This window comes from Paramisgurnus dabryanus, chromosome 23 (genome assembly GCF_030506205.2).
Source record: "Paramisgurnus dabryanus chromosome 23, PD_genome_1.1, whole genome shotgun sequence".
NCBI classification, from domain to species: domain Eukaryota; kingdom Metazoa; phylum Chordata; class Actinopteri; order Cypriniformes; family Cobitidae; genus Paramisgurnus; species Paramisgurnus dabryanus.
Window position 1 is genome coordinate 21476325 of NC_133359.1, and position 144179 is coordinate 21620503.

General features: G+C 38.8%; 4 protein-coding genes across 7 annotated transcripts in view; 3 read left to right on the top strand and 1 right to left on the bottom strand.

The window, feature by feature from the left end:
* The first annotated feature begins 7367 nt into the window (after positions 1–7367).
* Positions 7368–82301, top strand: cspg4 (chondroitin sulfate proteoglycan 4). The gene is made up of 10 exons (XM_065291458.2): positions 7368–7505; positions 54062–54225; positions 57463–61014; positions 62169–62627; positions 68155–68331; positions 72403–72601; positions 75302–75433; positions 76101–76261; positions 76541–76724; positions 77860–82301. Exons 1-10 carry the CDS (start codon positions 7427–7429, stop codon positions 79641–79643), a joined length of 6891 nt encoding a protein of 2296 aa, XP_065147530.1. The 5' UTR covers positions 7368–7426; the 3' UTR covers positions 79644–82301.
* Positions 82302–96736: 14435 nt separating this feature from the next.
* Positions 96737–116237, bottom strand: snx33 (sorting nexin 33). Of its 2 annotated transcripts, XM_065297743.2 has the most exons (3): positions 115936–116237; positions 114050–115479; positions 96737–100538 (listed from the first exon to the last, which is right to left on the bottom strand). In XM_065297743.2, the coding sequence occupies exons 2-3, from the start codon at positions 115458–115460 to the stop codon at positions 100285–100287; spliced, it is 1665 nt and encodes a 554-aa protein (XP_065153815.1). In that variant the 5' UTR covers positions 115461–115479; positions 115936–116237; the 3' UTR covers positions 96737–100284. The 2 variants fall into 2 exon arrangements, with proteins under 2 accessions (XP_065153815.1, XP_065153816.1); XM_065297744.2 differs by having other exon boundaries at positions 114050–116237.
* Positions 116238–117544: 1307 nt separating this feature from the next.
* snupn (snurportin 1) lies at positions 117545–123882 on the top strand. Of its 3 annotated transcripts, none has more exons than XM_065291453.1 (9): positions 117545–117621; positions 117889–118063; positions 118346–118526; positions 121212–121316; positions 121422–121518; positions 121602–121699; positions 122006–122083; positions 123037–123117; positions 123198–123882. In XM_065291453.1, exons 2-9 carry the CDS (start codon positions 117906–117908, stop codon positions 123498–123500), a joined length of 1101 nt encoding a protein of 366 aa, XP_065147525.1. In that variant the 5' UTR covers positions 117545–117621; positions 117889–117905; the 3' UTR covers positions 123501–123882. The 3 variants fall into 3 exon arrangements, with proteins under 3 accessions (XP_065147525.1, XP_065147527.1, XP_065147526.1); XM_065291455.2 differs by having other exon boundaries at positions 117590–117706; XM_065291454.1 differs by lacking the exon at positions 117545–117621 and adding an exon at positions 117622–117759.
* A 2641-nt stretch (positions 123883–126523) lies between these two features.
* The window catches only part of ptpn9a (protein tyrosine phosphatase non-receptor type 9a), a 27019-nt gene continuing 9363 nt past the window's right edge, over positions 126524–144179 (top strand). The window contains exons 1-5 of the mRNA XM_065297748.2: positions 126524–127054; positions 138840–138983; positions 140501–140590; positions 142864–142988; positions 143642–143747. Coding sequence (XP_065153820.2) covers positions 127022–127054; positions 138840–138983; positions 140501–140590; positions 142864–142988; positions 143642–143747 — 498 coding nt within the window. The 5' untranslated portion in view covers positions 126524–127021. The remainder of the gene's footprint in view (positions 127055–138839; positions 138984–140500; positions 140591–142863; positions 142989–143641; positions 143748–144179) is intronic.

Sequence of the window (144179 nt, forward strand, 5' to 3'; positions counted from 1 at the left end):
CACGTTGGCGCATCACGACCAGATTTAAACGAGAAGTTGTGCTTTAAAAGTGGATATTTGTTATTTTTATTGTCAAAAATGACAATCGTTTTTGCTAGATAAGACCCTTATGACTCGTTTGGGATCGTTTATAGTCTTTTGAAACTCATATATTATATTATAACTCATATATATTATATATCATATAACACCAGATATTCTATATTAATCAACACATTTGTATACAATAGCGGCCCGATTTCAGATTAGCAGAACTATAAATTTAAGTTAGCCACTTAACTTGAGTCTGAGTTAGTCGGTTAGCTTGAGTGATCACAACACATACAAAACTACAAAACATTCTGGTCCAAATAAACTGGGCACTAACTTATGCTTCAAGGTTAAGCTGGTTTACAGATTAGAGAAGCAGTCATCATAAGTAGCCTTTGTGGTATCGCAGATGAATTTTTACTACTGATTGTTCCAAGCCTCCTTCTTTGGAGGTGAAAATTAACCGAATTCACTTTAACAGAGCAAAGAGAGGGAGCAAGCACAGCGTCGACGTGACGTAATATATATGGCGTGTATTCGTGGTAGGGATCTAGAACGCATTGCCAGGAGTGACGTAGCAAATTTACGGAAAAGGGATTTGAACTCTAGACGACTCATTCCAGCGACTCCGAGTCTACCCTTTCTTTTGAAAGCCAATAATTTGAGTTACTGTTCACTTTCAGCTTTGTAGCTTTTGCAGACTGTTTACATTCACTGACAACCACAAGACACACTGCATGAAAGATCATTTTCGTGATAGCATAAAACATGCTCTTTATCAACATTTTATGGGTTTTTTGGGTGGACTCCAGTCCCCATACACCCTTCATACCTGTATAGATGCATAAAGCAAGCTCTGATCTAAAAGAGATCCCTGTTGTGCCCACCTTTTAATTCAAGTTTTTTTTTTATCAGAATGCTTTACAGTGTTCTGAAGGGCATCAGTAAACTACAAGTTAATATTTCTGTTTAGAAAAACAGCATTAGCAATATACTGATGATTCTTCATTACTTTTTTACTGATCACCATGGCAAAAAGCCACACGCACAACTGGCCTCAAGAAAAGCTTGTCATTCCTGGTGGATGTGAACAACATCTCAAGTGTAGAAGAGTCAGTGTTTGTGTTTGTGGTAACAAGATAAATCAACTATGTTGTAAAGATGTTATGAAGTCAAGATTATAGACTTGCAGAATAAACAACATACTACAAACTGCCTCTGTACAGATTTCTCCACTAGAGGGCGATATTATCAAAACTACCCCTGCTGCCCACATTTCCTACACTATCCCATTCTGTTTACGCTACAGGGACAATGATACCTCAGATACCTCAAATTATGTGGTTTAAGGAGAACTGTGCTATTGCTTTTTGAGACAAAAATAACCTAGATAAGGAAAGAAACCCATACCACATTAAGCAATATCACTGAAGCCAGTAAGAAAACACCTAGCAACCACCAAGAAACCCCAAGCAACTTTATAAAATTATGTTAATCTAGTTTGTTGTACTTTTATGTTACATATGCATTTATGCATTTTATCCAAACCAATTTACAGCAGATTACAAGGTATATTATTTGATCAGTATGTGCATTTCCTGGGATTCGAACCCATGACCTTTTGTGTTGCTAACTACTTGAATTTTTGGAATATGGTCAAACAACACAGTGTTACCTATGAATATAAATAAATATTCATATTTCAGAATATATTTGTATATTTCTTCCCACATACCTGTCACACTGACTGATCACAGCTAGCCACTGACGTTTCTTTCACTGACTGACTCAAATCTTACTATGTACGAGGGCCTGATATACAGTAGTGTAATGTTTTTATGGTTTATATGTCCCAGTGATAAATGATAATGGCTGTGCTGTAACTGAAAAGTGTCTTGGCATAGTATGATTTACATTAAATAAAACATACATTCCTGGAGCAACATCTTTGTTAGGCCCAGAACAACATTCCAGTCAATCCCATGTTGGAAAACTTACTGTAAATTATAAGTCGCAAGTAGCTTGGCAAAATAAAGTAGTAAGCTACAGTCAACCTTCTGCACTCTTTGGGAAAGGTTTGTATAGGGAAAATACCATAATACAATATAAAAAAGTTTAAAAGGATTTTTAAACATGCAATCCATACCTTTTGCCTCTCTACCACTATCTCTATTTGAAACACAAAACTGCAAGTTACTTGCAAAACTGTACCCTAATTCTCAAACGAAAAATTATTAATACTTTTGTGAACCTTTAATATATTTGCTTATTTAACCGCAACAAGTTATGAATTGCGGCTTTACGTTATAAACATCACAACTCTGAGTTAGGGGGAGGTCACACTGCTTTTTCGTTCCATTAACTTACATTTGGACGCATGCGAATACATCAGACCGGAAATGCAGGCAGATTCGCATTTCGTTGCATTTAAAGTTCAGGTTTGGTGAAATCTGACATGCAAATTTGTATCACATGAATGCGTGTGACCAACAGATGATCGATACATCAAAGATACATTTTTTTAGGTGGAGGAAAACTGAAAATGACAATATCCCACAATCCTATTTTGTACAATATTAAAAAAGCAACCATATTGGTGTAAACACAAGTTCAGAATCCATAATGTGTGAATTAAAGCTCACGTAACACACGCTGTTTCTGCATTTCTGATATTAATCTGGAGTACCTATGGAGTAGTATGACATCCTTTATATCTCTGAAGAGTCTTTAGTTTAATCAGATTTATAAAAGAAAGATTAGCTTTACCGAATCTTTCCGATAACGTACGAAAAAATGAAGAAGGAGGAGTTATAACACGGGAGGAGCGAGTACGAGTCATGCAACACTATACAACACTGTTTTAACTTATGATTCACTACATGTTCGTGTCATTTATATAATATACACGCGCCTATTTCCAACATAATACAGAAGTCTTACTTACCGCGTGTAACTCGTCATGAAAATCCACCGCATCAAACACATACACGCAAAACTCCGCTGCTAATCCGGATAATAAACTATATCCATTGTTTCCATAAGGCTGGATGTCTTCTCCTTACATCCAAAAACACACTTCTTGTTGTGCCATTGTTGACTTTTGAAATTAAACAAAGCTGAGTGGCGTGATAAGCTGTTAGCAAGCTCTAGCGTCTCCCGCTGACTGACGGCTGGGCGGGGTTTTCCGGGGGAAGTTTTCCGGCGGAAGCCCATATAAAGAAGTGATACGTATCGAAAACCCCTGAAACGTCAGTTAGAACCGTAATCGAAAAAAATTAGCCGAAACTTGTACGAACCCTGGCGAAGTGCATTCGGCACAGAAATACTCTGAAACACGCCCAACTGCATTTTTGACACTTTGCCTACATTTAGCATGAGGAAACAACTCTATAACTGTGTTAATAAGTCAGAATGCTTGAAATACCATTAAACCCCCCCTTTAAAACAAAAACCTTTCATGTGTTATCAGTGTTGATCCTGATTTACCACTTTGTAAAACTTATTCCAGACAACACTTTTCTGACCTTCTATTTCCTTTATGTTTAATTCTCATTTTTTGAGTTTGTCACGTACCTCATTCCCCGGCGTTGCCATCTCTGATAATAACAAGCAGTCAATCTGCATAGACCAAGCGTGCCGCACAAGCCCTGAAAAGTGAAGCCAAAACGTCTCAATCGCCCCCCAGTGACTGGTCCCAGTATAGGTCATAAACCCCGCCTCCCCATGTTATTCAATGGGACTTGAGACCAACTAAAAAATTAATTACACTTCAATTATCTTTTTTCCGAACCTGGTTTCTGTCATTTATTGTAGTTTTTATCACACTGATGTAAATTCAAGTGTTTGTTTTTAAAATAAGTTTGTGTTTAGTTAGTTATTTAATTATATAAAAACGGTGGTGTCACGTCATGATTGACAGCTGTGATATCGTGTGATATGCGCATTCTGCGAGGGCGGGGTTTTGATTTCGCGGGTTCACTTCCTGCTCACTACTGCGCATGACTGGTCCCGAAATAGCTAGACCCAAGATGTCAGCGCCATATCGGGACTCTGGCGGCTTCACTTTTCACCAATGGAAGGAAGCGAACAGGCGTCGTCCATCTTTTTTTACAGTCTATGCTATGGCATAGACCGACTAGCCATATTACTGCCTGATAAAAATTTGGCTGTTTCAAAGTGTGCTTAATTTTTTTGGATGTAGGTATAGTCAGATAACAATATTTAACAATGTATACATATATTTTTTATTTGATTGGTTCAACCGCCCGCCACCCGGCCAAATTTAATTCAAATATTATTTTTCGTCACGTCATCCGCCTGATCCGCGGTTTATCCACGGAGTCCGCGGCTATAACCGTCAACCACGCATCTCTAATTGACTCCCTTTTGGAGCCAGCCTCTAGTGGTCTGTCGATGAATTGCAGTTTAAATCACTTCCGTATTGGCTTCATCAGAGAGATCAGAACGTTGACCCTCGATTACAACACATACATTTTTAATCACTATGTGTTCGAACCCATGACCTTTTGCGCTGCTAACACAATGCTCTACCACTGAGCTATACAGGAGTTAAAGGGATCGTTCACCCAAAATTGAAAATTCTGTCATCATTTACATACTCTTACTGTATGTGATTACAAACCTGTATATTCTTTTTGTTCTGATGCCCCTTTGACTTCCACAGTATTATTTTTCCTACTATGGAAGTCAATAGGGCCTCTGATCTGTTTGGTTACAAACATTTCTCAGAACAAAGAAATTCATGATTGAGTAAATGATGACAGAATTTAAATTTTTGGGTAAACTATCCCTTTAAGCGAGGCCTGTTCGAATTATTATTATTCAACCAATCCTTTCCCTCCAGTCGTAAAGCTTGGTTAGGGTAAGAGTTACAGCCAACAGTGATTGTTTGATAGGAATGTTGATTCAAGAACATAGCCTAAATAAATCACAACGTGTCAACGTGTCCACAGCATCTGCTTGGCTGTCACATACAGGTCATGCTAAAATATTTTTTTTGCTGTCAAGAGCAATAGCAGAGACAAGGGTGATATCTCACATCTGTTTCACAACTTACCTAAAAAAAAAATCTCGAAAAGTCCACTTGATCTAATTCAGTTATTAGACCATATCTCTAACTATAACATAACGTTATTGTTATCGTCCGTTAGTGTGAACACTATTGTTAATTTAATACTCTGCAATGTTAAGTCTGAAGTATAGTACTGTGTGTGTGACACAAATTTCAAATTTCTGATTTTTGTAACCGTGTGTATTTTCAATAGAAAACGAAAAAGGTTTTTTGTGATTGTTGCTGGCAAAAATCCTTGATTTTGCGGCACGTTTTCTTAAAAAATACGATGGAATATGCTGGATATTTATGCAATTTTATGCAATGAAATTGCGGGAACTTGCAAAAACTGTGCAACTTGTCACTCCACTTAATAACATTCCCATGGCAACAGTGGACATGGCTGCACTTGTGTGAAGTAAATGCAAAAAATTTTTACTTTCTGCTAAGATAAATATGATTTTTGCTACAAAAATGCAGGGATTATGAAATCATGCAAGCCCCGCATATTTTGCGCACAGAAATCTGCAATTTATGCTACAAGTGCGGCGTATTTGAAAAAATGCGGCCCTCGCCTAAATATGCGGACTTTGGCTGCGTTGAATCATGCGATCGCATAATCGTGTTTTTGTGAAGAGACTGTATTTTGTACGCATAGGTCGCACATGCGCGTACAGGAGTATGTAGTATGTAGGCTAGAAGAGGTATTGCACTTTGTCGCAATGCGCATGCGTCGACATCTGTGTACACTTACGAATCAAATGAACTGTGCTTCGAATTTCGACCGTGCGTGTCCCCTACTTGTATGCTCGCTTTACAATCACAAAAATTTATTTAGATGGTTTTACATTTTCAACGTCAAGCATCGTTCTCCCAAAATCTAACTGCAGAAGCTGGATGCTAAAAATGTGTTCGTCGCTGGCATCCAAAGCATATATCTTGTCAGCTTACTCACTGTACTTATATATAGTAAGTAAGAGGTGTAACGATAAATTGTGTGATATGTTTGCTATGCTTCTCAATGAATTATGGGCCGCTACATCCAAAAGCCAAACTTATCATCCATAGTGTGAACAGCCCTTAAGTGTGATTCAAGTGTCCAAATACTTTCTAAGGCTGTTAGATCTGATAGAGATATTTAATAATATGTTTGCTTTGAATACAATAGATAACAAAGCTCATCACCAAGTAACAATCCAGCAACCCAGAGATGACTAATATAAACATAAGAGTGTACAATCCCACATGACATCATCACGAAACCATCAAACGGTCCATAGCGGTGAACAATCTCACAGACACACACACATTACAACCGCTGTGTATATTTAACACTAAAATTGGTAAGAATGGCTCTTTGTGAGAATCTGGAAACTGTTAGGAGTGTTTTCTTTGGGCGCTGTCAAAGGGTAAGAAATAACCCCAACACACACACACAGACACACACACAGTTTGTGTGTAATCAGAGAAGCACAGCAGCAGACATGAAGTGGGGGTCACGTCTGGTTTTGGTTAGCGAGTCTGTGTGAGACCATTTTTAGCTCCAGGTCCAAACTAAGTATATAGACTGATCTGATCTGACAGTTCATTATACTACTCATTTGAAAAGTAATACTTAACCACAAATGTGTGTGTATGTATAATAAACTGTATACATGGATGTGTATTTGCTATATACCTACACAGTTTTCAGGTTTTCCAACCCAATTCAATAAAGTCCACCCCCATATCCCCAGGATATTCTGGTCACGGCTCGAGTCCCTCCTTTGTGAGTCTATGGGATTTTTGTCTTTTTTTATTACCAACCATTTAAAAATTCCACCGAACATCTCAACCAGCCACATGATTTAAGTATCATCCATGCACGTACCACAAACGCTGTGGGCCAAGTTTTTCTGGAGTTTCATATTTAGGGTTAGAGGTTTGTTTAAATGCTCGCCCTACCAAACTCCACAAAAAGTTCTTTGTAAAAGGTTACAATTTAGAATAAGGTACAGCTACAGCTTTCAAATATTTGGAGAAACTATTTAATAATATTTATCTCCACCAATCTGAATAAAAGCTACATCATCTTTACAGAGCAAAGATGAAGACAGGAGGGGTGGAAAAAATTGAGCAGTTTTCCAAAGGGGCATTGTAGGGTTGGGCAGGGGTGTGTACGAGTCTCTGTGTGTAAGGGGTTGGATCTCTTTCTCTGCATTTGGGGGGGCTCAGGGTGTCATTTTCATCCATGGCTGTCCCGCCCCTTTCATCAGTACAACCAGCACACAACTCCAGGTCCCAAAGTGGCCACATAGACTCTGAAACTCGGACTAAAGTGGCAAGATGAGAGGCGTGTGCCCGCTCCTGTCTGTCCTGTTGCCTGTGCTGTCACTGCTGTACCTGCTCCAGAATGCCCATGGAGGTAAGACTCGAGATTAAATTTAATCTGAATAAGCCTGATGTTCAGTGTGAAATTACAGAATAAGTAGTGCTAAAAGTTTCTTTAAGTGAATTTTGTGGACGAGCTTCCTCTGTGTAATTGTATGCATGTGCGTGTGTGTTTAAGGTGCTCCTCTGCGTCTCACAGTTAAACTCATTCATACTAGTGAAGCTTGAATCTGTTCAGCCGGTATACAATAAGCTCACAGTTCGGCCACCCCTCCCTCTCTCTCTCTCTCTCTCTTTCCCTCTCATTCCGCATTTCCGTTCAGAAGGTCTGTGCATGCACTCGGGTGTTTGGCACCCGCTGGGTGAACTGGAAAGGCGCTCAGGCCGATCAGAGGTCCCTTAATAAAGAGTCACTTTCAGAGGTGCAATCAGCTGAATTTCGCACAGATGTTGCTGCTTTTCCGCTCCTCTCTCGCTCTGTGAGATCTTTAGAGTCTGCTTTGAGTTCTGCAGATTAATTAGCATGCGAGTTAAAGTGCTACTGAAGTGTCCGTTGTTCATTGCTTCGGATCAAAGCGTTTCATCGTTGCCAGCTGCTGCGAGCTTATCCCGTAGTAGGGAAACCAGTGATGCTTGTTCGGTTTGTACAGCAACACACCGGTCAAGTAGAACTTTATAGAATATACTTAAGATGCTAATAAACCAGCAGGAATGTTATGCTGTTTTTGTTTACATCGATTTTCTGCATCATTAGACACCGTGAGTACCAAGTGCTGAGGCAATAAAACAGTACAAATCATTCATTACATGAGACCTCTGATTCGAGTGGTAGTATAAAAGTGTGTTGGAAGGGCGTGGCACACAGCTTTCTTAGATAGGAGTTTTTTTTAGGATTTGACTTCTGGGTTTGTTTCATGGTGCCCCATGTGGACTAGGGGGAGACAGATTATCAGCCTGGACGATTATCAGCCTGGACGATTATCGGCACCGATATTAAACATTTTTATGTTTATCGTATTAGTCATTTTCAAATCTGGTTTGTTGATAAATTTGATCCTAAAATGTCCATTTTGGATAGGGCTGGGGTAAACGACTATTTTTTAAACGATTAATCGGCGACTGTTTTCCCGATTAGTCGACTAATCTAACGACTAATTAGTTTTCTGTTGCTTGATTAATAAAAACCATAATGTATCTCATATAAATCGGGGCCGATATTTAGCATTTTTATGTTTATTGTATCAGTCATTTTCAAATCTGATTTGTTGATAAACTAATTTAATTTTGAAATGTTTTTTTTATTTGACCTCTGGATTTGATCCTAAAATGTCTATTTTGGACTAAGAGGACGACCGATTATCAGCCTGGCGGATTATCGGTGCCGATATTAAGCATTTGTATGTTTATTGTATCAGTCAGACATTTTCGAATCTGGTTTGTTGATAAAATAATTCATTTTGAAGTTAGTTTTTAGAATTTGACTTCTGGATTTGATCCTAAAATGTCAATTTTGGACTAGGGGGTCGACCGATTATCAGCCTGGCGGATAATTGGTGCTGATATTAAGCATTTTTATGTTTTTTGTATCAGTCATTTTCAAATCTAATTTGTTGATAAAGTAATTTAATTTTGAAATGTTTTTTTTAGAATTGGACCTCTGGATTTTATCCTAAATTGTCCATTTTGGACTAGGGAGTCGACCGATTATCAGGCAGGTTATCAGCAAGATTATTAAAATTTGTATGGTTATCGCATTTTTCATTTTAAAAATTGATTTGCTGATAAAACTATTTAATTTTGAAATGTGTTATTTCGGAGTCACGGTTCCTGTACTTTTCGATTTATTTTTACTATTTTTATTTATTATTATTATTATTATTATTAGAATTAGAATTTTAAAGAGTTTTTGTCAGAGCCCTTGTTATACTTTGGCATTCATTTATTTTTTTCACCTGACATATACATCGGTTCAAAATATCGGTTATTCGTCTACTTAATCTGTAATAATCAGCAAGGTTGGTTAATGCAACCAAATTGGTGATTTGATTTGATTCTTTTGTATATGTTTTTGGTTCGATTTGATTTTGATTCAGTCCAATACCGATTAGTTATCAATATTGCATTTAAAAAATTTGTTTTGCAGGAGTGGAATTATTTTGGTGTGCTGTCACTTTAAGACCTACATGTAATGCACAGATCCAATATACTGTTACACATGCGTTTACTTTCTGAATTATTTACATTAAGAATATGTTTATGAGAATAATCACTGCATTTTTAAATAATTTTGTGTAAATACGTCCGTAAATAAGTAAAAGAAACATAAACCCAGTATATGCATTGAAATGTGTTTTGCGTCTTCTTTGCTTCATTTTTAAAATGAGAAAGGTCTAAAACACTTTCAAATGATAAACTTTTGTGGCGATGTACAGTAGCACTGGCCTGAGCGTCATTCACACTTGCCCTGGGCCATCGGGCACTCCTCATGAGCCCTGCCTAAAGTAAAGTACACACAATAAGAATCGATTCAGGGAATTTGGTATTGTTTTGTTAAATATAAGATGGATAAAAATCTGAGTATCATTATTTTGTACTCAGCCCTAATAATCGGCATCTTCCCTTAAAAACATACATCAGTCGACCCTTATTTTGGACAAGTTTATAACCATGGAAATAATTGTGACTCATCCCTGAGTATTAAAAGAAAAAGCAGAAATTGTGGTTACAGTACGGCACTAACAATGTTAAGAAATGGAAACAGCCTTTTAGCTGTAATGTGTTAACATGTACTGGTAAAATACTTCCTCCTTTCCTAGCTTTCTATACAGAGACAACCATAAGTAAGCAATGGGTTGGTTAATTCCCCTGAAGAGTGTAAACACTGTGGCTCAATCAAAACATTCATTTGTTTGGTTAAACATCCTAACAAGCCCCATTAGCTCAACCAATGGTGTTTGGGGTCAAACTATCTGCTTGCCAGCCAATGGACAGTTAGCAGGACTGATGCTTGTGCCACAGCAATTGTTTTAACAATAAAACTTCAGTGACAAATGAAATGATTCGTGGTAAACAGGGGAAACGGGAAAAGTGTCATGCCTGGACTGAATCATGGTAAATTGGGCTCATTGGATAAGACTTAGTATCCAGTACATCGATAGCATTGGATGTTGAATCCGTCTCCGGGCTGCTGTCTGTAACTATGGCAACGTGCTACACAAACAGGCTCGTGAGCTGTTGGGATTTTAAGGCTATACAAGGAGTTTGTGACTGTGTGTGAATGCGTGTTGTGATGGCAGAAGTCCATATGTTTGGATCTGGACAGTTGGCGGTGTAATATATGTTTGCACAGCCCTGCACATTAAATTAATAAACACAATATTTGCATTTGTAAATGAGATTAGTTAGGCGGTCGCAGAGAGAGAAGCCACTTCCAGCGTGACTTGGGCTGTCTCAAAGACAGAAGGCAAACATTTATCTTTTGCTGATCTCTCAGCGTGTGCTGTTTGTGATTAAATAATGAAACGAATGTCAAGATTTTCTGAAGAGCTGTAAACCTGTCGATCCTTCCAATGCTACCATGCTCTTAACCTCATACACATACAGCATGACATACCTATCTTAATTCAATGCGTGCACTTTATCTTTGTACAGTGTGTTGTGAATGTGTTAGCATTTAGCCTAGCCCCATTCATTCCTTAGAATCCAAACTGGGATTAAAATAAGATAGGTATGTTATTAATTTATCTAAGTTGAGGTAAGAACATAGTAAAATATTGAAAACTGTGGTCCTTTAAAATATTAATAATTTCCCCACACACACTTATTGTTTTACCTTAAAAGACATTTATTAAAGGAATACACCACTTTCGTATAAAATAAACCCTGATAATTTACTCACCCCCATGTCATCCAAGATGTTTATGTCTTTCTTTGTTCAGTCGCAGAGACATTATTTTTTTGAGAAAAATCTCAAATTTCTCAATTTAATGGACTTTATTGGACTTTATTGAACACTTCACAGTTTCAATGCAGTTTAAAATTGCAGTCTCAATGCAGCTTTAAAGGACTTTAAAGGATCCCAACCAATAAGGGTCTTATCTCTTGAAAAGATTGTCATTTCCCCCCCCCCAAACAAATAAAAAAATATGTACTTTTAAACCACAACTTCTTGTCTTGCACTAGCCAGCGCAACCTAACATATTACGTGATCACATTAAAAAAAACACCAAAGTGTTTTTTACCTTAAAATAACGTTTCCAAAAAAGTTTTAGTCGTTCATCCACTCGAAACAGGGTGAACGCACTTTCACATTAGCTTTGCGGTCCTCTATCAGCCAAAACCGCACTAAAGACGTTTCCAACCGTCGGTTCGCTGTCCTGTAGTTCGAGTGAAAACTACAAAAACTTGCTTTACGGCAGACCTACAATCCAATCAGAGCCAGCTTTGCTGCAGTAGGCTAAATTATTTGCGACAGTGGTAATGGACAATTTCGCTTCCAACCTGTAGGGGGAGCAAAGAGCAAAAACTCTTTAGTGTTGCTTTAAAATGTCATGTGTTACGTGTAAAACACACTTTTGCGCACCATTTTAAACAACAAACTGACACAAAGAAATGTATTATGCTGCATTAACACCAACCGCGGTAGAGGCGTGAAGCGCAAGTGATTTTAATGTTAAGTCAATTTGAAGACACTTTGACGCGCTTCTAGAGGTCCCGCGGCACGGATGAGGCGTTTGGTGCGGCGCGGAAAGACGCCTTTCCGCCTCATTTGCGCGTCTAGTTCACGTGAAAGGCGGTACGCGCAAATGGTGCTTTTTGTGCATTTTGTGGTTCACGCAAATTTGCGGCTGACGCCCGAGTTGAAAAATTTGAACTTTGGCGGAATTTCATGCCGCGTTAACTAGGGATGCACCGATAGGATTTTTTTGGGCCGATACCGATTTAAACAGACAACTTCTGGCCGATACCGATGCCGATACAGATATTAAACACTTGTATACAATACTATACAGTTGGTCTATTAGCTAGTTTACAACCCCAAAACAGAAAAAGTTGGGACACAGTAGAAATTGTGAGTTAAAAAAGAATGGAATAATTTACAAATCTCATAAACTTATATTTTATTCATAGTAGAATATAGATAACATATCAAATGTTGAAAGTAAGATATTTTGAAATGTCATGCCAAATATTGGCTCATTTTGGATTTCATGAGAGCTACACATTCCAAAAAAAGTTGGGACAGGTAGCAATAAGAGGCCAGAAAATTTAAATGTACATATAAAGGAACAGCTGGAGGAGGACCAATGTTTAGGAATAGGAATGTTGTCCTATTCTTGTCTAATACAGACTTCTAGTTGCTCAACTGTCTTAGGTCTTCTTTGTCGCATCTTCCTCTTTATGATGCACCAAATCTTTTCTATGGGTGAAAGATCTGGACTAGCAGGCTGGCCATTTCAGTACTCAGATCCTTCTTCTATGCAGTCTTGATGTTGTAATTGATGCACTATGTGGTCTGGCATTGTCATGTTGGAAAATGCAAGGTCTTCCCTGAAAGAGACGACGTCTGAATGGGATCATATGTATCTAGAACTTGGATAAACCTTTCAGCATTGATGGTGCCTTTCCAGATGTGTAAGCTGCCCATGCCACACGTACTCATGCAACCCCAAACCATCAGAGATGCAGGCTTCTGAAAAGAGCGCTAATAACAACTTGGGTTGTCATTGTCCTCTTTAGTCCGGATGAAATGGCATCCCAGTTTTTCAAAAAGAACTTCAAATTTTGATTCGTTGGACCACAGAACAGTTTTCCACTTTGCCAAAGTCCATTTTAAATGAGCCTTGCCCAGGGAAAACGCCTGTGCTTCTGGATCATGTTTAGATATGGCTTCTTTTTTGACCTACAGAGTTTTAGCTGGCAACAGCGAATGACACGGTGGATTGTGTTCACTGACAATGTGTTCTGGAAGTATTCCAGAGCCCATGTTATGATTTCCATTACAGTAGCATTCCTGTATGTGATGCAGTGCCGTCTAAGAGCCCGAAGATCACGGGCATCAAGTATGGTTTTCCGGTCCTGACCCTTACGCACAGAGATTGTTCCCGATTCTCTGAATCTTTGAATGGTATTATGCACTGTAGATGATGATAACTTCAAACTCATTGCAATTTTTCTCTTAGAAACTCAGAAAACTATTTTTCGCTGCAGCATTGGGGGAATTGGTGATTCTCTGCCCATCTTGACCTCTTAGAGCAGGGATTCCCAAAGTGTGGTACGCGCACCCCCAGGGGTACGCGAGCTGCCACCAGGGGGTGCGCGAGAGGAAAAATGTAATGGCGGTCTGTTTCTTTAAGTGGGATTTTTCCATACAATAAATAAATAAAAAAATGAACAGTAAACATTTCCTTTGTAATCGCTTTTATTTTAAATAAAAAACTATAATTTATTAGTTTTTGATAGAAACGTAGAAGACAGCTGCTGGTTTTTTCTACGCACTGCTCTTCTCTTATGCACTGCAGCCGCTATATGCGTGCCAACTCATTTCATTCATTCCATATATATTATAAATATGCTTAACTGACTGAAATCGGGGAAACTGTCATGTGGGACGTCTTATGATAAAGTTGTTAGTCACGAAGGAGGAGAGGGACCAAGAGAGAGAGACTTTTTTTATGGCAAAAATAGAAATAATGAAATGTGACGAGACATGGGCACAGGATACGTGAGCAATGTGTTTTCATGCATGGTAAAGAGACCGCCAATGAATTATATAATAAAATACATAAATACTTACTGTAGAGAACTTATTAAAAGCTTTCATTTAATTTTGTTTGAAACTTGAGCTATTATAATGAATCTGCAAACTATTATACACCTTTTGTGCGAACAGTAAAGGCTTTTGTTAATGTGTTTGATGGGTCTGCACGTGACGCACTGGTAAACATGAGGAAACCTCTCATATGTCATCTATTAGCTGACGGCAGTTAGTGTACGTTTTTACCATAGTAAACTCGAATGGCGTCTAAATATCACAGTGGTTAAACGCATACACGGGGGCGCGCATCATCTACGCTGAGCGTAGTTTCAGATGGTGCAATAGGCGTAAATATTTTTCACAATGTTGGACGTAGCTAAGCCTGACGTAGGACTATTACACCCAACTTCTTAACGTCCGGCTAGTGCAACCGGCCCTTGGTTATTTGCGCATGATTAAACATGAGTATTTATGGTGAGAAAATAAAGCTTTTTTGGATTTTTTTAAAATGGGGATTGGGGGTGCGCCAACCCGGTTGGGACATAGAAGGGGTGCGCAGGAAAAAAAGTTTGGGAACCCCTGTCTTAGAGACACTGCCACTCTGAGAGGCTCTTTTTATACCCAATCATGTTGCCAATTGACCTAATAAGTTGCAAATTGGTCTTTCAACTGTTCCTTATATGTACATTTAAATTTTCTGGCCTCTTATTGCTACCTGTCCCAACTTTTTTTGGAATGTGTAGCTCTCATGAAATCCAAAATGAGCCAATATTTGGCATGAGATTTCAAAATATCTTACTTTCAACATTTGATATGTTATCTATATTCTACTGTGAATAAAATATAAGTTTATGAGATTTGTAAATTATTCCATTCTTTTTTTACTTACAATTTCTACAGTGTCCCAACTTTTTCTGTTTTGGGGTTGTATTTCTGCATCAAATTATTATGGATTGGATCTAATTAACATTCAACTGACCAACATAATAAGAGAGGCACAAATTAAGCTAAAACAAATATAATAAGACAGCATGACAACTTTCAAAGGTGGTTTTTGCTATTCAGCATTTATTTTATAAACAACATTAACTCGTTTTTTTACATATAATGGATTTCTTTATGCAGTTAATTAATAAACAATTGGTATCGGCCTTTCTTGTGCCATTGCCGATATGCCGATGGTTTAAAATTCATAAAAAACCGTCCGATAAATATCGGCGGCCGATACATCGGTGCATCACTAGCGTTAACCAATCAGGAGCCTGCTTGTTGCTGTGGTGGCAGCCCTGCCCGGAGTCATGACACAAGTTCTTATTTCTATAGAGGAGACAGGAATAAAAAGGACCTCGCTTGGAAGAGTGTCAGTGAGGACATTGGGCAACCTGGTAAGTTGTAATACACATTTCACTTTTGAGTCACGTGACATTTATCGACCCGCGCCTTTTATTTTTCCCCTATAGTAAGGTTACCAAATTAGTATCATTCCACATACAACAACGTCAGAACGGTCCTCCTTCTTCACACTTGTAAACACTAGAGCGCTAGTTTTGTATACGTCATGTGTGACCTTTCGATGTGATTACGTAATACGTAAGGTCAAGCTGGCACATCACATGCAAGACGTGAAGTTGTGGTTTAAAAATATTTTTATTTTAATGGGCGAAATTCGCTAGATAAGACTCTTATGCCTTGGTTGGGATCGTTTAGAGCCGTTTAATGCTGAATTTAAACTGCAATTTTAAACTATAAACTGTTGAGGTCCAATAAAGTCTAATATAGTGAGAAAAATCCTGGAATGTTTTTCTTAACAAAAAAAGTTTTTCTTCTTGACTGAAGAAAGAAAGACATAAACATGACATGGGGGTGAGTAAATTATCAGATTTTTTTACAATGAATGGATGTGTTTTTGGAGCATCAACATTTCAGGATTTGGGGTTTATTTGGATATTTTTTTATTCAGCTTAAGAAAGGAAGGAAGTCATATACATATTTTGGTAAACTGTCCCTTTAACCTGTCAATCAGACAGACCCTTTTTTAAGTGGACGATTCTTCGGTAAAATAAGATGCAATGAAATTTAATTTTAGAATTAATCCAAACATCACAATAAAAATAAACAGTAACTTGTCATTTTACTTTTACGTCATGTCTAAGTGGTCAGTTCGTGGTCATAACAACCTGTCAAGTGGACCAGACATTATTTTGACTGTCAAAAGCTATGTGAACCTACTGCTACCCAGCAGTCAGGTCAGATCAGAAGCGTACTGTACATACAGTTACCGGTCCCCATTGAAACCTGTCATCCACACAGGAAACTATGCAGAAAGTTTAAAACCGTGATGCTGGAGACTTCTCAATGTCCTCTTTAATAATTGATCTGCTGGGTAATACACCACACACACGCTCTAACCCCTATAACACCAGACCGTAGGGAATAGATAAAGACAGACTTCATATTCCTGTCATTTTATATTCATTCAATCCCATCTCATGAGGCACTGCAGAGAGGGATTGTGGGTTTATATACAGTATATATGGCATGGTCCGTGCAGTCGTCCCAACGGTGGCTTCTAGCCCAAGTCACTGTCAATATAGATCAGTTAAATTTACCTTCGAGATCACCACTCAACTATTGGCCCACACACAGGGTACAGGAATGTCACAGTGCAGTATGAGGTCCGCTTGTGTCCTAAAAATGGAGAATAAACCCTGAATAAACCCTTATGGGCATTTCTCAGTCACTTTGGCTATGACAAACATCGCTATTATTGCTTATACTTGGTGGTCAGGGATCTAATAAGCTGGTGACATAAGCCAAAGTCTCTATTTAATCGTTTTGCTCTCTAGGAGAAACAATTATATCTTCTTACATGTCTCTTAATGTATGGAGACATTAAGGTTTTGACAACAATCTAAGATTTGATATTAAAAATGATTGAGTAAACATGACCCTTTAATGGGGCTATTTCATAAAAAAACATCTGGAAAACTTTACAGTCCACTAAGGAATGCGAGTTTTATGGGTTATGGTAACATTTTCAACAGCGATTAGAAAATATTGTGGGAGAATAGAGATCAAGCTGGTCTGGTCTTTCCTCGGGGTGCGTTTGTCATGACTCATCTTTATGAAGTAGCAGCGGGGAAAGCCACAAAATCCCAGAGTTTCCTCTGAGAGGCACACTTTCCAGTCAGCTGATCGGAAAACCACGCCAGAAGCCACCATCTTGGCTCAACAAGATCATTTGAAAGCATAGTATCGCTTGCACAAAGAGCGGCACAGCTGCACCAACCGTTGAGATTGAAGGCCATCCTGTGACAGACAGATACAATGCAAAAAATGATTTTCAAGAAAAACGTTTTCACTAAAAAAAAATTTAAATCAAGATGCTTTTTCTTGATGAGCAAAACGACCCAAGAAAATAAGTCGCACGATCTATCGACACGGCAAAATATTGCACATGTGTATATTGCAATATCTTAATTATTTTAATACTTTGAAAGGTTATGTACTGTCAAAGTTTTGCACAGTGACATGAATGTTAGTGCTTGTGTGTGCTCTGACGTGTGGAAGATGATCAACGATCATGAATACGATGTGAATTGTGTGTTTGTTAAATAACTTTACATTTTTACTAAATTTTAATAAAGCTTAAATCTGATTTTACAAACATTATCACATCACAGATTGTATATATTGCAGTGGTTCTCAAAGTTCTTCAGTGTGCAGCCCCCCTTCTGTACGGTGGCCCCCACAGTACCCTTCGTGGCCCCCCTAAAGAAAATGTATGACATAAACACAACATATTAACATATACAATGTAGTGCTGTTGGTTAATAGCCCTATTTTTCTGAGGTTTAAATACACAGAATTTATGATAATTTCATGTATTTTATAAACCGGCACAGTTTGAGAACCACTGGTATATTGATATTTTTTAGGAAGTATCACATACTGCATTGCATTTTCTTTTGATATTGTGCAGCGATAGTTCTTGCTTTAAAGAACCTAAGACAGCTTCATTTTTTTTTGTTAATGACTAATACATAGATAAACTGTATTTATATACATTTTGTTTTTGTTACAGTAAAATGGCAAAACCATGTTCTTTAAAGTACCACCAAGTATTCACCAATCTCCTATGTTAAACACAATATCTGATACCATTACTGTATCTGTATCATTCTAAAGCCACAGTATTTTCTTGCAAAGAGCCATTGTGCAACCTTTATTTTCGTCAGCGTCTGCTGTCATTTTAACTGCGGGTGACCTTCCAGTCTTTAGAGGCTACAATTCTCTCTGGTCTGCCTAAAAATTGTGGCCAATTCGAAAATTTTCCTCTGGGATCCTCACTTAGCCGTTAGCATGTCTACGTATCAGCTCTGACTTCTGTCCTGCGTTAAACCTCCATCCAGCCAGAGGCGTTCTGGGTAATTTGCAAGCGTCTCTTTAGAAAGGCGCTCTCTGGAGACAGAGTGGAGCGCTGGCACAGGCCTTTCTGCAGCAAAATGGATAAATATAACTGCCCTCAGACGGGCCATGTGCTGCCTCGGAGGCTGCTGTTAGCGGACAGGGTGGGGTAACAGACCGTTACTGTGAGTCACAGGGATACTGTTATTCCGTCATCGCTCAATTCTGAGCTTAAAATAAACGGGAGAATAAACGTTTTGAGAGCACAGTGGGAAAACTGTCAGTCACATTGGGTTGTGCAATTAAGCTCTAACACAAGTCAGTCTATGGCACAACTTTACATCACAACACAGCACATAGCTCAGCTTTACACCACAACATATTCTACAGCACAAGCTTACACTGCAACACAATCTATAGCACACCTATACACCACAATTTACAGTCCAACTTTAACATAGTCTACAGCACAAATTTATACCTCAGCGCAGTCTGTTGACTAACTTTACACCGCAGCTTTGTCTATAGCCCAACTTTACACCACAACACAGTTTACAGCACAACTTTACACAACCACACAGTGTATAGCACAACTTTACACCCCAACACAGCACATAACTCAGCTTTACAACACATTATACAGCAGTGGTTTTCAAACTTTTTTAGGAGCGACCCTAATTTAAAAAAATAAAAATTATGCGACCCACACTCTACCCCCCCCCCAGTAGCATGAAGCAGGGCGGGTCCGAAAGCCGTCATAGTGGAGTGAGCCCGGTGAAACGTGCACGCGCGCATCTGTATGTATTACCTAATGAGCAGACCCGACGCCAGACACAAATTCACGGATGGGCATTTCATTTTTTCAGGGGGCACAAATGAGATCAACCTCACTGCAATTCATAATATCATTAATTATGAAGATGGGCAAAAAACGAGGAAGAACTGACATACGCAACACAACGGAGGAGTCTTAAAGATTGGACCTAGCTTATACTGAAGCAGTCTAAAAACACGTCGCAGGGCTCGACATCAATGCTTGTCCGCTTATCAGGGACAAGTAACGTTAGATTAAAACGCCAATAACAATCACCAAAACACGCTAATGATTCTGCATCCTTTAGTCTCAAACCGAAAGTGCATAATGTAATAACGCTAAGTTAAACAAATAAGTGCAGCAAACACAAAGTGAGTTAACACTGACAAAGTGGGTTAAACATACTGCGGTAAAAATGTGAAGTTTTTAATAACATGATACAGTTAAGCAGCATCACATCACGGTTGAAAATGTGACAGATTTCATGACAGTTCACTAAACAAGTAATTAATATTAAGCCACTTACATTTTAGACGCAATGTTGACTGTTTTTGTGGTTTCAGCAGCGAAAATAGTTCAAAGATAACAGCAGAACCATAACGTGTCAGTCTTACTGCAAAACTCAACCGTGTCGTAACGGTGGCGCTTTGCTTAGCAAACAACTAAACATTTCCGCGCTTACTTTCGACAAACCAATCAAATACATTAAAAATATATATTTTGTTAAATCAGACCAAGCACATTTTTATTTTTATTTAGGAGTGTTTATTTCCCCTTGCATCATTAAAAAAATGGCTGTGACCCCGTGCGCAATTTAATCTGCTGTCTATGAATTTAATACAGTAAGCTGCGCACGCACATGGGTCATGTGACACAGTGGTGGAGTATTTTTTTATTTTAGTGTATTTAAAAGATATTTTACTGTGCTTTTATTCAAGTGTGTTGTAATTATTATAGTTTTTATAATAAAATTGAATTAATTATTTTAGTAACATTTTTTTGAAATCTTTCTGGCGAGTGGCGACCCAGTTTTTAATTTCCGCGACCCACCAGAGGGTCGCGACCCAGGGTTTGAAAACCACTGGTCTACAGCACAACTTTATACCTCAGCACAGTCTATTGACTAACTTTGCACCGCAGCACAGTCTGTTGACTAACTTTACACCACAGCTTTGTCTATAGCACAACTTTACATTTCAGCACAGTCTATGGCACAATTTTATACCTCAACACAATCTACAGCACAACTTTATACCTCAGCACAGTCTACGGCACAACTTTACACCTCAACACATTATACAGCACAACTTTACACCTTAACACAGTATACAGCACAACTTTACACCTCAACACAGTCTACAGCACAACTTTACTCCTCAACACAGTCTACAGCACTACTTTACTCCTCAACACAGTCTCAGCACAACTTTACACCTCAACACGGTGTATAGCAAAACTTTACACCTCAACACAGTCTACAGCACTACTTTATACCACAGCACAGTCTACAGCACTACTTTACACTTTATCTAGTTCTGTAGCCTATCTTTGCACCACAACACAGTCTACAGCACAATTTACACCACAACACAGTGTATAGCACAACTTTACATCTTAACACAGAACACAACTTTATACAGCAACACAATCTACAGCAAAACTTCAGCCTCAGCACAGTGTATAGAACAACTTTACCCCTCAATACAGAGCAAAACGTTATACTGTAACAGTCTACGCCAAACGCTACATTACAACACAATCTACAGCAAAACCTCAGCCTTAGCACAGTGTATAGCACAACTTTAACCCTCAACACAGTGTACAGCACAAATTTACACCTCAATACAGTCCATACCACAACTTCACACTGCAACACAATCTACTGTATCTGACACACCAGTCTACAACAGAACCCTATTACGATAGTCAATTAAACAGTTATCCCACAAAGCACAGTCTATAACACAACTCAAAGCAATACAATGACCCTCTGAACAATAAAAAATACCACTGCCACTCCGTGTTTGTTGATTTTGTGTTATGTATAGGTAGAGCATGTGTACTACATTGTTTGTGGAGCATGTCTGTGTATGTGTTCGGCCGTGTGTATTGTGTGTGAAGTACATACGGGGATGGGGTAATAGCTTGCTCTAATTCTTCACTAGCCTCTGGGGGAAACATTAGGAGGGCAATTAGCCATTAGCAACTCTGTGGACACAAATGAACCTCCTGTTTGGGGGTCCCAGCCTCTAACTACAAGAATTTTTAATTACTGCAAATGGAAAATTCCAGAGCATTAAATGCAAGATGTTCAGTTTCTAAATTCCAATGAATTTTGACCTCTGTCCTCAACAAAAAACAAAAATGCCTCAGAATCCTTTACAGTCATAGACGTCCAACAGGATAAGCTTTGTATTATACATGAGTCTATCCTGCCAACTTTTAAAAGCAGAATGTCATCTGTTATTTCTTGTTTAAATAGGACCCTTAGAGCTGAATTTAAACTGCATTGCTGATCCAATTAGGATCGACCGAGTCGTGTTGTGGGCCAGTCCAAGGACTGTTGAAGCGAGACAGACCACCGAAGTGGAATCAAACAGTTGCTCTTGTTTGCATAACAGGCAGTAAACAGCCATGAGTTGAAATCGATAAACTCCGGTAATAAAGTCAGAAGAACGCTAAATGCTTGTCAGGTCTGGGCAGTTCTAGGGAAGGTCAGGGAATCAAACAATAAAACTGCCTGAAAAATTAAAACCGTTTATCTGTAAGCCAAACCGCATCCTTTCAAAAATGATGCAAAGATCTAATTATCATTCCATATTTCAATCTAAGCCAATAAACAAGCCCATAAACTGACTTTGGTGGAATTGCATTTTGATAAATACACAAACAGCTGTGGCGTAGGAATGTTGGAAAGGAGTGAATTTGACTCGTTCTGAACTACCTGATCTGGAGTGCTCGTAGCACAATCCTCACTTTCTTGTAAGCCGTTTTGGTACGAAAGCGTGACAATCGTAAAGCGTTTTCCACATGTCCTGTCAGTGCTACCAGTAATGTAGGAGGAATTCAACTTAAAGACATTTCACAGGACAAACAGAGCCGTCAGTGGCAGTTCGACTTAGCGAAACACTTGGCAGTCCGTTTGGCAAGCCGAAGTGCTTTCAAAAGTCGTGGAAAACGTCTGATGAACACAAAAGCCTGAAACATGTTCAAGGACAATGCTGAACTTTACTCCGTTTAATAGATGTGAAATTTAACACTGGAATGTCTGGCTAAAACAGTTGCCAAACAGCTCAAAATAGTTCATGTAATATTGTATAAAATACAAGCATATACTCATCGAACGCTAAACAGACCACCTGAAGGTACACGTGTGTGGGAAAATGTTACATGGCTAGAGGTGGCATGAATAACATGTTGGGAAGATGGTTTTAACTTAACCACTGAGCTACAATAATCATGTTGTCTGCGCTTTGGCACTTTAGGACTCTTCTTGTCCACACTATTCTTAGCATTTATTTTATACAGTAAGTTTTATAAATGCGTGATGCATCAAGGTGGAAGCAAAGGAGGCCGTCTGTAAAAATAAACTGAATTTTGTTGATTTCTACTGTTGTCATTGGCACAGCGAGGCAAGTGAGAAAACGCCCTCAACCAACAGCCAGACCATTTGGCACTGAGTAGGCAGCTTCTGGAAAGCGCCGTTATTCAAACACATCCCCTTCAGGTTCTCCTTTTTTAGTCTTTTTAATTCACAACCTGTATTTCTTCCATGATGCATAGGTACACCAGGTCCATGAGTCGTTTATCAGCACAAAGACCCTTTCTTAATACAGAAAAATGACTTTTGTTGAGACTATTTACTTTATTTGCACAGTTTTCTTTTCCACACATCCAATCCCCTATGGTCGGCCCCTCCCGTCTGAGATGGATTCGCCCAGCGTCTCGTAAAAGTTAAATAAAGTAACTCTCCCTCCTATGAGCGCAAAGCCACTTCAAGGACGGCCAAAGTAGAACTCAAGGCTCGGGCGGAGGCGATTATTCACGGTGTATTTCATAACTTAACCATAATGATTCAATTGAGTTAACCAAAGGAAATGAGCAGCGTTGACAAGGTGTTACGGCCCTACTGTGTGATGTACAGGCACGCATATGTATGGAGTGATGGATGCTGGGAAATTACTGGAAAATGCATGTTTTTTGTAAGATTAGGACTTTTCATGCACTAAACACGCATTGGACCTATGCGTAAAACATTGATTCAAACAAACAAACAAACAAACACATGCATCCATTCATTCAGTTAAGTGAGTTCATATAAGTGTGTATGATTGCATTTCCATAATAATTAAGTTTTTTATATTTTCATTAAAATGCGGTATTCATTTATTTTTATTATGCTTTGTGTTAACACTCATTAAATTACAAAATGTTCGGTAACAATGGGATATCAATTTCCACAATAGTGTGTGACTCTCTGAAGTCTTGTGATTTATGAGCATCAAAGCTTGATTTCAATCTTTGACATGACCTTACTCAGTCAAAATTCAAAATATTAAGGTTATGTGTGACCCGTGCTGGCAAAATGAGTCAGAATGCGGTATAATTTTGAGCTACAGACAAAAATATATATTAATGACGATTTTGGTCGAAATTTAGATTTTCATAATAAAAGTATATTATAAGTATATAGTAAGTAATTAATGCTGCGTTTACACCAGCAGCGGTAGAGGCTGCAAGCGCGTGTGATTTACATGTTAAGTCAATGCAAAGATGTGATAACACACGGATTGTTATCCTGCAGCGTGGTAAGTGTTGCAGGGAAGGCGCGTTCCGCGTGAATTAAGCATTGCTACGCGCGAATACCGCGTTTTTGCCACCTCTACTGCGGCTGGTGTAAATGCAACATAAGCCCTCATCTAGCGATCCCAATGCTCTAAATAGTCATTAACTCTTTCCCCTGCCAGAGAAACATTTTCCTGCCAATGATGAGAATTTCCGGCTGTCCGCAATACCGCAACTTATACAACCCGGATGTAACGCCTCACGTGAAAGAGAAAGAACACCTATGTTAATAAATAGCTAGTATGTTTTAAAGATCGCTCTGCATCTGATCTCTATCAAAAGTCCTTCACAAAAATCTCAGCTTTTAGCTCAAAATTTTGTGTTTTTGTAGAAACCTGCCCATATTTGAGAGGTGATAAAAAGAGAACTAATGAAGGTAGGATGAAACTTTTTTGTTCCTACAAGCTTTAAGACCCTGGGGAATCCCTGGGAGGAGTGTACGTAAGAGGGAACTTGCGCGTGAATTAAATATCTTGAAAATAAACAATAGATAACTAAATCAAGATAACAAAATTGTGCAAAGATGCAATATATGTTATTTACAGCAATAATCTGACATTAAATCGATTTGCACAAATTAATTATTACTTCACCTCCCACGTGACATCTTCAACTATATGTTGTTAAACCAATATGGTTCAAACGACGAATGTGCGACAAGTTACTATGCTTTCGGGAAACAGTCGTGACAAGGTAGTTTGTTTCTCCAATGATGCATCGGATTATGGTCGTTCAGCAACGACTATGTCGTTGTTTGGGAAACGCACCCCTGGTTAGCAACTTTTTTTTAAAACGCTGGCAGGGAAAGAGTTAAACATCTCAAATGATCTTTATTTGTACGTTTTCTGAGAGGTGTACCTGTACAGGACTTGCTTACTTTTAAAATAGTTATTAAGAGAGAAAAGGCGAAAACTTTTTGTGAATTAAGAGATTTTTATTAGAAATTTGGCATTTCCATCAAAATGCGCAAAAATAATGGTGATGGAAACATGGCTAATGTCAATAAAAGAAAGAAAAAAGTTTAAAATATATTTTCTATAGATGTTGTTTTTGATGTGTGCTCAATCTATTCATTTTACCATTTTTTTAAGATATGGATGCAGCGATTTTGCTTTTGAACCCTCAAAAATCTTTAACTCAAATTTTCTAAAAATAAAATTTGCTGACTCTGTCAACTTCAAACACATGCAGCTGTGGACTTTTTTTTTAGATTTCAGAAGTTTTTTTTATAAAAAATGTCAAGATATAAATAACTAATTTTTTAAAATGTGCTTATTTCTACTTATTTTGCCAGCACGGGTCACATATTATATTATGTAGGATAATTTTTGAAAACAGTAAATCGACAAATAATGACTTTAGTTTTGTATTACACAAACTAACACACAATGGATGCATTCAGTATGCATGATTTTGATATTAAGAGGGCATTGTGATATTCGCTGGTGTTTCGTGGCGGTCTTGTGTGAAGAACGCTTAGGTTACTCACGTAACCCCGGTTCCCTGAAATAACGGGAACGAAGCATTGCGTCAGTTTGCTGACGCTATGGGGGAAACTCCTGTTTACTCCGTGATTGAAGCCTATTGGTTAACGTCTGTAGAAAATACAGACCAATGACGTTTGAGCCCGCGCGGGGGCGTGGCACACGTCCCTATATAAGCCGGTGAAATACGTCAAGAGCTCATTATTATTCGACTGAAGCGCGCAGCCGAATAACACTCGCTGCGTAGACGTTTGTAGCACGGCCAGCGACGCAATGCTTCGTTCCCGTTATTTCAGGGAACCGGGGTTACGTGAGTAACCTAAGCGTTCCCTTTCAATACGGTTCACTTCGCATTGCGTCAGTTTGCTGACGCTATGGGGGAACGTAATCCCATCCCGCCGTGCATACACAACGGACTGAGGTGCCCTTACCGGAGAGACACTGCATGTGGCCCTAACCCAGCATATACATAGCTCTAGCGAGCGCAAGTGTAAGCACCATATATGAGACAGTAATACGCATACAGTGAAGTTTCTAAACGCACCATGATGCATATACAATAGAGCACGAGACGGCGGGTTCCCTGAGCGCGCCGCGAGCTGTGCGTGAATTATTAATAGGTAGCCATGACGGTGAGCTAGCAACGCACCGTGAAGGCATACAGAAACGCAGTCGCGTGAATCATTAAGCCGATAAGACCTGTGCTTGTAAGGCAGGGACATCCAGGCTATAAAATCTGACAAACGTAGACGGCGAGGACCAGCCGGCCGCGTTACAAATGTCAACGATAGAAATCCCCGTAGACCAAGCCCAAGATGAAGCCATACTCCTCGTGGAGTGAGCTTTAAACCAACTGGACAATGTTCATTCAGGGAGGCGTAAGCCAAAGCAATGGCTTCGACGATCCATTTAGATAGCCTCTGTTTAGTGAGCGGCATACCTAAGGAATGTTGCGCGAAGCTTACGAACAGCTGATCTGACTTGCGGTATGAGGCAGAACGGTCCGTGTATATTCTTAACGCTCTGACGGGGCAGAGCGTGTTCGGGGTTTGTTCGCCGTCCGCCGTCGGAAGGGCGAGAAGTGAAACCACCTGAACTCTAAATGGCGTGGTCAAAACTTTAGGAATGTATCCCGCTCTCGGTCTAAGGATCACTTTGCTATCGTTAGGACCGAATTCCAGACACGACGGGTCAATTGAAAACGCGTGTAAATCGCCCACTCGTTTAACCGATGCCAACGCCAGGAGGAGAGCGGTTTTAAACGAGAGAGCGCGCAGGTCAGCCTGCTCGAGGGGCTCGAAAGGGGGACCGCGCAGCGCTTTCAGGACCGTGGACAGATCCCAAGACGGGACCGTGTTAGGTCGCGGTGGGTGTAGTCTGCGAGCGCCTCTGAGGAATTTAATGATTAGATCATGTTTTCCCACGGTGCGACCGGCGATAAGGGCGTGATTCGCCGTTATCGCCGCCACATACACTTTAAGCGTCGAGGGCGCGCGACCGCTGTCCAGCATTTCCTGCAGAAAGGAGAGAATATGCTCCACTTCACAGGTGTTTGGGTTTAAGTCTTTCGTCGTGCACCAATCAGAAAAAATAGACCACTTTTGAGCGTAAAGGCGCCTGGTAGATGGGGCCCTAGCTTCAGTTAGAGTATTTAACACTCGTCCTGAAAGGCGTGAAGGTTGCCGTTCAGAGACCAAACGTGTAGATTCCATAGCTCCGGCTGTGGATGCCATATCGTCCCTCTCGCCTGAGATAGGAGGTCTTTCCTCAGCGGTACTGGCCATGGTGCTGATGTTTTCAGCTGCCATAGGTCGGGGAGCCACGGTTGATTGTGCCAAAACGGAGCGACCAGAATTATCGCGCATTTCGTCTCTCTTATCCTCTGAAGGACCTGTGGTAACAGGGCCACCGGAGGAAAAGCATACAGAAGACACGCCGGCCATGCTTGCGACAGGGCATCGTGATGTCTCGAGAAGAAGATCGGGCAATGCGCGTTCTCGTCTGATGCAAACAGATCGATCTCCGCCCGGCCGAAGACGGTCCATATTCTCTCGACCGTCTGAGGATGCAGTCTCCATTCTCCCGGCGGCGGACCGTTGCGCGAGAGAATGTCTGCACCCGTATTGGCTACACCCGGTACGTGAGTCGCTTTTAACGAACGTACGTTCGCGTGAGCCCATAATAAAAGCCGTTTCGCCAGCCTGGATAGGGAGCGAGATCTCAGCCCTCCTTGGTGGTTTATGAACGAAACCACCGTCATACTGTCCGACCGCACTAGAACGTGTTGATGTTGGAGTTTCGGTCGAAAGTGCCGTAGCGCTAAGATAACCGCCCACATCTCGAGGTGGTTGATATGTAGCTGAGACAACTGGTTGTTCCACGCACCGAAGGCAAGCTCGCCGTCGCAGTGAGCGCCCCAACCCGTCGCAGACGCATCCGTAGTCACCACTTTCCTCCTGCTCACGGAGCCGAGCTCCGTGCCCGAGAGGAAAAGGTGAGGGGATGTCCATATCGAAAGCGCTTTCACGCAGCTGTACGTGATTTTGATTAATAAGCGGCCCGACAACCAAGCACGGGGCGGAACTTTCGCTTTCAACCAAAACTGAAGCGGCCTCATGAACAGCATTCCCAACGGTATTAGTGGGGATGCTGCTGCCATCAGACCCAACATTTTTTGGAATCGTTTGAGAGGGAGATGTGAACCCGCTTTGAACGATGCCGCCTCGCGTCTGACCGTGAGCGCGCGTTCCTGTGTAAGCCATGCCCGCATCTTTAATGAGTCGAGCGTCGTGCCTAAGAACGCGATTCGCTGCGTGGGGGTGAGCAAACTCTTCTGGAGGTTGATTTTGAACCCCAAATTCTCCAAATGCTGGAGTACAACGGTCTTGTGCGCAGTAATTTCCCTCTCTGACTGTGCTAGAATAAGCCAATCGTCGAGGTAATTCAATATGCGGATGCCGCTCTGTCTGAGAGGGGCGAGAGCCGCATCCGCACATTTGGTAAATGTGCGTGGTGCCAGAGATAATCCGAAGGGCAGAACTTTGTACTGGTATGCTGTCCCGTCGAGCGCGAATCTTAGGAACGGCCTGTGACGTGGCGCTATCGGAATGTGAAAGTAAGCGTCTTTCAGATCCACTGATATGAACCAATCGCCCGGTCGAATTAACGCCATGATTCGTCTGGCTGTAAGCATTTTGAACGGCCGTTTGGCAAGAGCGCGATTCAAAACGCGTAGATCCAATATCGGTCTGAGGCCGCCGTCTTTCTTTGGAACGAGAAAATAACGACTGTAAAAGCCTGATTCGCTTTGATCCGCCGGGACCGTCTCTATCGCGTCTTTTAGTAATAAAGAACGCACCTCTTCCCTGAGGATCTGCATACGATCGTCTGGGACAGTGGTGTAGAGAACGCCGCGAAACCGGGGTGGTCTCCGGGCGAATTGGAGTGAATAACCGTGTTGGATTACGTTTAGAATCCAGCCCGGCATACCGGGGGTGGATTGCCAAACGTGAAATTTGACGGCGAGCGTCGATATGCTTATGGACGTTAAGCCGTGTGAGTGTGTTTGTGTGTACAGAGGAGGAAATTTGCTCTTTTTGTGAAAAGGTAAAAATTTGTGTTTCGCTGTTACAGCGAGGGTGTGTCCAGCGCCCGAGGGGACTGAAACACGCAGAACTTTCGAGGGCGGGCCGGCCGAAGCGGGACCAGAGCCTCTTTTCCTCCTCAGACTCTCTTCAGGGAGGCGGCGCCGGCGTCGGGTCCAGCGTAATCCGAGGACGGGGACCGCGGCGTCGAGGCGGGCCAGTCGGTCGTGCAGGACGCTGGCGCTTGACCTCCGGTTCAGCTCTCTGCTGGGGCTGAGCTGGTGCTGGCTTAGGGCGTTGAGCTGGCGGCGGTTTTGGGCGGCCGGTCTCAGACGCTGAGGCAGATCGTTTGGGTAGAAAATGCCGCATAGCCTGCGACGATTTCTGTGCCTCAGTGAAGCGCTGGGTGAACCCCTCCACAGCGGAGCCGAAGAGCCCCGACGGTGACACGGGCGAGTCAAGAAGGGCAACCCGATCCGTGTCCTTTATCTCCGTCAAGTTCAGCCACAGATGTCTCTCCAGAACAACCAGGCTGGCCATGGCTCTTCCTACAGCCTGAGTGGCGACTTTAGTGGCGCGAAGGGCCAGATCAGTCGCGCTGCGCAGGTTCTGAAAGGTCGACGGGTCCGGACCTGTCTCGTCCATGTCACGGAGGAGCTTTGCCTGGTATACCTGCAGCACCGCCATCGTATGGAGAGCGGATGCAGCGTGGCCGTCAGCGGCGTAAGATTTTGACGCCAGGGTCGATGTCAGGCGACAGGGCTTTGATGGATGGTTCAACTTCGCCCTCCATCCACCGGCTGAAGACGGGCAGAGATGGGCGGCGACAGTTTCCTCGAGCGGCGGCATCTTGGAGTAGCCGTGTTCGTCAGCGCCGTCCACTACGGAGAGGACGTGGGAGACGGCGCTCTGAGCTCGGGTGGAGTGGGGAGCACGCCAAGATTTGGTGAGCTCCTGGTGGACCTCAGGGAAAAACGGCGCCGGCCGTTGGCGGGACGATTGACGGCGCCCGGGCTGCAGAAACCACTCGTCCAACCGGCTGAGTTGAGGCTCTGACGGCGGCGACCACTTGATGTTGAGCTCCGCCGTAGCTTGCGTCAAGATGCGGATGAGCTCAGAGTCGTGAGGACGCGACTCGGTAGGTTCATCAGCGGCTGCGTGGGCGTCGTCATCCGAAGCCGCCCAATCCTCTAACTCCTCAGAGGATGACATCACTTCCAAGTTGTCACCGGACCCAAAGGAAACCATGCCGCTAGCACTCGGCAGGGGGCGCAGGTCTTCATGGGCGAAGGTGACAGGGTGACGGCGGGGAGACAGAGCACGCGGGGGATGAGCCGGCGTGGACTCGGTCTCAGGGCGTCTTCCAGCTTCACGGCTCCGCTGCTGTTTAGGCGGGAGAGCACGGGAAGCCTTCCGTTTAAAGATCTCGAGGCGGGAGCGCAGCACCGCGATAGGAAGGAGCTCGCAGTGGGCGCAGCCCGCCTCGGCGAGTACGGCCTCGGCGTGGGCAGGACCCAGACAGATGACGCACTCCTTGTGGAAATCCTCCACAGGCAAAGGGGCTCGGCAGGAGCCGCAATGCCGAAGCGACATTATCTCAACGCGCTTCTGCTCTTTTAGATACTCTTTTTTAGGCTCACCGGAAAGCGGCAGGGGAACACGCTGGTGTGTTGTAGTCCGCTGCAGTGCTTGGATCGACGGCGAGTAAGGGCTTCTTCTTCGGAGCAGCGAGAAGGTTCGCGCTGAAGGAGAAAAGTAATGAGCTCTTGACGTATTTCACCGGCTTATATAGGGACGTGTGCCACGCCCCCGCGCGGGCTCAAACGTCATTGGTCTGTATTTTCTACAGACGTTAACCAATAGGCTTCAATCACGGAGTAAACAGGAGTTTCCCCCATAGCGTCAGCAAACTGACGCAATGCGAAGTGAACCGTATTGAAAGGGAACAGCGAGATGAGTGTGTGTGGCTTTTTTGGGCTAATGTAGCAGTAGCTCAAGAGAAGGGTGGAGTCAGACATCCATGTCCTGTGGTCTCATACACACACACACACACACACACACACACACTTCCCATCTCTGTCAGTCATTAACTTTGATAGATGGCTGTGGGATGGTAAGAGGAAATGTCGCCCATGAACAGCGATTCGTTACAGAGCTCGGTTAAATCCAAACTATGTGAAACTTGATACAATTTTTATAGGACCACATGCTTATCTAAACAATGCTCTACTGATTGCATAACACGCCTCTCTGAAATACTTCAATCTGATTGGTCAGTTCTGACATTCTGCAGTAATGAATGAATAAATGACTGATTACTTATTAAGAAGACCAATTTCTACCAGGTATATTAGATATCATACACAATTTTACAGCTTTTAAGTGTATATTTGACAATATTAAGGTCTTTCTCCAGTGTACATCAGCCCAACACAAAACATGCACATAGAACCACAAGTATACATCACGTGCTAAGGATTCAGCAACTTGATCAACAAATAATAATACTAACCAGTGTGTTAAATTAGTCAAACATTAGTCTCAGCCTCAGATATCACACATAGATGCCTTTGGCTGAATGTGTGATGCATATAACACACAAAATTAGAAATACTTCATGACTTTTGGTCATTTGATTGGTTGAATTCTACAGGATGTCCGAGATACAGGCTTATCACCTTAAAAAAGCTTAACTGTGATAGATTGGTTGCTTAAAAACCAGAAGGCACATTGAGTCCTTGGCCAATGAAAATTGCTACAGAGTCCGGACGTTCTGCAGTCAGTCTGAGGGTCTGGCAACGCGCGACTAGCCAATCAAAACAGGGCTAAATTACATACTAAGCTTTCCAAGTTACCAAAACTAAATTACATCTGATGTTGGTGCAAGATGCTTTGACTACCCTTAAGGGTGGACGTCAAGGAAAAATAAGTAGCTAAAAAATAGTGCATATTGTTCATAAGGGTCTTTTGTCTCAGATCCAGGTTTAATTTAATGGACAAAAGCAAAATATTATGTCTTTTTAGCATTATGTTTTTGTCAAATAAAAGTCAAACAATTACAAATCTTATTTAAATATGACAGTTTTTGTTCAGTCTCTTATCTCGTCTTTTACCCCCATCTCTTATCTCTGTTCATTAAAAAATTCCTAATCAAACGTGGAGATTCTTCAGCTTGACAAGGCTCAGATTTTAGGTATTGCTTAATGGCAATGTTTATCTGGTCACAAGCAAGCAAGGAACAACAAAAAAACGATGAAAAAGGAGTCTGTTCAACAAAGAGACTACAGTTATATGAGACTATACAGCTTTATCACACTGCCCCAACAAACGCCTTTCATACACACTAAAATAGTCTGTGTGATTTAGAAACAGAGATGTCATTTCACACACACCCAACAAACACCAAGAGGGTTCAAATACTGATCCAATAAAAACCAACAGCCGTGAACTATGTATACTGCCTTCACAAATGGCAAACAAACAACAAGTTCCATTCGATTTCACCCAAAAATATGTTAATTGTCCGCTATTTTGTATTACAGCTGCTTGCAGTTGATTGGTTCATGATGATACTACTCATTTTAAGAATGAGACACTTTAGTGTAAAAGCCCTTTAACCGCTGTGACGTGTCATTAATCACTACTTGTGTAGACGTTGTGTTTATGTTGGAAATGTGTTTGTAGATATTTGTTGAGGCAGTGTGGACTAACCCGAGGAACCCAGATACTCACTAAATAAACAGCCCATGTCTGAAATATAATGTGTCTCACACAAAATGACAAAGGTTCATGCAATATTGGTTGAAAAAGTAGGTAGAGTAAAATGCACTTTTATGTATATTACAGTATGTACAATTTCTATGAGTAATCATTGGCTTTTCCTTTAACTTTGATACCAATATTTAGTGTTATGCATGCTGGTATTGCCTTGTCCTTGAAGACGTAAAATTTGGCAAAAATTATCTGCTGCTGGCTATTGTTTGGAAACGCCCTACTATCAGGAATGAGCCTATGATGATGATGATGCCTAAAAATAGTGCCTAGGTAGGCAGTTTACATGGCTTTTCACACATACACAGACAGACAGTAGGTAGCAAAAGAAAGAAATGAGATGAGCAACAGATAGAAAGAGAGACAGACAGACAGACAGACAGACAGACAGACAGCAAGAAGGAAAGTAAAGAACCAAAGACATGTATAAAAAATAAAAGAGGTGAAAGAAAGAAATTAAAGAAAGACCCAGGTAAAATATAATAGGAACAAAAGCATAAAAGCAGTAAATGAAAGAATTACAGAAAAGAAATAAGCCAAAGAATGAAGTGAAAAAAGGAATAAAAGCATAAAAGCAGCAAAATAATAAATTACAAGAGTGACGCAAACAAAAGCAATAGAAATGAGAAAAAGAAAGAAAGGAGTGAAAGAAAGAAAGAAGCCAAAAAATGGAGGGAAAGAAAGAAAGAAACCGAAGTATGGAGTGAAAGAAAGAAGCTGAAGTATGGAGTGAAAGAAAGAAAGAAAGAAAGAAAGAAAGAAAGAAAGAAAGAAAGAAAGAAGACAAATATGGAGTGAAAGGAAGAAAGAAAGAAGCCAAAAATGGAGTCAAAGAAAGAAAGAAGCCAAAAAAATGGAGTGAAAGAAAGAAAGAAGCCAAAGAATGGAGTGACAGAAAGAAAGAAGCCAAAGTATGGAGTGAAAGAAAGAAAGAAAGAAGCCAAAAATGGAGTGAAAGAAAGAAAGAAGCCAAAGAATGGAGTGAAAGAAAGAAATAAGCCAAAGAATGGAGTGAAAGAAAGAAGCCAAAGAATGGAGTGAAAGAAAGAAATAAGGCAAAGAATGGAGTGAAAGAAAGAAAGAAGCCAAAGAATGGAGTGAAAGAAAGAATCCAAAGAATTGAGTGAAAGAAAGAAGCCAAAAAATGGAGTGAAAGAAAGAAAGAAGCCAAAGAATGGAGTGACAGAAAGAAAGAAGCCAAAGTATGGAGTGAAAGAAAGAAAGAAAGAAAGAAGCCAAAAATGGAGTGAAAGAAATAAAGAACCAAAAAAAGAGTGAAATAAAGAAAGAAGCCAAAAAATGGAGTGAAAGAAAGAAAGAAGCCAAAGAATGGAGTGACAGAAAGAAAGAAGCCAAAGTATGGAGTGAAAGAAAGAAAGAAAGAAAGAAGCCAAAAATGGAGTGAAAGAAAGAAAGAAGCCAAAGAATGGAGTGAAAGAAAGAAAGAAATAAAGAAGCCAAAAATGGAGTGAAAGAAAGAAAGAAGCCAAAGAATGGAGTGAAAGAAAGAAAGAAATAAGCCGAAGTATGGAGTGAAAAAAAGAAAGAAAGAAGCCAAAGAATGGAGCGACAGAAAGAAAGAAGCCAAAGAATTGAGTGAAAGAAGCCAGAAAATGGAGTGAGAGAAAGAAGCCGAAGTACGGAGTGAAAGAAAGAAAGAAAGAAGCCAAAGAATGGAGTGACAGAAAGAAAGAAGCCAAAAAATGGAGTGACAGAAAGAAAGAAGCCAAAGAATTGAGTGAAAGAAGCCAGAAAATGGAGTGAGAGAAAGAAGCCGAAGTATGGAGTGAAAGAAAGAAAGAAAGAAAGAAAGAATGAAAGAAAGAAGCCAAAAATGGAGTGAAAGAAAGAAAGAAAGAAGCCAAAGAATGGAGTGAAAGAAAGAAAGAAATAAGCCGAAGTATGGAGTGAAAGAAAGAAAGAAAGAAAGAATGAAAGAAAGAAGCCAAAAATGGAGTGAAAGAAAGAAAGAAGCCAAAGAATGGAGTGACAGAAAGAAAGAAGCCAAAGAATTGAGTGAAAGAAGCCAGAACATGGAGTGAGAGAAAGAAGCCGAAGTATGGAGTGAAAGAAAGAAAGAAAGAAAGAAAGAAGCCAAAAATGGAGTGAAAGAAAGAAAGAAGCCAAAGAATGGAGTGAAAGAAAGAAAGAAATAAGCCGAAGTATGGAGTGAAAGAAAGAAAGAAAGAAAGAAAGAAGCCAAAGAATGGAGTGACAGAAAGAAAGAAGCCAAAGAATTGAGTGAAAGAAGCCAGAAAATGGAGTGAGAGAAAGAAGCCGAAGTACGGAGTGAAAGAAAGAAAGAAAGAAGCCAAAGAATGGAGTGACAGAAAGAAAGAAGCCAAAAAATGGAGTGACAGAAAGAAAGAAGCCAAAGAATTGAGTGAAAGAAGCCAGAAAATGGAGTGAGAGAAAGAAGCCGAAGTATGGAGTGAAAGAAAGAAAGAAAGAAGCCAAAGAATGGAGTGACAGAAAGAAAGAAGCCAAAAAATGGAGTGAAAGAAGGAAAGAAAGAAAGAAAGAAAGAAAGAAAGAAAGAAAGGAGCCAAAAAATGGAGTGAAAGAAAGAAAGAAATAAAGAAGCCAAAGAATGGAGTGAAAGAAAGAAAGAAGCCAAAGAATTGAGTGAAAGAAAGAAGCCCAAATGTGTAGTGAAATAAAGAAAGAAAGAAAGAAAGAAAGAAAGAAAGAAAGAAAGAAAGAAAGAAAGAAAGAAAGAAAGAAAGAAAGAAAGGAGCCAAAAAATGGAGTGAAAGAAAGAAAGAAATAAAGAAGCCAAAGAATTGAGTGAAAGAAGCCAGAAAATGGAGTGAGAGAAAGAAGCCGAAGTATGGAGTGAAAGAAAGAAAGAAAGAAAGAAGCCAAAGAAAGATAAAATGAAACTTTTGACACATGTTGACAAACGACTTATGATTTGTTTTAATAGTAAGCAAATATTTGCCGTATGCGTACAAATGTGAAGAATGTAGAGCTGAAAGATGTTTGTGTGACAGTAATGACAGCACGCTCCTGATCATTATCATTTATCTTTATAATCTCAAACATATGTTTGTGTCAGCAGTGCTGGCTGCAGTTATATCGTCACATGTGACCTCCATAGGTCAGTAAGCGGCAGGAGTCACCCTTGTGTACGTATATGAGACACAACCACAGACTGGAGTAAAGTAACAGGACCTGAGGGCTTTACAATGTCTCCTTAAAATTAAAATGATTTACTGTTTCTCCCCTGAGCAGGAAACATCATTACACTACACAAGAAACTGCAGGAAAGTAAAAGTCTTTTAATTCAAAACACAGACTCAAATGAAGCTGCCTTCTTAAAAAGCATCTTTATTGAGACAAGTAAAAAATGAATCAATTACACAACTAACACTTATGCTTCACACTTTATTTTGGCACCTAGAATCTGTCTACATCGAGAGAGAAAGAAATATAAAATTACCAACACCTCCATGCCGCTCCAACTGAAATCACTTGAAACCGCATCACGTCGTAATTTCAATTTCCAAACTCGTGAGCAGCAGCGTCCCGGAAGGACTCGAGGCCGCATTATTTGCATCGTCTTATTGTTTTTCTCTTTGCCATTTCATTTTTGTCTCTCTCCTCATGCTCGTAATCTCCCCGAAGACATTTATCCTCAGGCAGTCAGACTAAAAATCTTGTATGTGCTCAAAAAGAACACGTTCGTAAAAAACATTTTTATGATGTGATATAGATGTGTGCGTCTGTTTCGTGCGATATGAACGCTGCATGTGCATCTGTCTTACAGATCGTTCACAGATCACACGCAGATGAACAGAGCAGATCTCAGAGGCCTATCGATGTTGCATGACTTGTCGCATGGGATGAAAGGATGCATTTTTGGGGGTGAATAAAGAACTGGGTGAAGCTGACATTGAACGGGCTTGATTTAAACACACATGCCTTCTCAGCAGAGGCCTAAAGCGGAGACACATGTTTAAACCATTACTCTGCGAGTGATACTCAGCACGCCCAAAACCAGCAGAGCCATCTCTCCTCGAAGCTTACTCTCAGACACCTTAGGGATTTAAACAGTCCCCAATTACAATTAAAACCCTGTGGTTTAACAAACATGGGATGAGTGCAAGTATGCAAGTTAGCATCGCTAATTCTATTGCTAACTCTTAATGTTAACGTAACACACGATTAAACGCTCAACAATTTCATAAACTTATGCCATTAAGGGACCAATGCCATATCTAGGGACTATATATTATAGAAATAAGGGACCTGGCCAGTAAGAAACCATCCTTAAAAGGGACACTCCACTTTACGCTTTTGAAATCCATTTAGCCGATCTCCGGGTCTGGCGCTAGCACTTTTAGCATAGCTTAGCACAATCCATTGAATCTGATTAGACAATTAGCATTGCGCGAAAAATAACCAAAGAGTTTGATATTTTTACTATTTAAAACTTGACTCTTCTGTAGTTACATCGTGTACTAAGATTGACTGAAAATTAAAAGTTATGGGGTTTTTTAGGCCGATGCTAGGAACAATACTCTCATTCTGGCGTAATAATCAAGGACTTTGGTGCCCTAATATGGCTGCAAGAGGCACAATAGTACTACGCAGCACCTGAAAGTAGTCCCCTTAGTAACTTTCAATGGCAGGGGACTAATTTCGGGCAGTGCGTAAAATCACTACGCCTGCTGCAGTGATTGGAAAAATATCAAAACTGGTTATTTTTTTGCGCAATGCTAATGGTCTAATCAGATTCGATGGCTATGCTAAAAGTGATACCGCCAGACCCAGAGATCAGCTGAATGGATTCCAAAAACAGTAAAAATCAAATGTTTAACTCTAGGAGAGCTGGAAAAAAAAGTGGAGTGTCCCTTTAAAGGTATAGTATGGGTTTTAGGAGCAGCTAGTGGTGAGATTGTGAATTACAACCAACCTCAATTTTGAAACGCAATGAAAGCTACGGTAGCTACCACTGGACAAACAAAACGCACTTCAAAGAACAATTTGTCCATTTAGTGCTACTGTACAAACATGATGGCGACTTCCATGCAAGGACACCTCTGGTGTATGTAGATCAAAACGTCTCATTCTAAGGTAATAAAAACAATACAGTTCATTATGTGAGGTCTTTATACACCACTGATAATATGGTTATGTATATAATATTTCATTTCCATCAAGAGATTCTTCTAAAAGTTACACATTGTACCTTTAAACCCATAGCAAATACATGTGCAAAGTGGTGCTAAGAATGCCTTAGCAACGACAACTTGCAAAGGCAAGCAATGGGAAAAAAACAATTATTTATATAAAATGTAAAGAAAAACTTGTGCGATCCTGGATGACACATCTGCTTTTCTGATCAAACGTAACAACAGTTATTCTGCTTGCGACCCGGAGGAATTCACGCACACATGTGGACACAAAGGTTCAGCTGTCAAGAGTTTAAATGGCTCTACATCAGCTCAATGAAGTGCTTCACTCACGCAAAAAAACGAGAAGCTGTCAGGAATCAGAAGCTGATGTTGAGCTAACAGCGCCTACGTTGTTTGCCATCTGCACCCTGCGACGAGTCGTGTCAATATTTACGCAATCATTATGTAATACATTCGTGTTCGAAGGCATAACGGAATCAAAATTTACATTCCTTAAGCCACCATGAAATCAAAATTGACTGTTCAAATGTTAATGATATATTGTAGTGCTTATATATATATATAAATTATTTATATGAGCACGTCGTTATTTTTATTTAATTTATGTGCCCTCATAATCTTTAATAAAAAAACTTTACCCTCCCAACAAGCAATGCCCAACGTCAGTGTCGCTTGTGACTGCTCTTCAGAGGGGCGCAATTTCAAAATATGTGTTCATGTGTGTTGCTTGTGTTTTCAAAATATGTGTTTGTTGCATCATGTAAAGCATGTGCATCACGTGTTTTGTCAAAATAAGTGCCTGCTGTCGAGTCCGAGTCAACACTCCATCTCTGGTCTTGACTCGGACTCGACTACAACACTGGCAACTTTCGTTTCAAGCCAACTATAAAGATTTTGGTGTCACGATGCCCAATTTTTTAGTGCAGGTCATTGTAAAAACAAGAATTTAAAACAAATCCAACCATGGCTTCGTGAGTAGAGAGGAAATAAAATCGCAATAAAAATACTTACGTTTCATATAAATAAGTGTTTGCCTGTAAAAACACTGCCGCCATGCAGCGGTGGTCTGGTTCTCAAATCGAATGGGTTCACCTCTAAGTCTCTATAATATCCTGTGCTCCAGATTTAAGGTCCTGCTGGACTGTGTATGCACAATATGGCAGGTCAGGGGTCAGAGGTGACTTTTCAGGGTTAGAAACCCTGAAGTACTCTGAACCCAAGGGAATCTAGGCAACAACACAAAAAAAGGTTCATGTATGTTTAACAGCTTCAGCCAATTTAGTAAACTTCGAATGAGTGAACAATGCCTCCCTTTACCATGCAGGTAAGTGACATCATGCCGACGGGGCGTTCACGAACGACGTTTTTCCCACTACAGTGGTGAACGTAACGTCAGCTTTCTGTGAGGAAGGGCGTAAAGCGTTGCGCACACACCGCTCTAGTAAAAATAATTCTCCTCGTTCTCTGGACGTGAGCTACTGCAAAGCAAACACAGGCCACAGCTCCTGTGGGGAGCATTTACAGACGTTTATGACGTCAACACATTAAAAAAACATTTATTGGTTTTATTCACTGAGTTTGACCAAAGAAAAGAGACAGAGGAAAGAGTTTGCTGTGCTAAATGTACTTCAGAGTATTTTAGGAACAATTAGGCTTCTTTACAATCGCACACTCATTATTTCTGACTCACTTGTACACATAGTTTGTATTTTATTTTATTTTTACGCATGGGATGGTTTAATTAATATCAGTGTCAGTCGCATGCTGTGGAAACAATTCCCTCTGAACACTGTGTATGCATGCATGTGTGAAAAAGAGAGACAGAGACAAATCTGAAAGAAATATAGTCAGGGAATAGAAGTGAATCTCTCTGGGTCAACAGTAAATCTGAGTTAAGTTAAACTCGCTCTGGTTCTTATAAAACACAAATCTTCTTTGCCTTTCCTCATGAGAAACCACAGCTCAGCAAATGGAATACAGCCAGATATCTTCCTGGATATATTCCTAAACCCGCTCCATTCCTTTATAGGCAATATGATTCCCAGAATGCCGAAAACAGGGTTCTTGTTCTTTTGGAATGAGATTTTGATGTATCAGGCAGACATCCTCTGATTTGTCCAAAAATATAACAATTCCTCCCCAGTCCTCCAAGAGCATTTATTAAAACCAAACTGCAAAATGCGCCAATACGGATAGAGGTTGAATTGAGTCCGTACTACAGGTACTGAACTCCTGTTAAAGGGAAAGTTCACCCAAAAATTTAAACTCTGTAATTTTTGACTCTCCCTCCCTCAAACTTGTATGAATCTGTTTGTTTCGCCAAACACAAAGATGTTTAAAAAAAAAAATTGCAGATCCAAGCAGATCTGGCGCACCATTGACTTCCATACTATTATTTTTTTCTACTATGGAGGTCAATGGTGCCCCAGATCTCACTTTTGGGTGAACTATCCCTTTAATGTTAAATTTGCATTTTTGCTTGTAGCGTATAAGGTACTGTGCTTGAATTCTGTACCTCCAGTCAAACATCTGTGGCAGAAAAATCCAATCTGACAATATCATGACTCAAACTGAGCTTTGTTACATAGTCACAGTGGTATACAGCAGCAACTAGTACTCATTTCTTGCAGTGATGATAAAATGATGATGAAATATACAATGGTTTACAGTGTGAATAAATGGAAAACCATCATGTTTATGATTAGGGCTGAGGGAAAATACGATATGCGATAACTTGCTAACTAATGCGTTATACGTTATGCAATACGGTAATAGTTTAAAGTTGTAATATCTGTTTAAATCATATTAAAATATATTTTTGAACTGCAAATTATATAACAAACATACATTTTTACATAATATCTTAACTTCTTAACTAGTGAGGAGTTGCAACAAATTATAAAAAGTTTTGAAAAAGTTGAATTAGCTTAAAGTCGCCATGAAAATAAAATGAAAAACTGTAATTTGTTTTGGAATATTGTGGTATTTTTACAAATGACTACGGAAGCTGAGAGAGGACATCCATATTTAAATTTTTGCTTGCTTGTTTTTTCATGATTACGATTTAATTTCTTGTTATCTCGAGATAACAAAAGTTGTTTTATCGTGATCATGACTTAAATACTCGCTATCCTGACATGATAATCCAAATGTCATAATGTAATTTCCTATCCATAATATTTTGTTTATTTTGAAGTGGACTGCTGATGCATATGAGTTGGGGTCCTCGCCGTTACCACACGTTTAGCTAATATGCTCTATGCCCAGCTGCACTACTTACTGAACTTCAGCCAACTCTTCGTTTCCTGTCTGCCATTATTGGACAAACTGATTAATCCAGGTGTGTCTGATTATTGTTGTTGTGACTACTGAGGTCAGGCACACCTGGATTAATCAGTTTGTCCAATAATGGAAGACAGGAAACAAGGAGCTGGCTGAAGTTCAGGAAGTAGTGCAGCTGGTCATAAAGCCGATAAATAATTGGCGATTGCCGATTAGTAAAGTTGGACGTTTGTGAATTTAGGGACCATCTCTAAAGTAATAATGTACTTGTTTATATCTTTAATATTTAACAGTTTATTTGAAAATGTAAAAAAGTGTGCATTATAGCTGACAACCACATGAACACTTTACAGTTGGTTTTATGACTGTTTGTTGACTTAAATTTCATTTGTTCATCCACGCTAATTTATCAAAATATGCTTTTGCTGTCTATAAAACAAATCCACACATTCTATTGAGTACACCTAAGCTTTAATCACATCACAAGAATAAAACTTTTGTTATGTCGAGATCACGAGAAAAAAAGCAAGCAAAAATAAATATAGCCTAAACGACCTTTCTCAGTTTCCGTAAATTGGATATACATCACCACGGGGAAAATGAGGCAATCGCTACTTCCGTTTTATGGCGACTTTAAGTTATTTAAACTTTATTCAAGAAAACTGAAATTGATTGTAAATTCAAGTTGATTCAACTTAAAAATTCAAGTGCAACCAGGAATTTTTACAGTGAAAATCATCACCTTCTCTGTATCGGCAGTCTCTCTGCTAAGTACCTGCATCGACCTAAAACTTTTGTGATATATACATTTGCTGTGTTTGCGATATTTCGATACATCTTGCTGCCCTACTAGTTACAATGTAACAACCCTGAGCAAATATACTGCCAACATTTACATATCAAAATCTATTCGGTTTTCAGGAGCTTTGTCCTCCCTAAAAAAGAAAGTGCGTATACTATGTAGTTTTCCTGCAAAACCTGAAAAAGACCATTCTGTTACCTTTTACTTACGCTCATCTTGCTTCAATCAAACCCATTTGTTTTTCCACCATGAAATGCAATACAGTTGTTCTGCAAAACGTGTTGCTGTCAATGTACATGTAATTGAAGCAGATGGAGACCAGAGCTCCAAAAAAGCCATAAAAGAGAAGTATCAGAAATGTAGCAAACTGTGCTATAAATTATTAGTTTATAATAGTTTTGTGGAATAAACAGAGCAACAATTTCTTAAATTGTGTTCATTTTTATTTAACCTTCACTTAACTCATAAGTGGACATTTACTGAAACATTAAACACTAAGGGTTAAAAAAATAATTCACAGTTACTGGAAAAGCATACTTGTTTACTGTCGATGTCTCATCATCCTTATTTTTGGGTAAAATTATATTTTCTTGAAATATCTTAAAAGACTTTGATCAACGCAGAGGCTGTTTTTGATCTGCCATGGTAACAGCAATGCCCACAAATAGCACGTAGTCTATGTAAAGAGACTCCAGTAAAACACAGCTCTAAGATTGATGTAATTGCAACCATCCCTCGCATAGCCACTACATACCCAAAGGAACACATCAACAGCATAACCACTATTTACTATCTTTAATCTAAAGGCGACCCGGTGGTTTGTTTTAGCAAATGTAGCGGTCAGTCGCTGTTACCATGGAGACCACGCGTGCAAAGATATTTACCATGACTCGTCTTGAAAATTGTATATTTAAGATCAATTATTTGTATTTGAGCAGATTATCATGGATACATACTGTATCATGGTTTAGTGATGGAGACGATACTATAACGTATATTTAGAAACCACCTTACAACCACCCAGCAACATCATAGTTGCTTAAAAGGCACCGCTTTCATTTTCTTAAGCAAATATGATTTTGGGATGTAAATGCACCTCATTTATGGATGCTGTACACAGGTGAAAGTTCATCCTTCAGATGAAGTCAGATTATCAGAGCAGGTGCGTGGTACAGCTCACATACACACACACAGAGGCTGGATTGTGTCCAGGACTGTTTCACAAGCACAGAGCTCATCTGCGGAAAGATCCGCTTATTTCTCATGACTGCAGTCGAGGACGACAAATCATCCGGGAGCCAAACAGGACTAAGCACCGAGCTAGCAATCGCTATAAGGTCACCTTCAGAGATTCAGTCTAGACAGAGCATAGCGGCCATATAAACATGCTTCCAGACGTTTTAAAGGAACAGCTCAGCCAAAGATTTAAAATATTATTCACATCATATGTCTTTCTTTTATTAAACAGAAAAAGTTCAATTGAGGATTGTACTGGATGTCCAACATGCAAAATGTGGCCCAAGTCTTGTCAAGTCTAAAAAATTTGAGTTACTGACTGCGAATCTCGCCCTTGGTCCAGATGATTGTGTCACTGTCTTTAAAGAGGCCATGGCATGAAAATCTGACTTTTCCATGTTTAAGTGCTATGATTGGGTCCCCAGTGCTTCTATCAACCTAGAAAATGTGTAAAAGATCAACCCACTAACTTAGTTTTGGTAAACCATTCACTGCAAGCACATGACAAAATAGGTAGTTGAAATTTGGCTCTCCTTATGATGTCATAAGGAGCTCTTATTATAATAATACCACCCCTTAATCCAACCACGGCACTGTCATGTAGTGCAGAGAAAAAGAGAGAAAGAGAAAATAATTCACAGCACAATTGAGTTTCAATTTAAACAAACCACCATCATTGTGATCAGTGTTTGCACTTCATCAGTTCATTTGCATTTTAAAGGACATGCCCAAAACGCCACATTTTTGCACACACCTACAAAGTGGAAATTTTATCATGCTATAATAAATTATTTATATGGTATTTTGAGCTAAAACGTCACATACAGTATGTGCTCTGGGAACACCAAAGATTTATTTGATACCTTAAAAAATTCTTGTGACATGGCCCCTTTAAGTAAACTGTCCTGGGCCGGGTTTCCCAAAAGCTTTGTAACTTAAGTAGCACTTGAAAATCACCGTAGATCTACGAGTGCTCTGGAGTTATCGTTCATTCATAAGTGCATCGTAAGACAACAAAGTTACAAGGTCACCTGCAGGACAACCAGCAAATTGCACTCCTGCAATGACAATAATTTAATGTTTTAAATGTATATTTATTTATTGGGTTCTTCTTTGTTTATTTTATATTAAATATATAATATAATATATTTAAAATTCAAATGAGAAATCAAATTTAAATGACTAAAAACATTTAAAAAGTAATTGAACAATTATGAATAATAATATAAAAAATATTAGTGCACATCGGCTGAAAATAATTAGCCTTAACAAGCTTCTTCTACAAATTCGAGTCATTCTATAGGTGACATTTCAGCACTTGACAAACGGATAGCGACTCGTAAGTAGCACTTAAAACCCAGCTGCGAACGATCGTTTAACGTGCATCTTTGGGAAACGCACGTAAATGAACAACGAATGTTCGTAAAGTAGCTCGTAGAAAGTGCTCTTAAGTGCTAAGTTCAATCGTCATCGGTTATCTTGTCAATTAAGAGAAAACTGTTCCATAAAAAAAAGGTGTTCCTGATGAATTTTTATGTTAATCTGCAATACCGCGATTATCCACTAGATGTACTTATCAAATTAATAAAAAAACGAAACCAAAACGTTATTAACTCATTTTAAACTCTGTGTATGTTTTGATGATCATTCTGAATCTGATTTCTAACAAAATTCCTTCACAAAAATGCAATTATTTCAGCTTTTTTGTAATTAATAATTAATTATAATTATAAATTATGCAATTAGTTCAACAAATTGTATTTTTAAAGAAAAATACCCATATATGAGTTTATAAGCAGAGAAAAATATAGATGAAGTGTTTTTTCCCCCATTTTGTATGTTTATATTGTAAAATATTTCTCTAGAAATTACAGTATTTCTGGGTATTACTGGCAACTCGCTGCCAGTAACTTACTGTAGATTTTACATTGATGTTATAACAGTTTGTTCAAAGTTAAATGAACATGAAACATTTTCAGTCTTTATCTTCTACAGTAAGTTACTGGCAACCAGCTGCATAATTACAGCAATTTTTTTACAGTTATATTTTTTGAAGAAAATTTTCCTGAAAGGCATTTTGTGAAAATCACATAAAATGCTTGCGATTTTTCAAAAAATGTCTGGAATCAGATTTAATAATAAGATTTTGAACTTTTGCAGATTATAAATTATATGGTAAGACTATACTAGATAAAAAATGAGAATTTTCATTTTTATGTAAACTTTTACTTTGATTCAAGTTATAAAACCCAGAAAACATCCTCTCTCTTGCAACTACATTTCTCTTAACCGGCAAATTAAATGCAACTTCAAGCAGAGGAAACAACCTGGCCTCTTCTTCCGAGTGAATGTTCCGGATGTCTGCCGGAGAACGGGAGGGTATTGGGGAACTGGTTTGGGGAACTGATTCATTCACAGTATGAGGAGACAGAGAAACACTCAGTTCCCTGTGAGCACTAAAAATATAGACTGGAGCAGATAGCGCCATCTGCCATGGCATAAACCCAAACACACACACTGCTTCCCAGGGTGAGAGCAATGCAATAGCACCATCATGAGATTAAACTAATGTGAGTAAAAAAAAACACATCAAAGAAATGGGTTCCATCCCAATTTTACTGTTCATCTCACGCTCAGGGGCACCAATTTTGTTTCCAAAATTACAGCGCAGCAGGATTTTTGAGTCTGGGTAAATTGTTCCTTATATTTCATTATCAGGTCTGTTACATTTCTTCATGATTTTAAGTATTTTTTCTTTACACAATGCATAAAGAAAGATTTCGATCATAATTTAAACAAATTAGCGTCGCACACCTGAAGTAGATAGGTGCGTGGGATAAGAAGACACAAAGTCTCGTAACATACACAAAAGGCAATTCCCGCACACTATCTGCTTGCTGAAAAAGTTTTTAATAATCGTTGCGTTGCAACGTTTCGATCTTACGATCTTCCTCAGGCAACTGCAATAGTTACAAACAACATCCAATTTCAAATAAACAAATGACCAATCACAGTTGGGAAACATCAAGTCACATGATAAATAGATCATTCAGAGTCGTCACATGATACGAGCTCAATCAGATAAACACATTAGGCTATATCATTTTGCATCTGTAATACAGTAATCATACAAGAATAATCGCACTTTCAAAGCATCACATTAAAAAGTGCTTCATCATTTAGTCCTAAGGGGGATAATGTTTGAAGAGTATAAATCCAATAAAGTTCACGTCTCTGTAATAGTAGATCAATATCTCCGCCTCTAGGTGGCATTTTTACCTTTTCAATTCCACAAAAGCGTAAAGAGGAAACGTCATGATTGAATGCATTAAAATGAATAGCCACAGGGTAATTCATATCCTTTCTTCTAATTGAACTCTTGTGTTCACTTATTCTTTGCTTAAGTTGACGTGTCGTTTTTCCCACATATCCCAAACCACAAGGACAGCGGATCAAATAAATCACATGAGTAGAGACACAGGTGATAACTGACTTAATATCAAACTTTTTTCCGGTTCTGGGATGACAGAAATAAAAAGTTTTAGAGGTGTTGTTACATTGTGCACAATTTCCACAACGATAATTTCCATTATGTAAAGGACTAATTATTCTTTGTGTGGGACTCGGTGTAGTACTCTGAAAACGCGCGTGTACAAGACTATCTTTTAGGTTCTTCGCCCTTCTAAATACAATCAATGGAGGATCTTGAAAAGTGACACTTAATTCTGAATCGGATGACAACAGGTGCCAATGTTTTTTGAAGATGGATCTCATTAGGTGAGACTGAGAAGAATGAGTGGTAATGAAAGTAAAAGAATGTTTTTTAGCTACTCTAGTCTTCTTTTTTAACAATTCTGCACGTGTCTTATGGAGAGTTACATTAAAGGCTTCATCAATCCATTTGGCGGGATATCCCCGATCTACAAATTTCTTTTTCATAATTGAAGCCTTCTCAATGAAATCCGTGTCAGAATGGCATATTCTTCTTAATCGGAAGAATTGACTTTTGGGAAGACCCTTTTTCAAAGAAATAGGATGAAAACTGTTAGCTAATAGTAATGTATTACGATCAGTTTCTTTAGTGAATAAGGTCGTAATCAATTTCCCATCATTTTTCAAGATCCACATATCAAGAAAGTGCACTTTAGTGTCATTGATCTCACAAGTGAATTCCAAATCCTCAATAAAGTTGTTCAAGAGGGACACAAATTTTTTTTAACATGTGGGCACTTTTTGCCCACATGTTAATAATCATACGATTCACACATTTTGTCGGGTTGTTGAACAAGATGTAATGAAATCCTGCTCATCTACTAAAAAACTGGCTCATAATCTTTCTCTCCCTGAGAAAAAAGCCTTGTCTGATTTGATCAGTGACCCTACGATTATTATTAAACCAGCAGACAAGGGAGGGGCTATTGTAGTCCAAGATGTGATGAAGTATCAACACGAGTGTCTCTCACAATTACAAAACTTAAAATTTTACAAAAAACTACCGAATGACCCTACACATGGGTTCCAAATTGAAGTTCTAAAGCTTTTGGAAAATGCTAAAGCATTAGGTTGGATATCTCAATCTGAGTTTCAATTTTTGTACTGTTTACATCCTGTGAGACCTGTGTTTTATACCCTGCCTAAAATACATAAGAGGTTAATAGACCCCCCAGGTCGTCCTATTGTAGCACAGACCAATTCCCTGTTATCTCCTTTATCTCAATATGTGGACTATTTCATTAAACCTTATGTACAGGCCTTACCTGCCTACATTAGGGACTCTACTGACTTTATTAACAAGATTTCTGACTTACATGATTTACCTGAGAATGCTCTGTTACTTACTTTGGACATTACTAGTCTATATACCAACATCTCACATGAGAGGGGATTAGATGCCCTTAAGTATTATCTGTCCACACGGAGTGATGTTACACCTCCGACTGATTTTCTGATTGACATGGCGAAATATGTTCTAAAATATAACTATTTCAGCTTTGATAAAGACTATTATCTTCAGATTAGTGGGACAGCTATGGGTTCGATTTTTGCCCCTAATTATGCTAATTTGTTTGTTGGACATTTTGAACATTGTTTTGTGTCTAATCCTGAAAAAAATCCTTATTGTTCACAGATCTTGAAATGGTACAGATACATTGATGATGTGTTTTGTATTTTCTTGGGCGATCACAATGATGTTCTAAAATTTGTGTCCCTCTTGAACAACTTTATTGAGGATTTGGAATTCACTTGTGAGATCAATGACACTAAAGTGCACTTTCTTGATATGTGGATCTTGAAAAATGATGGGAAATTGATTACGACCTTATTCACTAAAGAAACTGATCGTAATACATTACTATTAGCTAACAGTTTTCATCCTATTTCTTTGAAAAAGGGTCTTCCCAAAAGTCAATTCTTCCGATTAAGAAGAATATGCCATTCTGACACGGATTTCATTGAGAAGGCTTCAATTATGAAAAAGAAATTTGTAGATCGGGGATATCCCGCCAAATGGATTGATGAAGCCTTTAATGTAACTCTCCATAAGACACGTGCAGAATTGTTAAAAAAGAAGACTAGAGTAGCTAAAAAACATTCTTTTACTTTCATTACCACTCATTCTTCTCAGTCTCACCTAATGAGATCCATCTTCAAAAAACATTGGCACCTGTTGTCATCCGATTCAGAATTAAGTGTCACTTTTCAAGATCCTCCATTGATTGTATTTAGAAGGGCGAAGAACCTAAAAGATAGTCTTGTACACGCGCGTTTTCAGAGTACTACACCGAGTCCCACACAAAGAATAATTAGTCCTTTACATAATGGAAATTATCGTTGTGGAAATTGTGCACAATGTAACAACACCTCTAAAACTTTTTATTTCTGTCATCCCAGAACCGGAAAAAAGTTTGATATTAAGTCAGTTATCACCTGTGTCTCTACTCATGTGATTTATTTGATCCGCTGTCCTTGTGGTTTGGGATATGTGGGAAAAACGACACGTCAACTTAAGCAAAGAATAAGTGAACACAAGAGTTCAATTAGAAGAAAGGATATGAATTACCCTGTGGCTATTCATTTTAATGCATTCAATCATGACGTTTCCTCTTTACGCTTTTGTGGAATTGAAAAGGTAAAAATGCCACCTAGAGGCGGAGATATTGATCTACTATTACAGAGACGTGAACTTTATTGGATTTATACTCTTCAAACATTATCCCCCTTAGGACTAAATGATGAAGCACTTTTTAATGTGATGCTTTGAAAGTGCGATTATTCTTGTATGATTACTGTATTACAGATGCAAAATGATATAGCCTAATGTGTTTATCTGATTGAGCTCGTATCATGTGACGACTCTGAATGATCTATTTATCATGTGACTTGATGTTTCCCAACTGTGATTGGTCATTTGTTTATTTGAAATTGGATGTTGTTTGTAACTATTGCAGTTGCCTGAGGAAGATCGTAAGATCATAATTTAAAGAAAAAAATGTGTTTGCTACAGTTGAACATAACACTTCCTGAGATTCTAATCAATTAACGATTCAAAACAATGACAGAAGAATCGTTTCAACCAATGGCCCTGTCTCAAATGTTATTTAAATGATAAACCATAGCATACAGAACTTACCTGGAAGGTTGAATAGTCTAAATTAACCGAACAAGCCAACTAGCATGAAGTTCGCAGACTCTTCATTCCGCATCACTGAATCCATTAAATTACATAAATACAGGAGCAGCATATAGCGAACTCTTGCGGCTGTAGACAGTTATGTTGTCTCTTGCCTCATAAATGTCAAAATTAATTCATACTGACTTACAAGGCGCACCTGACTGTAAGACGCAGCACCAGCCAAGTTATGAAAAAAACGTGGCTTATAGTCCGAAAAATATATAGACGTTTCATCGGACGCAGTTGCGCGTCTGGACAGAACTTAACTTCCGGTCTTTGTTTGTGTAATTGTCTGGCTAGTGGCTAAACTGAACTCTGGAACAAATACCTTGTCGAAAATAACAAATGTTTTGGTTTCCTAAAGACGAGGGGAGTTAAGGGAGGTTTGGCAGCCAATCTGTAGTTAACATTGTATACATTACAGTATATAGTACACATTTTACCCAATAACGTTAGCTCAGCGTATATTTTTAAAGCGCTTTAGCCATGATTTGAACTAAGGTAATCTACTACTTGTATATTTTGCTTGGTATCAGAAATAAACTAACCTAAAAGTACTTTATTGTTATTAATTCTTTTTTGGATGTTTACCGGATGTTACGTTTGTTTCACGAAAGCCATTTATTTATGTTGTTACTGGTAATACCGACTATAGAAGAAAACACGCAAAGCATACAAATATATAACTATTATATAAATATAATGTATATTTCATCTCTTTTTTTTTTTGTATTTTTACTCTTCAAGAGTGTTCCGGATTGCTATTCTCACAGTACAAACTGTTAAATCTATCTAATTTGACAATTATGTACAGTTGTACATTGAAATGATTAGTAGTATACAATGCTTTTATACTATTTACACAATATACAGTATTCAGCTGCAGCTAATATATCCATATCTCCTGCAAAGCAAATTAGACATTCAAAACAGATGTGCTGTTTGTTTTAATAGGTTTGAGTTTCATAATCGACTATTCAACAGAACAATGATGCTCATTCACAAACAACGTAAAAACCGCCTGCATTTTTATCACGCAGTGAAACGTGACAGGCCTGTAAAGAGGACAGCCAAGTTAAGGCCTTGTTAAATGTATGGTGCATGTTGAATGCTGGAAATAGTTGGGGGTCCCCAACATATGTGTCTCATTTAAAATCCCCTCAAAGATCTTTAATGGGTTCCAGATTTATATAAGCGTGCTCGGCTCACTGTGGCTCTTGTGTCTTTTCTAGTCCGAGCATGCTCGGTGCAGCCAGACGGCGGTTCTCTGGGATTGAACCTCGAAGTCCTTGGGCTCCAGTTGAGCCGTTTCGTCTCCCGTGCGTGCCGTGAGCATTCCAACAAAAACAGATCTGAGGATCGTAAAGCTGAGGGAAATATTCCCAGATAATTCCATGTATTCTCTCTTTGGCCTCTATATCCGCAGTGTTTTGAAGTTCTTTGAGCGCTGATATGAACTAAGTCACATCAAGTGTCTTCAAAAAGATTCATTAAAATTCATAGCGCCTTTCTCTGCTTTACATGCAATCTGTGTTTCTCAGATCCGTGTCTTTTCCAAACTCAGATCTAAATGTTATAACCTTTTCAACATTATAGATTATTAGACGAGAGATTACATGAGCCTTAGCATTTGGCTCTTTCTGGGAGATTTATGCGTTGAGTGTATCAACCAAGTGTTTTTGAAGGTATCTGTGAGAACCTTTCACTGAACTGCGAATATCTATAAAGCTTTCTTATGTATCACAGTGTGAATGAGCGCTTCAGTTACTTGCGTCTTTGTTCATGAAAACGCCTTGGCGTGTGAATTTGGTTTATTCCCAGTGGTTTTCTGAGACTTTCCTACGCTTTCAATTCTCTTTTATGCAATTTATGTTCGGTATTGAAGTTCGGCTCTCTAATGGAAAAAAAATTGTGTGAACCAGGAGGAGCACACAGAACAAACAGAGCCACAACTGGGCCGGTTGCCATTGAGGAGTTTTTAGGAATAAGCTCTTGGCGATTAGCTAAACATTTGTAAGTTTTGCTAAGTGATTTCAGCTGCCATTCTGCTATGAATATTTATCAAGTTTAATGAACGGTTCACCCGAAAATGAAAGTTCTGTCATTTATTTACTCGTGTGGAACACAAAAGAGGATTTTGAAGACTTGTAATTGAGGAAAGCAATTAGGCTTTGGAGCGTGTAAATAATGACACAACTTTAAAGGGCACCTATTGTACATAAATAGATATTTTTTTGTATGTTGGCAGTGTTTAAGCACAACCACCCCATTAACCAAAGCAGTCTCATTAGACATGCTCTTTTGGTTCTCTTGTTAATGTGACATCACACTGATAAAGCTCCGCCCACAGCCACTGACTAATGGTCTTGTATTAGTATGGCTGTCCGCCATCTTTCAATAGTGAGATACTATTGTTTCAGACTGTGTTCCCAGGAATCAGATCTGTTCTGAATCATTCTCCCAGGAGTCATTGTCTCATTTGGCAGGGAAGTGAGGAGCTCTTTTCCATTTAAAGGTACAGACAAGAAAACTGCACATTTTTGATCCCACCCAAATATGGCATTTTGGCCATGCTATACAAAATGATCTGTGGGGCACATTTTGGGCACACCTGAGACATGAGATCTTGTAAAAATGGGGATAATAGGTGTCCTTTAATTTTTCAAGCCTTTGAAGGGATAGTTCAGCCATAAATGAAAATTCTGTCATCATTACCTCATGTTTTTTCAAAGTTGTTTGAATTTTATTTACACAAATGTCAATAATATGATAAATGATGGTAACCATACAATTGATGGTACACATTGACTTCCATAGTATGAGAAACAGATACTATGGTAGTCAATGGGTAACCACCATCTGTGTGCTTACCATCATTTATTCAAATTTTTTTTTTTTCGTGTTTTTAACAAAATACAGAAACTCATACAGGTTTAAAACAACACGAGGGTACGTAAATGATGGCAGAATTGAAATTTTGGGTGAACTGTCCTTTAAATTTAAGTCAGTGTATTGTTTTTGAAGTCATTTGAATGACCCTACAGAAATTTACCATGGTAAATTTTTACCCTTTGATAGTTACAGTGTACTACATATTCACTTTAGGTATAATAATGCTTTTTACAATACTTTTCCGATAGTATTTGCTCTAACAACAGTATTTTGGTGGAAACCATATTTACCATGGTAAATTTGAAGATGAAAAAGTATAATGCATAGGGGAATTAGGGTAGGGAGTCATAAAATACAGGATGCAAGCAGACACACACTGACCTTATGTGACCCCTGACCCTCGACCACTGTTCCTGTGAGAATGTTTCATAACTGGATCCTGTCCAGAATTCCATGGAGGGGTTTCCCAGTGAGTCTGAGCGTATAATGTAACCATGGCTTAGATGCTGATATATTGGCCCTTGGAAATGTTGGGAACCTCCTTGACATACAGCCCATGAGCGATGCGTGTGTATGATTTAATAAAGGAGCTTAAACGAGAGACAAATCACAAGACAGGTGTCTCTGTTCGCATAGAGTCGATCTAATACTACGCCAAGTTCTGGAAATCCTGCAACAAAGCACTTCTATAAACGTTCCCATGGGGCCAACACTGTTACTATCCACAACATTTTCCTGCATCATTTTTTTTTAAACAACAGCTGACAAGACAGCTGGGAACGTTTTAAGTGCTAACTTCAATCTGCTGTACGTCATCCCACTTCCAGACTGGCACGTTAATTCCACACGTCATCATTAAAGTATTACTAATATAATATTTCTTTCTTACTGTATGTTTGCAGCTTCCTATTTTGGGGACAGTCACTGTCGGATAGATGCCGTTCAAGACCTCTCGAGTTTTCAAGTGTCGCTCCAGTTTAAGACAAGCAGACGAAGCGGTTTGCTCCTGCTGGCTGCGGGACACACGGAATACCTCTCACTGGAGCTTTACAATGGGAGACTACAGGTGAGACACAAGGCTTTGTTATGCTTTAAATGCATAGGAGCAACTTCATGCAAATGTTAACCTAAAGTTTTTACCAAATGTTTTTAACCATACTGACTATTATTTGTTATTTAAAGAGTCATCCCTTCTTCATTTGTTGGTTGGTTCTGGTTTGTGCATTGTATGTTGTCCCCCGAAAACCTGTGTCCTTATTGTGACATCCATAACCAGCTCAAACTGATTTTGCCAAGTGGTTTATGTTTACAGGGCAACATATTGTGTTGACCCAAGGACAACATTTTTGTAAATAAAACCTAAATCCACCCCAAACCCCAACCCTAACCATAACCAAACCCTAAAATCAGAGGGACATGATAAGTGCAAAAACAATGGTCTATAAACAGCTAATCCTGGTTGTGAGCTTAAACTTAAAACAAACTTTAAACTTATTAAAATGTTCTCCCAGGGTCAACATAATGTTGCCCTGAGGACATCAACCACTTGACAAAATCAGGAGAGCCTCCATGCCGTATGTATATCAGGTACACTATATTGGCAGAAGTTTTGGGACACCCCTCCAAATCATTGAATTCAGCTGTTCCAATTACTTCCAGTGAAAGGAACTCTTAATGCTTCATCATACCATTTTGGACAATTTCATGCTCCCAACTTTGTGGGAACAGTTTGGGGATGGCCCCTTCCTGTTCCAACATGACTGTGCACCACTGCACAAAGCAAGGTCCATAAAAACATGGATGAGCAAGTTTGGTGTGGAGGAACTTGAGTGGCCTGCACCGAGTCCTGACCTCAACCCAACAGAACATCTTTGGGATGAATCAGAGCGGAGACTACAAGTGAGGCCTACTTGTTCAACATCAGTGTCTGACTTTACAAATGTACTTGTAGAAAGTTTTCCAAGAAAAGTTGAAGCTGTTAGAGCTGCAAAGGGTGGGCCAACTCCATATTAAACCCTATGGATTAAGAATGGGATGTCATTAAGGTTCATGTGCATATAAAGGAAGGTTCCCAAAACTTTTGGCAATATAATTATTTCTGCTGTAAAGTTGGGCATTTTAACATGGGGGGGGGTCTATGGGATTGACTCCCTTTTGGATCCACCCAAATTGCAGTTTAGGCCACTTCAGTGTTGGCGTCACAAGAGAGACCAAAAGGTTGCCCGTTGATTGTGAGACTTTTCTCTCACAAACAGGCCGAAGAGAGAAGTGCAGATTTTCTCATGATTCGACCTTTTAAGTGACTGCTAAATTACTGTTTACTTAGCAAAGAAAGACATTTCATTTGGCCTATCAGACGCCAAGTAAAACCTCACCCGACGCTGCCAGCAATACTTCAAAAAATACTTGAAAATCTCTTCTGTAAATTAAATCAGCAGTTTGCACAAATAAATACAATCTCTAGTATTTTCTCATGGCCAACCGAGACCAGCATGAGCCACACACTGAGCAACTCTCTTGTGAGTTTTTGAGATGGTTTGCTATCTGGTTTGTGGTGAGAGGGATGACTCACGTGTGCTTCCAGTTGCACTGCGGCTGTATCATCACGTTCTTTCAGCTCAACACATGGAAAATGACACCACAACTAGAATGAGTTACTGGTTTGCACTGAGATAGATCTTCACTAGAAAATGGCTCCCGCTCTGCACATATAAACACGCATTTAAACTGCAGCCATTATGTTGCCATATGACACAGTACCGTGACTGTTTCATCCGTGGCAGGATTTGTCATTAAAAACGTATTTCCACTGCCACATTCAATTCGTTCAGATTTACTTTATCCATCATCATCTTTGGAAGCTTCAGATGTGAAATGAGTTCTGTGATATTTTCATTTTAAGATGCGCAGTGTTTGAAAGAGCAGACAAATCAAACAAACCAGATATCGGGATTCTTAATACGCAAGGTTCGTGACTGCATTTATAATAGATTAGAAAGCCTTGTTTTCCAGTAGAAACATCTGAACAAGGTTGATTTAGTTAAGAAGCATATTTGCATACAATATTAAGAATGGTTTGAAAGTTCATGTGGATATAAGTATATTTTTATGTACAAGTACATTTTTGCATGAGCTTAAATATATACAAAAAGTCACTGTTTCCCAGGTTTAGAATAATCCAGGACAAGTTCTTTGTTATTTTAGGACACTTAAAAATTAAACATTACTGGTGTAAGGTATGTATCTTGAGACAAAACAATGGCTCTGATATATTTTAAGATATTTAAGTGCAAGCTGTTTCAGTAAAGACAGCTCAACCATGCATTTAAGTCTGGGACAAGGCTTAAGCACTTTCCAGTTAATTAAAAGGCACCAGAATACAAGAAAATGCCATCTACTACCAGTAAATGCTTTGGACCCACCCACATTTATTTATTTTTTGCTACCGACGCCCATGGATTTGTAACTACTTGGTGATGCGAGTCTTGTCAGTAAAGACGGTTCTTTGATTAGTAGTAAATTGCCGCAGCTGCTTTCAGATGGTGCGGCATTTACTACACAAAGCCGTAGTTCACTTACAAACTGGGCCATATCGTAGGCAATACATCTGCGATAATTAATGCGAAATTGCCTTGATTGTCAGTGAACTACGGCTTTGTGTAGTAAATGCCACTCCATCTGAAAGCAGCTGATGGCGATTTACTACTAATCAAGGAACGGACTTTACTGACGAGATGCGTGTGACAATCACATGTGATTTATTGTGCAGCCCTTATATGTTACACGCCTCGGTTTCCATAGTTTTGTGATACACCAGCAGGTAATAAGTCAACAGGACGTAGCAACAGTTTAGAAAGGAGAAAGCAATCTTAAAATATTGGTCACTTTCTAAATCGTAAAAGAATAGCGCATTTACTAATAATTTTTAAATCTGTTTACTGATGCAAAATATGTTAGAAATGATGCATCGCAATGCAGATGCTTTTAATGTTTTTAAACAGATGCATCGCATCCTCTACTTTTTATGTTGATGCACCGAGCAAGTTGGGGAATCATTCCATCCCTACTATGGAGAGGTTGTCTCCATATGGCTTCACTTTCTTTAACCTTTTTCCTAAACCTTAAACTTTCTTTATGTAATTTGCTGCCACTTGGTTGTTCCTTTGGGTATTAAAATGGGTAAAAAGTGTATCACCTGTAAGTGTATTTTAAATTTAAAAAATCTAGTTTAAAATCTTTTTTTTTTTTCGTTTCTAACTTCCATTGTTGGATGTATAATAATTGTGTGTTTGTGTCTCTACAGGCGAGGATAAACATGGGATCTGGAGAGAAGGTTCTGACCTCTACAATGGGTCTGACCCTCAGTAATGTACTGGATCATCACGTAACTCTCGCTCTGAGAGACTCCAAACTCACCATGGCAGTGGACAGCCTATACACAAACTTTATTCCAATGGACGATGCAGATGAGGACCTGAACATCGACCAGGGTGTGTTCCTTGGAGGCGTGAAAGACTTGGATGTGGAGTACCTGAGCACAGCTGTCCCTTCTTTCCGGGGCTGCATGAGCAATGTTATGTTTGAGTCTCACGACTTTGATATTCTGGAATTAGCAGCCACAGTCTGCTATGACACCAAGGAGACCTGTAGTGGTGAGTTTGAGGCAGGAGATGGAGAAACCACCAGCTTCATCAGCCCTGAATCATTTATTTCTTTCCCTACATGGACCAGAACCAGCGCTGACTCCCGCATTCTGGAGATGCTCATGAAGACGACCATTGAGGATGCCCTGTTGGTCTTTCACCCGGGACACCAAGCAGATTTCATTGCAGTAGGAATGATGGGAGGGTTATTGAAAGGTGTGATCGATTTGGGGAGTGGAATACATGTGCTGGAGAACGTGGAAGTCAAAGTAGATGACGACCAGTGGCACAGAGTCCAAATTCAGGTGAATCGCAATGAGTTCCAAATAAATGTAGACAGTCAACTTGTTTCGCTCCCTCTAAATGCGTCGGAAAAGCTGGATCTGGTGGGAAACCTGTACTTGGGAGGCATTCAAAAGAAGATGAAGGATGTGTTTCAGGATGATTACTTGTTTCGTATGGAAGAGGAGATCACAACCGAATCTTTTATTGGGTGTTTAGGAGAAATCAAGGTGAATGAGAAAGATAGAACCCTGCAGGATGCTCTGATAACTAAAGATATTCACGTGAAATGTGAAGGGGACGATTACTACTCCGCTTATGATTATATGGAGACGACGACTACCCCTCCAGTAAGAATCACATATGTTGACATTAATCTTGACGAAAGGCATTGTTTACCTACAAATGACTTGCCAAAGATCTTTCACAATGTTTCCAAGCTCTTGGAAATCACTCCGCTGCTGGTTCCCGAGGGAGGAGAGGCCCTTGTTGACATTGTAAACCTAAATCCAACATTCAATCTAAACAATGAAGGTGTTCGTCAGTCTCAGATAATCTTTACTCTGGTAAGCAATCCCTGGTATGGGGAGGTTGAAATGGACATTAACACAAGACGCACAAAGAAGTTTACACTTCTTGATGTGCTTAACAAGAAAATTAAATATCTTCATGATGGAAATGAAAAGTATAATGATCAAATCGAGCTGGAAGTGATCGTACATGGCACTAATCTCCCAGAGTGCCTGAGTGCTGCACACAAATATGTACTACCAGTGGAGATCATCCCCGTGAATGACATTCCTCAGCTCAGTGTGGGGGACATCTCAGTCACGGCTAATGGACGCACACGCCTGAGCCCAAACCTTATCCGAATCTCAGACTCAGATAATCGGTGCGATGACCTCAAAGTCACGGTCACATCAGAACCGAATCCTGCTGCATATCTGGAAAATGCTAATCATCCAGGAACCAGTCTAAGAGAGTTCACCTGTCGACAACTAAAAGAGGGAAACATCTACTACATCCACAGAGGTGGGACAGTGACAGAATTTACCCTCCAGGTCTCGGATGGAGATTTGATTACCCACTCATCCACAATTAAGTTAGTGCTTACCCAGCCAAAGATGAATCTTGTTACCAATACTGGACTTCTGCTTACTCAAGATAGAACTTCTTCTATAGGAATACAGCATTTGGCCATTTCTGCAACTCCAAAAACCGGCGATGTTACATATTATGTCACTCAGCCACTTAAATATGGGCAACTGCAGTTGATTTCAAACAATGAGGTACCAGAGACAGTAACATTTTTTCATCAGTCTGATCTGGAGCAAAACAGACTGAGATACATTCCCAACACCACAGTCGACCTTGAGAACACAGAAACAGAGTTTATTCATTTCAATGCACAGCTCGGGCAGGTCATCCTTCAAAACAACACGTTTATCATTAAGATCATGCCTACGCTTGTAAGAATGGTTAAAATGGGTCCTCTCCACGTTGAAGGTGGAAAGCAAAATGTAATTGGGCCAAATGAATTAGAAGCTGCTGTAAGGGAAGCTAACAGGATTGATCCAGGATCAATAAGGTACATGATTAAGAAGCGCCCAACCCAGGGAGTCTTGATGTTGGTTAGTAAAGAGCTATCTGAGGGTGAGAGCTTCACTCAACAAGACATACTTAATGGTCACATTATTTATAGTCCCCGTATTCACAGAGCCGTTGATTTCGAAGATCACTTTCACTTTAGTGTACTGGTAGACAATCAAGCCTCCAGGTTATACACATTTCCTATCAAAATCCAGGCTGATTCAAATGCCCCTGTCTTAACTAATGAGAGGTTGGTGGTGTTGGAGGGCAATGAGAACATTTTAAACAAGGAATATCTCTGGGTTCAAACCTCCAACTCAACAGACTTTGTGTATAGAATTGCCCAAGATCCCAAACACGGTCGTCTTATCAGAGAATCTCCACCGGATGTGCAAAGGTTTGAGGGTGCAATTAGGGTGTTTAGTAGTGAAGATCTGCTCTTGAACAGGCTGGTTTATAAACACGACGGATCAGAGACCAGCCATGACCAGTTCACTTTCTTGGCCTTTGCTGCCACAGAGGACAATGGTTGGCAGGATGAGGGTCATGAGGTACTGAAGGGGGTGTTTCACATTACGATACAAACCAAGAATGACCATGTGCCTCAAAGGGTAGTTGACAAACCTTTTCACGTAGTTAGAAACGGCCAGCGTTTATTGACAACTGATGACATCCTCTTCAGTGATGATGATTCTGACTTTAATGACACCCAACTCGTTTATGTCCGAGCGGGAATTCTTTCTGGAAACATAGTCTCATCGGCAGACCCTACACAGCAACTCTTCCGCTTCACCCAGGCCGACCTGAGAGATGGGAAAGTTTCGTTCGTTCACCATGGGGCTGACCGTGAGCGATTCCAAATTCAAGTATCTGATGGTTTGCATAAGACAACAGCTGTGCTTCAGGTTCAAGCAGGTGACCCTTATCTACGTATAACCAACAATACCATGGTGGTCATTGATCATGGTAGCACCAAGACTTTGAACACCAGTTTGCTGAGTGCAGAGTCCAACATGGACATAAGAAGTGCAACTGAGATCATTTATGAGGTGACTTCTGCTCCCAGTAATGGTAGGATTATAGTCAGTGGGATTGAATCTTCAACGTTCACGCAAGAAGACCTTAAAAAATGTGTGGTCTCTTATGAACACAATGACCAGAGTCTTAGCTCTAAAGATTTCTTCACGTTCACCGTACTTGCCAAGGATTTGTCCACAGAGGGAACTTTCAAAATTAAGATTTTCAAGAAAGGTTACCTAACAGAGCCAGATGTTTTGGCAAATCAGGTGATCATCGCGTTCGAAGGAGAACATTCGGTTATTGACCAAGACCACCTGAAGGTAAAACCTCTTTTTATACGCAACACTGACTACAGTAGTTGTGTAGTTTTGAGTAGTTTCAACACAACTGTGTATAAACTAAACAAATTGTTTCTGTCTACACGAAGTTAAATCTGTTTAAGTAGTGTTTAATGTTGGTTTTATTTTGTCTTTCATGTCTTGTGTTTTCTGTATAATCAACTACACATTTAAAATGTTCAGTTTGAAGATAATGCGTCAAACACATGCAGAAGATTTAAATTGTTAGGAAAGCCATTCTTACGTAAATTGTCAAATTGAACTGGAATACAGTTTACACAGTCTGTTTACACAGAATTTTTTCCGCTCGTGTTTCATGAATGAGGCTGTGAGAGTCTATTTCGTGTCTTTTCTCTCAAAGTCATAAATTATTGTTATCTCAGGACAGAAAGCCAATTCTGTTTCGTAGTTTGGCAAGTCTTACTAATACAGTAGAAAAGACAAATACACATATCATCTGTAAATGCTACGACCAGCGTCTCGTATAGCAGACATATTTAGATTAGTTTACAAAGACCTTTGGCATTTCCCATCAGTACTTAACTATAATTTGTGTTCAACAGCTGTGTGTTACAGTCATGGAAGGTTCCAGAAATGCAATATCACTGCTCACAAAGTCCCTTAACAATGGACTCGTAAATCCATCAAGGAGCTGTTTTGCATTTTGGAGCAACATTTTAAAAGGAGGGAAAATGGTTCAGATGTAATTTAGCTTCTGCAGTGGGTCTAGATGTGCTGCAAGGTTTATGCCTCATTAATTGTACTTTTAGTAATTACCCAAATGTTGCCGAAGAGAAAACTCTGCCTTCATTGGTCATTGACACTAGTTTATATGCGCTGCTTTTCCACAAGTATTTCAGGGATTTGGCACACATAAAATAGAGGGTTTGGCATAAATCGCATTTATGATATCAGCTCCAGGTTTTTCCAATCCAACCATTAAATATATCAAAACGTTTTATGCTTTTAAAAAATGCTACATGGTAATCTCAAGGAATAGTTCCAATAAAAATCAAATAGTCTTTCTCAAGGTTAGCATGCCATATTAAAGGTCAACATCATGAAAAATTTGTGCATTCCATTAAAAAGTAACATGTTATTGCACCTATTGAAGGGTTTGTTTTGATTTCCGTCAGGTGGAACAAACAGACATCCTACCCAAAGAGATGGTGTACTCCATCACAAGGTTTTCCCGCCTAGGTCACGTGGTCAAACTTATCAACGACTCAGCATCACCCATCCTGGACTACGTTCAATCTTTCACACAGGAAGATATAAATATGGGCAGAATTTTCTACGTCTCCACCTCTCTTCAAGGCAGGGATCACTTCACCGTTGATGTCAGCAATGGCTTCAACATGGTGGAAAATGTGGAGGTGCAGGTGGACATTGCTCCACGGCTCATACCCGTCCAAGTGGTCAACCTCACCGTGAGGGAAGGTGGATCCGTGGCATTGACCCCGGAGATTTTGAACATCACACACCCCTTCTACCGGTCCTTAAACATTGAGTTTATTATTGAGGAGCCACCTCAGCATGGAAACATCAGATATGTGGACCAAGAAGATGAGATTGGAAGCTTCACATGGATTGAAGTAAGTGAAAACGCACCTGTGCACTTCTGTTTTACTAGGTGTAATAGAAAGTCTCCGGTAGGCCTAGAATGTGTCTGTGAAGTTTTAGCTCAAAATACCCTACATAAATGCCGTGTGTGTACCTTTAAATGCAAATGAGCTACCGCTTTTGGTTAAAAATAGATATGATTTCTGTGAATACAGTCTTGGAGAATAGTATTTTAGCCGCATTAGTGCTAGTAGGTGCTAACAAACACATTAAGAAAAGATTTTGGGTGAAGTCAGTCAGTCAGTCAGTGGTTGTGGGCGGGGTTTATCAGTGTGACATCACATTAACAAAAGAATGAAAACAGCATGTTTAATGAGACTGCATTGGTTTAATGGGGATAAGAAATGGAGGGTGATTATGTTCACACACTGCCAACACACATTTACGTCCACACATCTTGTAAAAGTGGATTTAGCATAATATGGGCCCTTTAAAGAAATGACACAAAGGGGAAAGTTTTATTATTTGGGAATTATTTCTTTAAATCCTCATTTGTATTGGAAACAGTGGGAACAGTTAATGATTGTCTAATTACAGGGTGTTTGTTTTGCGTTTGTTTGTACATTGTGTTTCGGAAATGAGAGTTCATTCTTCTCCCGACAACAACAGAGCTGCCACATGAGCTTTCGGTAGCTTTAATTAAAAGGACGAACAGCAGCGCGTAATGGTTTCTGAGAGATTACCAGCGCCCCTGCATGATGCTTCCCGTATCTGTAAAGTACAGTCAGGCGTAAAATAGCATTTTCTGCATCTTAATTACAAGCCGGTCAGAGAAAAACAGCCATTGAGACGGACATTGATCACGCCACCTTTAGGTGTCTGCGATCCGAGATGCTTGCTGTGTTTTAGAGGCACAAAAAACTATTTCTCACTGTCTTTTTTCCGGATATTTCTAAGCTCTGTTTGTATCCACTGGGCTCCAGAAACTACTCTGCGTTATGATACTGAGCGGAGGGGCCCAGAGGTCTTCTAGTGGAAAAAATGAGCAGGGAAAATCTGGCTGTAGGATGTATTCGCTGTTGTTCTCGAGAGCGGTTAGTCGTCGCTCTTATGACTGCTGTTCTCTTCTGTTTCAACATGATGGAAATTCTGACTGCGCTGCTTCGGGCCAGAATAAACTGGCCCATATATCCCTGTAATGAAGCATTCGCAATACCCCGCCAGGCTCACACCATCGAGACATGAGATCAGATTAACTCAGGGGCCATAAAGTCAGAACATATGAACTCTGTCTTCAGATCAGTATTAGGAGTTATTTTCAATTTTAAACTGAAGTGTGAAACTGAACATCCCCAAAGTGTTTTTGTGGCTCATTGGGTTAGCACCACAAAGGTCATGGGTTCGATGCCAGGAACACATACTGATAAAAGAATTGTATGTATTGAATGCACTGTAAGTCGCTTTGGATAAAAGTGTGTGCAAAATGCAGATATTGTCCCGCCCCAAACTCACGCAACTGGTTGAGACAGTCGGAAGTCACCAGAGGGGCTCTATAGAGAGTCACTTGAGGCACTTGACAACTTGTGTTTATGTGCGGAAGCTGAAATGACTTTGAAAAAATGTGTTTTAGTGCAGTTTGAGTTTATGAATCAAAAGATATGGCACAGTTGTTGTCAGGTTTAATTGTTGGTCAGAAATATGTTGTTTATTTGCGATTTATGACCCTGGACCACAAAACCAGTTGTAAGTCACACGGGAATATTTGTAGAAAAATCCAAAAATACATTGCATTGCTCAATATTACGAAACTGGCCAGAAACTTGTCTACAAACTTGCACTTGTTCCTACCCGCTCTTTGGGGATTTCCCATTCAAGTGTGTTTTTTATGTAAAAGCAAACAATTTCCCAATTCAGTCCACAACATCATTACAGCGGTAAGCCAGTAGAGATTTGGACTTTGAAGTTTGAACATTAAATGCAATTTTCTCAATATTTGCACCCTCAGATTCCAGATTTTCAAATAGTTGTATCAGCCAAATATTGTCATATCCTAAAAAAAAACAGACATCAATGGAAAGCTTTTCATTTAGTGATTTTAAAAAATTGACCCTTATGACTGGTTTTGTGGTCCAGGGTCACATTTCAACACGTCAATTTAGAGATATCCGCCTTTCCCGAGGGGCAACTTTCCGATCTCTCTGATGAAGCCAATACGGAAATTATTCAAAACTTCAATTCATTGATTGGCCGCTAGAGGCTGACTCCAAAAGAGAGTCAATTCCCATAGACCTCGATGTTAAAATGCCCATAAAATGCCCATAGAGCAGAAAAAGCCTGGTACAAAAATTGTCTTTGGAAAGCTAATTTCAACTGTGAGGGGGGTGAATTTTTTTGTAACTCATCTGTTTAGTTTATATCAAGCCTTAAAGTTCTGCATAATTAAGGGCGTGGTCACTTGAGTGACGGTTGAACAGCCACTGCTGTCATTAGAGTCGAGCTAAGCGGGTGTGGTTTCAGCAACCAGCCACCTCAGCTTCACCTACGTCCCGTCTCTTTACCCATTTTTGGATATCTGCGAGTGATGCGCGGCCAAGATGCCGACGGCAGGCACTGCCTACTTTTGGCTTCAAAAACGATCTTCAGAAACCTATGGGTGATGTCACGGACACTACGTCCATATTTTTTACAGTCTATGGTCTTTTCCCATTCAAGAAGTCGAAAGGACTTTAGTTTTGCATGACAAAAATAACAAACATGACCACTGCGCCTAGAAGCACGACTTCCCTAAAGGGACTCTTGTATTGTTCATTGTTAGTTGATGTCCGTTAATGCATAATGTTAACAAATACAACCTTATTGTTTTCCATGTTGAAAGCCTATATTGACTAGGACCTGCTGAAATTTCACAAAATGCAAAATTACAATTTTTATGCAAAATTGTGATCTAATTGTTGTCGAGTTTGACAGTCCTAGTCACTGTTTTATGCACATTTTACTTGCATACGACACACACGACTCCTTCATATGGTTAAGACTCTTGTAAGATTGGCAGGTATCTAATAAGATGAAAGCCGTTCACAGAAGGAGCGAGTTGAAACGCCGGATGAATGTGATTGATCGCAGATGGGGAAGTTCAGAATCAATGTCCTCGGGTGGTTTATGTCCAGCTGTCAGAATAACTTCATTATATGCTTTATAAGATCTGTTGGACTCGGCACTGTAATACATGAAGTCTTAACACCACAGGCTTATGCTGTCCTCTGCTCTACATCTCCTACTCCTTTGTTGAAGGGTTATGCAATGATTTGTGAAATAAATCTCCAACCCGAGGATTAATACGTTCCATATGTGCTTGAGCTCAGCTACAGCAGAATTGTTCCTAAATGAAAGATGTGTGCGTCATTCCCATTACTGGACAGAATGTGGAGTTTCTTTCTTCTGTGTTGTGGAGTCAGTGGTTGGTTTGTATATTGGCAGTCAAAGCTTCCTAAGGGGATAGGCTGTAATCACAGTCTATGGCGGAGTATAGTAGCAGACATTCACGACGCATTCAGATCAAAACATTTCAAAACAGCTCCGGGAGAAAGGATCGAACCATTAGCATCTTACGTGAAACAATCCGGAAAAACGTTTCACCTCTATTACAAAAATGACAGCTTCCGTAAACGCTCGCCAACAGTTATCGATTTCCTGACAAACATGCCAATGTTCCGGTTAAACGGCAGCGGAAGAAATGAGGCATTGCTTTTTTCTGGTGATGATTCGGTGGGAGCTGTGGCATATGATTTTAAATTAGATTATTATTATTATTAATTACCTTAATATATTTTCAGATGTGCATATGTGATCAGACAGATTTCCCATGATATTTCAAATAATGTCAGGATATTCTGTGATGCCCAAAGTCGGTAGAGCCCACCCGACACCTGACTCCCATCTGTAGTGGGATTTGTGTTTTTTTTTCACCCATATGTGACCCTGTCTGTAAAATCCAGGCTAAACCCAGCTAACAAATGTTCTCACAACCTAAAAGGAACCAAAAACTAACGTTAGGAGAACATTTTGTATTTGCTGAAAAGTCTCATAATCTAACGATGCTTCAAAGTTTGATTTCTCAGTCAGTATTAAAGATATCAAGGTAAAAACTGAAAAGAAAAGTCTCTTAAAATGGAAAGTCTCTTAGAAAAGTTAAAGCATACCTCACCGCACAACCTCTCCAAACGTTTAAATCTGTGCATTATAATACAGACGTCCGGCCTCCTGTCCCAGACCCTCTAAGATACCCGAATCTCACATGAGACGCTCATAGTTATACGGCTTCTTGTAAAAGTGCATCGTGTTAGCTGGATTAAATCTGTGCTTTTTGTTTAAAAAGAGCGCCTGACCACCCACAGATTTTAGTGTGACGGATGTATATTAAATATGTTGTACTGATGGAACGGACCGGAAAATGGCTTGTTTACAGTGTCTGTTGAGGAGAACAGATGTGCTATTAACAATCATGTCAGTGTTATTGATGAACGTGCAGTTAGTGATTGGAGCACGTGCTCGGACACATTGGTGCACATGCTGTAAATTCACAAATAATCTTGTTTTTTATGTAGTTGATTAACGTAATTGCGTTATGGGTTCGATCTCCAGGAAAGACACATGATGATAAAAATGTATGCACTGTTAGTCACTTTGGATAAAAGCATCTGCTTAAATGGACACTACACTTTTTTTGAAAATAGGCGCATTTTCCAGCTCCCCTAGAGTTAAACATTTAATTTTTTATGTTTTGGAATCCATTCAGCTGATCTCCGGGTCTGGCGGTACAACTTTTAGCATAGCTTAGCATAATCTATTGAATCTGATTAGACCATTAGCATCGCGCTCATAAATGACCAAAGAGTTCCAATATTTTATTAATGATATTACGCAGGGCCCGAAAAAAGTCCCCTGCTATTTAAGTTACCAAAGGGACTATTTTCGGGCACTGTGTAGTATCACTACGCCTGCTGCAGCCAAGTTACATTAGCAAAGTCCTTGATTATTACGCCAGAATGAGAGTATAGTTCATAGCCATATCGGCCTAGAAAATCGCAACTTTTAATTTTCCGTCGATCTTAGTACACGATGTAACTACAGAAGAGTCAAGTTTTAAATAGAAAAAATATCAAAACTCTTTGGTTGTTTTTAAACACACAATGCTAATGGTCTTAAGCTAAGCTATGCTTAAAGTGGTACCGCCAGACCCAGAGATCAGCTCAATGGATTCCAAAACGCTAAAAATCTAATATTTAATTCTGGGGAGGCTGGAAAATGAGCCTATTTTCAAAAAAAGTGGAATGTCTCTTTAAATCATAAATGTAAATAATGAGAAAATAGATGATGGGGTGTGTACGTAATCATCTTCTGGCTCCAAATTTGTTTACGCTTACACTTAAATTTATGCATTTGGCAGATGCTTTTATCCAAAATGACTCAGTATGTGCTTAGATTGAACCCATGACCTCTGGTGCTGCTAACCAATTGAGCTACTGACTCATCTATTGTGTACTGTACGTGCGTCCTCAGGTACAGCAAGGAAAGGTGTACTACTTCCACGACAGCAGCGAGACCACAGAAGACAATTTGACCCTGACGGCTACGGTTTTTAACATCACTCGCCGGAGTCCATCACTGACCATCGGCATCACCGTCATTCCCGTGAACGACGAAGCTCCCAGCATTCAACTCAACACTGGACTGGAGGTAAGCAGAACCGAGCCGTCCCGTCTCTCCTCTCTCTTTTTAAACATTGATGAAGGTCGGAGAACAGAGACGTATTCGGAAAATTCAGATGGAACACAGAGTGTCATTCAATGCGCGCTTGATGTTGTCTGTGGTTTCTGGTCGCCGTGGAAACTCATATTTTTGGAAAACCATGACGATGGAGAGAATTCAGCTTCTGGGATGAAGAGAAACCAACCAATCAGAGGCGCCAAGTGACTCCCGCAAAATGCGAAATAATGATATGTGTGTTTTTTCACATCCGGATTGGTTTTGATGTGTCCCTTTCTTTTTGTATCGGGAACGCTTAAATGCAGTACGCCGCAATTTTCCATGATTACGGATGATAACAGAGACAAACTCAATTTCAAAACAAATGCAAACACATACACGGCGAATCTCACAGGGAAATATCTGTCATATCTCTTAAACCCCAAGACTCAAAAAGAATGAGTTACATTTTGCATGAATGAAATTAAAGGAAAAATGTCAATACTATTATCATTTACTCACCCTCAAGTTGTCCAAAACCTGTAGAAATTTCTTTGTCTGTTGAACACACATTAAGATATTTTAAGGAATATTTGTAACCAAGCAGGGCTGGGGCACTTTTGACTTCCATAGTATGAAAAAATAATACTATGGAAGACAATGGTGCCCCAGATCTGTTTGCTTATTAATTTTTTTTCAAAATATCTTAATTTGTGTTAAGCATAACAAAGAAATTTAAACAGGTTTGGAACAACGCAGGCCCAGCTCCACTGGGGGGGGGGCAGAGTGGGCCTGGCCCACCCAATCAGAGCCCCACACCACATAACAGCCAATCTTTTGGCCAAAAATCTGTAATGTTATACAATATTAACAGACATGAGAATAATTCTTAAGAAAAACAGCATTTCAGATCAAATTTATATTTTTAGTTTGAACAAGTTTGTTTTAGTTGATGTATTTATTTTAAAAGAACTGCCCCTTTTTATCAAATCTAAAGTTACGGGTATGCTGTTAAGGGGTCAAAAAATATAAAAAATGCAAAAAGAGTGTATGATGTAAAAATATAAAATAAATGTAAAAATAAACATGTTAACCATATATATATATATATATATATATATATATATATAAAGTTACTAAATAGTTCCAAAATATGTACAAAAAAATATTAAAAATGAAGAAAACATAACAACAAACAACCCTAACAATTGTCTTAAATATATGATATTAAAACTATAGACAAGTGAGATTAAAGCATAACCCCCCCCCCCCCATCCGACCGGCCCACCTGGAATATCACTTAGCCCACCTTTCATCTCATATCTGGAGCCGGGCCTGGAACAACGTGAGGATAACTATCACAGGATTTACTTTTTTTTAAGAAACAGCAATACTTGCTCAATTCATGGGATACTTGTCCTATGAACTGTTTGACAATAATCTGGTGCTGCCACCTCGTGGCTGATGATGAATATAATACACAAAATGTTATGTAACGGATTGCATAGAGGTCTTAGGGACACAGACACCTTTACTGGAACAAGTGAGCCATTTAAATTGACACGCCTGCTAAAATGACTCGACTGTGTAAATGTTTCTCCTTTACATTACTGTTTATGTAATATATGTGACCCTGTCTATGAAATCCCGGCTAAAGTCTTATAATCTAATAGGAACAAAAGTTTGATTAAATATTTTTTTCAATCTTTGATCTACCTCAGTCAATATTAAAGATATCAATGTTATTTTCCACAGAATTATTTAGGATATGACTTTAACTGGCTTATCACAGGCATGGTCACATTTATTCATAACATATATTCACATAAGAAATATGTGAGATGGTTTATAATCAATAAAAGAAGACACATCCTGATTTTGTGTCTGATATTTGCTTTTTGGATTTTATGAGAAATATTTCATGTATGGCTACATAGAGTCCAACAACAAACAGTTTAGAGCAGGGGTCTCCAACATGGTGCCCACGGGCAGTAGGTAGCCCGCACAGAGTCTGTGAGGTGCCCGCCAAAGCATATTCTATTAATAGTCTCAATTGTAATATTTATTTATTACATCTTTTTTATATTAGCTTAGCTTGGTTTACGTGTGTTAAAGGAGTAGTCCACTTTAAAGATGGGGCCCATTGACTTACCATAGTATTTTTTTTCCTACTACGAAAAGTCAATGGACCCCATCTTTAACTCTTTCACCGCCAGCATTTTTTTAAAAAGTTGCCCGCCAGCGTTTTTCATGATTTTCACCAAAGTTTAATGCCTTCCAGAAAATGTTCTTCTTTAAATATATAAACATACAATATACCAAATGAAAGAACAGACCCTCTGCTTTCAAAAAAAAAAAAAAAACGTTTCATCCTACCTTCAGTGGTTCTTTTGTAATCAGCTTTTGAATATGGGTAGGTTTCTGCAAAAACAACACATTTTGAGCAAAAAGCAGAGATCATTCCATTTTTGTGACAGACTTTTCATAGAGTTCCCATTCAGAGGGATCTTTAAAACAGACACGGACATGCAGCAGCTTGCCATAGGGCAATACTTCCGGGTTTAAAAAGTTGCGGAAAGACGGAAAATCTCGTCATTGGCGTGGAAGCGTTTTCTCTTAATTGACGAGATATCTCATCAATGGCGGGGAAAGAGTTAAAGTGGACTACTCCTTTAACATTTCAAAAAATACTAAAATATATCAACAAGTAAAATAAAATGAAATTGACAAGTAAAACAAAAAAAGTATATCAAAAAGTATTTCTCCAGGTTGTTTTATCCATTGTGGTAGCCCTTGCTTACAAAAAGGTTGGAGACCCCTGGTTTAGTTAGTTCAGTTTAGTACTTCATTGGTTAGTTTTGTACCGAGCCCCTAAAGTGACATTGGAGTAAAAAAATCTAAAGTTTAGTTTCGCGTGCTCACGTGAAACTATCGCGTGCTCACCTGAAATTATCGTGCGCGCACGTGAAAGCCAAAATTTCACATGCGCGCACGATAGTTTCACGCGAGCACGCGTAGTTTCACGCGAGCACGCGATAGTTTCACGCAAGCACGCAAAACTAAACTTTAAAAAGAATATGCACATGAAAGTTTCACGTGAGCACATGAAACTTAACTTTATTTAATTTTTGCTCCATGTCCCCTTAGGGGCTCCGTAGTTTTGTGTATTTGTTGTTGTACATTTTTGCGACAGATGTTTCTCTAGTAGATTTTTTAAAGCCACAATGAAATTTAAAACATAATTTTTTTGGAATATTGTGGTTTTTGTTTCACAAATAACTTATCTGTGAAGATATTTTTTTATTTGCGCTCATAATCTTTCATCAAAAACGTTAATCTCCTCCCCTCCTCGAAACGATCTTTCTTTACTTCCGTTCATGATAATGACGAAAAGGACGGGGCTCGGGAAAAGATTGCAGCAATTAGCAAATAGCAAAATGATTCAATTTCCAACAATCCAATCCATTCCCAATAGACGAATTCAAGTCCCGCCCTACCTTTTTTGTCATTTCAGAAGCCGTTCACACAGATATACGTCATGACGGGAAAAATAAGACAATCGCTATACTCCGTTTCATTGTGACTTTAAATCGTTGTGTTACTTTCTTCACAAACATACGTTTCAGTTTCTTATGACGTTACCAGCCAACTTTCTAGTGACTTGTGTTTATTTGAGTCAAAATATTTGGTTTGTAAATGTGTTTCACCATTTAAATTTTATTTTTGACTTGTTTAGTGGGTGCCCAGGGCATTTCCTGTTCCACCGCATTACGTCACCGACTCAATTTCATTTTCTCTCATGAGAGCGTTAGATGGAGCGAGTGAAAGCGAGCAGGAGCAGATAAATGGATGTGTGGCTCTCAGCAGCCCTTTGCGCTCCCGGCTGAATATGATAGTTTAAGAACGACAACGATTCGACCATTACATATCCATTAGCCCAACATTTTCCCATCCCAATAACATTAGACAGTTAGTCACCTCCGCAGTTAAAAGCGCAACAACTTGTTCCATCTTGTTTATGGTTTTGTTTATCTCGCTTTTTCTGTGTTCCTCTCACTTTAGCTTCTCGCTGGTGAGGAGTCTGAAATCACAGCTAATATGCTTAACAGTATCGATGAAGATACACCTTCAGAGGACCTGGTTTACTCCATCGAGACGCCCTCCAATGGGATCGTAACGCTTAAGGTGTCACCCGATGACAGTGTGGACAGCTTCACGCAGGCTCAGATCAATAACGGAGAAGTTTTATTCATTCATCACGGTGGGTTGATGTTCGTTGCTCCGAATCACATCCACAAAATGAATATCAGGGACTAAAGAAACATCAATCTTTATATAGTGGAGGTCAAAACAGAAAGTGGTGCTTTGTTCAAACCCATAACCATAAGCATTAAAACTGGATGAGGTGCAACTCATCCCATAATGTTTGTACATCAGGCGTGTATGAAGGTTAAGCAGCTCGGCATAACAACGCACTCAGGGTTAGCAACAACAATAAAAGTGTAAAGTACAATATCGACAGATTCCCATGGAGCTCAACTGGTAGAGCTTTATGTTATCAGCGCAAAAGCCCATGGGTTCGAATCACACACACATACTGATCAAATGAACAGCTTTGATAGACTGGAAGTTGCTTTGGATTAAAGCGACTGCCAGAGGCATAAAATAATGTAGGTTATGGCGCTTACAATGCCAAGGTCATGGGTTTGATCTCCAGGACTGATCAGATGTAAAGAAACTTTAACTCATTCCCCGCCAGCCATTTTTTGAAAAGTTGCCCGCAAACATTTTTTGTAATTTTCACAAAAGTTTCACAAAATGCTTTCCAGGAAAAATATATTAACATACAAATATATCTATATTTTTTCTGCTTATAAACTCTCTCTATATATATATATATGTAAGGAATAATTGACGACAGGCCATTGAATTATAAGAAAATAATGCACACCCGCGTCGTGCCGTTACACCGTGGGTGTGCATTATTTTCAAATAATTAATTTTTTGCAAAAAGCTGAATAATTGCATTATTGTGAAGGAATTTTGTTAGAGATCAGATTCAGAACGATTATCAAAACATACACAGAGTTTAAAATTAGTAAATAAAGTTTTGGCTTCAGTTTTTTCATACATCTAGTGGATAATCGGATTGCCGATTAACATTAAAAAAAATTATCAGGAACACGTTTTTATGCAAATGTTTTCTCTTAATTGATGAGATAACTCATCAATGGCATGGAAAGAGTTAATGAACCATAAGTTGTTTTTGGTAAAAAATGCCTCCATGCATACATGTACAGTACATAAGTCATGTTACACAACCTTTATAAGTTCAACTAATAACTAGGGCTGTCAAAGGATTAATCATGATTAATCGCATACAAAATAAAAGTTTGTGTTTGCATAATATATTTGTGTGTAATATTCTGCATTACGATTAATCACAACTAATCGTTTGCAGAATAAATGTTTTTTTTGTTTACATCATATATGTTTGTGTGTTTTGTATAATTATTATGTATATATAAATACACACATGCATGTATATATTTAAGAAAGTATATACATTTCTATATTTATACATAATCTATATTATATATAAATATGAATACTTCAATATCCAAATATATTCGGTAACCTCTCTTGCAGGTAAAAAACTATTGGAGTTCAAAAATTTAAATCTGACATACACTTGCAGTCGTTCATCAAATTCTTCTTCCATGCATTTTATGCTGAAAATCATATCATGAAATTCTGACTTTTTCCATGTTTAAGTGCTATAATTGGGTCCCCAGTGCTTTTATCAACCCGGAAAATGTGATACAAAACAACCCAGTAACTTAGTTTTGGTAAACCATTCTCTGCAAAAATGTGAAAAAATAGGTAGCCTAATTGAAATTTTTGGCTCCCCCTGTGATGTCAGAAGGGGATAATAGCACCCCTTGCGGTATATAATTATGTATATACATATACATACATAATTACACACAGTGCACACACATATATTATGCAAAAACAAACTTTTATTTTGTATGCGATTAATCGCGATTAATCTTTTGACAGCCCTACAAATAACTAATAAGTTATGAGCCCCGATGCAAAAGCCCCTGAACGCCACCTTTGTCAAAAATGCTCTCGGCATGTCTTATACATTCATCAAATAATTTCACTTCAAATCCCCTTAAGCCCGGCTTAGGGTCATTCAAAAATACAGTACGGCAGAATCTGTTAAAAGCAATGACGATTTTTCAGCATGAAATACTTGGAAGGAGAATTAGACTGCACGTGTATGTCAGATTTCAACTGTTAAGCTTCAAGAGAGGTTTACCGAATATATTTGTATATTGACTGAAGTATTCATATTTATATATAATATAGATTATGTATAAATATAGAAATGTATATACACATGTAAATCTTTCTTAAATATATACATGCATGTGTGTATTTATATATATACACATAATTATTATACACAACACACACACACACATACGATGAACAAAAACTTTTATTCTGCAAACGATTAGTTGCGATTAATCGTAATGCAGCCCTTGTACTTAGAAAGCGTTTTGACGCTAAAACAGTCAAATTTGTTAAATTACAGTAAAATGACTAAAGTGTGAAAGTAAAGAATTTCAATTACTGACTAATAACCTTTTCATTTATTAAAGTGAAAGTCTGCACACTGTTCTTCTCCCTTTTTTTATAAAAATTAAAATTGGCAACGTTTCGATCAAAAGATCTTCATCAGGCACACATACATAATAACATTTTCATTGCTTTTAAAGTGAAATTACTCAACCTGAACATAAAATTAAAAAATCCTCATTTGCAAGAAAACATGTCAGGCGCACTTAGAGGATTTTGCATCTGAACTTTTCAAATGTAACATCAAGAACCTTCTCGATCTCAGAAACATGTTCTAGTTTGAATGTGATTGTTGTGTTTGTGTCTGCAGGCTCGGCGTCTGGAGGTTTCAGTTTCACCGTGACTGATGGAGAGCACACCTCACCTCTTCACCATTTCGTTGTCACAGCGAGACAGCTCACCATCTCCATGGAAACGCATGGAGAACTCATGGTCTTCCCAGGTGGGCTTCGCACATCCAGAGCTTAGATCCAAATCTCTCTCTCTAACAATGCCATCGGCAAGATCTCTCCCATCAGAAAGATCTCTTTGGATATTTACTCTGTCTATGGAGAATCAAACTGGACATAAAGTTTACAAAATAATGCTGTTCACGAAGAAAAAAATAAGATGGAAGTATAATACCAAGTAGTTTATGGTTAAAAAAAATTAAATAGCCACTTAAGAAAGCAAATAGATAAAACATCAGTTCTGTATGTGCTGTGTTGCATAATATTACAAATAAATAAAAAATTAAAGTGACAGAAAATGTGAAAACAAGACAGCAGAATGTGATTAAATGTATTATTAGTAGTGGTATTTATTTAATTATTTATTAAATTAGAAATATAAAAAATAATATAATAAATAAATATTAAAATAATTAATTAAATTACATTTCTTTAAAATGTGTTACTGTTATCCTTCCAGAATCCTAAAAGTTTCTGTTTATTTTCAGGTTTAAATTAGATTTAAATCCTAAAATTTAAGTCGTTTGGACCCTCTGTATTTTTATTTCATTTTTATATCACATATTTTCAGTACTAGTGTAAGATAACTTTATGTGTAAAACCGGGAAATATAAACTTACAGACTATCAAATGCATTGATTGTTTCATGATGTTCCTCAGGTACCAGGCAGGTGATCGGTAGAGATATTTTGCGAGCTATAACAAGTGAAGATGGTGATGAAGTCTCATACTCTCTGGTGAAGCCTCCTCGTCTGGGACGAATCATCAGACCTAACCGGATTGGACAGTTCGAAGAGATCACCAAATTCACACAGACTGAAGTAAATAATGACCATACTGTCAATCAAACCTCTGTGCTTGTGTGGCGCCACCGTGTTATTTTCATTAATGGACTGTAGGGGGCACCACTGTCCTTACAGCTTGTGTTTTGTTTCAAAGCCTAAATAAATGATATAGTTGATAAATGTTTAATATTAAACTCTTTCTCTTACATTGATTCTTTTAATAGCTGTCAGTGGGATTCTGGTATATGTCATGTCTGAGCTGTTAATGTACAGCATTGATTTTGTTTAAAGCACAGTTTTATTCTGTGGATACAGGTGGATGCAGGTGCCGTGTATTATGAACACCAGATGCCCTCTGAACCTTTCTGGGTGTTGAGAGATTCGGTCGAGCTGTCTCTCTCCTCTCCTCCGGCAGCAGAGTTACTGTACAGCCTCCCGGTTACGGTGTCATACTACGCGGCCAATCGAAACGTGTCGTCACAGCTCTGGAAGAACAAAGGTAGCTGTCTGTTAAATGCAGTGTTAGAATTGGGGAGGGGCTGGGGGTCCCAGACCCCCTATAAGCATTGACCCCATAATGCACAAAAATATCAACTAGGGGGGTCCCCAGTTTTTATTACAATGAACATACTACATGAATTAAAAAAATTTCATGCTGCGCTGCCACAAAGCGAGACTGTCCAAAAATGGTAAGGGTTTAAGTTTAGGGTAAAAATATATTTTTTTAAGTTGATCGAGGACCAACAAAAAATGTTGATCCAGGATCACATCTTACTTTGTGATTTCATTGCGACCCTATTATGATGGGAGGGGGTTGGGCTAGGGGGACCCCTATAATCTTTGACATATTTTGAACAGTGGTTAAATGTAACTTTTTACAATAAAACATTTTTTTTTACATTGGTACAATATTTAATTAACTACTAGAGAAAGGCAAAAACTAATGCTGGTTACAGACTTTTTATCATAAAGAATTAGTTAACTGAAAATGGAAATTCTGGAAGGATTTACTCACCCTTATGCCGTTTTGAAGTAAGATGATACATTTGTACGAGAAAAATATTATTGTTTTGAAAAACAAGTGCTAAAATCAAGTATGGCAACACATTGATAACTCCAGATCTCAGTGGCCCTGTCCCAAATGGCAACCTAAACACTCACGGTCTTCCTGCAAGTCCGCACATTTTTGACGTTGGGAGGAAGTTAAGCTCGGCGGGTCCAGGAATGAACTCACGCAAGTGCAGGCTCAGGAAAAGTGAGCGCCCATGTGCTTCTAGGGAGGGGGGGGCGCTTATGAGGACCCATTTGAAACCAAAATTGACTAATGGGACACGGAAACAGGCACGTGACAGCCATTGTAAGTCCACAAGACCGCAGGTCTACATGAAGTGCGCCATTTGGGACGTAGCCACTAGCTTTTACGAGACTCGTGAACAACATATTTTGTGAGAACCCAAATAAACTACTGTTCAGTAGTTTTAAAACAGTTTTAAAAAAGTTTTTTCAATTTGAAGTTGTTTGAAATTACTCTGGTAATCTTCCACCTTCCACTCTCATTCATTATTAAATCTGCAGTACCAAAACTCGAGATACATAATCATAATTCCTTCTGGTGGTTTATTAATGTTTTGCAGGTGCATCAGTGGTGCAGGGTCAGTCTAAAGTGATTGACCTCTCTGTTTTGGACGCCTCTAATCTACTGGCCAGTTTGCCTGAACAGAAACGGTCGGGACAGGACATTGTGTACGAGGTGCGTCAGTTCCCCGCTCATGGACGAATCATGCTCAGAGGATCCGAACTGTCCCGCAACGCTCCTCACTTCCTGCAGGACGACGTGGCAGGTGGTGATCTGGAGTACTACCATGATGACTCTGGTGCATCTTCTGATAGTTTCTCTTTCCGCATCCGCTTGAACCCCAGCGGCCACCCTCCGCAGGTCCAGCCAGGCTCTGTGGTTCTGGAGGAGATCTTTCGAATCGCCATCAGGCGGCGAGACTCGAACCCTCCGGAGGTCATGAACTTGGACCGGCTCCTGGAGGTCTTGCAGGGTTCCACGACCATCATCTCCAAAGACTACCTCAACACCGTGGACCAGGACAACACACCTGACGAGATCCGATTCACCATTTCCAAGAGCCCCGCAAACGGATATCTGATCTACACGGACACAGGAGAGAGGATCAGCTGGTTCACTCAGGAAGACGTCAACGTGGGCCGGGTTGCATTTGTTAGCAACGGAAGCCTGTCTGTCGGCTTCATGGAGTTCACGGTGTCTGATGGAAAACACCAAACGGACCCATACACACTGCATATTGGCATTATGGCCAGGACTCTTGTCCTTAACAAAGTTCCTGAGATCCATGTGATGCAGGGCGATGATGAGACGCTGATCACTCAAGACATGCTGAGCGCCTCCACTGGAGGGGTCATAAATGAAGACGTGATCTACAAGATCACCATCGTCCCAAAATATGCAGCGGTGATGGTAGACAGACAGCCCACCTCAGCGTTCACACAAAAGCAGATCAAAGAAGGAAGAGTGAGTGTACGTTTCGTCAAGTCCACCTCGCCAAATGACACCGTGGCCTTCGCAGCCCGGAGCCGAGCGGCGAACGTTTCCTCCGTCCTCAACATTACAGTAAAACCGCTGGCTAAGGTGGCCCAGAATCCCCTCCTGCCCAGAGGCACAACCGTACTGGTTGATAGGAAGCTGTTAGATGCTACACCTCTAGCCAACAAGACCAGATCTCCTCCAACGTTCATCATGAAACAACAACCACAAGGAGCTCGGTTCGTCAAGAGGGGTGGCCCGGAAGACGGCCACCCAGTAAGTTCCTTCACTCAGAAAGACCTAGATGACGGAAAGGTTGCACTGGAGATCCTAAACACAACTCAAGATGGTCATGGTCAAGATGAAGCTCGGTTCCTCCTGATGGCTCACGGTGTTCCTCCGGCAGAATGCGTCCTGCCGTTCCACACGACGGCTTATGATCCTTCAAGCACGTACGCCGCAACTCTTCTCAAAGTTCCACCACCCGTGCCTGAAGGTCAGCCTGAACCCAGGTGGAGAGGCGACGGTGACGTGCCTTCTGATGCCACCTCTGCGACTCCTGTGGTGGCCAGAAGGAACACCCTCTGGGCGATTCTCATACCCATCCTCGTCATTCTTCTTTTAATGATCCTCGCTGGTATTCTGGTCTACTACCTGATCCGACGCAACAAAACCGGGAAGCACAATGTCCAGACGGTGGCCGCCAAGCCGAAGAACGGAGAGATGAGTCAGGAGACGTTCAGGAAAACCGATCCGGCGAACAACATCCCTATGTCTAACATGGACTCCAAAGGGGCAGATCCCGAGTTGATACAGCACTGTCGGACAACAAACCCACCTTTGAAAAAAAACCAATACTGGGTTTGAGACCCGACGGTGTTTCCTTGAATCATTCCAGTCAGTGTTCTACAGATTTCTTGCCATAATGATGCTAATGTTGAATTGAAGTTCAGCACATATTTGATAATGTAGAGTCGCAACCTGAACTGTATATGCTGATGGTGATTTCTCCTAAGAAAGAATTAGACAAATGAGAACTTTTTATGGTACTTTTGGACAAGAACATATGTTTGATATGTTTGAGAAGTCATTTGTATGTATGTTTCAACGTTAAATGATCTTAAAATCTCAGTTTTTCAGTGTCAGGTACATTTCTGTGTTTTGTGTGCCTTAAAAACAAGTCAATATTTATGTGCATTTTCAGCAGCCCGTATTTATGACACATTATGTGTTTTAAAATTAATCATTTTCCTTCATCATCCAAAACTTTTTAATGTTTTAAGGAATGTTCTGGGTTAAGCTGTGCATGTGAAGTGTCTGTGAAATCAAAGTTTAAATCTCATAATCAAATTATGATCTCATAGTTAAATTTCATTCATTGATCTTTTGACATGATCTAAGTTAATATTAAAGGTGCCACAGAATGTAAAACTGTATTTATGTAGGTATAGAATAATAAGAGATCTGTACATGGTAATAACATATGGTGAGCCTCAAACACGATTGTTTCCTCCTTCTGATTTAAACCTCGTGCATGCAAAGGAGCGCTGGAAAACAGACCAATCTCAACAGACGTTACAGTCGAGATGTACGCCCCAACATTAAATTACACATTAAATTAAGTACCATGTTGTTACAATGCTAAAACAAAGTTGTGACTGTTGAGTTAGAGCTATATGCTAGTTAATGCTATATGCTAGGGTTTAGGTTGAAGTTCAACTATTGACATTTCAGTTATGTTTTGCAGATCTGTACTGAAATAACACAACTTCATTGAAACATACTCTGAATATTTGATTATTCCTTAAATGCCGTATCTTCCTCTGATACAGGCTCAAACATAAGGTCTGTTTACACACACACACACAGAGCTACTGAAGGAGCTGCTCTGAGAAACAGCCAATCAGAGCAGAGCTCAACATTATCATTCATGACCCTTTCAAATAAGGTAATGATAGACCATGTAATTTTTAAAGGCAAATCCTAGGGTTGTAAATGAACACGTAAAACTGTTTCTGGGTCATTTTTGCACCTAATTAAGCCACATACCTTCTATGTAGATATCAAAAAACAATTTAACGCATTATTTTAATGCATTATTTGGCACCTTTAAATATATTAAGGTTATATTCACAGAATGTTCTTTTCATAATGTTGGATGATTTTAAGCAGAAATTGTTAATCACAAAACAATGACTTTTCACAGACTGGGTCACATATGTGAAATGCTTCAGATAATACATGCATAATACCAAAAAGATTGTTTTCATGAAGCAAATCTGCCCCCAGGAATCAGTGTGTTCGACACACAATCTTAAATTCTTTAGAAAAGATAGATTTAGAAATTTTTTTAAGATTTACAAAAGAAATAAGAAATAATCATACAAGAATACCAACTGCTGCATTTTGCACCATACCAAAAAAGCATTTTTTTTTTTTAAGATTAAATGCCTTTCTTACACTGTAAAAAAATGAAAGCTGATCTGTTTTAAAAAAAAAACTTACTTCAATTGGCAACACTTAAAATATTTAAACATTTTCAACACAATTTTTACAAAAAGTGAGTAAATTTCTAATTTTTAAGGCGTTACCAATTGATGTCATTTTTAACGTTGAACCGACTTTTACTTTTTACAGTGTAGTAAGTGCATAACTTCATAACATTATTTTTGTTTGTTTTTACAAAGTAAGTAACTAGTTCCAGAGGTATAAAGTATAGTATTTTTATTCGCTACACAAGTATCTGTACTTTACCAGTGTTTCTTCTTTGACAAACGTTTACTTAAAACAACACCAAAAAGTTTTTTTACCTTAAAATAAAAAAAAAGTTTAAGTCGTTCATCCACTCGAAACAGGGTGAACGGCACTTTCACATTCGCTTTGCAGCCCTCTATCGGCCAAAACCGCACTAAAGAAGTTTCCAACCGTCAGGTCGTGGTCTTGTAGTTCGAGTGAAAACTACAAAAACTTGCTTTACGGCAGACCTACAATCCAATCAGAGCCAGCTATGCTGCAGTATTTACGACAGTGATAATGGACAAATGCAGTTTCCAACCTGTAGGGGGAGCAAAAAGCAAAAACTCTTTAGTGCTGCTTTAACTACATTCCGATGCATAATATTTACTTTTCACTCCTCCGCATTTCATAAATATAAGTTATTGTTTTTTTTTTACCTTAAATACTTACATTTAAAATGTAGTACATTAACTGAAGTTGTACTTGCGTATAAATAATAAAGAAATTTTGTACTAGATTTTTTATGTAATTAATTATTAAATGAAATGTAATATAAAAATGTAGAGCAGTACAGTAAATGAAAAAACTCTGATAAAGAACAGATACTTGATTAAAGAAGATAAAAAAAACTTGAGTACTTATATCAAATAATTTTGTGTCACTCCACACCATGCCACAGATGTTGTTGTTTATAGATGTGTATATTAAGCTTAACTTTCATTAAAGGGATAGTTCACCTAAAAATGAAAATTCAGTCATCATTTACTCACCCTCATGTTGTTAGAAACCTGTATTAATTTCTTTGTTTTGACGAACACAAATGAAGATATTTTGGGGAATGTTTGAAACCAAACCAGTCAGAGGCCCCATTGACTTCCATAGTAGCAAAAAAATATGGAAGTGAATGGGGCCTCTGATTTGTTCAGTTTCAAACATTCCCCAAAATATCTTCATTTGTGTTCGTCAGAACAAAGAAATTAATACAGGTTTCTAACAACATGAGGGTGAGTAAATGATGATTGAATTTTTGGGTGGGTGAACTATCCCTTTAAACCCACAGCATTCCTTTAAATCTTAAAGTCTTTGTTTCGTCAAATTGCAGTGCCCTTTTAAAACCATTTTGTGCCTGAAGTGTTATTTCAAAGCTATGTCATGGTGTTGTACAAAGTTTATACATTCGAACGCAAAGAGTTTGTAACTACAGATTCATGTTCACTAACCAAGACAGCGGTGTAGTGTCACGCTTTAATGCTTTTATTTTCTGTTTGTTTGTTCAATTTTATTTAGTCTGTTAATGCTCATCCGCTGCACTGATAACAGGCACTGAAAAACTTTACAATATTCTCCTCCAGAATCACAGCTCAGACAGGAAGTGAGTCAACAGTTTATATTCCTGATTGGCTGCAGGGAAGGTATGAGGTCATTATTATTCGAACTGAAGCATTTTTATTCACATTTACAGTTGGTTACCAAAAATTATGAGGTGGTTGTGTGGTTTCATGTCATTTAAGACATGAAAGCATCTGCGTTATTCTCTGGCTGTTCTGGAAGGAAAAACATTCGCAGTGTCAAGATTGCATTTTAGGAAATTTGGGAACTGCGATTCAAGCCCTAAATTTTGGCAGAAAACACAGAAAATGTACGTCACTGGTATGGCTAACTTAGGCTACATTACGTCATTGGGAATTTTCACTGCCTGAATTGTACACTGATGTTGGTTTTTCCAACTAGGTCACATTTTTTCCCAAATAGGTCTTTTTTCTTGGAATACTTTCCAATCAACCATGCAGATTTTAAAATTCGGGACAGCAATGTTGTTCCAACACGTTAATCCAGATAAAATATCCGGCTTGCATAAATGATGTGCTTCTTTAACAACACTGAGGTTTCCGATGATCATACACAAATTCCTAATGATCATTCCAGGGTTTAAAAAACATGTCTCTGTTCCCAATGTACTGCATATGGAATCAATATCACTGTTGAATTAGAATACTTTCCCTTTAATTTCTTTATTAAACAAGTGTAAACTGCATATCCTGGGGTTATGATAGCCCATCTGAGACCTCTCAGGACATTTTGTGTGTTTCTGCACAGCAGATTGAGATTACGTGAAAACTCAGGATATCCGTAATGTTTGTTCTCTGGGTATTTACTGTATGGGGATGCTTTACCCTTAACCCTAAACCATGTAAATCCACCCACAACCCTCTTATTTGTGTTCTAGATTCAGTTTGCTTGTAAATATCGTTTCAGATCATATAACCTGTCATAAGAATCAAAATGCACTTTCCTCCAGCTTTTTGAAGATTTCATTTGTGGGTGAGACTTTCCTTTTTTAAGTGTTATAATTTATTTTTAACCGCTCTATTAAGTTTAGCTTTTCAAGTGTGTGAACATGCATTTTATTATGCCCCTGTAAAACAAAAGATATGTCCCCAACAACAAAAATAAAAGTACAAAAATTGTTTGTTGGATTGTTTTTTATCAGTTCAATTTTAATAAATAAATTCAAATGTTAGCTCATTAAATAAGTATATTTTTATTAACATAAAAAATGCTTATATTAAGTTTTGAAGTTGTATCACGCGGTACCTGTATTTAACCAAGAGAGGGCGCAAGGGTGTCCTATAGTTTGTAATGGGTCTACCAGCGCTCTTTACACATTCCTGACTCTTTCTTTGGAATTAAAACTTAATGTCAAAAACAAATCTGGAGCTCAACATCTGTGAAAGCTTTTCACCGTGTTTTTTTTTATATTTTATTTACAAATGTAATTTTAGAAATAAAGTTTGCATTTTAATCTATCCTTGATGTTCTGTAGAAGATGCCGAACTGCGCTTTTATTTTGACACCATACAGCTCAGAGACAGACAGCTCATTCCATCATACCCAACCAATCAAATGTCACTGTACAAAAGTCACGCCCACTTTATACATCTGAGGATGAATGAAATCTCGCGAGATATTGGGTTTAGCGGGGTAGGTTTGGGAGTAGGAAGGAAACAGCGGTTCTGGCTAGTGGGATACATTTACGACCTAAATCCCATAACATTTTGAGTTTAGGGTTAGGTTTAGGGGTAGGGTTTAGGAAGAAAACAGCGCTTATCCGGAGAGATTTCACGAGATTTTGGCCGTAGCCGTATCCCTTTTAGCCACCACCCCGAGGATGTGGAAGCATGAAGTCACCATGACAACAGTGGGATAGATTTAACTCTGGATGCTTTTGGTTTCTTAGTTCAGTATTTGCTAACAGTGACAAAACTTTGGTCTGCTGACTTTAGTTCTCGTCAGACTGATTTTAAAATAATGCTGCTACAAAAGGGTATTTACAGTGATGCCATAAAATAAACATTTTCAGTTCCCCAAAGTTTATTTTTTACTATTTCATAATCTGAAGTACATTCCAAGTTTTGAATAAATAAAATACACATAATAATAAAAAAATATGTCTTTACTACCTAATGTACAAATTCCTAATTTGTGAGACTGGATGTTGACACAGGTTTGCACTTGGTCGGGTTTAAGAATTTAGAAACTGCAAGTATTTGCATAGAAATGCAGAAGTGCTTCTTGCTTTGCAGGATCTTTCAGCGAAAATAGAAAGGCATTTAAGGTCAAAAGAAAAAGAACAGGATCTTTTTCGTTGTAAAATATATATATATATATATAAATATATATATATATATATATATATATATATATATATATATATATAATAATTTTAATATATTCAAAATACAAAAAAATTGCCAAAAAATATATAAGCTAAAAGATACTTTGAAATATGTTTACAAAATATATTTTCACACTATATGTAGTTTGCAATATTTCAAAAATAAATATATTTTAAAGGATTTAAAATATATATTTAGCTCTCCATATATTTTAATATGTTTACAAAATATATTTTTTCACAATATATTTTTGGCCATTTTTGTATATTTTGAAATATATTTTAGAAATAAATATATTTTAAAGCATTTTAAATATATTTTTAACTTCAAAATGATACTTTATATGTATATATGCTTGTGTTTAGCACATATTTAAAATATGTTTTGGCCCAAAATACATTTCTTGCCATATGGAGTGTATATTTCATTAGGCTTTACTTTCTACAAAATGTATTTATATTTAATATTTTTGGTCATTTATTTTTCATTGTATGGGATCATCTGTTTATTCTGTTTAATCAGTTTATTAAGAATTTATTTTGGGGTAAAATGAACACCCCCAATTGTAAGTTGCTTTGGATGAAGAGTCTGATAAATGAATAAATAGAAATGTAAAGTGTGTACATCCTTAAATAAAATAAAATAAAATCCTTCTTCTGGTTTCGTTCATCACGTCTGGGTAAAATCTTCCTCACGGTTCTGTTTTTTACATCCTGCATATGTGTTAACACTGCCAACCCTTAAATTGGCCTTTCCTGCTTTCAGACTATGATTACAACACCCATGTTTCCATGTGCGCTCACTTCTGTATCCATGAAATCATCTCACAATCTTGCTCTTAATTGCTTTAAACATGACATTTAATGTGGTTACGATGACCTATTACAAAACACGGTTTAAAGGGTTTGAGTTGTTAAAGTGAAATAGCTGAGATCTGCAGATCTTAGGGTGAACCCTGGAAACAGTGCTCTAGTTAAAGTGTCTGTCTGGGTCTGTGATCGGAGACCTGTCGTCATTGTCTCGGGGCTGAGGAGGCTTTGGTTTTCATAACGCTGTCTGCAGGATGGGTCTGATGCCCAGGACAGGAAATAATCCACAGTAGCAGACTACACTGTAACTTTAAGAAATGAGTTCTGGTAAATCACTTCAGATGTCTCTGCAGCAGAGAGTATGCACACAAGGAATAATCATTGAAAACTTACTTATTTCAATAATCAGCTAAAAGTTCAAGGAACAAGACATTTTGTGAGCAGTTGCTATAAATTATACAAAATAAGTTGAATTAACTTAAAGGGGACATATCAAGAAAATCTGACTTTTTCCATGTTTAAGTAATATACTTGAGTGCTTCCCTTAACCTACAAAATTTGAAAAAGTTGGACAACCCAGTAACTTCTTTGGCAAACCATTCTCTGCAAGCGTACAAAGTAGGTAAATTTGGCTCCCCTTGTGATGTCAGAATTCCATTCGAGCTATTCGCGCGTTTCTCGTTTTTTTCTGATTGCCTTGTAGGATGCATTACGACTTCATGAGGCGAGGCGCTGCAAGAAACGACATGTGAATGACATCAGAGTAACGCGAGAGCGATTTGAAATCAGCCTCCTCCGCAAGATTTCTCGCAGTACTCTTCTGCTTGTCAGTACTTGCAGCGCTGCAAAGTTGAGCACACTTAAAACACTCGAAGCAGATCTGCCTTGCGTATGCCTGTGCCTCGTCCATTAATTGTATATAGCAGGACAATTAATTTACTTCTCAGCGTGAGAAATACAAGGTGTGGCATGTGAATTGACTGAAATGCGTGTGTCTCACGGTGAATGCGTGACACTTGAGAGCCCTGCAGTAGTCCGTGGACATTGGCATATGGCAGTGTTCTTCACTCCCAACCCTGGAGAGCCATGTGCCCTGCAGAGATTAGCTCCAACCTTAATCAAACACACCTGCAAGCTAATCAATGTCTTCATGATCAATAGGGCTGCATCCGAAACCGCATACTGTACAGTAGGTACTGAATGAGATGAAGTACCTACTTACTTACCGTTAAAACAGTAGGTACTGTATAGTATGAATCCTGGTAGTATGAATTAGATTCGGACGTATACATCAACCATGTTGCTACATCACGTGATATAAGTCGTCATCACGTCATGTCATTCCAGCGTGAAAACTGCCGCATGCCTCTTCTTCTTTGTTGGATAACTCCTCTGCCAGGGCATCATGGGATAGTGAAGTGTCCATCGTATGCACACTGCAAAATCTAACCGGAAGTAGTAGGTCATCCAGGTACTTTTCGCATACTGTTTTACGAATACTATGTATTCGGACATACTACTCGCCTCGCCTACTGCTTTTCGCGTACTATATAGTATGGAAGTAGGCGGTTTCGGACGCAGCATAGAAAATCACAGGTAGGTGTTTTTTATTAAGGTTGGAGCTAAACTCTGCAGGGCACCTCTCCAGGATTGGGAGTGAAGAACACTGGCATATGGCCAGACATTGCTTTTTTAACATATATGTTTGTCTTTCCTAACACTATTAAACCATCCCACCTTTGTAAAACACAAGGCTCATCATAATGGATGTTTTTAATGAAGGCTCACTGACAAAACTTTGCAACTACACAATGAAAGAGAATTCATTGGTGTATTTTTATAGGATTTTTATCCCAAAATTTTACATACCTGACATATGGCTACTGCTACTGATTTACTACTCCTTTGGGAGGTTTTTTGAAGTCTGGAAAAAGACCGCTCCAAATTTTTGTTGAATCTAGCAAAGTCGATCACACAACTACTTTTCCCATTTTAGACGCGTTTTTCACGCTATGCTAATGCTGTCGCTTACGCCGCATTCAGACAGCCAGTGATGTTATCGCTGCTCATCGCCTGCCGCTGGTGGTTGATGTCGCTTGTGGGTGTTCCCACTTCTGGTTGCGTAGTAGTGTGACGTTACCCCATGTTGTAAACAACAAATCAGTGCTCCACTTACTTCACTCCCATTGGTAGTCGCTCGTGAAACTCGCTGCTAATTTGCATAAAGTTAAACTTTTCTCAACTTTTGTCGCGCGACTCCGTCGCTAACCCCTCGTTCAGACAGCCAGCGACGTTATCGCTGTGTGTCGCTTGTCTCTTCCAATGAGGCGTTTCTAAATCTGCTTGTTATAAACAAATGAGTACCATCCACGCCAGTAACTGACGAGAGAAGGGTGACGTGAACTCCACTGCTTTGTTCTCATTGGTAGTCGCTCCCGAAAGTCGCTCGACATTTGCATAAAGTTAAACTTTTCTTAACTTTCTCACGTCGCTGGACACGCCCATACGGTCGCCAACGGTCACGTTCGCTCGTGTCGCCCGGAAGTCGCCCAGTTTCCATTGAAATGAATGAGATCGTGTCGCTCTGCTACTGCTTGTCGTTGGCTGTCTGAATGGGGTGTCAGACTTTTTCCACTGAGTGGGCATAACCGCAGTCCTTTCGCTGAAGGTGACGTCACAGAGCGTAGTTATGCTAATTTGAAAACCACGCCCACCGGGGAAACGTCTCCATTGACTTTGTATTGCGAGAGGCCGCCTCCTTGTCATGGCTTATAACAAAAACAGAATAATGCCTAAAAGCTACTGTGAGACAAGATGTACAGCTAACAAGCCAAAAAAACTTTTTTTATAAGCTGTCGAGCCGTAAAACCCAGCCTAAGTGGATCGCCGACTACGTTTCCCCCTAGTGGACGCAGTTCTAATAATATGAAAAGTTTCCAGTTTCCACTTTTGTTTCTTTAAACGCTCGTTTTTTGGGATCGACAGCTTATAAAAACTTATTTCTGTTTTTTTTGGCTTGCTAACTGTACATCCTGTTACACAGCAGCTTTTAGGCATTATTCTGTTTTTTGTTATAAGCCAGAAATGACAAGGAGGCAGCCTCTCCCAATACAAAGTCAATGGAGACGGATGGATTGTTTTTCCCCGGTGGGCGTGGTTTTCAGGTTATGACGCGCTGCGCTCTGTCTCTATTGGATAAATTAGCAGTGAGCAACAGGATGACACAGACCAAAACAAAAACATATTCTGACCCAGAAGGCGCATTTTTAAAAGAGAATAACTGGCTACATCAATGTTTTCCAGAGGAACAGATACATGAACTTAGCATGTTTCCTAAATATCTACAAATATATTTTTTTATGTAGTAGGCTACAGCATTTTGATTTTTTTAAATTATATCGTAAAAACAACATTAACCTCCTAAGACCTGGATGTCCATGTGGACATAATTTTTTTTTATGTTTGCATCATAATACTTCCAAATCCCAGGTCTTAGGAGGATAAATATGTTTGCACACCCCCTTTAAAAGCAGGACTGGGATATTTACTGTATGTTTTGCTGAAATACGCCCCATGTTTTATCAGTCAATATCAGGGCAGTGGTGCATTGGCAGGGATTTTATTGACTCAGGCTGGAGACTTAGAGTTTAAATAACACAACAGCCGCTCTTCTTTTCATGACCGTACTGATCTCAATGCTCTAGATTAATACATAGACTTTAGAACCGACCTGCACCACACCCTTAAAAAAGTGCTTTCACAGTGATGCCATAGAAGAACCATTTTTGGTTCCTCAAAGAACCATTTGGTATCATTTGTTGTATTTTTTTATAATCTAAATAAGCTTTTGTGAAACAGAATGTTAAAGGTTCTTTATGAGCCCATTTAGCCTAAAACGGTTATTATATGGCATTGTAAAGCACATTTATGAGTGCATGATGGCCTTCTGTTCTTTAACATTACAGTCTAAAGAAATTCATAGAGGTTTGTAACAACATGAGGGTGAGTAAATTTCATTTTTGGGTGAACTATCCCTTTAAGCATTCTCTCCATGTGCATGTTCGACTTTAATGTTTTTGTTGCTGTTTTTTCTGAGAAACTATCTGGCTGGTGCTTCTCAGTTCCAGTCCTGCACATTTTGTGTCTTTGTTATGCAACCTGATTTAAAAAAAAGGTTTTGAAGTAGAGATGAACTGCCTGTATGCATAAGTATGCAGAAAATACATCAGGACTGGCATTGAGAACCACAGGTGTAATGATTCTCAACAGGGGCTCCTGTAAACTTTCGAGGTGGGTCGTATAGTTAAATAATAAAAAAAGTGTGACATGTGCATCGTATTTCTTACTCTGGAGAAACATCAAGTACCAGTGTTTTATTGCAGTCGAACTATTGACTAGACGTCCACTGGAATTGTTTTGCGTTTGGCCTCGAGTGAATCTGATTAGCAGATGTTTGTGCCCTAAAATGAGACCTAAAACAGGAGGGGCTGAATTAACGGGTTCTTGTTTAAAGAGATCAGAAAGCATTTGAAGAATGTAGCCTGAATGTTCTGAGGAAGTAACTGTTGTCTTCTGGGAACTTTGCTTGGCTTGAAGACAAGGGGCGGAGTCAGAGGAAGGGTCTCATGATTAGGGGGAGTGGTCCAAACATTTCCGCATCTTCTTTCTCTTGTTTTCTTTGATCTGGCCTGCATCCAGTGTCTGCTGTGTTTAGTAATCCTCTTTCTTTCTCTTTACAAAACAGCAGAGTCATTATGAATTACAAGGTGATGCATGGTTTGCAAGCGATTACAGAATTTTCTCTTTAACCTCCTAAGACCTGAGCTTTGGTTTGCTTTTTTCAAAGTTCTTCCAGCTATTTTGGGGTTAGGAAGAACCAATAAATGTAATAACCAAATATTTTTCTTTGAACATGAAGCAGTGTAATTGTCCACGTTTGTGTAGGTTTCAGTTACACCGAATTAACCCTTATGGGGCCATTTTTGACCTTTTTTTGTCCTAATTTGGCCAGAACTTTCTCTGTGTTTCAGCAAATGGAATGATTTTTGGTGACAAATCTTATATTGACACATATTTTGAGAAAATGCTTAGAAATTTTTCAAAAACTCAAAAATATACTGTTGGCAAGTTGTTCATGTACAAAAAAGGCACTACATTAAACGCCTTTTTGCGATTAAAAATGTATCAAATAAATTTTTTGCATAAATCACCCTCAGTACTGATCAACACTACCAAATGTTTACAAAATTTCCTTGATTTTAACTCTTTAATTGCCAAGTTCATAAGTGATGTCACTGATTTGGGGAAAAACACACAAAAAGACTGATTTTCAATATAAAAAGATGATTGTGGACTTGTCTTGGGCTTGTCAAAGATTAGTAAAAACATTGGCTTTGATGCATTTTTAGTTTTTGTGCAACATCAGATTTCCCCCCCTAATTAGTTGTTTGTGGCTTTTTTTGCCCCATTGACTTCCATTATAACAACATTGTTTGAATGCAAAGCCATGACACCTTATTATCATGCATTCTTGATTGTTCTTGATTTTTTATTTTGCTAAGAGGTAAAGTTTGTTAACCATTAACCCTTTAGTAGGCCTGTGCAAAAACAGAGCTTAATTTCTGGCTTGTACATTGAGTACATTGAGAAAAAAAAATTATGCTGCACAAAACCAACAATGCATCATAGCCAATGTTTTTATTAATCTTTGAAATGCCCAAGACTGTGAAAATGGTAAAAAATCAATCCACAATCACTTTATATATTGAAAATCGGTCATTTTGTGTATTTTTCCCAAAAGTCAGTGACTATCACTTATGAACTTGCCAATTAAAGAGTTAAAATCATGAAAATTTTGTAAAAATTTGGTAGTTTTGATCAGTACTGGCAGTAATAGATTTATGCAAAAAAAAAAAAAAAAGGTTTTAAAAAAATCATCTGAGAAATTTTTACATACTTTTTTTGTACCCAAAAACCCGAAAGGGTTTTGAATTTGAACAACCCACAAGGATGGTGCAAACAACACAAATGTGGACATCCAGGTCTTAGGAGGTTAAACTGATCATGTAAATCAAAACTGTTTTATTTCCATTCACTCAGCCGTTGGGTTAAATAAAAATTACACCAGAAAATGATTATATTTGACCCAACAATGGGTTAAAACAACCTAGTATAGGTTAAATTACAAGCCAATGGGTTTGGTTTGTCCCATTTTGACCCAAAGCTTTGTTGAAAATAACCCAGCATTTTTTAGCACTAAAATAGTTTTAATAATCTCCAGTGACTGCATCCCTGTTGGCTGTTTATTAAATAAACACCATGAATGACAAATATGTTTACTCAGACTTAACAAATGTAAACTTGTATTACAAATCCTAAACATGCACCATGCCTAAATGGCATTAATGTTGGAAATAGTGATGTCAAAATTAAAACCGGGAACTGTGGGAAGGACAAAGACAATTCTTAACACTTTCACCATCTGGACTCCCAAGATTGTACTTTTATGTTTTCATTGTCAGACACACACACACATACACACACACACACACACACACATACGCATGCACACACATGTGCGCACACAAACACACACACATACAGTTTTGTGTAATCATGACATTACAGTAACAGCTGTTTTGTGTTTTGACTGTGACTGGAATGAATTTTCCTTAGAAATTTTCTCTAAGAAGTCAAAAGACCTTTGGCCTGATTTAGGTCATTCCTGGTGAACGAGTCTTTGAAGGTGATATTTATGGATCTGCTTACTGGACCCTCGCAGTCGGAGACACACTGCAGATGCTCATGTGCTTTACGTTTGATCAAAGAAGAAATCTGCCATTTATAATTCCTTCAAAGTTCATGAAGCTTTAAATGAAACTTCAAAACTAAGGATCTCTTTAAAAAATAATGCTGAAAGACTTTAGAAAGACAGCTGAACTGTTGTTTTTATTTTTAGAGATTTTCTGCTATAAGATTGCTCTCCTGGGTAAACCCAAAGTATGTTTCTTCTTTATAACTAATCATAAAAAGTTATGAACTATTAAGGAAACTGTTTGTGGAAAACCATTTTGGTCATAATTTCTGTTAAATCTGTGCGAAACTGTAAAGCTACAGCCACATTTTATACCACACACCACTGTCTGTCACACTTTTAATTCAAAGTACACATTTTAAACATACATATTTTATGTGCCCACATGTTTCCTATTAAGTAAAATGTTTATGTGGTCTTTTTGGAATTTTTTTTAACTCCAATCTCAAAAAAGTTCCCTACAAGCACTTAAAATAAACACTGGAGTAATTTGGCGAGTATACATTTTTCAGAAACAACAACATAAACAAACGGACTTCGTGGTCCAAACATAATCTTCGGTAGAATCAATAACAACAGAGTCCTTTTAGAGTCATTTATTTCTGATAAAAAGGGAAATAAATGACAAGTAAAATACCTTAGTTCAAATCATAGCTAAAGCGTATCAAGTACGACACTAAACTAATGTTACTGTGTAAAATGTGTACTATAAATCTTAATTACAGATCGGCTGCCAAACCTCCCTTCACATAGTGGTGATCCATTATCACCGTCTCCCCTCATCTTAAGGAAACCAAAACATTTGTTATTTTTGGAAAGGTTTTTGTTCCAGAGTTCAGTTTAGCCACTAGTCAGACCATTAAAGAAACAGAGACCGAAAGTTAGGTTCAGTCCAGACACGTAACAGTACAACGCAAGTTCATCCAATGAAACTGTCTATATGAAACGGCCAAGGTATCGCAAGAACGAGTCGAGAATATCTCTAATGAATCACTCTCTTGGTACTTCAACGTCATTATCTGATCGTTATATTACAAATATTACAAACTCACAACAGTACTCTGGCGAAGGATTACAAGGAGAGTGCCTTGAATGTGATAGTGCACACAGGTGAAATATAATATATGTGAAAAAAGCAATTGATTTGTTAATGTTGAATCAAATACAATTGTTCATTGTCTGCTCAAGTTAGTTTATGGGCATCAACTAATATTTGAAGTTAAAGTGGAGGTCTAATGCAATTTTCTAAATTGTAAAAGGGACACTCCACTTTTTTTGAAAATATTCAAATTTTCCAACTCCTCTAGAGTTAAACATTTGTTTTTACAGTTTTGAAACCCATTCAGCTGATCTCCGGGTCTGGTGGTAGCACTTTTAGCATAGCTTAGCATAATCCATTGAATCTGATTAGATCATTAGCATCGCGCTAAAAATAACCAAAGAGTTTTAATATTTTTCCTATTTAAAACTTGACTCTTCTGTAATTACATTGTGTACTAAGACTTACATAAAATTAAAAGTTGCAATTTTCTAGGCAGATATGGCTATGAACTATACTCTCATTCTGGCGTAATAATCAAGGACTGTGCTGTCGTAACATGGCTGCAGGAGGCACAATGATATTACACAGTGCCCAAAAATAGTCCCTGTGCTATTGCTAGTTACCAAGGCAAAAAGTGCCAATCATAGTGAGAGCAAGAGCACACCTATCAATGTTGGAACCGCAGGCGGTACGTAAAACTGCATCAAATGTCTGTGTTCGGTTGACAACCAGCGCGTAAGAGTATATAATGTAAACAACACGCAAGCAGTTAATCAGAAGTTATCCACGGATAATGCAACGATGTATTTCGCATGTTCCGTGTTCATGACTCGCTCTACCTACAGCACGCCCTAAGCAGCAGAAATAGGCCGTACAGCTGATATTCTTTTATAGATCTGACGAAACCAAAGAATTTTTGTAGTTATGAAGGATGCAATACTACTCCATAGGTAACCAAGATAAACATGAGATTGGCAGAAACTGTGAATGTTATGTGACCTTTTAAAATGAAGTAATAATTGTCCGTTACAGGAATATTCCATTTTCTTAAAAGAAAAATCCAGATAATTTACTCACCACCATGTCATCCAAAACGTTGATGTCTTTCTTTGTTCAGTCGAGAAGAAATTATGTTTGAGTTTCAAAGGACTATAAATGATCCCAAACGAGGCATTAGGGTCTTATCTAGTGAAACGATTGTCATTTTTGATAAGAAAAATAAAAAATATCAACTTTTAAACCACAACTTCTCGTCTAGATCAGGTCGTGATGCGTGATGTGACCCCACGCAATACGTCATGATGTCAAGAGGTCACAGAAGACGAACGCGAAACTCCGCCCCAGTGTTTACAAGTGTGTTGAAAAAGGACCATACCTACGGTGTTGTATGTCAACTGATACTAATTAATGTCTTTGTGTCAGTTTATTGTTTACAATGGTCCGCAAATGTGCGTTTTATATATGTAACACGTGACCTCCCTACGTCACTACGCATTTACGTAAGTTGCGCTGGATCAGACCTAGACGAAAAATTGTGGTTTAAAATAGCATATTTTTTATTTTTCTTGTCAAAAATGACAATCGTTTCGCTAGATAAGACCCTAATGCCACGTTTGGGATCGTTTAGAGTCCTTTGAAACTCCGTTGAAAAAAACTGTTAAGTGTTAAGTATTAAATGTTGGGCTCTATTAAAGTCCATTAAAATGAGAAAAATCCTGCAATATTTTCCTCAAAAAACATAATTTCTTCTCGACTGAACAAAGAAAGACATCAACATTTTGGATGACATGGTGGTGAGTAAATTATCTGGATTTTTCTTTTAAGAAAATAGAATATTGGTAACACTTTAGTATAGGGACCAATTCTCACTTTTAACTAGTGTCTTATTAGCTTACATATTAGCGGTTTATTAGTGCTTATAAAGGACATATTAATGCCTTGTTCTGCATGACCATATTTTACATCCCTTAACCCAATCCAATACCTAAACCTAACGTCTACAACAACTACCTTATTAGCTATTAATTAGCAGTACATTGGGAGTTTACTAAGGCAAAAGTCATAATTAATAATCAATAAGTGTTCCCCATACTAAAGTGTTACCGGAATATTCCTTTAAGGTCAACTAATGTTAACACACAGTACCTTATTGAATGGTGTTACTTAAAGGTGCAGTATAATGTAAAACTGTATTTATGTAGGCATAGATGAATAATAAGAGTTCTGTACATGGTAATGACATGTCATGAGCCTCAAACACGATTGTTTCCTCATTCTTATGTAAACCTTGTGCATGCAAAAGACCGCTGGAAAACAGACCCAGCTCAACATAACACCAACAGTGACATTACAGTAGAGATGTATGCTCCCAACATTAAATTATGCTGAAGTTCTACCATTGACATTACAGTTACGTTTTGCAGGTCCATACTAAAAAAAACACCCCCACAAACTTGCTGCTCGGAAAGGTCCATTAACAATCTCCCAAAATTTGATTATTCCTCATAATTGGTATTTTTATCTGATACAGACTTAAAAATAAGATCTGTTTGCACACACACAGAGCTACTGAAGAAGCTGCCCTGTGAAACAGCCAATCAGAGCACTGAGCTCAACATTATTATTCATGACCCTATCAAATAAGGTAAGTTATATTCTAAAGGCAAATCTTAGGGTTGCACTTAATAAAGCCACAAACCTTCTATGTAGATATCAGAGAACAATTTAACATTATTTCAATGCATTCTTTGTCACCATTAAATAAGTTAATGTAGATGTAAATGGAAAACAATGTGATTTATGGCCAGTAATAATTATGTATGGCTGCTGGTTAAGTCACCAGCCATTGGCAGATGTGGAAAAGACAACACCAAACCACCAAAGCAATTTCGAGATCTCTTTATTCAGATCCCCTGACCAGAAAAGTGAAAAAATCTACACATTACATAAATTCTAATGTACAGCAAGTAAACACAGAGCAATGTGCTGGTTCTGTCCTCACAAGTCCTCAAACAGTCCAAAATCCGTGTGAGATCACTCCAGAACCCATTTATTAAAGCTACAAATCATTTTCTTCTCACAAACCTCACAAAGCGAAAGTTCATTTGCAGTTCCTGGTTGACATTTCATCTCCATTTTGCTCACTTAAACAAGAAATATTTCTCTCACAATCCGTGTAATCCATCTTCAGATATTTATACCCTGATAAAGCACTTTTGCGTCCCAAAACGCAGGAAGACTATTAGGAAAAGAGTATTTGGATAAGTCCACTCATGGAAAACGTCCCGTTTTGGTATGCGAGTCTGAGCTCAGCTGTATCTTGGAATGCGTGTGAAGTCGCCAAGTGGACACACGCAACCACAACAGCGTCTGTTTGTGTTTTCCAGAGAATTGAAAGCAGAGGTCCGTGTTTATGCCGATTTTCCCCCCTCTTTACCAGAAAAGAAAGCCATAAAGGATGTGTTGATGTTTCTTTAACTTACAATATATATGAAAACTATGAACAACTCCTTTGAGCAAATAAACATCTGTGTACCCAAAAAAAAAAACATTTCGGGAAACCACGAGAACAGTCGGTTCTCATGTACTTAAAAATACTCTTCAGGGGGTTTGTGTCGAAGCCAACGTGAAACACCATTTGCAACCAATTTTACTGTACAAAAATTGATGTGCAAATACAATATTTCAAGCAAAACATGAATGGGGAAAATCTATTGGAATATATCTACAGTATTTGGAAGTGTTTGGGTTGGAGGGCTCGGTGGTGTCAGCCAAAATAAAGTCATATCAGAGGCGTAGCATGTTATTACATTTTGACTGGTTTTGAAAGACTTACAAAGACAAAACATTTTTAATATTTAGAAAAAAAATGTGCACAGAGGAATGTTCACAAGACCAGTTATTACAAGTAGAGGAGACTACTAAAGGTTTGCATGTTGGTACTCGAGAAAAGTGTGCAAAAATATTCAAGTTCACAATCTGAAACTCGAGACAAGTTTTACAGGTACACGAAAAGTCGCAATTTACATAAACCCATGAACCCCTTAAAGCGAATGAATAAAATTAAAGATTCTAAAGGAAATGAAAACACAAACCATCAACATTAAAAAACTGGGTTATGTTTACGTCCTCTTGAGGTTTCCTGAGGTCTCAGAAAGTAGAATGAGATCCCATTTGCCTTAAAAAACCCTGAACATACAACTTTGCTAATTCTAAAATGCTAATGCTAACAGCAAAGTCTTTAAAATTGTGAATGTCTTTGTACGATATTTTCAGAATTCACAAAAAACATGATGTAAAGGGATCTCTGTGCGATTCATACTCGACGTACTGACATAAGGGCCCTGAGAAATCAAAACAAGAGTCAGGGGAGGCCTATCCTCATTTTAGCCAAATTAAATTAGCGCTCAGAAATGCCTTTCGCCTGTCAGTCATTTTTGCTGAAATTCGGGCTGCTTAAATGTCTTTTAGAGAGTATTAAACAGATGAGATGATCAAATGCAAAAATTAACCATGCACTGTTAAAAAATATTGGGGTAGCCTATAAATAAACCAATCGACCAACAGTGGGTTTAAACTACCCAGCATTTAGGCTGAACAACCCAGCACAGGTTTATTTATAACCCACTAGTTGGTTCTGTTGAATATTTACCCAATCTTGGTTTAAAACAACTTTCAATTTTGTTAAGAGTGTCGTTTTATTATAGTAAGACTGTAGTAACCATGTAGTTTATGCCAGATTGATTAACATTCATGGTTACTGCAGCAAAACCATGGTTAATTTGTGATAAACATGGTATAGCTATATGTTTTTTATTTGTTGTGAAACCATGGTTAATTTTTACAAAGGAAGTCTAGCAGAAGTTAGCAAAATGGTTACAATCACTTACAGCAGCTTTAGTAACACTTGACAGGAAGCAGGGTGTAAATTACAATGTAAAACAATAATGCCAAACATGAATACATGCCAAAAATGATACATGCTGGATCTGGGATCACTCTGAACCTGAATAAGTCTGAATCTCTCATCTGAATTCATTTCATATGACTTCCATGTGCGCTTTGTAAAGACAATCAATGTAGCAGAATCTCACTTTCAACTCGATAATCATACAGCATCTGAGCCGGCTCAACATTCTGGAATTGAACAGAAACCACACAAACCTGCTACGTGTTTCATGCTCATCTACTTGGAAAGTTAAACAAATTCAGCAGACAGGGAGTATTTACACCTCAGTAGCCTGGTTTCCATTAAAGATTTGCGCAAAACTTTAGCGTTTTCTAAAATGTCGATTTATAAAAAAAAAACTATTGCGAAATTATGCAACTAAAATATAATTTTGTTCTCTTGCCAAAAACCATGGGCGAAAGGTGTGGCCGACTTCATACAGCACCATGCAAAAAACCGACATGCAGATGACATTAAAAATACAGCTAGAGCGACTCATGCTCTCACGGTATTTTGATGTCGTGCACTTGTCGAACATAACTCTTCATAACTTTAACGCACGTCAGGTGACCTGTAAACGCGAAAAAAATTACGATGCAGTTTTGCGATATATTCCTTTTGTGAATTTTGCCTAAAACAAACACCTAAAACCTAAAAACTTTTTTGCGATATATGGAAGTTTTTGCGAAATTTACGTGTTTCAGTCGCAGGCATTTTTAACTCGCCATTTCAATTTGCGCATTTTGAAAGGTAATGGAAACGTGTCTACTGTAGCCAAACACAAGCACTCTTTGCAGTGTCAAGTAATTTTATCGTCGTTACCGAATGTAAAATCATGTGCAAAGTGACAAAACCACTGCCAATAATTTATTGCTGACCGGCATTTCACAATTTCTTTAAACAACTTCCTCCGTTAACGAAATTTTCATTTTTGCGACAGTGTTACTATGCTGTATAACTTCAGGGTTAATATATAATTTCGTCGTCCTTTGGTTTTGAAAGAGATATTGTATTTTGTCAAATATTTGAGTAAACACACCTCATCATACGCTAGTTTTACAACAAACTAGCGTAGTCTATAAACTCGCTTATAGTTACAGCAAGCATTTAATATTTCAGATGTTTTTCATTCAATATGACATGATGGCAAACCTGATTAGCGTCTGTACCTGCTAACACACACAGGTAACGTCACTCGCACGCCTGACTCAATACGAACGTGTAACATTGTAACAATATTCTCAAAGAAATTTAAATAAATGTCATAGTTAACGAAAAGATACATTATGAACACGTATGGCGTATCAAAGGCAACTATATTGTTGGTTTCTGGTGGTTAAAAGTGACATTTTTAAGTGCAGAAGCAGGAAGGTCCAGTTTTTTCGCAAAATGTAAAAATTACAACAGCGCTGCGAGTAAAAAATAAAATCTCGTACGTATCCATTCACAGGAGTGTCGTGTCTCTGTTACAATCCAAAGGATCTAGAGGTTGTCATACATGCGTAGGGTTCTCTCTAACTGCTGACCCACACGCTGGTAAAAGGCGATCTGTTGGCGGAGATACGCTTGCATCATCTCTTTAAAATCCACCTCCCTTCGTTGATGAAAGTGATTCATCTCGGCCTGCAAGGCAAAACCTACAGTCCTGCAGCGTTTACGGATACCGTCAGCTTCCTCTTGATCCATCTTCCCCTCATCGCTCATACGCTGAGACTCCTTCACCTTTGCAAAGGCACCTAAAAGAGAGAGAGAGAGAGACAAGGTCAACGAAATCATAAGCAATAAATAATAAATTGACAATGCTTTTTTAAGTTATTTCTAATTAATGGTGGCCTAAGACTTTTGCACAGTACTGTACATACATTTTCCCTCCCTCAGGTCTTTATAAGTTATTTTTATCCCAGTGGGGACAAAATGTATTCCTCCCCATTATTAATGATCATCAAACTTCCATATCATCTAACAAAGATTATTTCATATAAGTAAAAACGCTGCCATGCAATAGCGCAAACACCAATAAAATCAGGAGTTAAGTATTATTGTCAGTGCTTCCGCTCCTTTGACAATAGGTGACAGGTTATGTCATGATCCTTTTTTAATCCATGCCAAGATTTTCCAATTGTCACCAAGCACCAATAGTCTATTTCAGCGTGAAAACCAAGCCAAATAATAAATCAAAATGTCGACTCTCATGCCAGACCAAAGCGGTTCAAATCTCGCTCAGGGCGGGTGTGAGCAGGACTGCTTACATTTCTATATATATTTTATTTCAACAGTTACAAAATATAGCGTAATACCCTGAATAATCAATATAAGCCTGTTTTCATAAATAAAAATATTTGAAAAACATTCCCCCTAAATCACATCCTGTATAGGACATATACACATTCCCAGTTTAGTATATCTCTGATCTGAGTCAGATGTCAGATTAAAGCGCCTTTTGTATCAGATTTGTCTCACATTTCCTGTGTAACCGGTTTTTGAAGCGTTTGAGAAAGGTTTGTATCACAGTCCTGTTACAACAGGACAAACCCTTAAATCTAGTTCAGAAAGAAGCTAGAAAATCATACGATTCAAGACAGAAACCTCTGAATATTGAGTTCAATTATTACATACTGATACTGTAAGGGGCTGTTTCCTGGACAGGGATTAAACTAGTCCTAGACTAAAATAAATGTAAGAGCTGAAAACAACACTGACATATCTTAAAATACATCAGTAACCCTTTGTTTTGCCTCAAATTGCACACAAGTAATGTTTTAGTAACGCATGCTTGTTAAAACTAGTTATATTTTATAATTAAACTAAGGCCTAGTCCTGGCTTAAGCTAATCCCTGTCTGTGAAATCATCCCTTCATGTCCATCTGACACATAAGAGACAACACGACATCCCATCAAATTTGATTCTGTGTTTCAGACTGAACACACTTCATTATGGACTGACAGATTACCCTGTTTACACCCTTTATTAAGAAGTGTTCTGGCCAATCCGATCCAGTAACGGCCGGTGACTTCTTTTTTCGAGGGCGCTCGATGCGAAGTTCATCACAACATGTATGTAGCCCGTCATGTGTGTGGTTCCTTTTTTAAAAATATGTGTTCTCCGCGTCAAAAGATCCTGTGTGCATCGGGTGTCTTGTCAAAATAAGTGCCTGCTGCAGACGCATCTAAAGGGTTTATGATAAAAGAGACGCTCGCATTTGCCTGATACTCGCATACTCTCATGCGTAATCAGAGTTTATTGTTAAGGGAGTGTCTTGCATGTATTTTGTGAATGTGAGCGTCTCTTTTTTCATAAACAGTTTTGATGTTTGTGCAGCAGGCACTTATTTTGACAAAACACGTGATGCACATGGTTCACATGACGCAACAAACACGTATTTTGAAAACGCAAGCAACACACGACACTCCGAACACTTATTTTGAATTAGCGCACCTCGGATGAGCAGTCATGAGCTGCCACTGATCGGATCGCTAATCACAGGTGTAAACAGGGTGCGAAACGTTTTTAGTGCGTCCACTTTTAACCACTTTCAGAGGAAGTCAAAAACACCTGACTGGTATTGAGGTGTGGACGATCATGTGGTCGAATGTGTTTGAACAGCCACAAGAGACCGCCTACTCTCCACCCATTATCTAATGTGATTTACAGATGGCGCTGGGCAAAATTATTTTTATTTTTCGATTAATTGTTTTTTCTCTCAAAGAGCACGATTTGATTTTTTATTTCATATTTATTTAATTTCCGCAAACATTGAACGCAAGATTAACGTTAATCTAATTACTAGTCTTCTCCACTAGATGTCACCCACTTTTTTGCCTTGCGCGATGTTACCAAGGAGTGAGAGGCGAGCTTGTTATTCAATCATTCAGTGCTTAAAATGGCGGTTTCAGGTGCTTTATCAACATTGATGCCACCTTCAAATAAAAAGTCAGAGGTATTGAAGCATTTTAGATATCGCAAGCAAGACAACAACGATAGTGTTGTGGCTTTTAATTTCTTTTTATTAATAACCCACTTGTAAACTTCCGTTCACTGCTCTTTTTTATTAATATAGTATTTGTATTAAATCTATATTTATTGAGTTAAATCAAGAATAAAAACCGACCGAGAACCGGAAGCAAAAATCGAATCGAGATCGAATCCATTTGATAGCTTGCAAATTGAAATTGAATCGATCTGGAACAGCTGAATCGATCTCCAGCCCTATTTACAGAGCACAATGTTTTAACATCGGTCCTAACTTTCATTACCAAAACGAAAGCGGCTGCACTCTTCCTCTTTCATTTTAGTTTCACGTTGTGAGCATGTGAATGTTGCGCAAGCTTATTTCATCAATTGCTCTGAAACTTTTTGAGAAATCCCTTACACACTCATGTACAAAGCGCGTCAACTTAAACCCGTCATTTCTCCCGCTCATGCTTAAACGACTCGCCCATACAACATCCCATTGAAGTAATCAGGACAGAAGTGGTTGAAGATGGTCAAAAGAGACTGATAAAAACAGGTGTGAACGAACATGCGTCTCTCTCATCCACTTGTGATTCGATCGACCGAAACGCATCTTAGTACCATACGTAAATGTGCTCACAGTAGGGCTACACGATAAATCGCATGTGATTGTCACACTCATCACGTAAGTAAAGCCAGTCCTTGATTAGTAGTAAATCGCCATCACCTGCTTTCAGATGAAGCAACATTTACTACACAAAACCGTATTTCGCTGACAATCGGGGCAATATTGCATTAATTATCGCAACATGGCCATGCTTGTCAGTGAACTACAGCTTTGTGTAGTAAATGCTGCTTTACTGACAAGATGTGCTTGATATGATATCGCATGCGATTTATCGTGCGGCCCTAGCTCACAGTTGTGTCATCCAGTCAAATGACGTTCACAGAGTCTGTATGCAAAAACAGTGTTTGCATTTCTTTAATGATCATTCAAAGGTTTCCACCCTGTTTCCTTAAACATGATGGTTTTGTGTTTATGTGTTCATGAAGATTATATTTACTTGCATTGTATTTACAGTACTGTGCAAAAGTCTTAAGCCACCATGCTACCATTAGATTTTGCAATTGTATAGTGATCATATATAATTATTTCTCTTTATTAGAATACAACAGAAAATACAGGAAATGTGTATGTAGTATTAAAAACAGTATAAAAGTATAAGCTGAAGTGTCAAGTATTTAGGGTAAACTCCCATTGAGCAATAGCAGGAAACTGCAGGATCTCTTAAACCTAAATAAAAATAAATCCTAATTTCTAATCCTAATCAAATGACTTCAGCTCAAGATGTGTTTAATGCCAAGAGACGTCAGACTAAATACTGACTAATGCAGTGAAAAATAAATATGGATGGACATAAAAATTTTGCTAAAACAACAAAGCTGGTGATGGTGGCCTAAGACGTTTGCACAATACTGTATATTTGAATTACATCTTCAAACTTTGAATATGTCTGACTCTACAGAGTACATAAATGTCTTTGTATTCAAAACAGTAAAGAATATGCTGATCTTTCTCTTAAATGAATGACAGATGATGGAGTTAAACAAACAGCCAGTGGTTACAGACACAGCCGAACACTGATTTCTCTGTCCCTCTCTCTCTCTCTCCCTCTCCCTCTCCCTCTCCCTCTCCCTCTCCCTCTCCCTCTCCCTCTCCCTCTCCCTCTCCCTCTCTCTCTCTCTCTCTCTCTCTCTCTCTCTCTCTCTCTCTCTCTCTCTCTCTCTCTCTCTCTCTCTCTCTCTCTCTCTCTCTCACTCACTCTCAGCCTAACATAGCTCAAATAAGTTTATCCAGTTTAAATGTCAATCTGTGTAGAATTTAATCATTCGCTCAGTTGTTTAAATAAGTGTATGTCAGCAGCACAAAGAATAAGCCACAGAACTGCATTTAATGCGTCTAACAGCACAGTCGTGGACACAGAGGAATTTCAGACTGGAAAAACAATTGAAGCACATTTATCCGGGAGCACATTTTTCAGACACGAGAAAAGAAACAAACCTAAACTTCAAATTGCTTAGAGAAGTGAAACCATGTTGCAATTTAATTTCTTATAATTGCAAACTTTTCAAAAACTAAACTAAAAAATTCAGCACCTGTGCACTCTTAAAGCTCACGTAACACACGCTGTTTCTGCATTTCTGATATTAATCTGGAGTACCTATGGAGTAGTATGACATCCTTTATATCTCTGAAGATTCTTTAGTTTAATCAGATTTATAAAAGAAAGATTAGCTTTACCGAATCTTTCCGATAACGTACGAAAAAATGAAGAAGGAGGAGTTATAACACGGGAGGAGCGAGTACGAGTCATGCAACACTATACAACACTGTTTTAACTTATGATTCACTACATGTTCGTGTCATTTATATAATATACACGCGCCTATTTCCAACATAGACAGAAGTCTTACTTACCGCGTGTAACTCGTCATGAAAATCCACCGCATCAAACACACACACGCAAAACTCCGCTGCTAATCCGGATAATAAACTATATCCATTGTTTCCATAAGGCTGGATGTCTTCTCCTTACATCCAAAAACACACTTCTTGTTGTGCCATTGTTGACTTTTGAAATTAAACAAAGCTGAGTGGCGTGATAAGCTGTTAGCAAGCTCTAGCGTCTCCCGCTGACTGACGGCTGGGCGGGGTTTTCCAGGGGAAGTTTTCCGGCGGAAGCCCATATAAAGAAGTGATACGTATCGAAAACCCCTGAAACGTCAGTTAGAACCGTAATCGAAAAAAATTAGCCGAAACTTGTACGAACCCTGGCGAAGTGCATTCGGCACAGAAATACTCTGAAACACGCCCAACTGCATTTTTGACACTTTGCCTACATTTAGCATGAGGAAACAACTCTATAACTGTGTTAATAAGTCAGAATGCTTGAAATACCATTAAACCCCCCCTTTAAAACATAATAAATGGTACAAAAGCTGTCACGGGGCGGTGCCCTTTCCAAAAGTACACCTTGCTTTGTACCTAAAGAGTTCATTTTAGTACCTCAAAGGTACCAAAGATACAATATATGCCAACCATTTCTAGGGTTTATAAAGAATGGTGTGAAAAGGGACAAAGTATGTGGCAGTACTGTGGGCGAAAATGCCTTGTTGATGCTAGAGGTCAGAAGAGAATGGGCCGACTGTTTCAAGCTGATAGAAGAGCAACTTTGACTGAAAAAAACACTCGTTTCAACCGAGGTATGCAGCAAAGCATTTGTGAAGCCACAACACGCACAACCTTGAGGCGGATGGGCTACAACAGCAGAAGACCCCACCGGGTACCACTCATCTCCACTACAAATAAGAAAAAGAGGCTACAATTTGCACAAGCTCACCAAAATTGAACAGTTGAAGACTAGAAAAATTTTGCCTGGTCTCATGAGTCTCGATTTTCTGTTGAGACATATAGATGGTTGAGTCAGAATTTGGTGTAAACAGAATGAAAACATAGATCCATCATGCCTTGTTACCACTGTGCAGGCTGGTGGTGGTGGTTTAATGGTGTGGGGGATGTTTTCTTGGCACACTTTAGGCCCCTTAGTGCCAACTGGGCATCGTTTAAATGCCATGACCTACCTGAGCATTGTTTCTGACCATGTCCATCCCTTTGATACCATCATGTACTCATCCTCTGTTGGCTACTTCCAGCAGGATAATGCACCATGTCACAAAGCTCAAATCATTTCAAAGTGGTTTCTTGAACATGACAATGAGTTCACTGTACTAAAATGACCCCCACAGTCACCAGATCTCAACCCAATAGAGCATCTTTCTGATGAGGTGGAACGGGAGCTTCGTGCCCTGGATGTGCATCCCACAAATCTCCATTAACTGCAAGATGCTATCCTATCAATATGGGCCAACATTTCTAAAGAATGCTTTCAGCACCTTGTTGAATCAATGCCACATAGAATTAAGGCAGTTCTGAAGGTGAAAGGGGGTCAAACACAGTATTAGTATGGTGTTCCTGATAATCCTTTAGGTGAGTGTACATGCATACATACACACACACACACACACACACGTATGTATATATAAATCGTACATGCCCAAGTCATACATATTAGGAACTTTTTTTAAAGGGCAGGGTGCCAGTAACAGCTTTTGTACCTTTACAGAGTGTGGTTCCTCTGTTAATACACATGTGTGAACTTAAGGGGAACAGACTTCATACACGCACTAAAATTCACATTGAGACCAGCTGGTTTAAAGTTATGGCAAAAACAGCTTAGGAAAATGAGGTTGGTTGGAGAACAGAGTATTGTTTCTTTGCAATGCCACTTGGTTTGTGGAATAAATGTTTTATTTGCTTTTGCGGAAAGTGTATCTGGTTGTCCATCTTTTACGCAACAGAACTTCAGCTCATTACTAACTCATGTTTATAGTGTTCTATCTAAATCTATTTTTTTTTCTTTTTGGTGAAAGGAATAGATGTAAAGCACTAAAATGACATAATCGTCATAAAACTACTATAAAGTCTTTCAAATGACTATAAACGTGCCTTATAACACAAGTCCCTTGCAGTCATCTGATGTGTGAGGAAAATAACTTAATTATATAAATAAATGGTCCAGTATTTAGTGTTCAAAAGAAGAATAAGTCAAATGGGTTTTAAAAAAAACAGAAACTGATGACATACCTGTAACTTTAAAACACGTGTGTGAAGTAAAACCCACCTCATGCGAGCAGATCAGACATGAAGAAGAATTTAAGGTCCTGCCCCGACATGTTATTCCAAAGCGAAAATCAACAACAATCAATCCAAAACCCACCAAACAACTGCACTGTTGTCTTTGTGCGTGTGTATTACTCAAAGACCTGGCAATAAAAGTAAACCAACACACCCTTCAGATGAGTTCATGACTACTGCTGTGCACGCAGAGTCCAGGAACGGGAACGCCTGCGGTTTTAAACTCTTTCCTCTTATTAGCCAAGAGATAAAAGCAGAGCAAGATGTTAGACATCAGGGGCGATTAAAAAAATATGAATGAAAATAATTCATCCTAAAATTGAGCAAGTGGGGTAATTACAAATAAATGTGATGCATATTTTCCTTGCACATTTCAAACAAATGTGTTAAAGTAAAAATCTATTTATACAAATATTATTTGGGAATTTTTAAGGTCAAATCATGAATGTTTTCCAGGAGTTACTTCATCTGACCTGAACTAACCTCGTTTTTACACATCAAGTTTGCCAATATTTTATATCCAAGATCCAATAACTTAAATTTGACAGTAATTTCTTAATATTATTTGACCCTGGACCACAAAAGCAGCTATAAGTTGCATGTGTATATTTGTAGGAATAGCTTAAAATACATTGTATGGATCAAAATTATTATTACTATTTTGCTAAAAATCATTAGGATATTAAAGGGACACTCCACTTTTTTGAAAATATGCTAATTTTCCGGCTCCCCTAAAATTAAACATTTGATTTTTACAGTTTTTGAATCCATTCAGCTGATCTACCGGTCTGGCAGTAGCATTTTTAGCATAGCTTAGCATAATCCATTGAATCTGATTAGACCATTAGCATTGCACAAAAAAATAACCAAAGAGTTTCGATATTTTTCACATTTAAAACTTGACTCTTCTGTAGTAAAATTGTGTACTAAGATCAAAAGAAAATGAATCGTTCTTCGATTAATTGTCGATAAGAATTAAATCGATAAACTTAACGATTGTCGAAAAAGCAAGCACGTGTGTGCGGCGCCTGCGCAAAGCACAAACAGCTGGTGAAAAAATTAAACAAGCACGCAGAAGTTAAACTAGCCATGATCACAATGATGCTCGATGCCAAACACACACCTTTTAAACATCATGCGAGACGAGGCAGGCTGCTAACGTAAAGAAATAGCATCCGCAGTGGATCTGATATGGTCCTATACAGAAAATGCAAATACGGTTAGGATACTGAAAGCAAAGACCCTCTTCAGGAAAACCTGCAAGATTAGCATAGCAACGCTGCTATACACAGGGAAGGAGACTAGAAGCCATTATAAATTAACAGATTAAAATGTAATCTTAAATTCTGGCAAGAAACTAAAACGTAAACTAAAGCCCGATTTGTAGTCGTGCGTAAGTTCTACGCTGTAGCTACGCCATAGGTTATCCGTAGCCTGTGCGTAGCATTGCGTAGCCTGACGTGCACCTCGCAAAATTCTTAACAGCGCATCAGTTCTACGCGGACCGCAAGCGCTGTAATTGGTCCACCAGAACCCCTCCCGTCAGGTAAAAACCCTGCGTCATAGGTATTTCCGTTTGCAACTGTAAAAACAAAGAGTTGCCAAGTTAAGGAGTGATTTCACTAAAACTGCATCAAAAGTCGCTGTTTATTTACTTCCATCACTGCTGGTCTTCTCAAATCATAGACAACAAGTTGCTGTTTGTGGGTTAACTTAACTAGCCAAGCTTCTTCTTCTTTGATGGTAGCGCTGCTACTGTGGTTACACGCATGAATACTGCCTACCAGCGTTTTGCGCGCATTTGCACGTCGATGCGAACGACGACGCAAAAGTATAAATGAAAACCGAAGCGGAACCTACGTCGTCGCGGCTACGCCGTAGGACCTACACACAACTATAACGAGCCCTTTAATGACTGTTGTTACACTATAAATGCCCGCAACATATATCATTGATCATCATCATTATTGACTGGCTGAGGCGCTACGTGCTAAACACTGTTGCGGGTTTCTAATGTAAGGTTGAAATCTTCATTATAAAAGCATCTTTGCTGAAAGTACGCCGCAGCTGAGGTGACAATGGAAAAAGTGCCCTTCGTGTGCTTCTTGGATAGCCTATAATTACTATAAACGGTGTATCAACGACTCGGAAAGTGAGGTTAACAACTAGAAAAATAGCACTTGATGATAATGAAACTTATGCACGGACTTTCATGCTACTGGGCAGAGTGCCCATATGAGGCGCAGTTATACTGTGTCTATTAAGTTAGTTATTATATTTCATTACGAGATTAAATTGATGATTTTTATCAAAACACCAACTACAATGACTCATTTTACAATCTCACTATTATGTTATTTAGACAAAATAAAATCTTTAATTCGCAGAAGAAGCTGGCATTTTTACGCACACTTTTATGTCATTGGCTATATGCTACTACTGTAAAGGCTTATTGCACTTTTACTGTTAATGATTATTCGATCGATTGATCGTTAATTTAAACGATCATCGAATATGGGAAATTGCATAAATTTACATCCCTAGTGCGTAATATCACTACGCCATATCGGCCTAGCAAATCGCAACTTTCAATTTTCCGTCAGTACACGATGTAACTACAGAAGAGTCAAGTTTTAAATAGGAAAAATATGGAAACTCTTTGGTCTAAAAAAGAGCTAAATGGTCTAAACAAATTAAATGGATTATGCTATGCTACAAGTGGTACCGCCAGACCAGGAGATCAGACAAATAAGTTCCAAAATGGTAAAAATCAGATGTTTAACTCTAGGGGAGCTCGAAAATGAGCATAATTTTTAAAAAAAGTGGAGTGTCCCTTTAAGTAAAGATTATGTTCTATAAAGATATTTAGTAAATTTTAGACGTCTTAATCTCAATTTCATAATACTGACCCTTATTACTGGTTTTGTGGTGCAGCCAGGGTCACATATAAGATTTTTCCAAACTACTAATACTAATACACATGTTTTACATTAATTAAGCACCATAAAAACATCAACATTCATTTTAACCCAGACCACACTTGGCCAGTATTGGGTGGAACTCAAGTTGCGATATTTAGCCGCCTGCGGTATGTATTGCGGTATGATTCTTGCTGGATGACTTAACCAGATAAAACAGCTCTGTTTCAGATTAATTAACTTCTGACGTGCATTTCTGTATCTGTAATTTTTGGCGTTTAAAACCATTGTCATATAACACTGGCAAAGGCATCCAAAAATGTTTACGTTTTCAATAAATGCCCTGCATGTTCTGCGACGTGACTATTGCAGATGCGAGTATTGCGATGTTGGTGCTACGCGATATATATTGTGCGGCCCAAATCCTGACATAAACACTCTGTATGAATTGCATTTTCAATGTATTTCTAGATAACAATCAATCCAGACACAAAGTTCACATCCAAATATCCAACTGTTTCTAGAAAAGCAAAATATTTCTGTACTCTTTAAATCTTTGGATGTCAGGTCAAGAGTCCTGCTGATCCACTGTGGATCTCATTTCAGCTCGCTGGCTTTGGGACACAAACACCGTACGAGAGAGCTGTTATTATTTCTTTGGGTCATGTGCCGTTTTCCTCTTTTCATTGCCTCTCTTTGATCTTTCATTGAGCCGTCGTGTAGCTCGATTGCATTTCAAGCATAATGAAGTCTGATCTCAGACAGGACTACAGATGCTCTACAGATACTACTGACCCTCGCTGCTCTATGAAAACACAAACAGGGACACATTTGCATTTATGCACTCCAAAGCCACTTGTAGTGCATTGAAGCTGTCCTTTTTTATCAGTATGTGTGTTCCTTGGAAACCGAATCCATGACCTTTGCACTGCTAAGACAATGCACTACCATGAACACACACAGTGACACCCAATATCATCACAGATTTACATGCATCACTCAAATTACAATAAATGAAGTCCCACCCTACATTATTTATTATCCAAATCAAAATGTATTCAATATATCAGAAATCAACGTTAAATCAACGTTGAGACAACGTTGAAATAACGTCTGTTTCTGGAATAAAGTAAGATCTAACATAAGTTAAAGCTTTCTGTGTGCATTAGTCACTATAAGCAACTTTTATCCATTGTACACCAAAGTCCATTGTGTGCGATGACGAACAGCAATCATGTTACAACCGTTATTGGGTGTGTATGTGAAACTTGAGCAATGATATCGTCGTCCAGTCCCCACACATTAGAAAGAGAAAACTACACCAAATATTTGCTTATGGTGGTTAAATCGGCTTTTTCTACAGAATAATACAAGATTAACTACCCTTAAGAGCACAATGGTGATACAGAGCACAACGGTCACTCCTACTTTGGGATTGGGAACTATTAGTCTGTCATGTGACGTTCACATGTCGTGACCGATTACGCCTTTGGCCAACTCGTGCTGCATATGTAAATACACATTTGAAACCTTTCTACTTTTCTGTCCACAATCCATTAAAGAATACATAAGTAATATCCCACTTTATCCATATTTATTAGGGATGAACCAATATATCAGCCTATAATCGGTATTAAAAGCCTACACAACCATTTTGTGTATTGTCTATTTTTAGACACGAATGCTTCATTAAATGTGATGACATACAAAAAAATCGAATGACATATTTAACTAAACATGAGAAATGGCATTTGTCCAACAGCACTCGGCTACGCACCGAAAAAAATGGCCCTTTTATGGCGCTTTTCCATTGCATAGTACCCCACGGTTTAGTTTAGTTTGGGTCGGGTCAGCTCACCTCACTTTGGCGTGGTTAGCTTTTCCATCGAGTTTAGTATCACTTCGTAGTGGGAGGGATTATAGGCGTGTCGTTATATTTACGCTGCCTGCTGTGACATCATACACGTGAGAGCGTTGTTGTACATTCCCATACATTCATTTATTTATCAGTCTGCCACAAAATTAACATTGGCCACCACAAATAGATGTTTGCACATCGCGTTTATAACTACCTCTGTCTCACATGACAGTTTCTGTTCAAACACCCGACCCGTGGCGTCAGTCGACGGCGCTCCACGGAGCCTCATTTAAGTTCCATTTAAGCATATATAATGCGGACGTGCACGTCGCGAATGTGCCGCAACAAACTGAAAGTCTGGAAAAAACTGTTATGGTGTCCCGGATTCTCAACCTGCAGATGTTTTTCATCGCTAAAAGGGTGTTTGGAAACTTATAGCAGAACACAGATAACAACATGTTTGCTTGAGACAGCGCAAGCTAGCAGTAAGCTAAAGCTAATATTTACATTATAGCGATGACGTGACGATTCTCTCAGACCAATCAGTGATCTACAGTGTTTTCGCGTCACGTTTGGTATCAGCTCGGGTCGCTTGGAACCCCAACCGAGGTGGTACGAAAAAAAGTATCGGGTACTACGTACTGCACCCAATGGAAAAGCTCCCAAAAGTAAGCTGACCCGACCCAAACTAAACTAAACCGTGGGGTACTATGCAATGGAAAAGCGCCATTAGCCAATCAGAAATATCCGCTACCTGTCGATTACTTTTCAGGATTGGTGACATGCCATTGGAGGGCAGGGTTTGAAGTCGTGTGACTCAAAGGATCAGAGGGGGTTTGATTCGGTGGCAACATGGTGCAAGTATCAAGGCACAAGATGGTTATCTGTAAAGGTCATCAAAGCTATGATGAAACATTAGAAAGTATAAGAATTACGTACTCGTCAATATCATAACCAACTTCAACCAACATTTGCATGCTGGGATGTTTCAAGTACGAATGCTTTCCCTTCTGGTCCAATTCCATTAATATGGTCTTAATATGGACATGTTTGTTTACAAAAGTAATCCTAAACATTTATGCATATGCTAAAAGATTAAAAAAGATAAACTGAGGCGTGTTCAAACATTTGTCTGGTTTTGTAAGTGTTGGCGTGTTACAGCGTGTCAGCATATGTTAAGTCTGATCTATCTGGAGCGAGAGATTCCTAACATCACTCTGACATTCCTCCGAGACATTAGAAAAAAAGCGGAAGTCTATCCGAGCCAATAAACGATTGAACTTTAATATCTTGGAGTGTGTTGATGAATCAAAGCTTCCTTCACTTCCTGTAATTCAGACTGCGACCATTAATTTCTTTCTCTTAACTCAATTTGATCCAAATCCACTTATACGCTGTGAAATGTCTATGTGTGCCGACATTAAGAGTTACCAGACACCATCTGTGGCTGCTAAAGCAAAACTGAGGCCTACTAACTAACCCCAGTTCTCATTAACAACATGTGTGATTTGTTGGCTAGTACATGCATAATGTCACTGTGTCACCTGCTGTGCATTATGGCTTTACATCGCATGACCATACGTTTATGCATTTTGCAGACGCTTTTATCAAAACCTATACATTTTATCAGCATTTCTCTTGAGGATCAAACCTATGACCTTTGCATTACTAATGCAATTGAAATATAAAAACCCTGTGATTTTAAAACTTAGCAGTAAAATCAAATACACCCCCCCCCCCTTGAAAAATATAGGTAATTTTACCTTTTTGCAGGTGAATGATGTCGGGAAAGTTGGACAGCAGGCCCTGATACAGCGATAGTTTATCCAGCATTTGAAACAGGTCATATTTGGGCTGCTCTGCGAACATCTCCCCGATGTTCTCGTAGGTGCGTCCGGTGTGAGTGATGGCATTGCCCAGGGCGTCCGAGCTGTACGGCGGGTCCAGCTGAAACGACTGGCTGATGGACTGAAAGGCGTTCCCGAGCCTCTGGAACTCCTTCCGGAAACCTCCCAGATGTTTTCGTACCAGCTCCGAAGCGACGTTCGTGAGCTGCAGCACGCTGTCATCCATCTTTTTGGCGAACGACTTGAAGGAGTCGATGCGTTCCTCGACGTCCTGAAGGTCCTGATGCTCGTTGGGAATCTGAAAGGTGAGCATGAAATGAGCGCCGACCATCTCGTCCTTCTCCGCTCTCCTCTTCCCGAGCTTCCACTGTTTGTCGTCAGCACACATGAGGAAGTGCTCGAAACCTTCGTACTGAGACAGGACGGGGTGGCTGGTCATGTGGTCCATCCATAGGATAAGCCTCCTCTTTCTCTTCTCAATGAAATCTTCCTCGAACCGACCCGTGGCCTGTTTCTCCGGGAGATGGGGCACGGAGATCACCGTGAACTTGTGCAGTAGTCTGTTGTAGAGCCAGTCAAAGTGCTTGTATCGCCGATATACCGGCCTGGTAGTATGACTGGGGGTCACGCGGTATGAGATGTAAGTCTTAATGCCTTTAAACTTCGTCTGTTTGGTGGGGTCTTCAATGGAACAAGAAAAAGGCTGAGGGCTGTCCTTCCATTGCGGCCCCCGGGGACCCATCTCTATAGTGTAAGACTCTGCAATCTTAGCCATCATTGGGACATCACCGAGTATGAAGGCCTCCACACCCGACCGCACGAAACTGGAGAATCGATTCAGGTTTCTCCCCACCATGCTGCCCTTTCTATTACCGGACATGCTGTCCTGACGTTCCATGTGCGGCTTCGTCCTGTAGTGGACGTTCGGGTTGGAATACCCCATTTGGTGGGAATGCCCATTGGCGCCCACTCCTCTCCGAGGATCTTCATCGTCAACCACCGTTGAACTGTCATCCCAGTCGTCCCAATCGTCGTCATCATCGCTCGGCAGGGTCGTAGACTGCGAGTGGATGTACGACAGATCTTTACCGGGTGAACTTCCGGGCGAGCTTAAGGAATGGTCGGTTAGGTTGGATCCAGAGCGACTCCGGATGATGTCCACATAGGAGGCAGGGAACAGTCCACGCTCCCCTTTGCTGTTTTCTCCTTGTAACCAGCCGTCCACGGAGTTCTCGTCGAAGATCACCAGCTCTTCGTTCTCCTGTATGCTGATCTCTTCCTTGTTTTCGCTTTGGAAAGTGTAGAGGGCTTTGGCTCGCAGGGACATTCTTGTAACTTTACCAAGCCTGATACACAAAAATTCACAAATTTAACATATAAACAACAGGGCTGTGAGAAGCCTCATTGGTATGTGGATCTTATATCAGCTGTGTATGTGGTTTAGTGAATAATGCTTTCATGGCACTTAAACAAAAGTATGCTTTGAGGAAAACAAACAATCTCCAGTTAATGATCTCATCTGCTGCATCTGTAAGTCCAAGACAAAGTGTTACATGTTGCAAAGCGCTGTTAAATTGTTACTCTCCAATTTCCCGAAATTTATGACGTTTCATTATACCGCAAACTCAGAATGTTCAGCCGCAAAAATGAACCAGTAAATCCATAAATCCCGTCCAGCAGAATCGAGACACCGGCAAACACATGCAGTTCGCTGTTTTATTATCCTTCTCGAGCACTTTTATGCATCCTTCACTGTGTACAAATCTTTAAAAAATATTTTTTATAATAATAATAAACACTACCACAAGCAGCTGGTTGCAGTCCGGCTGAACTAAACTCCAGATGAAAACATTATCCCAACCTTGCGTCCCAGACAGACAGGGATGAGGAATGAACGCATCAGCCAACAAAAGGATAAAAACACATTTAAAGCGTCTTTATAATCCACAAATCCGGTTCGTACGGCTGTGTGTTCACACGGTTTCCTTCGAGATGAGACTTAACAGGTACTTAAAGAGTTTTCTGTAAAGTATTTCTTTACTTTCGGCAGAAACGCAGTAACTCTTTCCATGACGTGACGACCAAACAATGAGAGTCGCGGAGTTTAGTGAGGGGTTAAAAACTCGTTTGGAGCGCCGCGCGGCGGGCAACTAAATTACTGCATGGGTTTCTCAATTCACTGGACGGTGTATTTCTATTGTAAAGACTTTACTACATATACAAATTTAAATGTAAATAAAAAGAGAAAAACTGCCCATGGCTTTTTGCAAATCATATTCTTCTATTATGGTTAAGTGATGTATTTCTTTTTTCTTCGTCCTTTTAGACATTGTGAAATAAACGTTGGTTTCCCTTTCAGGCAAAACATGACGCTTTGGGAAAAAACATCTGCTATGAATAAATGTAAATGCGAGTATTCGGGGTTTTTTATACGAGCTTTTCCCAGAATAAGAACGTTGTTAATCAAAAAGTCATAGTTGTTATTGTTTACATAAAGTACATTCAAAACGTCTAAGTACTTACTAAAACTATACGAAATATTTTACGCTAGGTGGCGCGCGCGTGGCGGCTCCGATGCTCGAATCCTCATATCAGACAAATGGAAATGGGCAGGACGTATTATTAAACTTTTTTAAACAGTTTAATATCTAATCTACTTTTTACCCACTAATAATGTCATATTATCATGTAAACCCACTCAGTGCTTTTCAAAAATCCTTACAGTAATCACAACAGATAATGATTGGCCTACTCTGACAGCGCAGAGAAAAGTAACACGTACCACGTGACAATGCCGCCACTATGCTGCTTTATTATGGCCGTTTCGCAATCGGAAGGCTGCAGCCTCCGGAGGTCGCATATGCACGCTGCATACGTCATCAAGCCTGGTTTATTAAAGTTAACTGAGCATTACATTCGCAAGTCTTGAGCATATAACAACAATTTACGATTAACTAAGAAAAACAGTCAACTTTATAATTGTTAATATTTTGAAATAAGACAGTCTTGATGACGTATGCAGCCTGCAAATGGGACCTTCGAAGGCTGCAGCCTTCCGATTCAGCAATGGCCAATAAGTCTGGATGATTTATATTTCAATAATAAAAATAACAAACTTTATGGTCATACGGGTTTAATAGATAGCGAAGAGTAAAATAAGGAAAGTTATTGTATTATACTTTCAGTTGCTGACCACTTCCAAATCATACATTTTCTTTCTATCCGCTGACGTTAATTATATTATATGGGACTGTATGAGTTTTAACGGCCTTTTTTTTTGCTTTTTTTAATTATGTTAAATTGCTTAAAACTTTAGCATCATAGTGAAGTTCATCTTTATCCAGCCTCGTAGTTTGTCAACAGTAAAACTCCGCGATACGTTTTGGTCGGCTGATAGTTCTCAACGAGGAAACTCCGTGAAGAGGTTCGTTTGGCCGCAGAGAGGCGCGATGACGTCAGCGCGCGAACGCGTTTGAACGTTTGTAGAGGTTTGTTGTGCGTTTCCGTCTGATGTTTCACTTTGCACTATTATTTGTCTTTTTAACACGATAATAATCATGAATTAATGACGTAGTAAGTAAAGCTCTGATGGGAGTGCGGTGACGTGTTTCGTGTTTGTTGAATCTGTACGTGACATCATGCTGTCTGTTTTTGTTAATATGCATGTTATTTGGGTGATGGTTTTGATAATGATCTTGAAACCTCTTGTTAGTGATGTCTCGATGGATAATTGGTGTGTTTCACTTGTTCCGTAGGTTGTCACAGGTCCACCATGGAGGCTCTGACGCAGGCTCTGTCCTCCAGCTTCTCTGTGTCCAAAGAACCAAACAGCACATCTGCACCTCATCCACGCCTGGCCCAATACAAGAGCAAATATAGTGTCTTAGAGCAGAGCGAACGACGCAGGAGATTCCTGGAGCTGCAAAAAGAGTATGTTATAAAAATTATTAAACGTGTTTTGATCTCTCAGTTCTCATCTCTGGGTCTGATAGTGGATATTGAGAGATTTAGCACATCAGGATCTACCATCTGTGTCAAAAGAAACTGACCTAGTAGTGTTTGGGTCCTCATTGGGAGATAATCACAAAATGATTGTCAACCATCTCCATCCTCCCCCCAAGCTTCTTACTGTTTATCCACGCATCAAGAAGTGTGCAGGTATTTGGGAAACCTTTGGAAAAGTTTACTGATCCAAAGCAATTTTATCTGCAGGAAGAGGCTAAACTATGTGAATCATGCGCGTCGACTGGCAGATGGAGACTGGACAGGAGCCGACAGTGAAGATGAGGAGGATGAAGATAAGAAGAGTCAACAACAGCTGAATAAAAGCACGGATGAGGAAGGGATGGAGATTGAGCAGAGGAAAAAGCTACCAAGACATTACGCCAACCAGGTGCTTATAAAACACACTTCATATGCCTAGAGGTTTTCTATTTGGTCAGCTAAAGGCATTTTATTTATCATACTACATAATATCTTATGTCTTTAACATTGACTAAGTAAGGTCTAATGCTGCGTTCAGACCAGCCGCGGTAGAGGCGTCAAGCGCGAGTGATTTCAATGTTAAGTCAATGTAAAGACGTGTTGACACGCGTCTGGAGGTCTCGCGGATGAGGCATTTAGCGCAGTAGATGTGATTCCGCCTCATTCCCACGTCTAGTACGTACGAATGGCGTGAATTGAGAGTTGCCGCGGGAAGGTTCAAAGTTGAAAATTTTGAACTTTGGCGGAAAAATGCGCCGTGTACCAATCAGGAGCTTGTTCTAGTAGTGACGTAATTACATGAAGCGAGCGGAGTCGCAGAAACCCCTCCCATGACACAAATTTCCGTGTGAATGTCTCGGTGACTAGAATGAAGTGAGTAAAGACATGAATTTGACGCCTCAAACGCGGCTGGTGTGAACACACGGTTAGACTTTAGCTTTGATTTATAAAAGTCTTACCATGGGTTCACACCAGCCGCGTTTGAGACATCAAATTCCCATCTACCACGTCTGGTTTGCCGCTTGAACATTTTGATGTCACTCGCTTCACAGCCATGCGTGAAATTCTAGTCATTGAGACATTCACGCAGAAATTCGCATCATGGGAGGGGATTCTGCAAATTCCGCTCGCTACCTGTAATCTACTAGAGAAAGCTCCTGATTGGTTAACGCGGCGCCTTTTTCCGCCAAAGTTCAAGTTTTTTAACTTGCGTGTTTCCCGCGGCAACGCTCAATTCACGGCATTCGCACAAACTAGACACGCGAATGAGGTGGAATCACGTCTACCACGACGTGCTAAACGCTTCATTCGCGCCGCGAGACCTCCAGACGCATGTCAACGCGTCTTCACATTGACTTAACATTGAAATTACTCACAGATGTTCCAGATCGATTCGATTTCGATTCACAAGCTATCGATTCGATTCCGATTCTCGATTAAATATTCGATTCCGGTTCTTATGTAGGTTTTTATACTCGATTCTCGATTCAACTCAATGAATATAGATTTAATACACATACTATATTAATAAAAAAAGAACAGTGAAAAGCAGTTTACAAGTGGGTAATAAATAAAAAGAAATTAAAAGCCACAACACGTCTTGCTTGCGAAATCTAAAATGCTTCCATTCCTCCGTTCAATGTTTGCAGAAATAAATATGAAAAAAAAATCGATTCTGCTCTTTGAGAATCGATTTTTAATCGACCACGTTTTAAAAAACGATTAATCGAAAAATCAATTTTTTTGCCCAGCTACATACACACTAGTATTGGGCGATATGCCCCATTTTGAGATCGTCCTATCGTCAGCCTGTGAGATCGGCGATACACGATAGTATCGGGGGGGCGGGGCAGTAGTTTACTCATTTATTTATTTGTTCATTTATGACAAGACTTTATTGGTGGAAAAAAGATCAAGAGCAACACCGTCATGAATGCATCTTTCTTAAAACTAATGGCATTAATCTGAGCGCGTCATTAAAGCCAGACGCTCTTTGCGTACCAGAGAGCGAGAACAGGACACGCGCTGGTTTTAACCCTCTGTGCGCTAACAACCTCTCTAGTGCAAGGAAATGTCAGAGATAGGGCTGCTCAATTATGGGAAAAATCATAATCCTGATTTTTAAACACGATTACTTAATGACTGTAAAAACATGCACCTGCGCAGACACACGCAGCGCACATAAAAATAATTAAATGCATTTGTTTAGTGCTGTTGCAGAAGGTTACACGTGTCAAGCAGTGGTGCTCTCAGAGGTGCCTTTTTAAACACACTGGTCCAGCGGAACACGATCATATTTTAAACACGAGGGATGTATTGCTAAAACTCCTTGAAAAGCATATCATAAACAGGATTACTATCTGACTTCAAGTTCAGACAGAGCGCAGCTCTCTGCACGTACGCGAGAGTGGCGCCAATATGCAGCGGGTTATATTTTAAACAAAAGGAATAGTTTGCCTCAGCTCTCATGAAACGCATTAAACCGCACAAATACATAAGGATTACTACTTTAGTTTATGTTTAGACTTCGGACAGATGCGAGAGCGCGTGCATGTGAGACAGAGAGAAGCGTAGCTGCTCATCCACGCGCTGGATTTAGGTGCTAGAACGAGTCCGAGACGCGCACATTAAGTCCATCTGCGTGCAAGAAGGAACTCTCTCTCTCTACAAGCTCTCACCGTAAATTGAAGCACAAACCCTCATGCGAGGAAAAGCATGCAAAACTATGATGATGATAATAATAACAACCATTCGCCAACTATCGTCATGACTATCGCCATGAAAGCCTGCCATTGGCGATATGTCGGACGATCGTCGATACACGATACTATCGTCTATCGGCACAACACTAATACACACCAATGATGTGCATTTATCGAGAGAGTTACCGGTTTGTATTTAGTCACCTTACTCTAGGTGGAAAATAAATGGCGTGGGTCGATAAACGTCACGCATCTGATCGCGTCTTTGCATTGACTTTGTATGTAATCTACTCGCGCAAATCGTTGAACTCGCGTTTGGTGTGTTAAAGGCACAGCAGCAAATTCACTAACTGAAACGTTGTGTTTCTTTAAATCACGTTTGTATTCTGCAGCTGATGTTGTCGGAGTGGATGGTGGATGTTCCTGCAGATCTGAGCTCTGATTGGCTGATGGTAGTTTGTCCAGTTGGGAAGCGATCCCTCGTCGTTGCCTCCAAGGTTAAGACCGATCGTATCTCACCTCCTTGACATTTATGAGCTAAACACCTGGTTTTGTATGATATGTCTAATCCTGCTTCACGGTTTATGTTGTTTTGTCCTCAGGGCTCCACGTCATCCTACACTAAGAGCGGCTACTGTGTCAATCGATTCCCCTCTCTTGTTCCTGGTGGGAATAGGCACAATTCGGCATTGGGGAAAGGTGTGCTTCTAACCTGTCCTATAGAGTTATCACACTAGATTGCGCTAGAGAGCACAATTCACATTTTGTATGTTTGTTTGTAGATTACACAATTCTAGACTGCATCTACAGTGAGATAGACAGAACCTACTACATCCTGGACGTCATGTGTTGGAGAGGACATCCTGTCTATGACTGCTCTGTGAGTCTTGCTTCCTTTTGAGATTAAAGTTATTCATTCTGTTCTTTTACATATAAAAATGATATTTGACCCTGTCCAGGCTAAAGTCTTATAATCTAATGATGAGATTAAGAGCATTAATGTTTGATTATAATTATTGATTTCAATCATTGACATGACTTCACTCAGTCAGTATAAATATATCAAGGTTATATTTTCACAGAATATTCTTTTACACCATGTAGGATAATTTAGGATAACAAAAAAGTTAATTGCAAAACACACATAACATATTACAGACACACATAATAGATTTTTCTTTTACAGACAGAGTTCAGATTTTATTGGCTGCAGTCTAAAGTGGAAGAGGCTGAAGATCTTTCCGAAATTTTCAAGATTAATCCTGTGAGTGAAAAATAACTGCATCAGTAAGCGAAGTACATAGATTATAATTAGGGATGCAACAATATGTATCTGCCTATAATTGGTTTCAGCAGGTAAAAGCATTTTTTACTACTATCGGACATCGGCTGATTATTTAAAACATCATGGCAATCAAAAGGGGTGGAATTTTTTTTACTCTACAAATTATTCAGAGAAATAAAGCTGACCGTGTATGCTCTTAATGTCATAAAACTTTATTTACACATGTGTCATTACAAAAGAATGCCGCAGACACACTCACCCTTAACGTTTTTTTATGCAATTCCCCAATCGAATAATCATTACCTGTAATAGTGCAATAAGCCTTTACTGCAGTAGCACATAGCCAATGACATGGAAGCGTTCAGAGTGTTATGACACTCAGATACAATTCTACAGGTTTTTTTTGCCAAAGTTAAAGATTACATTTTAATCTATTCCCTTAAAAATGGCCCCTGGTCTCCTTCCCTGTGGTTAGCAGCGTTGCTATGCTAAGCTTGCAGGCTTCCCTAAAAAGTGTCTTTGCTTTCAGTATGCTAACCGTATTAGCATTTTTTGTTGTGTTCGCAGCCAGCCTCGTCTCGCATGACGTTAAAAAGCCAAGGTGTGTGCTTGGCATCGAGCATCGTTGTGATCATGGCTATTTTAACTCCTTTGGCACTTGTTTTCTTTTTTTTCTCCTGCTGTATGTTTTGCGCAGGCGTCGCACACATGTGCATGAACTTGCTTTTTTGACCATAGTCAAGTTTTAACGATTTAATTATTATTAACAATTAACTAATTTCCCACCAGCATTTTTTTGAAAGTTGCCCGCCAGCATTTTTTGTGATTTTCACAAAGTTTCACAAAATGCCTTCAAGGAAAAAGTTAAAGTATCTTAACAGTACAATAAAAATAATTTTGTCTTAATGGTTGCATTTGTTCTCTCTCTGCAGTTTCGATTTGTCAGTCTGAACAGCATCACCTGTTCAACAGAGTCCATTCAGAAAGCTCTTGCACATGAATACAACTTCACCGTAAGGACATATTCTGTGTCGTATGTTGGTCAACTAATGTTTCGTATGTTGAAAATATATGACCCCTTCCTATTTTGAAGGTGGACGGACTACTTTTCTACCACAAGGAGACCCACTACACTCCTGGTAGCACTCCGCTGGTTGGCTGGCTCAGACCTTACATGGTGGCGGATATCTTGGGCATAGAGGTGCCACAGTGCCCTCTTACCTGCAAGCCTGACTATGCCAGCCACCAACTTCAGCAGATCCTGGAACAAAAGAAAACATCCACAGATGTTCGCCCAGCCGATCAGAACGGCCGATATGAACTGGAACACCTCTCCACGCCAGAGACACAGCTGGAGAATTCACAACCCTGTCAGAAGGAGAGCATGGAGGTCTGATTCATTGAATATGAACTGCATGTTATAAAGCACTGCTGTAGTGATTTTGATGATGATCATTATTAACCAAAATAGTCTCATTTCAATTTAAAATACTATCACTATTCAGTTATTCAAGCATCTCAGAGATGCCTAGTCATGGACCATGTTCATAGAAAGCAAATTTTTCGCGGGTGTTACTTTTGTAAATGTACAGCTGTTAAGAGTAAGCCTCTCTGTTCAGTGATGTACCTCTACATAAGATCTTCATTGGATTTTATATGTGTATTTTTAAATTGATCTTTTCTGTCACAGATCAGATCATTAAGATTAAACTGATTCATTGATTTTTAAATGTCTTACAATTGCAATAAAGTTTTACTGTCCAGTTTTTGATAATCAATTTTTTGTCCTAATGTTTCATTGTTAAATCCAAAATGTATACATATATTTGGTTTGTGCAAAGTTTACCAATACAATTCAAGGGTGGTGCTACTATATGTAGTTTTAAAGGGACGCTCCACTTTATTTGAAAATATGCTCATTTTCCAGCTCCCCTAGAGTTAAACATTTGACTTTTATTGTTTTGGAATCCATTTAACTGATCTCTGGGTATGGCGGTACCACTTTTAGCATAGCTTAGCATAATCCATTGAATCTGATTAGACCATTAGCATTGCGCAAAAAAATGACCAAAGAGTTTCGATTTGTTTATTTCTAATTAAAACTTGACTCTTCTGTAGTTACATTGTGTACTAAGACCGGCAGAAAATTAAAAGTAGCGATTTTCTAGGCTAATATGGCTAGGAGCTTACTCTCATTCTGCCATAATAATCAAGGACTTTGCTGCCTTAACATGGCTGCAGCAAGCACAATGATATTATGCAGTCTCCGAAAATAGTCCCGTGCTATTGAAAGTAACAATCGGGACTATTTTTGGGCGCTGCTTAATATCATTGCACCTGCTGCAGCCATGTTACGGCAGCAAAGTCCTTGATTATTACGCCAGAATGAGAGTATAGTTCCTAGCCATATCTGCCTAGAAAATCGCAACTTTTAATTTTCCGTCGGCCTTAGTACACGATGTAACTACAGAAGAGTCAAGTTTTAAATAGGAAAAATATCGAAATTCTTTGTTCATTTTTGAGCACGATGCTAATGGTCTAATTAGATTCAATGGATTATGCTAAGCTATGCTAAAAGTGGTACCGCCAGAACCGATGATCAGCTGAATGGATTCCAAAACGGTAAAAATCAAATGTTTAACTCTAGGGTTACATTAAAAAGATGTATTTTCTCACTGGCCCAGATCAGAAGATCTAAAAAATCAACCCCCTCAATGCTTTTTTACCTGTTTTATTGTCTGTTAAATAGAAAGTCAGACGACTTTGTAAATGGTATTTGTCAGAAATATATATAACAGTGTTTGTTTTATGCTTAAATTAGTTATAGACACATGCAAATGTAGCTGTATGCATATAAAATAATTTTACATATATGTAAAATGGCCTGTAACCTTCTTGTGATCCAAAACAATGAGAACCAAATAATAAAAAATTAACCATTTGATAAAAGCAGAAACAAAAAATGACTTTGGACACCAAATGTACTTGCAATTCTATTATCACCCATATATTCCCCTTACAAAAAACACAAATGTGCTATTGGTATCTCAAATAAACCACCATATAAAACCACAGTTTTTCATTTGCATAATTGTAGAGCACAATTATAATTCCGATGGCTTATTTTTACCAATAAAGTGCAGGCATCATCATAATCTATTCTGGTTAAATGTCAAACACCTTAATAAAGACGAAAATATGGAGGCAGATTATGATGAAGCTTCATTCGGTGATGTGAAACCATTAAGTCACATCCCACAGAATACCCAAAGCGTCATGGCGGAGTACTGTGGTTTAACTGGAGAGTTTAGTTATTAGTCAGTCGATGCTTTCCAGGAACACGCTGCACCTGCCAGCCTAGATCAGACTTCCTGGATCACTCATGACCAAACACTGTGACTGTCAAAACAGAAGTCAGAATTACTGGCTGTGAGTAAAATGTGTCAAGCATTGAAAGCATGTCAACATTGAAGGCCTGCTCAAAACATCTGCTTATTATACTCACAAATGCTGTCTGGGTAGACAGTTCATTGAATTCTCACCTTTTTATATCCTAGAGTTGTTTCTGTCTCTAGATACATTTTGGTTTTTTAATGCCATGTTGTGTTTCAATTTTCTCTTAAAGTGAAAGCACTTGTGTGCATTTTTCCAGTATGAGGTCATTTTGTCAATCACTCATATTGTGGCTCACATTAATGATGGAAACCCGCCCACAGGAAGCTCTTTGTAGTTTTTGTATCAGCTCAATTTCTTGGTTTTCAGGGCAGATTTTCTTTACGTCAGATTTACATCTGAATATGTTTCAATACGTTTCTAAGAAGCATCTGAATTAACATGTTTATGCACTGTACATTTAAATTAACACAAAACCTCCAAGTTATGTTTCTTTGAAATGTAATGTGCATTTTATGCTAAATTACGTTTATGAATATATAAAAATGTATGAGAAACAAATTAAGCTAATAAAAAACTAATTTTAAATGGCATTTGTATTCATATAAAACCTAATTTCGCTGCCATCTGTTAATGTCCTTATTAACAGTTATGTATAATCTATTTTTCTAAAATGTAAATAAGTATTAATTATTACTAAATATAGTTAATTTAAAAAGATGTCCCTATTTAGTGAATTACGTACACATCGTGAATGAATCATTATTTTGATTCGGTTCTTCTGAATGATGCGATTCGCAAAACTTTCGTCTCACTCACTTCAAAACATATTAATAAAAACTAAATAGTATTTTCCACCACAAAAATTCACTTTTAAGTGATGATTTGAATAAATCCTTAATAATTTGAAACTTTTGAACGTGCTCATTAAAAAGAACCGAACGAGCCGACTCGCCAACTTGAATCCGACTCCTCGACGTTTTTATGAATGGAAGAGGAGGAGCGTCGTTCGCGCGCACTTATCTGAGTGGCCAGCAGAGGGCGCGTCATCTTTCATCTTTTACCGCTCCTGCTTTTCAGGAGCGTCTGATCTTCATTCGCCGTCTCACGTTAACGCGTCCGGTTGACGCGCATCTCGTCGTTAATAACCGTTTTAATATCTCTGTATAAACTAAGCATCTTTCACGTACTTCGACGCCGTGCCGTGATGAATTTCTCCCTCCGTCACAAACTCGGGCGAAGCGGAGCGCTGCTGGAACACAATTAGCTCGTTTTGCGCGTGTATGTGTGTAAACGTGTACGTGTGTCCAGCCGAACCCGGTCCGGAACATGAACGCGCCGCTGTGTCGCGTGCCGTGCTGAAGTGGCGGGCCGCACGAGCTGAAAACGGCGCGAGTCTTGCGCTTCTCCTGGTGTTAGCTTGAATACTGCTAACGGGCCTTAAAAACCCATCCTGGTCTGATCTACACAGTCCGATCCAAACATCTGTCTGAGCTTTAAAAGAATCCTTCAGAGGGGGAGACCATGGCCGCCCGTTTGACCGCAGAAGAAGAGCAGGTAAGAAATACCATCACAACCCAGAACACTGATTCTCTGCGGTTCTGTTGCTAAGCAACCCGGGACAGTGTCCGGTTGATTATTACAGCTTTACAATGATTTACCGTGGTAACCATAGTTACTGCACTGTAGTACTGTTATTGTAGTATTAAAGTAGTTGTTTTACTGTAAATCGTATGCATTCATAGGGATCAAATGTAAAATTTCGTTTTGACGCTAGTGGATACCAATGACCACCTTTCTTTTTTTTTGTAGTAAGCGTATTTGCAGATGACTCTCGTATTTTAGTGTAAGTTAAGCTTGGATTACCATAGCAAATAAGGGGGGAATTAAAATGACAGTAAAGGCACAATGCATTAACACTTTGAACAATCTTAAAGTCCCCATGAAATCCAAAATGAAGTATGAATATACTTTTATTATATTTATATGTTAGATACATGGGTATCCGTAAACTAGGATTGTCCAACACATTGACAAGAATTACATTTTTAATCTATAACCATTTAAAACTTTTGGCTATATGGTACAACAATATTTATGACATCATTCTTCACTTTAGTTTCCATTTGTCAGAAATCTCTTAGTTCCATAGCATGCAAAAATCAGTATGCGAAATAAGTATGTTCGAAACCCCAGTATGTGAGAAATACACAGATGGTACTGCTTCCACCGAGAATTTTTAGTATGCATCGGATGGACACTTTTCCATCCGTAAGGCCATGGGAACTGAGGAACTGCCAAAAAAGTGAACAAATTTAATATACAAAAAAAAAACCTTTAAGATTATTGTCTCTTTTTAAATGTTAGTGATGGGTACCATGAAATATATTCCTCGTGGTTAAAGTGTACTAGTTTACCAACCTGAGTAATCCGCTTGTTAAGTCTTGACGTAATACCATTTCCGGGTCCAAGCTGCCACACTCGCTTCATATGAAACTACAATCTGAACAGCTGTTTATAAGCGTTATATATTCCTCGCTCATTTAAAGATTTTTTTATATAGACTTGTGTTATACGATACATTTTCCAAGCTCATGACATCCCAGACAACAATACTTTAACAATTCTTAAAAGATTAATTACTTTCTGCCCATCAGGAATTTCAGTATGGGGATAAAGGTTAGGATCCTGTTTTTTTTATAGTGCACCGTAAGTGTTTGCTTAAAGCCTTGTTTATACTTGACGCGTCCTTAAGGCCAATTCACACTGGTCAGACAGACTCCGACAGACCCGTCTGTTGAGTCCGTGTGAAACACCTGTTGGGAGTTGTTGGATCAAAGTAAATGCGATTTTAGAATGTGGGTGTCTATTGGTGTCTGACCTATGTGAATTGGCCTTTATGAGCTTGTTTGTGTGCGTGGCAAAAATGACGTCAACGCGGAGTGTGTGGTCGTCCTCGTTGGATGCGCGAGACCTTATTTCGCGTGGAGGTGCATACCTGTTAACCCTCCCATTTCCCCGGGATCTTCCCGTATTTTGCAGTTCTTTCCCGCCATCATCCCCTTAAAATAAATCACCTATATTTCTCCTGTATTTTTAGTCTTTATATAGAGAAATCCCACTGGCCATATTTGATGTTTGCTACATTCACCTCCAGTAAAGCAGGCGGACGTATATCTGTAACATATCACTCTAACGACACCTGCCAATAAAACAAGAAGAAAAGCTTCTCGATGATGGTTGGAGGATTACAAGCCAGGCACAAAACTAAAATTTTTGCTTAAAACGAGCCATAAATCTGCCAATGGGTTATGAAAATGTAACAAAGTTTTCTGTAATTAAGTGTTTACCTAACTTTTTTTCTTACCCTATGGCAAACACGACATTTGAGGGTGTCCATGTGCAATTTTTATCTAGGAAACTTATTTACGATAATTCCGCTAGGAATTTGCTTTTCAGACAACTTGGATTTAGGATATTTCTAGAGATGGACCGATATATCGGCCAACAATCGGTATCTGTTAATAAAAGCAATTTTCACGTTATCTGCTGATAGTTTAATAACAGCCAGAGTCATTGTCGATATATCCTGTCAATCAAATAAAAACAGGAAAATGCAATGAATTTGAGTTCTGTGTTAAGAAAATGTAAAGAAACATCACTAGTTTAATGTTCAATATTAACGGTCATTATATGAATAAATAACTATTAATCTTGAGAATTTAGTTGCAACATAATATAACCACCAAACTATCTGTATCGGCACATATTAGTCTGAATAATCGGCTATCGGTATCAGTAGAAAAGCCTAAAATCAGTGCATCTCTAGATATTTCCCACCTCAACCCGGAAATGATGGGGGCTGGAACAAATTAAAGTAAGAAAAAAGCTCTTTTAATGTTACCACGCACTTTAAATAGTTTAATGTTATTGGCCTGCACCATGGGTGCAAAGCCGTATTGTTTTTGCTCAGTTTCTTCTTTTTTTCCTCCGAAATGAAACGCATTTTTGAGGGCCTAAACATGCGCGAAAACTCATGAAACTTTGCACACACGTCGGAAGTTGTGAAAATGTACATGTGGTATAGGCTTCAGAAGTGGGCGTGTAAAAATGGCTCGATAGCGCCACCTGCAATATTTCAAGAGAACAGCCCCCCTGCTACGAAAAACATACAGATACGAAATTTGGTAGGATCATCAATTACTCCAAGACCTACAAAAAAGTATCTTGGAGCCAAGCTCTAAACCCCACAGGAAGTCGGCTGATTTCTGTTCAAATTTTGGCATTTCCAGGCTTCGTACTTTACCAAACTCCTCCTAGATATTTAGTCCGATCATCATCATATTTGGTCAATCTCATCTTAAGGCATTTGCAATGTTAAATTGCGGAGATCTTGACTTTTCGTTGGAGGGTGTGTCCGTGGCGGCCTGACAAATTTGTAGCTTTTTCGCCATGAAACAGGAAGTTGTTATAACTCAGGCATACAATGTCCAATGTGCCCCACGCTTCACACGTTTGATAAGGGTCTTAGCCTGAACAAATTTCAATGCCAATATTCAGCTTCAGTCATAGCGCCACCTAGAGGTAGAAGGAAATGCCTTGTTTTACACTGTGATTTACTGCTCTTAGAGATTTAACCAAATCATCATCATATCTGGTCAGACTGATCTTAAGCACTTTGTTATGATAAATTGCGAAGATTTTGACTTTTCGTTAAAGGGCGTGTCCATGGCGGCCTGGCAATTTCGATGTTTCGCCATGAAACAGGAATCTGTTGCAATTCAGGCATACATTGTCCGATCTGCCCCAGTCTGCACACGTTTGATAAGGTTCCTTGCCTAAACACATTTCCATGACAATATTCAATAACAGCCATAGCGTCACCTAGTGGCAGCAGGAAATACCATGTTTTAAGCTGTGATTTACTGCTCTTAGAGATTTAACTATATAAACGTTATATTTTTGGTCCGACTAATCTTGAGGCCTTTTGTTACAATAAATAGCGTCGACCTTGACTTTTCGTTAAAGGGAATGTCCATGGCGGCCTGGCAAAGTATGGCTAAACTAATTGCATTTTTGACAGCCTAAATAAGCTCAAAAGTCACGAAACGTTGCACACGTGTCAAATGTGGTGAATATTTTCATTTGATATAGACTTCAGACCTGGGGGTGTAAAAAAGGCTCGATAGCGCCACCTGCAAAAATTCAAAACAGCATCCCCCGCTATGTTAAACGTACCAATACGAAATGTGGGAGGATCATGTATCACCCCAAGACCTACAAAAAAGTCTCTTGGAGCAAAGCTCTAAACGTGACAAAGTCAGCCATTTTTAATTTTCTTCATACTTTAACAAACTCCTCCTAGAAATGTAATCAGATCATCATCATATTTGGTCTGTTTCATGTAAAGGCCTTTGCGATGCTAAATTGCGGAGATCTTGACATTTCGATGGAGGGTGTGTCCGTGGTTCCCTGCCAAATTCTGTGTTTCGCAATGGAACAGGAAGTTGTTCTTCTAACTCAGGATAAAAATGTCCAATCTGACCCACGCTTCACAAGTTTGATAAGTTTCCTGGTCTGAACACATCAACATGGCAATATTCAGTAAAAGTTATAGCGCCACCTGCTGGCACCAGGAAATGCCATGTTTACACTGTGATTTACTGCTCGTAGAAATGTATTCAGATTATCATCATTTTTGTTCAGTCTGAACTTAAGGACTTCACAATGATACATTTTGAAGATCTGGAATTTTCATTAAAGGGCGTGTCAGTGGCGGCCTGGCAAAGTTTGATGTTTCACTATGAGAAAGCTGTTGTAACTCAGGCATGCAATCTCCGACCTATCACAGACTTCATATGTTTTACAAGGGTCCTGGCCTGAACACATCAATATAACAATAATCAGTTACAGTCATAGCGCCACCTGCTGCACACAGGAGGTGTGGCACATCAAAGTTCCTTTGAATATCCACAAGGCCGCCTTAATGCACGGGCTTACCTGGGCTGAAGCCCAGGGGCCTCCCAAGTTCAAGGGCCTCCCAAGTTTGCGTTCATGATGAGCTGAAAAGGTCATATTGTTTTGTAACTTTTTTCTGTCAATCACTCTAATTCACTCTAATTGCACGTTACATGGCTGCTGATTGGTCCGTTGTAACTTAACGTGAAATAAAATGTTAGACGTAACATATTTTTTATTCCGCGTGATGTAATTAAGTGCGCGTTGTCAACTTGACATTCCTGCATGTTAGACTGAGTGTGACAGAGAAACGGGAAATAATCCACCAACAAATGAAAGAGTAATTTCTGAAATTTCATAATAAGCACTGAGGTGCAGGTCTCTCTCTCTTTCGTGCGCGCGCTCGCTCGTTTGCTCTCTCTGTGCTCCTGCAGCTGTCTGAGTCTCTGGCATGCAGAAGTCTCTCCAAACGTGCACAAGAAACTGTGCCGCTAAATTAAGAAAGGAGTTCCCGCACATAATGCTGTTAGTTGTTATAAAGTTTAAGTTTACTCGCGTTTATATCAGTGACGCGTGCGCAGCTGGAGCGATGTTTGACGCGACGTTAGCTCACAGTACATACATCTGTTGGTTTAGAAAGACGAGAAAGAGACGCAACGGTAAAGGTGCAAGTCTAAGAAAGTAAAGAGCGACAAGACCATCTCAAATGATCATCCCCTGATAGCACCATTCATATATTTATAATCTCCTTATCTAAAGATCTTATATACAGGTATGTTCCCTGTCTGTCTTGTGCATATTCATACTTGGTCGTTTTACATGCTTATGCATGCATAAATACTAAATACAATGCATACTATATCTTCAATAGCCTACAAAATAAATTGATTTTAAACTGATTAAAAAACAAGATTCTGTCTAAAGACTTATCTTTTGTTATCATTAATGCATTTAACAAGATTCTGTCTATAAAGACTTATCTTTTGTTATCATCAATGCATTTTCACTTTAAAACTAACTTTAACTTATTATATTTTTAAAACTGTGGTGAGCATTTAGTTATGAGTGGCAATTTTCTGCAAATTTGTATGTTCCAAAAACTATATAAATATAAAGCTTATATACTTTCACACATTTTGGTTTTATTATCACCACATGTTGCTGTGTGTGGTTGTTAAATAAAGTGTCTTGTGTTTATGCTCAAGTGGGCTCAGTGATATGTTAATAACAATATTATGGTGTTTTCTGGCTCAAAGAGGGAAAACTCACTGTTGTATGTCTCGAAAGAAACTAATGCATTTTGTGATGTACCTAGATATTACACTTAAAAAAAAATTAGACTATAAATCGAGGGGAAGGGGGGCCTACAAAACCTCTTAGCCCCGGGGCCTCACATTAGGTTAAGGCGGCCCTGAATATCCACCTATGTTTACCCACTTAAATTTAAATCCCCCTGGTTCACTGTTTTACTAAGGCCATAGGGTGGCGATAGACATGCGTGCGAGGGCCCTTCCATCGCTGCTTGCAGCTTTAATTCACAGTTATTTCATGTACAACGGCTTTTGATCAGTAAGTCCTTATCGATCTGAAATCACTGTTAGTTTGAGTCGTTTATAACATGCATTTGAAAAAGCAACACTTGTCAAACATAATACATATTCTTTAATATCATGAAAATACCTGAAAAGGGTTTAAATAACAGCAATATAAATATATCCTTAAGCCATTTCCATTTCCAATGGTTCCTCTTCTGCGGCCCATATTGTGTTTCTGAACGAGAGCACCCTCTGGCTTTTTGATGATTGATGGCCTTTCACCATAGTTCATTGGGAAGCATAGCAAGCATCATCTGCCAATTTATCGGTCCAGCCCTAGGGGGAGGAGCCACTCAAATATGTCCTGCCCTAACTTCCTGTTTTAGTGAAAAGTACAGGATGGAACCAATGTTAATAGCTGACACTGTAATTTAACAAGGATTAATATGTATTGAAGTGCTTGGCAATTCTAGCAAATAATGAAACATTTGAGAACGATGCATTGCCATTGTGATACATTGAGATGCTGCTGAATTAGATTTTCAGCGTCCTAGTCAACTCCTCAAATTTATGTTTCAGGACAGGAGCAGTCCTCCTTAATCTCATAAAACATCGCATTCATGCCTGTCTCCATTTTGATATGGAAAATACAGCAGAAGTAAAATAGGTTGCAGATGACTAACTTGAAGCTTAACAACACCTAAAAGTGGGTTTAACCTGAAATAGCAAACACTCGATGGTTTGTCTTAGAAGAGCTATTAAAACTCCTGCAGATTTTTATCACATACACGCATGCATATACAAACATTTAATGTGTGTTGATGAAGCACTTCAGTGAGAAAGCAGTTTCTTACTATAGACCTACTAACAGGAAGTAGTCATTATATAAGTCTACTGGTTATTTATAGGTCACTAAACAGGAATTGCATGTTTATGTTGAAGATATGTAGTCTAAATTGTGAAATATACTCTGTCTGTACCCTATAATCCGTTTAGTCTTTATTCTGAATGCTTTCAAGGCGGGATAGAATAGAAATGTTTTTAATATTGTCTTTGAATAATTTTGTTTATTTAAATTTCATAAATGAAAATGTTTTGTTTATAAAGACTTTTCAGTAACCGTTTTTATAGAGGAGGAAATTGTGTCTATCTGCGCACTTCTGTAACAAGGCCTCTCTGTGCTCTCCATTCTGATCTCTTTTAAATGAGCTTCATCCATTCATTCAGCTGCTGGTTAGTATATGAATGACATGCCCAATGCTCTGGGCGGGGAGGGCAGGACCCTGGGCTTATCGGGTCGGCTGGTTCCTGCTGGATGAGTATGAGTGTAATTCGATGTTGGACTGACTGTGTCCGGTGCTCAGGGCTCCTGGGGGACATGAGCTGCTAAAAGCATTTCCATTGGACAAGCACTAAAAAGATCAGTGGGATGGGAGGGTGTAAAATAATATTATTTATGCCTTGTTACAGAAGTCCTGTAAGATATAAAATATATTTTAGTAGTTACCAGTGGTCTTTTAATGGCAGATACCGATATTAAGAAAGATGTATGGAAAAGATGTATGTATCGTTGAGTGATACTGAGTGTCTTTTTTATTACAACCATCAAATTTAAGTAATAGAGAAATTTTCTGGCCGATTTAAAAAATTGATCGGCCGATACCGATAAAAGCAAATCAGCCTCTGCAATATATTGTCCTGTCATTAGTATTCACAATGCCTTTTTTTTCCCACAATTTCAAGTAAACACAAACTTGTAAAATAAATCTAAATGAAAAGACATGGGTTTTTTAGGAAGTTAGCTTTTTTTAAAAAAAAAAAAAAGCTGTATTCGCTTAGAGGGTTTTGCAGTGAAAGTCAAATATTTTAATGAGTCAATGTCATGACATGCATATGTCTTTGTCCTGGATCATTATGTACTACAAAATTAACTTAATACGTTTATGACGTCACTTAGTATAAGAAAAACCTACTTAGTATAAGAGAATTCAGTTAATAATAAATAAAAAACTTGTTTTGGTATCTCAGATGGTAAAATGGCAGGTGGGGCAACTGTCCATACAAATTAGCAGTTTAAGGCAACTGTTAAAAATAAGATACTTTGGCATTATTTTATGTTCGAAACCTTTCCTATAAACAAATTTCAGAAATATCATTCAAAGTTGGGATGTTATGATAGTTGAAAAACTTTTTTTTTTTTTTTTAAGTTAACAAGTATAAACAGCAACCATATCATCACATCATGCATTGAACACAGGTGGTCTTTATGGCTGAATAGAAAGTTTGTAGATTTCTCTCAAATGCTGAAAATATACTGTAGCTACTTTAATGTACTGGGTAGGCTTATACGCTTTGTGTCAGGAGGTACAACCAATGTAAAACAAGAAAAATGCTTATTTATCAAATACATTTTAATTGTATTTTAAAAGTATATTTACAAACTTTGTATCAGAGGTCCGAGTAGAAGTCTATTCAATTTTAATTTATTGCAGAGGTCAGGTGGTGCATCCAGAAACTGCTTTGTATGCCTCTAAGAAAAAAATACGCAAAATAATTGTAATAAGGTAATAATTTACCTAATAATTTCAGTTTTAATAAATGCAAGCCAAGGTTATCTAAAATTGTTAAAAAAAAATTATTGTTCTCAATTTTATAATTTTCAAATGTTAGTTTTATGGTGAAGTTGTTTTACTCTTTCAAACTATTTTCATGCTTTTAATTTTAAATGCCACTAAACAAACAATCAGCATGACACACGGAGTGCATTTAAAACTTATCTGGCAAATAGACAATGATTGGTTGGTTGTACCACCTGACATGTGTTTGAATGGGAATATCAAAAATATTGTGAAAAAATAATAAAAATGTACTGAAACATTGTTCAAAAACAAAACTTTTTAAGTGCATTGCTTCGGACTTAAAAGCAGCATTACATACATTTTTAAAAATGTATTTTAGGTGCTTGTTTTGACCCAAATACCAATGAAATTACTGTGTGAAGTGACATTTGTGAAAATAAGGCATTTCAAATACTGACGAATAACCTTTTCATTGCCAATAAAAAAATTACTGAACCTAAACACAAGATAAAAAAATGCTAATTTACTAGAAAGCATGTCAGATGCACTTGGAGGGTTTTGCATCCGAACTCCTTTTATAAATAATACTGTTTTCTGTAAATAAATTAGTCGGATTAGAGAACACCTATTTAGTTGCTAAAAAAACCTTGTATTATAACAAATACACAAAATAATGTGTTTGCGTGGTTTATGGTTAAAAAAAAATTTTGTAGCTCCAGATTTCCCTCTCTTCCTGAAACGCATGGATTTTGTACAAAACGCATCGATTTGAAAAGCACGTGTCCCTGATTGGCCAGCTAATCTGTACGTTATGACTGGCCAGAATACCTCTGACGTCAGCCTGAAATGTGACGCTCCTTACCATGTTTGAAAGATTCAGTTTCAGTTTTTGGCGGCATCTATTGGTGCGAATTGCAACCAACCTCAATTTCGAAACGCAATGAGAAGCTACGGTAGCCGCCACAGGACAACCCTGTTGTACACTGTAAAAAATAATACGCTGGATTAATTTAAAAAAAAGTGCATCATTTTTGCATCCACTTTTTTTAGTTTTACTTTAATTTTTTAATCAATTGCATTAATTGCTTAAAATTCCTTGTAATAATTACTTAAAAAATGGATGCACTATATTTTTAAGTTAATCCAGCGTATTATTTTTTACAGTGTAGTCATGTTTGAGACAACATAGTGATAAAACACACTCTGTAGAGCAGTTTGTCCATTAAGGGCTACTGTAAAAACATGACTGCGATGGTGATCCGTGGTGTATGTAGATAAAAACGTCTCATTCTAAGGTAATAAAAACAAAACAGTTCATTAAGTAAGGTATTTATACACCACTGATAATATAGTTATGTATATTATATTGCATTTCTCTCAAGAGATCTTTCTTAAAGTCCTCAGCAGATTTAGATAATCAGTATAACCATGAGAACTTCAACATGAGATCATTTTGTATGTGGACACTTATATTTATTTTTTAGAAGTGAAATGCTTTGAACCATGACCTTAAACTGTAATCTTGCTTGAAGTTTTGTTACTGGTTCCTGTCCAGTTCATGTCAGGGTGAATTCTGCACAATTCAGGGCTGTCTGCCTGGATATTCTGCTTCTCTGTCCTTTTAAGGATGCAGCGTTGTGCAAGTGGGTGGACTGGAACCTCTGGAGAGAGAGAGAAAGAGAGGAAAAGCAGATTTTTATTCGGTCCGTTTTTGAATGAGCAGACCATTATAGTGAAGTTGTATGTTAACAAATATACAAAGAAAAGCTTCAGCAGTTGCTTTTAAGACTCGAAAGATGTTATAGGCAATAATTTGTCATACTTTTTTTATCTAAAAAGCTTTTGTGTGCTTGTGAAGTGATTTCCAAGACACGATTCTCAGTAAATCTGCTGATCTGATCCTTGCTGTGCTCATCTGAATTACTCAGTTTCTCATACACAGTACATCACATGGTCGGCTGCCATGCATCTCCCAGAATGCTTTCCTTTTCATGAGTGAAACGTATTTGCAAACATATGAAAATGAAGTTGAAGTTCCTTCAGATGATTTGCATTATATTGGCACATTTTCTTCTGTTGAAAGTCAGTGTAATGCAGATCACCATCACTGTTTGACAAGACCACAAGACCTTATTTCCTCCTACCATAAAGGGACACTCCAATTTTTTTAAATATGCTCATTTTCCAGCTCCCCTAGAGTTAAACACTATTTTTAACCGTTTTGGAATCCATTCAGCTGATCTCCGGGTCTGGCGCTACCACTTTTAGCATAGCTTAGCATAATCCATTGAATCTGATTAGACCATTAGCATCGCGTCTAAAAATAATTATATTGATATTATATTGATATATGCGCAATGATATTACGCACTGCCCAAAAATAGTCCCCTGCCATTGAAAGTTACTAAGGGGACTATTTTCGGCTGCGGCGTAATATCACTACGCTTGCTGCAGCCATGTTACGGCAGCAAAGTCCTTGATTATTACGCCAGAATGAGAGTATAGTTCCTAGACATTTCTGTCTAGAAAATCGCAACTTTGCATTTTTCGTCAGTCTTAGTACATGATGTAACTACAGAAGAGTCAAGTTTTAAATAGAAAAAATATCGAAACTCTTTGGTTATATTTTAGCGCAATGCTAATGGTCTAATCAGATTCAATGGATTATGCTAAGCTATGCTAAAAGTGGTACCGCCAGACCCCACAGATCAGCTGAATGGATTCCAAAACGGTAAAAATCAAATGTTTAACTCTAGGGGAGCTGGAAAATTAGCATATTTTCAAAAAACGTGTAGCGTCCGTTTAATGTTACCTTCTGTGCCCAAATCCTCAGTCCAAACATCATTCAGATTGTTCCACATCTCCTGCTTTGCTCTCCTTATATGTTTTTGTTTGTATGTGGGTGTTTGTATACAGAATAAAGGAAATGTCAAAGCCCCTGTCAAACACGCATAAACAAACATACGGATCCACCGTAGGTCTACGGATCACACGCTATACAAAACATTTGGTCCCGCTGCAGGTTTTAACAACAGTAGTTTTTTTTTAAAACATGTCAGCTGCTGCAGCTTTTTTGTTTTTTCAAATTAATTATAAATTGAAAAGCTTTTAGGTTGGTTTATATACACTACTACGTTGGGTTGTTTTGCTTTTAGTTGGGAAATGCAAATTATTGCTATTTACGTAAACCATGTGTGTTTAGCAAAGCTTAGATAATTCTGCTGGTAAAGATCTTACTAATGCCACCCTCTCTCTTTCCTCTTCTCTTAGGCCACCAAACAGTTTTTGGAGGAGATCAATAAATGGACCTCCCAACATGGTGTCTCGCCACTGTCCTGGGACGTGGCGGTGAAGTTTCTGATGGCCCGCAAGTTTGATGTCCTGCGAGCGATCGAGCTTTTTCATAGCTACAGGGTGAGTGTGTGTTTTCAGTATTTGTATATATTTATTGTTACCACGGTTGATTCGAATCTTGCTTGATTCTATCCGAACACAAATCTACCCAAACTAACTAGAAAACACTGGTCTTGTGTGAATTGATAATGAAAATCACAACTGCGTGAATTTGAGTGCACGGTGACTTCAAACAAACGGCGCTGTAGGCTTTGAAAGGCGAATTCTTTTAAAGAAAATTTATCGCCTGGCAGTGAGTGATCTTTGAGCTTTATTATTTTACAGGCATTATTTATGCTATTACAGTAACATTACACACTAACTAGGGTTTCAAAAATTGGATCAGGAAGAACGGGACCTTTAAAGGAATAGTGCACTGCATGACTTTCTTCTTTTGGGCAAACACAGTCAAAGTTATATTAAACAATATCCTGGCTCTTTTCAGTTTTATAATGGCATCGGATAGTGCCCCATTTTTGAAGCTCCATTCATTAAAAACTAATCCATACGGTTATTAAATGTCTTCTGAGGTAAAGCGATGGACTTTAAAAATGGGGCACCATCCAATACCACTATAAAGCTGAAAAGAGAGTTTTCTACATCACAAACCGATACTTTTTCCCAGTCATATACATATTAATAACTAGGCTACGCTGTGAAGCAGGGGGGTCCCAACAAGAGCTGCTCAAGCAAGCACACTACAACACCTCAACCTGTATAAGATATGAGTTGTTAAAGGGGACATATCATGAAAATCTGACTTTTTCCATGTTTAAGTGCTATAATTGGGTCCTCGGTGCTTGTATCAACCTAGAAAATGTGAAAAAGATCAACCCAGTACCTTAGTTTTGGTAAATCATTCTCTGCAAGCATGTGAAAAGATAGGTCATTGAAATTTGGCTCCCCTTGTGATGTCAGAAGGGGACAATACCGCCCCTTAATCAGCACTATCCAACCACAGCACTGCTATTTAGTGCAGAGATCAGCTCATTTGCATTTTAAAGGACACACCCAAAAACTGCACGTTTTGGTCACACCTACAAAGTGGCAATTTTAACATGTTATAATAAATTATCTATATGATATTTTGAGCTAAAACTTCACGCATGTGCTCTGGGAACACCAAAGATTTATTTGACATCTTAAAGTCTTGTAAAATGTCCCCTTTAAAGTCTCCGTGAACAGGAAGTCACGACTCATGATTAAATTGACTTCCGCATTGTTACATATTTCAAAGTCAAATGGAGTATCGCATGAGAAAAATAGTAGGCGTGGCTTGTGTTTTCCACTATGAATTGATTGGATTTAGAAAAGTAGGCGCTTCATTCGGAATAAGGAACTTGCAGCAGACTGACAGTGGAGGGGGCGGGGTTACCGGATGCTCCAACCCGAGCTGTTTAGCTGACGTCATCAGAGAATGATCAAAAAAAATTACCTAGACTGATAGATAGTTTATAATAAGCATTATAAAGATTTGATTTTATGGGGACTTTAAGAAATATGACAAAATATTTGAATCATCTTGGTTTGTCTTGTAGGAGACTCGTATGAGAGAGGGAATTGTCAAACTGCAGCCGCATGAGGAACCTTTACGCTCCGAGCTGCTCAGTGGAAAGTTCACCGTTCTGGTAAGTTCATACTTCACATTAGAGCTCTTAATAAATCTACAGATGGTAAATCATATCCATGATTCAGCAACGGAAAAAAGTTTCATTTTCCCACAATCACCACTGCAGTTTCACTTCCACTTCCAGGCCAGTTATAATATATCCGTGTTTTAGAAATGAAATTCTCTATCTTCCCATCAGTCTACCAGACAGACACGAGCGTTAGAGAGACCTGCATTCACTCTCATTGATTGATGCCGTGTATCTGTAAGCCTGTTACAGTATCAAGTGCTTGTGAGTTCAGAGGCTCTCCTATTGGTCAAGCGGACTGGTGGTCTGACTCCTGATTGGATGCTGCGGAGGCAGGACCACATCCGATATCTTCATTGATCTCTTTAACTTCTTCCTCATCCTCCAGTTTCCTCTTCTCACACCCTTTCATCTGTATTTATAGCCTGGACGGATTCCATACATCTCATGAGTCATCATATTATAGGAATACTTCATTATTATAAATATTTGATGGATGAGAGCATGCGGATGTGCGTCTAATCACTGCGCAGCTGAAAGCAGATAAACCCGATTTAGCATTGTATTGAACGGCAGAGATAATAATGGTGTTTAGATATTTTCATAAATGATTGGAAGCACACAGCTGTCATGACAAATAAATTAAGTGATAAATTAAGAAGATATTTAAGAACAGAGTTAATGGTACCCATTGAAATCCATCGGATTTGTTTTTCCTACTATGAAAGTCAATGGTTACAGTCAGATGTATGCTTACCATCATTTATCAAAATATCATCTTTTGTGTGCATCAGAAAAAAGAAATTCATACGGGTATAGAACAACATGACAATGAGAGCATGATGACATTCATCATTTTTTGGTGAACTATCCCTTTAAGAGCTTAGGATGTCAAGCTCTAGTCTGCCCCCATGTGTACACATTGAAAACTCCAGCCCAGTTGAACCAAGTTGTCTCTGGAGTAGCATACACTGTCCTTTTACTATTTTTGTGGTGTGCAGCATGCAAAGTGTGCACGTTATTTACATTTTTGTTTGCATGAAATACCAGAATGAATCCAATATCCCATAATGCACTGCATTCGACCTGACTTTCATTTTTAGCAAGATAAATCTGTTTATTGATAGATAGAAATAGGTAATAACCTGATTTATAACGCAATAACTAAACTGTGTTTTATTAGGTCATGTGACAACAATAAATCCTTTATCATTGCATACTATATGATGTGTTTAGAAATATTGTTTAAAATATAATTTAAAGGATTAGTCCATTTTCTTAAAAAAATCCAGATAATTTGCTCACCACCATGTCATTTAAAATGTTGATGTTTTTCTTTGTTCAGTCGAGAAGAAATTATGTTTTTTGAGGAAAACATTCCAGGATTTTTCTAATTTTAATGGACTTAAATGGACCCCAACACTTAACAGTTTTAATGCAGTTTAAAATTGCAGTTTCAAAGAACTCTTAACGATCTCAAACGAGGCATAAGGGTCTTATCTAGTGAAACGATTGTCATTTTTGGCAAGAAAAATAAAAAATATGCACTTTTAAACCACAACTTCTCATCTCTCCAGTCCTGTGACGCGCCAGGGCGACCTCACGCAATACGTCATCACATCAAGAGGTCACGGATGACGTATGCGAAACTACGCCCCAGTGTTTACAAGTGTAGAAAAAGAGGACCGTTCCTACGTTGTTGTATGTCGAATGATACTAATTATTGTCTTTGTGTCAGTTTATTGTTTAAAATGGTCCGCAAATGTGCGTTTCATATATGTAACACGTGACCTTTCCACGGCATTACGCAATAATGTGAGGTTGTGCTGGCGCGTCACAAGACCGGAGGAAGATGTGAAGTTCTGGTTTAAAAGTGCATATTTTTTATTTTTCTTGACAAAAATGACAATCGTTTCTCTAGATAAGACCCTTATGCCTCGTTTGGGATCATTTAGAGTCCTTTGAAACTGCAATTTTAAACTGCATTAAAACTGTTACGCGTTGGGGTCCATTAAAGTCCATTAAAATGAGAAAAATCTAGAATGTTTTCCTCAAAAAACATAATTTATTCTTGACTGAACAAAGAAAAACAACAACATTTTGGATGACATGGTGGTGAGTAAATTATCTGGATTTTTTGGGGGGAGAAAATTGACTTATCTTTTAAGCATAAAGTCAAAGAGTTAACTTGTATTTAAAATGAGGTCATCTGACTGCTGCTGAATTTTGAATGCGAGATGTTTCCTTCTATATTTTGGTATCAGGGTGTCCGTGACCCAACTGGAGCGTCCATCGCCCTGTATACGGCTAAACTGCATCATCCCAGCAAAACAGGAAACCATGTGGTGTTGCAGGCCTTGTTTTATCTGCTGGACCGAGCCGTGGAGAGGTAGGAAATATGAAAGATTATAAATAGACACCGGTAGACTAACCGAATATTTGGCACCTAACAGGGTTCCCACGGGTCATGGAATTTCTGGAATATCTTGGAATTTGAAAGGTCTTTTCCAGACATTGAAAATCAGGGAATTTTATATATGTTTTGCCCAAGTCATGGAATATCAGGGAATTATGTTTGTTGCGTTAAATTTTAGTTTTTTTTTTTTTTTTTAAATATAATCCGGATATAAGGAATACCATTTCCGGGTCCAAGCCTACACTGACTACAATTTAAACACCTGTTTATTGGCATTGTTTATTCATTTCAAGCATTTAAGATATATTTTTTATAAACTCACGTTGTACACTACATAATCCAGGCTCACAGCATCCCGGACATAGGTCATGCAAATTCAGCTTTTAAGTCAGTAAACGTCAGGGAATTTGAAATCTGACTTTGAGTGGGAACCCTTAAAGGAGTAGTCCACTTTAAAGATGGGGTCCATTGACTTTTCATAGTAGGAAAAAAAATACTATGGTAAATCAATGGGCCCCATCTTTAAAGTGGACTACTCCTTTAACTAATATTTATTGAATTAGAGTTCCTTTAACGTGCTCGTGCAGTGTCCGTAACCCTACCTTAATCTCTTAATCTTCCTTCAGTTTTGAGACTCAGAGAAATGGACTTGTTTTCATTTATGACATGGCCGGATCCAACTACACAAACTTTGAATTGGACCTGAGCAAAAAGATCCTTAACCTGCTCAAGGTGAGTTCCTGGATCTTAAATACCTACAAATATTTTTAGTTATAGCGACTTATTGTGCATTCCCACCAGGCGCAGTAGAGGTGGCACAAACGCTTGGACGCTTGAACATTTAGGTTCACTCGCGCGTGAAATTCTAGTCATTCAAGACATTCACGCTGAAATTCGCGTCATGGGAGGGGCTTCTGTGACTTAGCTGAGACTTTGCCTCTCCGCTCGCTTCCTGTTATCACATCACTACTACAGCAAGGTCCTGATTGGTTAATGCAGCACAGAAATCAGCAGAAGTTCAGATTTTTCGGCAACGTTCAATTCGCGCGGAACGCGCCATCCACGTCGCGCTTACCGCGTGTATCGCGCTGCAGGATGCTTAATCGCGTCTTTGCATTGACTTAACATGTAAATCACTCGCGCTTGCCGCGTCTGGTGTAAACG

Bases quoted from the DNA above. Each gene is read 5' to 3' on its own strand.
- cspg4 (XM_065291458.2), top strand. From the start codon at position 7,427: ATGAGAGGCGTGTGCCCGCTCCTGTCTGTCCTGTTGCCTGTGCTGTCA. The intron at 62,628-68,154 runs GTAAGTGAAAAC...GTGCGTCCTCAG, and splicing joins GAAGCTTCACATGGATTGAA to GTACAGCAAGGAAAGGTGTA. The intron at 76,725-77,859 runs GTAGCTGTCTGT...AATGTTTTGCAG, and splicing joins ACAGCTCTGGAAGAACAAAG to GTGCATCAGTGGTGCAGGGT.
- snx33 (XM_065297743.2), bottom strand. From the start codon at position 115,460: ATGTCCCTGCGAGCCAAAGCCCTCTACACTTTCCAAAGCGAAAACAAG. The intron at 100,539-114,049 runs GTAAAATTACCT...TCTCTCTTTTAG, and splicing joins CATCATTCACCTGCAAAAAG to GTGCCTTTGCAAAGGTGAAG.
- snupn (XM_065291453.1), top strand. From the start codon at position 117,906: ATGGAGGCTCTGACGCAGGCTCTGTCCTCCAGCTTCTCTGTGTCCAAA. The intron at 118,527-121,211 runs GTGCTTATAAAA...TGTATTCTGCAG, and splicing joins CAAGACATTACGCCAACCAG to CTGATGTTGTCGGAGTGGAT. The intron at 121,519-121,601 runs GTGTGCTTCTAA...GTTTGTTTGTAG, and splicing joins CAATTCGGCATTGGGGAAAG to ATTACACAATTCTAGACTGC.